We start from the raw sequence: 143,219 nt of genomic DNA on the forward strand, positions 1-143,219 counted from the left end.
GCAGCAAGGGAAGTTGGGGTTGGATATTAGGAAAAACTTGGTCATCAGAAGGGTGGTGAAGCACTGGGACAGGTTCCCCAGAGAGGTGGTGCAGTCTCCATCCTTGGAGGCGTTTAAGACCTGGATGGACAAAGCTTTGGCTGGGATGATGTAGTTGGGGCTGGTCCTGCTTGGAGCAGGGGGGTGCACTAGATGTGACCTCCCGAGGTCCCTTCAACCCTCCTTGTCTATGCTTCTGTGATTCATTGCAATCCTGTTGTGCGCAGCCAAGGAGCCTGCTTGTGCAGCACCCCGCTCCTGCCCGCCATGGCAGCAGGGTCTGCCACGATCACAACGTCTTCCTCCTCATTGCACCACCCAGGCGTCTGGGCCTGAGACCTTCTCTCACCTCTAAAAATACCTCCTGCCCCTTCTGTGTCCTTGCTTCTCTCCTCGCCCCTGTTGGGAAGCCGGCACTGCACAGCTGCACTGTTCACCACTGCCCCTTCCAGTATTTCTCGCCACCTGCTTTACTGCAGCTCAGTCCAAACTCCTGCCCTGCAGCGGACGTGACGACTTGGGGCTGTTTGGAAGGTCCTGAATGCACATGAACTCCTTTACCTACATCTATTTGGATGAAAAGCACCATCAGACCCTGCCCCAGGGCGAGTACAGATTCGCCTCCAAACAGCACTTTTGCAACCCCGCTGTCTTGGCCTATGTGAGCGCACAAGGGCAGCCACGCAGGGTACCGTGTTTCAGGGCTGTGCGTGAGGCTTGCTGTGCTGGCAGAGCGGTGACGGCATTACCACGGGGAATAAAAATGAAAACGAAGCACTAATGAGAGGTGACCATTGAAACGGTGAACTAAAAAGGCAGGCTTGCAGGAGCAGGAGGGTGGTGTTGTGCCGTCTGCCACCTGCTGGGCGGTCTCCCATTTCAAACCGTATCGGTATTTGTATACGAGATTGGTATTTGTACAGCGAAAGAGGTATACCAGACCTTTTTAGGTCCCAGAGCCCTACAACTGCAGTTCACAAAATAAATTCTCAGCTTCAAGTTTCCAAGGCACTAAAAAACCCGGCTCCGTCCGGCTTGGAAAGTGGCTGTCACCAAACAAAAATCTTTGCACTGGTGTTGGCAGATATGATAATCAGCCCGTTAATCAGCACCAAAATGCCTGCCATAATTGGACTGAATACACATGGTGCAAGGGGCTGTGGGGAGCTGCTGTATCATTTTTCACACAAGCCATTTAACAGGGTGGGGGCAGGCCTGGTTGAATAAGGCTGTTTTTCCAAGATGGGAGGTTTTCCTAAGTTGCAAACACTACCGGCATTTCCTTTCTTTGTGCATTGGAAGAAAGCTCTGGAAACCAGGGACTGACTGCGTCTGCACAGGGTGGAGACTGTCCTTTCGAGGGTGTCTTGGGCACAAGACGGCAGGGAGCGATGCACAGGCAGAAGGAAAGGCCCGTGGTCATAGGAGACGAGCAGGCATCGCTTGCTCTCTGCTTGCTCGACCAGGCCTGGAGGAGGGTTTTGCATGAGATGAGGCTGGGCCATGTCTGACGGAGCAGAGTCCAGCAGGTGGGTGGAAGCCGGGGCCGGAGGGCGAGAGGGAGAGGCCCCAGGGAGGAGGGTAGAGCAGCTGCCCCACGACCTGCATCGTGGCCTGGCTGGTCCTGCAGGACCCCCAAACAGCTCCGAGCCACACAGCACCAACACGACACATGGAAAAACCTCCTCCCCCTCCACCAGCCATCATTTGCAGCAGAAAACCCCCTCTCAGCCCACATCCTCTGCAGCTGCGGCCAGCCCCGGGCGGAGGGCAGGGACCAGAGCCAACAGCTGGGGCTGGAGCAGAGAGCTGGGCTCCTCCGAGGCAGGCAGGTGGCTGCGCTGGCAGCTGAGGAGAGACCTGGCAGCTAATTGATGGGAAATGGCCATCAGCTGCAGAGGGAGGGGAGCCAGCTCCTTGCCTCCCCCCAGCTAAGCCGGGTTTCCGGGCTCTGCAGGGAGAGGGCTGTGGCTCAACAGGGTCTTGTGCTGCAAGCGTGAGGGCACGTGGACAAGACCTGGCCGTGCTAAAGGAGCTTCCAGGCGCTTTGCCAGCTGCCGGCTCAGGCCTCGAGAGTAAAGCAGAAGCCTCTCGTGCTAGTTGCCCCAGCATAGGGGGTGTCCCCTGAGAGGGAGCCCAGAGCAAGGGCAAAATGAAGCCCCTCTCCAGACCCTCAAAGCAGCAGTGTCCAAGACCCCACACATCCCCGTGTCCCAGGGAACCAAAGCCCCGTTGTGCTATAGGTGCAATGTTAAACCTGCCTTTCCTGGAGGCCCCGAAGACCCCGAGTGCTGCTGACAGTATAAAACCTGGGCCAGGTTGCTTCCAGGCTTGGACGGCACATCTACACGTGTACTTTAATGCACATTAGCCTATTTTAATGTGCGTTAAAGCTTCACTAAAAAAATGTAGCTAATGCACGTTAAAATAGGCTCATGCACATTAAGCATCACTTAAAAACTGTGCTCTTTAGTTAATGAGCATTAAGACAGGCTAATGCACATTTTCCTAGTGCCTCACAGTGGAAGCACTAGATTTAATACGCGTTAATTAAAGCACATTAATGCGCGTGTAGACGTGCCCAGAGAGAAACAAGGGTTTTTGCATACAACTGAGAGGGGCTCAAAAAGGTACCTTGTACTTTCAAAACACTTTGGTCCACAGTCCACCTGGGTAAGAGCATAAGAATTGCCACGTACCGGATCAGACCCTAGGTCCATCTTGCCCAATCTGCTGTCAAATCCGGTCCATCGCATCTCTCCAGGACCTTAGGAAGATTAGGTGAGTGAATGCTCCTGGGGGAACTTTTCAGAGACCTCTGGCTTTGGGAGCTGGGAGTCTACCAGCCTCTTGTGCCTTTGCACATCCTCCACCTGGATATTTTTCAGGAGGGTCCCAGAGAAAATGTGCTTCCTGCAGCACCCTCTTAGACTATTATCTCCTCCGCTCAGGAAGCACGAGCCCTCGCTTACTTGAAAACTTACTCCATGTCGTCCTCCTCCGGTGTGACATCTGAATAGACTACCTGGACTTTAGTCCTTCCTGACACCCCAGACTCCCTCTAGGCTTTTGAAATAGCAAGTCCCCAGCTACAAGCAACTTGCTGGTTGAAAAGAAAAAAGAAAGAAACTCAAAGGAGACGTTGTCACTTGCAAGATCTGGTATCTTGAAAACATTTTATTTTGTCACTATTTTGTGGTAGCATAAATAATAGCAAATGACAGCACATTTAACGGAAGGGAGGGAAAGCATTAGGTGCAGAGCGCAGTGTAAATTAACACGGGGCGGGCGGGGGGCAGGGAGAAAACTGTTGCACGGATAGTGCTGAGTAGTTCACGCCCTACTTCGTTTCAGTGAAAATATATCTAGGCAAACTAGCCGTATTTGGTGTTTGTCCCTGCATCGTGGGTCTAATTCACAAAACCATGACTGTATATGTATACATTAGATATGCATATACGTATATGTAGATACATATACATATATGTGTGCGTGTATAGTGCAGCTTAAACGCTCTGCAATTGTATCACTTGGAACAGATATGCAGGAGGACATACAGATTTACACATCCAGACTTCCCAGATTTACAATCCCATAGTCACAAAATGCCTCTCGGACAGAGTTTCACGGGAGCAATTCCCACCAATGTGGAGATTTCCATTAACAAGCTAGAGCTCATCTTCTTTTCTACAAGAGGTCGCCCCTAGAGAGGGAAGATTCAACGTGGGGAAGGGAGCAACAGCACGCTCCTTTTCTGCTTCCCCATGCATATACAACGATGGCAGTCGGCGCCGCTGTATATCCAGGAGGAAACGGGCAGCTAAGCTCCTCGTGAGAGCAGACTGACAGTCCCAATGCCTGTAGAAAACCCAGGGCAGTTTACACTGTATATATTACACAGTGGCTGTGCACACGTGTGTGTACCCACACACACATGCATGCATGCACCCCATGCCCCCCCCAATGGAGGTGTTGCAGGTCCAGGTGGGTAAGCCTAAGGGCCTGCTAAACGATGCTCTGGTAGCGACCGATCATGAAACCTGGAGATTTGACTAGTGGGTCCCAGTTTCATGCGGAAAACACCGATTTGAGCTGTTAGCCCCTTCTCCCTGACCTTGTGGCAACATAACGCCCCTGGCAAAAGGGAGGGGTTCATTTTTGGGGGGGGTCGAACCTCCTTCAAAGAAAGGCCGGGACAGGAGGAGGTTGGGAGACCTTTTGTGAACGAAGCCCTTGACATACGTGCTAGTGCAGTGAATAATTCCAGTCTCGAAGCCCGTCTGCATTCTCGGTCACGTTTTGCATAGGAAACGGTCGATAGCAATTAACCACTTTGCTTTCTTAAGGGCACGCTGCTTTTTACCTCTCATTTGCTCTGCAGTTCAAGTGTCATCTATGTTGTGCCCCACCTGTTAGTTCCAGAGTCTTTCGATATAGAGAATAAATTGCTCCTCTACTTACTCCAAGAAAAACACTGGGATATAAATACATATCCAGCTTCCTTTCATGCAGTAGCTTTCAGTTATAATGCACAGGCCATTTTAGTGCTAGATAAGACTACAAGGACATATTTCCAGTTAGCGTGTGGACTCTTGGCAGCTCGCTTGACTTCTGGCTCATATTCTTTGTAAGTGGATACAGGAAAATTAAAGAGCGAGTATAAACAAAAAGAGTTTATTTATAAAACGTCCCTTGAAGTTAATTATTCTTCGGGCTGTTGCGTAGATTTTTCAGCTCCAGCTGTAGCTGTCGAATCCGTATATCCTTCTGCGCGAGATCCTCCTTCAGCCGTCGGATCTCGTCTTGTTGTCGAAAAAACATTCGGAGGAGCTTAAGGGAAAGTAAAAATAGCGGTAGCACGCGGTGTTAACTTCTCTAGCGCCCGTTCACCCCCACGGCTTTGGCTCCCCACCGCCCTCTACGCGGGAACCTGCTTTCCTTCCAGGCGGTAGCTCTGCTCCCTTGAAACCCCTGCAGCCCGGCTCGCTTTGAAGCCCCCGCCCCTCGTTGTCAGCCGTCAGGTCAGCTGCACGCGAAGGACCCGACGGAAAAGAAAGTCAGCGCCGGACTCGGCACGGATGAGCACCCAGCGCCCCAACATGTGGCTCCACGAGACGGGTTTGATGAATGCTATCGGGAGCTTCGTCTTGGATGCTCTGCATTTAAACTGCAGCAAAGGCTCTCGAAAGCACAAACCGGTGCTTTCCAGGTTGCATTGCTGTCTTTGCCATTGAGAAAATCAGGACCTCCACCACTTGCCAGCAGCCCTCAATGGCCAAGCGGCGACGGAGGCAGCGGAGGTGATGGGCGGCTGGTTTCCCTGGCCCACGGCTGCTGTGAAGGTCCAGGGGACCAGCACGGGAACAGCCCTCGAGTCCCGAGAGCTGTTTGCAAGAGATTCGGGATGCCGCAAGCGTCCCTCGGTCTAAGGGGCAGCAGAACAGCGCAGGGGCATTGCGTGTGCTCACATGGTGTCGACAGCACCGATGCTGAGCACGCTGCAGACTAGCTTGTGCCGTATCAAGCAGGGGAAAGGCTTTGAAGCTCTCGAAAAAGGGCCTGTCTTTTTGCCCTGCATTTGACAGCGCCCGGGAGGAGGCAGTCCTGGTATATGACTGTGTTGATTGAGACAACAGAGCCCTCAGGGCTGGATCTGGCCTCTTCTGACTTCCCAGGAAAGCCAGCAGAGCCGACCGGCTGTATTGCCCCGTGTTAGAGGAACCGGGTTTGGACCCGGGGAGCTTGCAGCTTTCCGTTGGGATGGGTGAGATCTGCCCCTTGGAGCCAGGCGGCATCCCCGCATCTTACCTCGTTCTCAGTCCTAGGCGGCACGTTTTCTAGCAAGTCTATTCCATTAACGACGACGCTCTTCTTCTCTCTTATCGGGGCCTTAAAGACCACTTTGGATGTCTTTTTATAGCCCTCTTTCAACGACATCAGTATGGGATCTAGGGAGAGAAAACCAAGAGAGAGATGACCGCCTGCTCTGCTACGCTGCATGACTTTGAGTTTCTTTCCTTTAAAAGGCCCTGCTCTCTTGCGCTTGCTAAAGTGCACTCCCCATCAGCAGATACGGTTCGACCCCAATGCAGGGCAATCTATAGGGAAGCCAAAACCTTAGTGTCAAGTCCCAGCTCAGCGACCGGCCTATTATGTGACCTTCACACCCCGCTTCTCTGCGCCGGTGCTTCCCATCCTGCCCTTTGTCTTGTCTAGTTTCACCACAAACCCTCCGGTGCAGGCACGGCCTCAACACGCACCTAGGTAATGCTGTTTAATATGTCAGTCCTCAGCTGTGATGTAGCTAAAGCAGAAGGATTGCACCCACACCTGCTTGGACAAGGTATATCCGTGCCGTCTTTGGCACAACAGCCCCCAAGCACAGCTATATGAACAAAGGTATCTCATAGACAGGGCGTCAACAGCCTCCTTAACCCCAGGCAGAGCTTGTCTGAAATGGTTCCTGCAGGATTTCTGCATTAAATGCATTCCCATGCAAGTCTTTACATGTGCCGGGGGGACTGTCCCTACGTCACGACTTCACCGCGAGGGCGGGAGACCAGCGGCTGTGTCAGGCTGTGTCAGAAAAAAGCAGGATAGATCCGCGCAGGGTTAATTCATTTACCTCTGTTCATCCCACTCAGCCATTCATCTGGCGTAAGGGCCGGCTCCGTGCCTGGAGTCATCGGGTAAATGTCCTCTTGGTACGTTTCGGACTGCGAACGGGGGAGAAGAAAGAACAGCCACCTCCGTACATTTGTCAGCAACTGCTAGCCGCCTCGTTCAAAGACGGTTTGCTTGCCGGCGCACGGCCGTACAGGCATTCAGCAGCCTCCCGGGGAAAAGAAAGAACTAGCTGTGCTTCCCCCATTCGCTGAAATGGGAAGTCAAGAGTCCTCGCTGCTGCCTATTAAATTCATGTTCGCATGAAAACGATACCCCAGCCAGGCCGAGCTGTGCCATGTGCTCAAGTGCCCGCCTATGCCTCAGCCACGCAGCAGACAAAGGGGTTCAGAGGCACAACGACAGCACCAAAAAGTTGAACTGGAAACTTTGGGCTGGTTCCCGCTGCTGGGGAGACAGGCCAAGGAGCACAGGGTGCCCCGAGCGCATGGTCACTCGTTGGAGATCCCGTTTCAAAGACAAAGATCATGCGCTCTGGGCACGCAGCGTGTAAAGGAAAATCTCCAAGGGAAATAAAATGAGGAAAGCTGCACACAAGGGGAAGGGGCCAAAAATATATTCCCTTCTGCACCCCTCTGCTCCCTCACCCAGCTCCATTTATCCGCCTGCAAGTGACGGGAAAGTTCAGGGAACAAAGGAAAAGAGGCTCTGTTGAGTTGCTTCTGTTGGAAAAGCATTGCTGACTGACCGCCTTCAATCAGCCTCGCACCCAGGGGCGGCTCGTATTTTTGTTTCAAAATTCAGGACCTTCCTAGTGACGGCCGGGCAGAGCTGGCCCCAGCGTACGGGGTTTCGGCTCGCAAAGCCTAGAGACAGCTCTTTGTCGTGCGGCTCGAGCGGGGAGGTCGACGTCCCAAAAAACAGCAGCAGCACGAGCCAGAACAATCCCGGGATCACCTCTTTAGGAAGAAAGTTTCCTTGAGCACAGAGCAATGGGTTCGTGTCATTGCAAGCTATGGGCATTATCAAAAAAAAATTCCCAGCCGGGATGGAAGTTGGGATCTTAACCGAATAACTGGTGTACGAGGCAGGCGACATGGAGCTGGGCCCGTTGGAGAGGGCAGGGGGTCACCCACAGCCTGCAGAAAAGCAAGCTTGTGACACTAAGCTGTGAGCTAGGGATGTGGCTAGCAGGTTCACAGGGCATTTCCCAGGCAGCAAGAACAGATCATTTCCTGCAAATATTGTGGGCAGCAATATAACCCCCAAGGTGTTTCGTTTGCTATACACAGCCGGCCACAGCCCGTTTGTCATCCACTGCATCTCCAGCATTTTCACCTGAATGACTGATCCATGCTCACGAGAGCTGGGCTCCCTGCACGGTCTCAGGGCGAGCGACTGAGTCCCCGTGCCTCTCACCTGGGAATCGTTCGAAATGCAGAACCCACACTTCTTTGGTGCAACTGGGTAGCAAAAATGAAGTGACCCCGCTCCGCTGTCTAAACTTGCCCAGAGACAGGGCGTTCGCGTGGTGAGTTCAGCGCCCCGAGCCGAAGCGCTGATTTGCACTGAAGTACTCACCCTTCTCGGCACGATCATCGAGATTGGCTCAATCAGACCCTTCAAGGTAACGAGCTTGTAGAACCTGAACACCTCGCACGCGGACACGTCCAGCCCATGCTTTGGCATCACACCTGTTGGAGAGCGCACACGTGAGCAAGGGGCCTTCCACTCGCATCGCAGCGTTCAAGGGCTCTGGCAATGCAGGTGCATTTTCAGTGAGGAAGGAACCGTGTGTAGCCCCCGCCAGATTGCCAGCGTAGACCCGTGAACAGGGTGCCTGTGCTGCATACCAACGCCACAAGACGTCGTGTCGGCCCTGACATCATTTCAGGTAAAAGCCACCGTCAAAAAAAGCATCATTATTTCCTACAGAAAATCTTCAGGGCTTCACAAATGGAGACGAGCTGCCAGCGTGCTGTACAAGGACATGATTTTCTGCCTTTTGCTTAAAAGCAAGGTGTTGATGAGGGCTGTCTTGTACCCCCATCATAACCTAGAGCCTGCCAGTGCTCCCAGTGACTTCAGCTCAAGTTGCAGGGGTCTGTCCTTCGACACTCGGCTCCGGGCTCGCTGCACAAACAGCTCTGCAAAGCCGTGACCGCATGGTAACTTGAGGGCCCTCGGAGCATTTTCCCATCAGATCCACGTGACACGGGTCTGAAACTGCTTTCGGGTCAGCTCAGGACAGAGCGAGCTGCTAGAAAAGTGCCCAAACGGCATGGCAGCCAGGAGTAATAGAAGCCGGTTATACCGCCAAAAAACCTTTTCACATGCAGGCTTGCAACCAGCTGAGAGCGGGGCAGGTGCACCCATCAGGGCATAGCACTGGCAGCAACAAGGGGAATATGAAGCAGGTGGATCCTGCAGTAATGGTGGGGAACCATGCGCTGCCTGAGGTTGCATATTAAAGATTTGGGACTACAGGTGGGATGAGTAATTGTACATGCATTTTCTTTGGAAATGGAAGACTACAGGTGGGGTGAGTAATGTCCATGCATGTTCTTTGGAAATGGAGGACACATTCCTGCCATGGGAAGAGCCACACATATTAAATGCCACCATGAAAACCACTGCAATCCTAAATTAATTTTCTAGCAAATAATCAGCTGCCTAATGGCACAGAACATATTTGAACAGTGAAAGTCAGCGCGGTGCAGACAGCATGGGGCTTCTTTTTATGCAAAGCATGTTTACCAGCAAAATTGAATGATAACACTTCAGTCTGTTTTGGGGTAGGAGTGCTCAAAGGGAAGAACCATCCGTATCAAGCGAGCCCTTACCCAGTCCTTTCTGTGGGGCAGGAGAGCGAAACTCCATGAGATAATTCAGGTAGGGCTTCTCCGAGCTGATTTCGTAGTATCGGATGTTCCCGTCTCCCTGCGGGGCGGGGAATAGAGGTAAGTTTAACAACGGGATGTGAAAGCGTTACACAAATGGAAGGGCTGGTTCAGAGGAGCATCGTAGGATGCTGCCCATCACGCTGTGTGGGGATCGTGCTGTGCATGGGAACACTACTTGCGCTGCTAGGATCTTGCAGCACGCTGCAGGAGGTGCAACAGCTGCATTGTTTGGGAATGCAGACTTGCAGGACGACTGGAGGTTTTCCTAGGCAGACTCCCCACACGGCAGACGTTTGCTAAGGGGTTACACATACGACTTCACCAGGCACAGCCCGTGCCCGGGCACTCGACCGTGCATGCTCCAGCACGGACAGACACGAATACCAGAGTGCAGCTAAAGCAAGGAGCATCCTTTAAACAATCCGAGCGGCTGGGACACGGGTTAAAGACGGGCCTGGCCCATCCCGGAGGAGAAACAATGAACAGTAAGCAGGGCCGCGATGCACAGGCAGGGAACCACCGTGCTGACATTGATACGCACGCTCCTGGCAAAGTACACGCTGTGCGGTACGCAGGGCCATATGCTGGCTCCGGCAGGGGCCCGTACGCAGCCAATAGGAAACCCATTGCATTTATATTTTTCGGGGCCTCCTATCTGCGTTGCAGTATCTGCATCCTGGATGGCTCTTTCCAAAGCTGTCTGCTAGGCTGGCTGCAAAGCAAGCAGGTGATCCTTCACAGAGACGTGGGCACATCTATCACGCCCAGGGGCAACTCCATCGACACGCAACTCAACACCGAGACTTTCAGGGAAAAATCGAGGGCCAAATCCAAAGGAGTGACTCCAAATCCGCACTCACGAAAGCTTGATCAGCGCCTCGGCCCCAATGTTTAAATGCAAACGCGCTCGCCAGAGACGGGCCCCTTTGCTTGCTTGCCTTTGGGAGACGATCGAAATGCCACTTAGGAGGGGATAAGTCGGTCCCGACCTTAGTGCCACGTGTTGCTTTGTAGCCTGATGCAAACCAACGTACCTTTCCAGCCAAGTACAGCATGTGCGTGTCGGCGTCGTAGAAAGGGAACAGGAGCCCCGAGAGCCCGTCGATCTCCTCCTCTATTAGGGGCATGGACAGGTCTTCCTGTACGGGGAGGAAATCACTGAATGCATCACAGGTTTTGCACAAGCGAGGTCCGCTGGTGAGCAATGTATGGAGGATGGGGTTTGTCAGGGAAACCTGGGCAAACCTGCCACCCTCCCTCAGCACTGCCAGGGGAAGAAGTATCGTACGAGTCAGAGCGGAGGGGGAGATTGAGGCCCTGGACACATGGAGCAAAAAGTGCCTAGTTAAGGTCTTGTGAAAGCACACTGCTGGGCCCTGGATGTGTCCCTCCTCCAGGCCAGGTCTGTAGGGGATGCAGGATAAGCAGGATCCAGCCACCCCTCACCCCAGAGCCGTGCTGGGTGCCGGCGTTGCTGCGTGATTTGTGCTTGAGACCCAGTTTGGGCCAGCGTGGCTGGGCTTCGAGCAGGGAGGGGAGGCGGGAGGGGAAAGGAGCAGAGTGCAAAGCACGTTCTCCTTTTCTCTCTCCCAAGACCGGTCTGGGGCAGCGGCGGTCTGCAGGGCGCGGACCCTGACCTCCGGGGACAAACGGCCCCCAACGCGGAAAGGGCCACGGCCACATCCCCAGGGCTGCTGCGGGAGGGATGGGGCTGGATGCTCTCTTGGGTTCAAGGGCTGTTAGGTTTACTCTGGCCTTTAAACACTCCAGGAAGACACCACAGTGATGGGCCCTGCCGTGGCCTGGAGCCAATGTGCTGACCCCTGGGATTTAGAGGGGAACCCAGTCCCCCCGGTCTTTAGCTTTATACTTTATGGGATCCTGCATCCTCCTTTTTACTCCCCTAGCCAGCGTGGTTACAAGGCTCTTCTCACCCAGAGCAATGACCGCCTGCCCCGTGTTCCCAGCAGCAGCCGCAACCTGCAAGGCACCACCGGTGTTTGCAGGCAAGCCGATAAACAGCCTGAGCCAGAGGCCGTCGGGTGTCCAGTGCACAGACAGACTCAAACTGCTCGGTCTAGAAGGCTGTGCATGGTGTCAAAGGAGAGGGTGGGAAGGTTTGCTGGGCTGGAGCTGGTCAGCTCACCTCTGCCTTAACTAACTCTGCGCACGCCGAGCTCCAGCTCCCCAAGGAGCGGTTCCCGGCCAGCTCTCCGCTAGACGCTGGCCCAGATTCTCCGAGTTACATAAAGACCTATGCAGCATCCCTTAGGAAACGAGGAGGAGCAAAGAAACTACTCTGCACGTGCTCGGTTTTGGGTTGCTACAAAAGGTATCTCAATCGTGCAGCGTGCCGGGGGATTCTGCAGATCCTGAGGGACACGGCAGTCAACGAGAGCTGAATTAGGCACCTAATTCCTGGCAAGAGGGCTGGACTGGTCCCTCGGACAATGCCAGTCTGCTGATGGAGAGCCCATTCGCACCAAGGATCTCAGCTCTTGCCCAGTGTCGATGAATTCAGATACAGGACACCGTTGCCACCAGGCAGGTGTCTGCACGCTGCGGGTGGCACCGGACACCTGGACGACTTGCCTCCAGTCACCTACGTCTGCACAGAGCAGAGCACGGTGTCCTGGGCCAACGCTTCACCCGCGTGCCCCCTACTCGGCAGGGGATGGCTTCTGACCTGATCCCAGAGCGCGATCTGCCTCGTGTTCCACCGCGAAACGCCGGTCGTGAGAAGCCGCTTCATGTTCCCGAGGAAGACCACCCGGTTCACGCGATGGTTCTTGCAGCTGGCTTCCTGGAAGGAGAAGAGGCCGGATGTGCTACGCGGACTAGACGGCAGCACCTTTCCAGTGCCCTGCTCTCTAGGCAAGCCCTGGAGTCGTGGAGCGCGACCCTCGAGGGAGCACGCCTCTGCCGCCCCACGCTATCCCCTGCTCTCTGCACGGTCTCTGCCTTTTCTACGGGGAGTGGTGTTCACGTCTCAGTCCCAGCCCCAGGAAAAGCACCCCGCAGCAAGCGGCATGGGCCTTGAGTCTCAGCCTCCCCTCGTCCTTCCTCTCCTCCTGTGCTGCAAATCGTGAGCGCGGTGCTCACGCAAGGGGGGGTGCAGCAGTGTCTGCGATGGGTTCGGTGGCTAGAACGGGGCCGGATCCCTTCTACCGTCTCGCCTTAAGGCGGAGAACTACGTGCACGTTGACATTTGAGATGCCGATGCTTCTTGAATATCATGGTGCGCTCCCCACACATCCCTTCCTAGGGCCCCTCGTTCCTCAGGAGCTCTTCCCTCGTGGCACACTTACGTTGAGCTTAAAATCGCTCCCTCCCACCGCCCCTAGGTTTTCCTCGGCTGTACACGTGAGGAACGCAACTACCGACTTTGGAAACTCTTCACTGAATCAAGCCTAAGGCTGCGTGTGCATTTGCCAGAAATAACAGATGCCTTTCCTGGGACTTCCTTGAGACAGATCCTTGGCAACTCTTCTGTACCCAGCTCTTCACCTGAAGCACTCGGCCCGAGCGCGGCTCAATGACTCGCAGCTTCTTGTCTTTGCAAGTGGTAGAGAGCAGGCTGCCGTCGGTGTTGAAGGACATGCAGAGAATGACGTCCGTGTGGCAGTCGATCATCTTGACCGGCTCCCCGATGTCCAGGTTCCAGATGAGAACCTGGAGGGAAACGAGGAAGGATTATGTTAACCCTCATTTGGAAAAGAAAAATTTCAATGCCAAGGCTCCTTCACCAATACATCTGTGCAAGACCGCTTCTGGTAACGTGCAGCCAGATTGCAACCCCCAGCGAACGGCATCTTCCCCCATGAGCACGCTGGTGTCGTTTGAGCCAAACAGCAGAATCCGACCCCGGGAGAGACAGCTGCGCCGGCCTGCCCAAGCTGTGCTCACGCACAGAAGACGGGCACACCAGGCCGATTTTATCTCTCTAGCATTCGTGTTATATGAAGAAAGGTAAAGAATAACTTCTGGTCGTAGCTGTGTGTCGTTCTGCTCTGAGCGTGGCAGTATGGGGCTCCATGTTTAGTGGCCCTCCCTGGTTTCCCTTGTCAACCTGACCTGGATAAGCTGGGTTCTGCTATGACAACACGCGACCACCCAGCAAAAGTGTCCCGTGGTCCAAATGAAACGGCCAGTTGCATCTCTATGACCCCAGCCCTGTGTCCCACAGAAAAGGAGCAAAAGTCCTGCAGAATCAGTGAACCAACAAACCCACTCCCCGCAGCTATTTCTGCAATCCCTTTTGAGGCAGGACTGTGCTTGGATGTCTGGTTTTGCTGTACGACGTGGGCGAGGCTGGTAGCACAGAAGAGCGCGAGTTCAGCGCTAGCTGTACGGGGTGACCAAAGTACACGGGAGTTTTACACGAGCATTATGCACACAGAAGGCCGTTATGACTAGGTGGAAGGAAAATATCATTGTCTGCTCTCTGTGTCCTCGACGTGCCCATGTTATTCCATGCCAAGTTCTTTGGGGAGCGAGACCCCAAAGCACCTGCCTCAGCAGATCCTTGGATCTCAAGTGCATTTTCATTGCGGTGATTAGCAGAGAGTGGTAGAAAGATCTGAGGAGGAGAAGTGACCATGAAAAAACCCAGCAAAAGGCTTGGCCAACCGTGATTTCGATCTTTCAAGACCCTTCAAAGAACCTGGGCCAGGTCCACACTGGTGCAGCCGTATCGGTCGGGGTGGGAAGCTGTGTTGGTGGAATAATATAAGAAAAAAATGTGCTTTTCCTGCAATGGCTGGTTTTGCTCATTGGGCCACTGTTTTTACTGGAGCTATACTGGTCAAGAGCAGTCCCAGCTACAGCCAAGTGGTAGCTCGAACTCTTCCGGTGTACTTCACCTTGTAGTCGTAGCCTGCACTGAAGAGGATGTTGTTGGCGGTCGGGTGCCATTCAACGAGCCCGACCCGCCGGCTGTGCCCATACAGCTCTAGGACGGCTTCTGTCAAGTTGCGCTTTAAGCCTCCGTCTGGAATTTCCCAAATTCGAACCTGAAAGGACAGGGAGAGCAAAGGTTATCGGGAGGAGACATCTCTGCCCTGGTCTGAGAGGCCTACGAGAGCCTCGTTTTCTCTGCCGAGCCTTCATTCGCTAAGCCCCATCTGGGGATTTCCCAAGGAGATCATCGGGATCCCCAAATGCTACGGGAGAATCGGGGCTGAGCGTGTGAAAAGGCAGCACGCTCACCCCACCCCCTCGTTCCCGTCTGTACAGGGTGGGCTTGTATTCCCTCTTCCCATCTCCTGCGTCCCCGACCTGCTCCCCAAATTTTGGCTGACACCGGGAAGGCAAAACCTTGGATCTCTTCTGTAGAGATGGGCTGGCGGGTCTAGTCCTCTAAGCCGTGGGAGGGAACTGCAATGGCTTCAACAGGGTGTCTTGGCTGGCAAAGAGGACCTGGCATGCACCTGGTGCCCATAATGTAAAGTGAAAAGTAATGCTGCTTTTTACTGGGTAAAAAGATACAAGAGAGCCCTCGAAAACCAGCACCTGAAAGATATACCACTCATTCACGTGCAAGTGCACACACGCACACCCCCGGGGGAAAGACATCCAACCTCGCAAGAGACCTCCTGGAGAACCAGAACTAAGGACTTCAAGATTTAGTCTCTTCGAAAGATTAACTGCTGGATAGCAATAGTGGCAGCAATATATTTCATACTGTTTGTGCCGCCATAGCTGAGCAAACCATCCTCACTAGCCATCGTATCTGGGGAGCGAGTATTGTGAAAGCCGTTGCACATTTGCTGTTAGCAGCTGCCTGATGGACAGCCTTGAACTACTGTAGCAGACTGAGGAAGACCGTTATGTGATACCCTTGTTTTGCCACTTAGCATGGAGTTAAAAGGGACACTCGTGACTCACGCAGCTTTGGTTCAAAGCAGGACCGACCCCTGATCTCGGTCTGGTCGGGCAGATCGACACTGCTGACGGTAGTCGAGACAGTTGGGGCGCAGCGTTCAATCACCAACTGAAATCCTCAAGGAACGATTGTGCCTTTGCATGATCTGATCGTAGCACTTGTAGGAAAGTTGGGCTGGAAGGGACTCACAAGGTCATTTAGTTCAGCCCTCTGCTCAAGGCAGGACCATCCCTAACTAAACCATCCCAGGCAAGTGTCTAAGCTGCTCCTGACAACTTCCAAGGATCCACAAATTCTCCGGGTGCTTATTGCAATGCCCAACCCCTCTTCTAATCTCCAACCTAAATTTCTCCTGCTGCAGCTTGGGGCCATTGCTCCTAGTCTTGCAGAGCCACAGAGAAAAAGCCATCTCCATCCTCTCTGTAATTGCCCTTCAGATACTGTGAAGGTCTGCTCTGCCTGAACAGCATCTAGCATTCACAAAGCTGTAAACACACATGCACACACTCGACCGATACCTGCTGTCACACCGCTGACTTCGGTGTAGGCAGAGCAGTGTGCTTGGCCTACGCTCCTTCCCCAAGGATGAGAAACAACACAGAGAGGCTGTTGCATTGCAGGGGGATTCACAGTTGCACGGGCATCATTAAACAAGGTCCCCAGTGGCTGCTAAATGGTAATTGCTTTTCATACAAGCAGAGTCAGGGCAACGCTGAGTGCTTCTGAGGCCTGCACAACTGCCGAGGATATCAAACAAAACCCAGGAAGAAACATTTGGAAGATAAAGGGTGCACCGTGCAGGGGAAGACAAGGTTCTTTGAAAACTTCTCTTTAATGAAATGGCTTGAGAGAGCTCTCTAATGGGGGGTACAACTCTTTTCATCTCTGTCAAAGGGCACTGGTGTGAGTCTGAGCCCTGCATCAGCCACTCCACTTCTGTCTAATTCAGTCAAAGAGCGTTTCTTGATTCCTTTTTCTGCAGAGCATCGCGGTAGTAGGGGACACTCAGAAAATGGCATCTCAAGACATGCTGGGTAAACCTAAGGCATTGGCTTAATTCAGGCTGGCATCCTCTGTGCCACTTAACCACCCAAACGGAGACAAGCAATGGCTCAGACGTGCTGCAACTCTGAGCTCTGCTCAAGTGCTCGGACGCTGGTGTCACAAGAACGGCACTTACTTCACATCTGCTCCTATAGCTCAGATCACACTACTACACCGCTGCACTCGAGGTTTCCCCCCACCTGGCTGCTTATTGCTCCAGCTCAACACAAGTCTGCCCTGCAGCCAGAGGTATGATGGTGGGACTGAGAGGACCGAAGAAAGAGCGCAGTGGTATGGAGAGCATCTGCAAATCTGTGCAACGGAGAGCTATTCTCAAGCTAATGGGAAAGCATGGAAATCTTCCAAAGGGAGCTGTAAAGGCAGTGACTGAGGAAGCTGATACCAGGCACTTAGACTAAATATTTGGGAGAGGCCTGTTCCCTCTATCTGGAATGTGCAACACGAGAGGCAGGGCGACAGTGACTCTGGGGACTGGCTGGAAGAGACACATAAAGTTGTGAAAACATGCACGGTCAGACAAGAAGCCAGTAGCATTGTGATGGCAGAAGCACATCCTGGATCACGGGTGGGACAATCATAGATTCATAGATGTTCGGGTCGGAAGGGACCTCAATAGATCATCGAGTCCAACCCCTGCATAGGCAGGAATCAGTTTTCCAGAGGTGGCTGGGAGGACGCTATTAATGGTGCAACCACAGACTGGGGCAAGATGGGGAATAGTCAACTTCTGCCCTGTCGATCAGGACTTGTCCTCTGAGTCGGGACAGCGGGGTACAATCCTGAAGCAGAAAGCTAGTTCCCAGATCTGCCGGCCTGCAAAAAATCAACCGCTGAGCCGTCTACTTGAAACCCGGTCTCTATGTCGCAGGCTGTGAAGGCCTAAGGTACTGATTGCTGGATCACACCCACTGAAGGGGCGCACCAGGAAAATAAAACCAGTAGCTAAAAGGTAAAGCTAACAAAGGCTACTACTTGCCCCAGGCTACTACTGGAGGCAAGGTGCTCTTTGTAACAAGGTCAGCAGCCTTAATGAGGTGCGAACAGCTGAGAGCTGGTTGTTCCCGGCTAGGATGAGCACACAGATGTTGATTGTTTTAATTAGCGCCTCTACTACTGATATCATCAGGATTAGTGCCTCTAATACTCACATCATCAGGATCCTCAAATGCTACGGGAGAATTGGGGCTGTGCGTGTGAAAAGGCAGCACGCTCACACCATCCCCTCGTTCCCGTCTGTACGGGGTGGGCTTGTATTCCCTCCTCCCATCTCCTTTGCCCCCGACCTGCTCCCCAAATTCTGAGATTTGGCTGAGTGAGATTTGGCTGATGACTAGTACGTTTGCACTACTTAAATGGCTGCATGTCTCCCCTAAGGGTGCTGTAAGTGGCTTATCCTGTATTTCAGAAGTCAAACATCTATGGAGTACTCCAAAGAATAGGTTAAATTCCAAAAGCTGAAACTTTCTGGGCTGAAGTCTGCCATTTTCCCCACTGTAAAGCCAAGTTAATTCCACCAAATCAATGGGAATTTGCATTAAAGTGTGTGTGTGAGAGACAAGCCAGGTGCATCGCTAAACAGTGGGCTCCAGGCGTTCCAGAGGCAACATTACCTGCTGGAGAGAAGACACTTTGCTTATGCCAAAGAAGTGGAGGAGCCCATAAAATGATGGGAGAGAAACTTCACTAGGTCCACTGCAGAAGTGGTGCAAGCCCATGAAGAGGCCGCCAGCTCATGGTTTTAGCTAGAACCACTGGGACGGGACCCTCATTTGCACTGCGGCCCCAGGTGTTCAAGATTGATCTAGAAACACCCTGTTGAAGATGGTGGCCAGCTGCAGAAAGTGTCTGGTCTTTCTTCCAGATAGAGGAAGTGCAAAAGCAAAGCCAGAGCGGTTACTGCTCTCCATGCACTCAGGTTGAGCTTTGATCAAACGGTCGTGTTCTTGCAAAACTCCTGGGTGTGCTTTGGAGTTAATTTATACAGGGCCTCTGCGGTGTTTGCTCGGCTGGTGACCTGCAACATGCTGACAGCCTAAAAAGTCGCCTTGGAAGACTGCCACGCTATAGATCGAGCAGGTGCTCACATCACGAACAGGTAAAATAGTAATGAAGCTCTGCAGAGTGTGCAACCCGCGCTCTGTACAGCGTGCACCTGAGCCGCCGGTACAGAGAGAGGCTGGCTTGTTCTTTCCTAACACACTAAAATCTCTCTCCAGATGCATCTTCACCTTTCACTCAACCATTTGCTGTGAGAGAGCTCCGAGTGAGAAGAACATCATTGCAAGGTAGCAAGCACCACTTATATCAGCACTCGGGGAAGGGACAGGTTGTGAGGGTCAAAGCCTTGTTAAACAGTCTGACAACTCTCCTTCTTTCGGTGATTGCACGCGGAAGAGAACTGCCATGGAAAGTCAGGAGTCTTGATTCAGGGCCCGAGGGCCTGTCCAGCTGGGCAGCTCGTGCCTGGCAATCTGCAATGTGGTACCACGTTTGCAGCCTGTGCCTGTTGCAGTTGCACCATCTCCAGGATCCCCACAATACTGTCTTTCCCCTGACGTCTTTCCAGTCTTCAGCCTATGACTTCCATAATTGAGGCAGTTTCCTAGTTATCATTCATCCCAGAACGAGGTCAGCGTGGCCTGCAATCTGGCCAGTCCGAGACCAAATACAGCAGGACCACCATTCCTCACCTGAAGCAGTGGTCAGAAGGATGCTATTAGGGCTGGTCAGAAAACAAGGCAAAAACCTGAAGTTTTAGGATTGAGTTTCCTTCCACTGTGGGATGATAACTCTACTGTCAGGACAGCGAGACCCATGAGAGCCAATGCCCCAGCAGGCAGGGAATTCACCCACCGGGTCTGGAACAGGCACTTGAAATGGAGACGCTCATACCCCAAGGTCATGCGCTAACAACTGGAGTGACCCCCCTTACGCTGTTCCACTTTGTAGAAATAAATATATATTGATTAAGCCCAAGAGATCTATTGGGAGACCAGAAAGGGCTGTCAGTTCAGTGGTGGGAACATTTACTGGGATGAAGGAGATCCAGGATCAAGTGTTCGGTCTGCCTGGTTTTAGAGCAGGGACTTGAACCTGGGGCGCCCATATCCCAAGGAAGTGCCTAATCGTTGTGCTATTGGCCACATGGAGATCACTGGGTTTATAAAATGCAGGCACAGAAAGAATAAGAAGAACTAACACCAAGTTTTATTGTGGAGCAGTACATGAGAGAGTCTGGAGAAGCGAAGACCGAGGGGGATTGAATAGCAGCCTTCACCTCCCTGCAGGGGGGTTGCAAAGAGGATGGAGCTGGGCTGGTCTCAGTGGGGGCAGATGGCAGGACAAGGAGCAATGGGCTCAAGCTGCAGCAAGGGAAGTTGAGGTTGGATATTAGGAAAAATTCTCACAAGGATGGCGGTGAAGCACTGGACCAGGTTACCCGGAGAGGTGGTGCAGTCTCCATCCTTGGAGGTGTTTAAGACCCAGGTGGACAAAGCCTTGTCCGGGATGATGCAGTTGGGGCTGATCCTGCTCGGAGCAGGGGGTTGCACTAGATGTGACCTCCCTGCTAACCCTCATTTCCCATGTTTCTATGAATGTCTGCAGGCTTTTAGTTTCTCTCCGAGTGACTGATTAACAGCTGCTATTAACTAACTGCTGCCTGAGGACCCATTTCCCAGTTCCCAGCCCCTCAGTCTCCTGTTACGGAGCTTCTTTAAAATCATAACTCCTATCACTTCAGGCTACTCAGGAGGTGCCAGTCTCTCATCTGCCCCCAGCCTGGGGCTGAGAAAGTTTACATCGGGACATACATTTCCACAAAAGGTTTGTGTTGTGATGCATCTGTGCTTGCCAGCCAAAAACCTTTTACTTGCAACCTTCCCCCCCCCGACCCGACCAGCTCAGGATATGCCTCAGTGGATGTGGAAAAGCAACACAAAGCAACTGCCACTGGCTTACACTGGATTTCATGCCCATTCCCAGCCTGTTTTTAAAGCACCACATTCATTTATGGCCCTGCACAAATCACGTTCACAGCAATGCCCTGTACTCTGTAATACCACACCTTACCCAACCCATGGGAATAGGAACTGCGAAGCAGAGGTCTCTTTGCTGCTTCTTGTTTTTGCAATCTCATATAATGTATCGGCACCTTCCAGGACAGGTGTCAGGCGGAAGATTGAATACCCGTCACCGGCACGAGGAGGTGACAGATACGTATGGACGAGGGCTGGGTAGCTGTGGAATAATTACAACACCGTGCTAAAATGGAACGATCGTCAGAGAGGTCTATTAGCAAGACAGGCACAGGGCGGGACATGGGGTGTAAGTTATAGATGGTGAAATTAGGCCTGTAGTAAAATCCTCATCACTCCCTGGGAGAGGATTAGCCCTTTATGATGCCCCAGGGCCATGACTTAAAATGCTCTCCCCGGCTCCTGCCTGCTGTGTGTCACGACAGAGGCCCGGGAGAGCCCTGTGTCCTGCTTCACCGAGCCTGCTCCGGGGGGTCTGCCACCGATGCTCACCTTGAAGCCCGGGCTCTGTCCCACGCGCTGGGATCCCATCTGTCTTCGATTTTCTCCCAAGTCACCTACTGAGGTACTCCACTCTCCGGGACTGCAGATGCTTGGGACGGGTCCCTCGCTTGTGATGGTCTTTGGCGCCGCGGATGCTTCTTCTTGGGACTCTGATAATGCCCTCGCTGCCTCCGGGTCTCACAGGCTTTCTGAGCGGTGCACACAGAATCTGAAAAGAGAGTTGTCCAGCCCTATAGGCGTCTGGACAACCTTTGCTCCAGGCATTTCCTTAGCGGCTCCGAGTTCCCCAAGACCCAGCTGGAGTGCTTGGGAGGACCACGGATTGATGCCTTGCTCTCCTTGGTGGCATGCATTGCAATCAGCCCGATGCTCCATGCTGCACGCCTGCATAGGAGTTGTCACAGCTTGGGATCATGGTCCTGGATGGCCTCTTTCCTCCTTCTCCTGCAGTAAGAGGAGTGTAGGAGCCACTACTTCGATGCCTGGGAATCCCTCTAATGCCTGGTCCAGTTTGCTCTGGCCCACTTCTGAGGCTGGGTGATGCCCGTAGGCACCTGGAGCTCGCAGCACTGCCCCGAGGTGTGGCAAGGTGGCCTGGTGGCAATGTGGCCTGGTGGCTTATCTTGACATCACATTTCCAATGAATGGTTTTGCCCTGGTCAAACCAGGCCGTGCGTTCCCCATCACTGGTAATGCATCATGACTTCTTCCAGTGCTCGCTCAACGGCTCAGAGCCCAGGCACGGCCTCGGTTTACTCAAAGACTTGCTCACCACTTGCAGGCTGCTGATCTGACTTGCCTCCCAGACATGTCCTGGACCATCACAGCCGTGGCATGCCAACTCTACCTGAATCGGAGGCATCATTATCCCGAGAGAAATCATGGGTAACTCTACCCGTTCAAGTCTTGCGTGCTTGCAGCTGTCCTGGGGCAGCCACGTGCTACAGGCAAAGAAACTATTTCCTGCTCCCCACCACCCAGTGGCGAGGCACAGAAAGAAAACCACCTTCAAACAGCTAAGCCGAAATCCTGATATCATTTACAGTGGTGCACAAAACTGCCCATGCTAGCAGTATAAATGTACTGCGTGCCCAAGCCCTTTCATTTTTCTAGGCTAAATGACCCAAACTCTAGTTTTTTTCCCCATAAAACAGTCTTACCATTCCCCTGATCATCCACTGCAGCTGAAAAGCTGTTTCCATTTCTGCTCTACCTTGAATTCATCTTTCTTGAGAATGGGTACATCCTCTCCGGGTAGCCTGCTCTGCTCAACCACCCTCACATTGAGAAAGATTTTCTTCATACCAGGTTCCCTTGCTGCAAGCTAAGACCACTGCTCTGGTCCCGTTCCCAGCGGCCACACAGACTAATCAATCACCATCCTATGTATATCCAACCTTCAGGTATTTGAAGACAGTTTATTAACCACCCCCCTTCCCTTCCATCTTCTTTCCTCTGGAATAAATAATCCCATTGCTAGTCTGGGATTTTGCCAAACGTTATCCTGCCAGGGCCATCTCTGCATGCAGACTCAGCTCTTCCCTCTGCTCCCAGGACGAGCAAGACTTTTGTCTGAAATGCATTCCTGCTAGCCTGCGTCTCTCCCGGCGGCCTGCTCGCCCTGTTCCCGGGCACGGCTTTGTCTGCATGTTAATCGCACGCTCGCTCTCTCTCTTGCATTGGTTTTCAGTGACCTGTTCCCTGCCACCGTATCTCCTGTTCCATGTACTGGGTAATAATGCAAGGTGAGTCGGTGCTTCGGGAAGGCAAGTGGCTCTCTATTAAATAAGCTGCTGAGGTGCAGCTACTGCAGCTTGCATTCAAACCGCAGGCCAATGGACTGATTTTTCCTCCAAATCCTTCTCTCTCGCAACTTGTCCTTCTCCTTCCAAGGGCCAGGCAGCTTCTTCATGGAGGGCATAGCACGTAATGCAGGCTAACTGCAAGAGGAGCTGGGCAGCCTGGCCCCATGCGCACTGCCTTCAACCTTGCATACTGAATCTGTAATGGATCGATGGCATTTCTAAGCAGTTTATCCCTCACATGATGCAAGCATTGTAATACATCCCCAAGTCAGAGGACGCCTAAAGCACCCTTCAATGATACCAAATGGAAACAGATACTGGAGCTAGGCACAGTCCAACTGATTAGGTAATAAGCAGACATTATCCAGGGACCTTCTCACTACTCTCTGAGGGTTAGGGATCAGCAACCTTGCACTTGCTTCCAGCACATCAAAGCGAAAGACCCAGCTGCAAAGAACAAAAGCCAGTGCCGGGGTGGAGAGAGCAGTGGGTGACAGACACCCAGTGCATGCCTTGTTTCTTCCCAGATGCTCTGAGCTACGGCTGGATCGGGTACGCAGGAAGTGAGCAACCTGAATCTCTCCCTGCCCGCTGAAGATTAGATAATCCAGTACCAGTTCATAGTATCATAGAAAATTTGGTTTGGAGGGGACGTCAGGAGGCCACATCTAACCCAACCCCTGCTCCAAGCAGGACCAGTCCCAGCTACATCAGCCCAGCCAAGGCTTTGTCTACCTGGGTCTTAAACATCTGCAAGGATGGAGACTGCACCACCTCTCTGGGTAACCTGTTACAGTGTTTTACTGCCCTCCTGATGAGACAGTTCTTCCTAATATCCAACCTCAACTTCCCTTGCTGCAGCCTGAGCCCATTGCTCCTTGTCCTGTCGTCTGCCCCCACTGGGACCAGCCCAGCTCCATCCTCTTTGGAAACAACCTTTAGGTAGATGAAAGCTGCTGTTAAATGACTCCTCAGTCTTCTCTTCTCCAGACTATGGAGCTATAGTCTATATACCTATAGTCACACTATAGGTGATTCACCATTAAACAAGCTGGGAGACAGCAATCAGACCACGGCTGACCAAGCAAGCAGGGTCCATAAAATCCCCGAGCATCCCTTAGTTAGCCCACTGCACCACTAAACTTTCAGAGGCAGCCAGACAGGGCTCTCCAGGGGAAAGGTTTTCTGTTTGGTTGGTTTAGTACATGTCATACAAGGTCTCCGCCTCTCCCTGTGAGAATGAGACATTTGAATTTAAGCTTGTGCCATAAACCACTGAACTTCTGGGGTGAGCTGTGCAATGGAGACCCTCTGAGAAGGGCAGCTTAGCTCCTGGAAATGGGCGGAAGTGGTCAGACTAGTTACTAAAGACTGTTAGACAGGGCTTGGCGGCCTGCTACATGGACAGCGTTAGCAATTGAGAAAAAGAAATAGTGTTCCTCCAAGGGACGTCCCCACGGGAAACGATGTCCAAGGAAGTTCAGCTAGGGAGTAGCAACCACTACGGTGCAGCAAATGCAACTGCTACGGTGAATGGTACTCCGTGACTAGCTGCATTTGCAATATCGAACCCGAGCTCTGCATCCATAACGTGCCAGGAGGCAGAACGTCCTATCACACGGGTTCGTTCATTCAACACATGAAAAGCAGAGTCCTGGTGCCAAGCAGTTAACCCTGTACAGGAACCTGACTGGCATGTCTTCAGCAACTCTCATACCGTCTAGCAGCGTGGCATCTGGAAAGTGCAAGCCAAGGGCATCTATTAGACCATGTTCCAGAGGTAAAGGCTACAGCACTGCTTCCAAACTCCCTTTCCATATTATAATATTTTCCCCAAAACCCATACAGTAGGCACTGGAGATCCCGGATGTCTGCTGAGCTTCAACCAAGACCAGACCGAGTGCCTGCATCATAAAATGGTGACCAAAATGACTGTTCTTCTCTAAAATGAAAAAAGACCAAAAACCAAGAGGAGAACCATTAACTAGAGGCTGTGGGTGACTACCTTGATTTCCTAGGTTTAAATGAACTGGCCGTGATGGATCACAAAGTACCCTCCAGACACTTAATATTCTGAGCTGACGGTATGAAATTGGTTATAATTTAAAGAGGGAGACAGCTTTCAGTGATTCATGGCTGCGATCTGAATATTTTCCCCTCAGTCCAAAGCTTCCCGACAAGGTTTCAGTTAATAAAAAATGCCAATGTGCTGAACTAGGAGCAGAGGACGAGACATTAAGATGATAATATATAATGATACAGCAAGGCGTACCGAGGCAGAACGGTACCCCGTTACAACCCGGGTCATCCCAGGCTCTTGGTTTTGCTGGGGGGAGCCGAGGCGCAGGGTTCTGCGGGCGATGGCAGGTTGTCGCTCCGACGCACTGTTCAAGGGGGAAACGTTAGCAACCAGAAAGCAAAAGTGCAGCCTTAAACGGCAGCCGAACAGACACGACCGAGCCCCTGCCTCAGCAGATTGCCAGGCCCCTCTTCTCTCATCGTGCCAGTTGCATCGTTAGCATCGCTGCCGCCCCTCTGCTGACGAGAGTAAGAGGGGATTAATCACAGCGCTGCTGTTGGGGGGGAACAAGACACTGTTGTCTGCAGCCGTACGGCTTATCTGCAGCGCGGGGATATAAAGGGAAAGCTAGGACGCCAACAATACATGACATCACCGAGTAGCAGAGGCAGCTGCTTCGGCCAGACATCAGCCGGAGATCTGCCGAGAGCTCGCTGTGCAGAGCCCCTCGCACGTATAAAACAGGAAGGGTCTGGATACGCCCGCGGTGCCTCTATTTCACCGGGAGATTTGCTGAAATGAACTACTTAGTTGGCAATGGGCAGCTCCAGCCTTTTCCTGGAAGCAGATGCCCCCCCGGCACTGTCGCCCTCCTCGTGGCAGGGCCTGATGTCCAGGAACCGTGCCCCTGCCTGCCAACCTGCCTCCTTCGCGGGAAATGCCCTTCGCTCCTGCAGATGCTCGCTCAGAGCCCGTCGGATCGAGGAGGCCGCGGGCGGAAAAGATGCCATGGGGTTGGAACGGGGGAGGTCTCTCCCCTTTTCCTGCCCCGCTCTTGCAGGAGGGGAAGGGACTGGATCTGCAGAACGTAGCTGGACCCTTATGGGCTCGGGAGGGACAGGACGGAGATGGGACGGGACGGAAAGCTTTGGTCGAGGGCGTTCTCACGAGCCGAACTGGAACAACAGCATGTTTCCCAGTGCAAAGTCATTGCGGCGGCCAGATGTTTGAGGGCGTCCCCTCCCGGGTCACCTTGGTCCCACATGGCCTGTCCGCGACAGAGGAAGAGGCTGGAGAGCCGCAAGCGGCTGACACGCTAAATCTGTTCACTAAGTCGTCTCACCAAATAAATTCCAGCTGCTTTGCTGCCCCCTCTCCAGCCTTCCCTCCCTCCCTCCCTCCCTCCACCCATGACTGTCTCCCCTTTCATCCCTCTGCTTCCCCTGGGGCTCCAGCCCACTCCTTCCTGCTGCCTGTCAAATCCCTCCGCCTTTCATCTCCTGTCTTGGGGAAGAGCCCTGGGCCCTCATCTGCTCCTGGGAGGATGACTAAGGACCCCGATAGCCATGCAAACAAAACAGAACGAAGTGGGGGGGAAAAATCAAAGAGAAATGACAGAACTAACTTGATGCCTCCTCCAAATCGCTGCTGAGTCACGCGGCCGGTCTCCTCCTCCTCCTCTCTTTGCATGCATCCCTTTAGAGCTTAAAACACACTTCTTCTGCACCACACACACATTCAGCTGTAGGAGCTCGTGCCCCAAGCACGTAGGGTTATATTTATGGAGAGAGGAACGCCCTGCATGGATTCATGGGGGGTACCTTCCCCGCTAAGCTCCCCGGAGGGCTAACGATGCATGCTAACGAGCGAGAGACCGATCCAGGAGCACCCAATTAGCTTGCCAAAGTGATGACACCAGGCAGGGAAGTACAGTCTGTTCACATTCATCTTCCACTGAAATCTATACACCGGAGCAGCCCTCAGTTCACATGGTTTGTACTCACCGAAGTGTCCTCCGAACAAGAAGCGATGATGTTCTCAATGAACGGGTTCCACTTGATGTCGAGCACGTTGCCTTGGTGGCCGCAAACCTTGGGGTGGTTCGGTTCGATCCGGCCCGTCTGCAATCAAGAAACACAGGATCAGTGACAAGTCCCCTCCCAACCTTTTCATAACTCAACCATCCGTCAAGAGGAGAGCAGCTGCTCAGTAACTCCGCTCTTTTCCTCGGGCCTGAGTTACCGAGACACGAGATTGGGTTTCACCTGCTTTCCACCACATCGATGCACGTGGCGAGGCTGATTGCACACGTGCAAAACCTATCTAAGAGCGGCTGATTTCCTCTGGACATTGCCAGGGGCCTCCGAGCCGGTCTGCAGGTGGAATCTGTAAAGCGAGCAAAAAAAGGCACCGCCACGAAGAGCTAGCTGGAAGGAAAGGAGCAGGAAAGACTTGCTTGGTGCTAGACCACTCTGCCCACAGGCTGCTGGACAGGGAGAAACATCAGTTTAGCAACGGAGAGTGAGTCAGGCAAGAGGTACAAAGTCAGAACGAATCAAGAGCAAATGGACCACTTGTCAGGGCCCGCTGAGACATGATTACCAAACCACGACTCTGGGGCTGAGGCTCAGGCAGAGAGGTTTGCCTTAACAGCCACCTGGGTTATTCGGCTTGAGGGAACCCAGATACTCGCCCTGTTGTGCTGTAAATCCGGCGGCACAATTATGGGTTTTTTTCCTCTCTTGCTTTCTGGAGAAAGTTCCTTTTCCCCTTCTAGGTCACTCTCTATTCCTAAATTAAGAAACATATTCATAGGCCCCTTCCCCTTCGCTATACAATGTCCTTCGGGTCCTCCGGTGTAATATTTTGACCCGGTTTCCTGCAGGCTTGCATCTTAGAAAAAATGGTGAAGGACTTTCAGGAGTTTAGAGGATGCTGGGTCCATCGGAGAGTTCAAATTAGTTCGGAGAAGTCTGACAGATGAATGGTTTTATTTTTATCGTCCGACATGTTCCAAGCTGTAGGTTGCTACTTGCGTCGTGTTTGTGGGAAAGGCATATAAAAATAAAACCTGCAGCTCTGGTAATGTAGAGGTCCTGCCTGAGTCCTTCATCCCCTGTGACTGTTACAGAGCTCTTGGGAGGAAGGGATGAATCTATGAATCTATGGATATGATTGGCGGTAGAAACTTCCCGTAGCGAATATTTGCAAGTGGCATAACACAGTCATTACATCGGGAATTAAACCGTGGGGTCCTCTCCTCCCAAACTTTTGAAGGGAGAGTGATCATGCTGTGTATGTTGAAAAAAATATTTCATACAACTGCACGTCATGGCTGCGAAAGCAGGAGCACTGGAGATTTTTTGTTTAAACGTCATAATACATCATTCCTTATCGATGTGATTTTTTTCCCGATCAGTGAAGAGTCTGGTCAGAAAATGTTTGCTTTTATTCTGGTGGCAGACATGACTTTTGGTGAGGTTTTGCCAGAGCACAGTTCACTCAGAGATTTCAGCAAAGAGCAACCTGAATGCACAGCCCCTCGTGTGTCTGTCCTCGGTCCAGTGCAAAGACGTCCCCGTCTTCACCGGCTGTGAAACAACGACTCTACGTACTGCTCCCTCTCGAGCCCGCTGCGTTCAGGAGCCAAGGATCTGTTTGTCTGGCATTTCAGTGTCCCTCGGTCCATCCTTTCTGACCAGCTCCACGCCTGGGCTCTTTGTGTCCACTAGGAGGTACTGTCAAGCTTTCTAAGGCTTGAAAGCAAAATAGGTCAGAACATGAAACACGTTAAATATTTGATGGCGCTTTCAAGACCGACCTTTATAAGCATTTAGCTCCTGGTTGCATTCAGTGCAAACAAGGCGGCACCCAGGAGCAAGCGGTCGTCTACTAGTGAATCAGGTACACGTGCGACAGGTCCGTAGGCATCCTTTGTAAAAATGCATTAAACCCCCTGTTTCACAATCTGCTTGCACAAGGCAGAGGGAGGGTGTTTGCTAGGGCTGCCCTGCCCGCCGCCTTGCTTCGGGGGTCAGGGGTCTAGCTGGATTCCCGGGGAGCGCAGACGACTGTGAGCAGTCAGATCCTGACATGCCAGACACGGGGATTCGGTCCTCAGACACGGCTCCCGGGGAGATGATTTGAATTAATTTGCCCCCACCGAGCACGTCTGCTAATTGCCAGGTAGTCTCGGTGACTGCCGCAGCGACGTGTGGTGGGGTTGCTGCTTCCTCAAGCGTGGGCAGGTTTATTTCTCTATCACGGCCATCAGATCAGAGCGCAGGAGAGCGGCGGCGGAGACAGCGCGCAGCAGACGGTCATCCTCCCCGCGAGACGCGAGTGTAGCGTGGGGTCTGGCAGAGCAGCCGGGAGGGCTGCCTTACTCTCGCAACACGCCACAACCGGGGCAGCTGCTAAACGTATTGATTCCTCACCGCTCCCATCACCAGCCCAGCGGAGGTCCAGCAGGTGTGAACGGTCCCTTCAGTTTGCTTTCGGAGGAATATTAATTGCTTCCTCTGTATCTTTGATCGTTATTGGGATCGCAGCAGCAGATAGAGGCGCCCAATAAGGGATCGGGGCAGTGGATGCACTCATGAGACGGCCCATCATCCCACAGATCTTAAGGCCCAAATGTTAAGACATGTGCCCCTGTGATGCCGAGTGCCTTTATTATTCAGACAAGGTTCCTCTATTATTCAGAGCCTCTAATGTGCATTTGAAAAGAAAATACAGGGCAAAGCTAGAATGCAAAATTACAAGACGAGCTGCAAATTTGGCCAATGACATACCGGGGAGATGGCCAACGCCAACTACCCCAGTGTCGTGGTGATGGTCTGATGCAGGCCTGTGACTGGAACGGAGGATGGCGGACAGCTAGCGGAGGGGGCAAAACGTTGGGAAATGTACTGAGTCTTTGCAAAACCTCCCCCGGCTCCGATTTTTCAGGTTTCTACTTGGACCAAAACACGACCGATTTCAACCAACACAGAACTGATTGCAAAATTGTCCACTTCATTGAAAACCGCTTTCAGCCGGTGATGACTCTGCACAGGCAGGGAGACAACAGCACGGGGTCAAGTTGGAGAAACAAATCTGGACAGAGCAGGGTGCGCAGCAGTCGTTCCCAGGAGAAGTGTGCTGGCTCTTGCTCTCTCCTCGCAGCGCCTGAGGCTCCCAAAGTAACCTGGATGTTTCTAGCAGGCATCAGGAGGTGGTAGCAGCCTGCCTTCCTTCTGACAGCAAAATCTAGGTCAGCAGAGATTGCCACGGAGTGGGTAGTGCATTGCAGTCACCTGCATCCCAGCATTTGCTTTCTTGTCTTCAAAGGATTTCTAACATGGTTTATTGTATTTATTTACTGAACCCAACAATCAGCTTCACTGAAATCAGCCTTTAAACCCAACACGTATGTCAAGCTATTCTGGAGACCTAGAGGAACCGGTTAGCTGCGTGCTTCCAGTTAGCAATGTAAAAAAAAGAAATGGGTATCCAACATTATTACTGAAGCAACGGACATTTTTAGATACATCACTGTCTGAGTAACAGGGTCATTTTCAATAGTTCCCTTCTGCCCTTCAATAAAATCCATTATAGACGTTCACTGATGTCCAGGACCAGTCCAGGACCATGTCCCGTTTAGTGCGCTTCCAATGAGTAGCCGGATGTCTAACTCGCCGGGCCTCCCTTTAATTAAGGCATGTAACACGAATTCCCTAAACATATGGCGCGTGGTTCCTTTTTACTCCACTGATTGATAGCATCAGTCAGCATGAATTTAACCTATATTAGGCCTCATTTCAACTGTGCCAGGTCCGGATTTGATGGCAAAATGGAGAAGGAGCTGTTGAAAGGGGCAGTGCTACCCACTTGCTCCTTGACTGCTGGTCTCCACTGGGATATTTCTGATGCTGGCGCTTGGATCACTCCAGAGATCCCAATTTTCTGCTTCTGCCTCTGGCCTGCCATAAGGGACCCAGGAGAACCAGCAGCTCGTCCCCAGCCATTTCAGACTCTCAGCTTCTACGAGACTCATTTGCTGTCTTGAGCTGTCCTGACCACCATAATTGTCTGGTAACTTTGCTTTAATTAAGCAATCATGATCGATGTACTGGGCACTTCTGAGGGATTAATGAACGGCTGAATGAGTGGAGGGTGGTTAATTCCACAGGAAGTGCTCCAGTCGGAGATCATTAGCGCTATTATGCATTGCTTTAGAGTTTGAGGAGTAAAAGCAAACAAGCCGCTCTTTGGACACGTTTCCCATGGCCTTGTCAGACCCCCGCAGCAGCGTTGAAAGGGTCTGAATAGCACCGGTGCCGGAAGGGACGATTCCACGGAGTTAATTGTGTCCTCGGATGGCAACCCCAACACATCTCTTCCTTCCCAACCACTCGTCCTCCCTGGGTCGTGAGCTCACTGAAGATGTTTGCGATACTTTTTAAGTGCACCCTCCAAAGCAAGCTCCTTGTTCAGCTCCTCCGCCTGATGTATTCTGAGTTACCATATTATCTTGCGTACAATATGCCCCAGAATAAGACAGGCAAGGCTCTTTGAGTAGCTGTGATGTCTTTTATTAAACCAGCTGAGTAGTTGGAAAAAATGGTCTTGGCAAGCTTTCGGGCGCAGTCACCGTTCTTCAGGCCTGGGGAGTCTCTGCTGGTCTGAGACTCCAAGAAGGGCAAACTGTTCTGGTGAAAAGAAATGAAACTCTGCTATTCGGAGACTCCATGAAAATGAAAAGTTTTAATTTCTTGGAGTCTCAGCCCAGCAGAGACTCCCCATGCCTGATGAAGGGTGACTGTGCCCGAAAGCTTGCCAAAGAAATTTTTTCCAACTACTCAGTTGGTCTAACAAAAGGTATCACAGCTACTCAAAGAACCTTGCCTGCTTATGTCCTTAGCCCAACACGGCTACAACCAAAAACCAGCACCAGAATAAGTTACACGCCTTGTTTTTAAAAGCCAGAATGAAAGGGAAAAAGATCTTTCCTTGTACTAACTGGGTGAGACGCTTAACTGCACAGTAGCATAGTTTACTGCACAGTAAGCATGTACAACTACATGTGCACGTGCTTACTACAGAGTAAATTTTGCTAATCACAAGTAAATTTGCTATGCAAATGCTTGCAAATGCAAGTAGCAAATTTACTTTTGATTAGTAACGGTGCAATAGTGCTTGTGTAGACACTTGACCAGAAGCAAATCTGTTCCTGGTCAGCCCTCCACCGGGTGAGGAAGGGTGGGCTCTGCCACTGGAGCCCAAGCAGCAGCTATGTCCCCCTGCCCCGGCAGCAGGGAGCTCCCAGCCCCCCACTCTGAGATTGCGATTGGGGAGTGAGGGCTGGGAACTGTCCTGGTCGGGGCAGGTCCCAAACCCAAGCCCCAATTGGGTGACAAAGGCATGGGGCTTAGAAAGAGCTTCATGGGTGAGGTAGGTCCCAATCTGCCGATGGGGCAGCTAGCAGCGAGAACTGGGACCTGCCCCTCCCCTGCAGCTCTTTCCAAGTCCCCTGCCACTGACCGCGGAGCCAGGGCCAGGAGCTCCCAGCTGCTGGGACAGAGGGACATTGTCCCCACCCCGGCATCAGACAGCACCCTGGGGGCAGGGTGTAATGTCCCAGTCCTGGCCAGTGCTCCCTGCCAGCCCCTGGTCTAGCACCCGAGGGGAGCCTAGAGCCCCCTCCCCCGGTGGTGGCAGGAAGCGGAAGCAGTTTGCTGCCATCAACAGCAAATCTGCTCCCACTTCCCTGAACGTGTAGACGCCTTTCCGGGAGTAAACTGATCCCAAATGAAATGCATGAGTAGATGTGTACACCGAGTAGCAGTGGTGAGGGAGGGAGCTGAGCCTGATCACATTTCTGCTCCCTGCGAATCACGCACCGAGGGCACACCCACATGGCCTTATAACACTGCACAGTAGTGTGTCATGGCAGAAACCGTGCTAATCACCTACTGAGCAGTGTTATTAGGCTAATGCACAGTAAGCGTCACTACATAACTGTGCACTGGCACTACTGCACAGTAACTTCAGGTACTATGCATTTAGTTAGTCCTTTATTAAGGAAGTAGTAAACTAAATGCATGATGTCTATGGCACATTAATGAACGTGTAGACACGCCCAGAATTTACTGTCACTTTTGCCCACCCAGTGGCAGAAACTGCTCAAACCGTATTCCTTGCATATGATGCACACTCCAATTTCCAGCAGCTGTTTTTTGGGGACAAAAAGGAGAATATATAGTAATCACTTCCCTCCTCTCTTCCCTAATTGTGGCAGAAAAGGGCTTGACTGAGTAGCTCAGGGTAGAGTGCACTGGTCTAAAGAGTTTGACACAAATGTAAATGGGCTGAGAATGAGATCTAGATTTTTTATTGTATTTTTTTGCTATCACAGACAAAATATAAAGGCCATAGAGACGGAGAATAGAGATGAACGTAATTCCTAGTGAGCGACCCCTCCTCCAATGTCTCTGACTCCTCTTGTCACAGACGGGGATCTTGCAATAAACACACGGGATCTGCAGTCGAGAGGGCGTTCAAGGAGCCAGACGGAACTGGTTTCTTTTCAAATCGCATTTCCTTTGTTTCTGTGCAATGCTTTAAGGCCTCGATAGTCTAATTCCAGGTAAACTAGGCTCAGTGCTGTAATAGGGGGCGTGGAGGAGATTTTAGTAACCTGTCTTTGAGCCTCCTCTCTTCCAGGGCTGGGTGCTGGCTTCTGCAGCTTATGCTTGACTGAAACAGCCTTGGATTGCACTGAAATAACTAGGAAAAACCGAGTTCGGCACTGCTGCCAGTCTGGCGAACCCCTGCACTGGGAACTGTTGGGAAAGCAGCACTGAGCCAACACAGCCATCCCAAAGCCATCCAAGAAGCTCTTTTGCATTCCCTGGTGGGAAATCTACTGACTTTGACCTCATTAAGCCACAGAAATGCTGTACGGCAGAGGCGGCAGACTCACTTTGTGCCCCAGGCTGGGTCCAGACCGTGGGGCTCCAAGTGGGCCAGATCCAGCCCAGGGCATGGTGTGGTTGCAGCCAAGGGGGCGTGGCAGTGGCAGAGATGGCAGCAGTAGTTCTGAGCTGGGCTCCGGCAGCCCGGCTCCCGCACAGGGCATGAAGCCACTCAACCATCGGGTGGCAGAGACCCAGTGGCCAAGGAGGCAGCTAGCTGCAGCAGCATCAATGGGCAAAGTGTCTGGACAGTGACCAGGGCTGTATGGGATGGTTTGGATTGGGATGATGCAGCCTCAGGCAGCAGGTTGGACTAGAGGCATCTGGCGGTCCCTTCCTGCCCATCATAGAGAGAGAATTTCTCTATGATTCTCTGATTAGTCTTTGCTCACCCTCCTGCTGCTGACTGCCGTGTCCACCAGAGTCAAGGGCCGTAGATTGTCCTGCAGCAGGCCACTCTCCCAGGCCATTCCTCCAACTTCTGGTGGCTCACTGGTAGTCTGGTGAGCTGGAAAGACCAGCTCCATGGGCTGGAACTGGCCCATGGGCTGTGCATTTGACACCCCCATTGCACAAGAATCACAAAGCAAGAAAGACCCGTGTCTTTCCACCTGTGACGGGGGGCCTCCCGGGGCCGAGCTCTGTGGCCCACCCACCTGTCACCATGACAGGAGGCCTACTCAGGGCCGAGCTCTTCGTGGCCCACCCACCTGTCTCTGGGCAACCACCCGCTTATCTCGCCCGCCACGCCTTTGATGATAATTGATTCGTATATCGATGTCAGTTAAGTGGGAGGCTGCCCATTGTAATGCCCCGATGCCCAGGGGCGCTCTGCGGCTCTGACCTCCCCTAATACCACAGCCCAAGCCTTGCAGATGGCATCTCAGTGTTAACACTATCACCGGCCCCACACTGGGCCCCAGAATCATCCTAACAGGACCCCTCTCTGATCCTTCCTATCAGGCGGCCACTCCGCCGTCATCCGGGCTACCTCACCCCCCCAAAGCCTTGTTTCCCTCTCGGGTGTGGTCCCCCCGGGACCTTCGGCCTCCTGCCCTGGCCCACCTCCAGGCCAGTCGGGACCCCAGGCCCCCGGCTCTTGGGCATCCCTCGTGGTGGGCCCCCGGCCCTTTTGACTGCCATAGTGCTGGCCCCAGCTTGGGCCAGTCGAGGGTACTCTCCCCTTCGGTCTGGGTCTCTCTAGCTGCTCACTCTGTCACTGGGCCTCACCGTGCCACTACTCCCCGTCCTCCCGGGGGCAACCGCAGCACCACGCCCTGTACACAACCACACTCTCGGGTCCGCCCTCTCTGGGCCCCTCACAACACTGGCCCTCTAGGCCCTCCAACATACGCATGGGTAACCCACCCGGTGGAGGTGGGAGCTAGGGGTTAAGGCGCCCCGACCTGCCTTTCACCGGGGTGATAACTGGCCTGGCATTTCCTGGGGGCTCCCGCGCCACTGAGAGCCCCACCAGGCCACCCACTCCCGGCAGGGTGCAGTTTCAGGTCATGCCCAGGACCAGGAGCCTCCTTGCCAACCCCTTGCAGCTCCCCCTTCCCTCCAGGGCATTCACAGCAGCCCTACAGCCAGGCAATGTTGCTGCCTGGCCTCCTGCAGCCAAACTGCCTGGTTTATATAGGCCTCAAAATGGCTGCCCTAATCAGGCACCTGGAGGCTGCGAGCTCCAGGCCCTTAAAGTGGCAGAGACACCCTGTGCTGTGCCACACTCCTCCCCTCCTTAAATCATCACCGCCCCCTTGCTGGGGCCTCTCATATTCTCGAGCCTCCGGTCTTTTAGGCCCCATGCACTGTTATCCTCTCAACTGAGCTCACCGTCCTGCTATCCCCTTTCCCGAAGCTATCTTCCCCTCTCAGGTGTGGTTCCCCCAGAACCTTTGGCCTCTTGCCCTGGCCCACCTCCAGGCCAGTCGGGACCCCAGGCCCCCGGCTCTTGGGCGTCCCTTGCGGTGGGCCCCTGGCCCTTTTGACCGTCATGGTCCTGGCCCCAGCTTGGGCCAGTCGAGGGTACTCTTCCCTTCGGGCTGACCACCGCAGGACCCTGCCCCCCTTGAGGCCTATTGTTGTGCTGGCCTTCTCCCGGGCTCGATGTACGGCCCCTCTCGGGCTCCTTGCCGCTGGCCCCCTTCACACTGGGGCCTCTCAATCTACTGCCCCCTCACACCGGGGCTACGCAACCCACTGGTTGCAAGTGGCAGGCACACACAGTGCACTGCCATACACCTCGCCCCTTAAATGGGGGCTCGCATCACCACCCCCTCTCTTGGGGCTGCTCTCACTAGTGCCCCCTCACATCGGAGCTATGCAACCCACTGGTTGCTGTCACCACTGCCCCCTCTCACTGGGGCCGCCCCCTCGCTGGGGCCGGGGTCACTGTACCCCACACGCAACCCACCGGTTACACACCTCCCCCCTTAAATGGGGGGCTCAGGGTCTATGTACCCTGCACGCAACCCACCGGTTGCACCACCCGTGTCTTATTCCACAATAAGGACATGCTTTTATGGATGTCCTTTCCCGCTTTCCCATCTCACTTTCTGCACTGTGGAGTGCATTTAAGTAAATCACCCCTGGAGATTACTTTGCCTAAGTCCGTCTAGCAGGAGAGGACCCAACGACCCGCGATGCCACAAGCCCGTCGCACTGGGGCAGGCTGCATTCACACTGACAAAGGCATGTCTTCGGCTATACCCGTTGGCTCCTAGCGCCACAGCAACGGATGCTTTTGCTAAGTACAGTGGGAGGAATCGTCTGTCGTTTCTAGTGATTGTGGACAATGACGCGTCCCCAAATAAAACCAGTTATGCCTCTCCGCAGCCCGCCTGCTCTCAAGGCATGACCTTACCTGAAGCAATGGCTTCTGTCACGCAGGATGCCATCGTTTGTGGAACACAGCGTGCATGAGTGCGACACATTTTTGGCAAAAAGTTTTCGTTTTCATCAAAAAAGCCCCGTTAAAGACAGAAATATTCTGGTTTGGAAATGATGACATGGGAACCCTTGCTCCTGGCCCTCTCTAGGCCTGGCTCCCTACGGGATGGCATCTGCTGTCGGGACCATGACAAGGGGCTGCCCTCCCTCCTTTACGAGGGAAGACTGTGGTCATGGCAGTAGCTGTGGCCCAATGCAGGACCCCGAGGGGAGGAAGAGGAGCATGACGTGTTTGGACTGCAACTCCAGTGGCAATGTTCCCAAACTAAAATATTTCCATTTGCACTGAAAAAACAATCCATGAAAATAATACTCCCTGACTAGGGCACAGCTGAGGAGATAGCTCTCCGATCACAGTGAAGGAACGAGCATTGTAGATGTGTCCTGGCTGTCATTATTGTGACTTTATCCTGCAAGGTCAGCTCTCACCCAGTCATCTTTTTGAATTAGGCCCTAGGACAGGCAAACTGCCAAATAATGACCTTCTGTGGGAGTGAGAGGTTTTTATAGGCCCTGGAAAGGCAGAACAGCAGATTTGCAAGGTCCAGAAAAAGCCACTATTCAGTCATTTCAGTAGAAGGCACATTAGGATATTTTGTATTCTAGCAACACATGGCAGAGTCATTCAGACCCTCCCCTTTCCCTGCCTACCAGCTAGCTGCAAATTACTGCAATGCAAAGCACAGTTTTACAGGTTATTCTAGTAAGTGCTATAACAGCCATCACTTACCAAAATGCTTTAGATAATGTAGCTGTCCACCTATTTTCATATTTGCATGAAGGCGACATTATTAACTCACTGTCTGGAGTAGAAATTTATGCAACAGCTGTTCAATTCTGAGAGGACAGACCTTTTAACTCCATAAGTTAATATGCAGGCACTTTAATTTTGAGCTACCAGCTGAGTAATTTCCTTTGCTAAGTAGATTTGATGATCCTTGTCAAAATTCATTAGGTTTTCTGAAGGACATCATGCAGTTCAGAAACTAAACAGCTCCAGCCCCCAAATCTGATGCTTTCCACTAAAGCAAATAAAAAAAAATGCCGGCATTTCTCAAAACCAGTGGGTGGGATACTCCTAACATCCCCGATACTGGTGAAACCACTGGCCTCCCTCGTTAAGGTGCCGCTTCCCACTGCCACGTGGGGGGTAGATGTGCATGGGTGAAATATTAACAGAGGCAGCAAGTGCCTGGTGTTTAGTAGCCCTTTTGCTGGGTGGCAAAAGGAGAGGTCAACGTGCAGAACCCGAGAGCTGCAGCAATCAGAAAACAATGGACAAACGAAACACGTGTGATTAATGCTGATATATGAAAAAAACAGTGATTTCATGCCGTAATTTTGAACCTCGTAAGCCTCTGCACATTCAGCCCTCATGGACCTGTAACCACATGATGAGGCTGTATCTATAACCCCCGGGGTACTTTGAGCTGTGTCCCAAATACCATTTCCTGGTGGTACGGGAGCACAACTCAGGAACTGCTCTACTGAGTAATGGTTTGCCTTTAGGCTTCTGTACACATTGACATTTTTCATCACATGTGCTTTGCAGAGTAATTCAGCAACTTTAAATGTTCAATTTTTGTTTGCATGAGAAGTGGAGTAATTAAACAGTAGTATTTTGGAGTGAGAGAATTATTTTGATTATGTCTTTGGGGATATGAAGGAAAAGGTCCATGAATTTTTCACATTCATTCAGACATTTGGCTGCTTGAGGAACAAAAAGGAAACTTTGCCTTGGAAGTGGTTAATAATGTCGGTGACTCTGGAGTACCGGCAAGGTCAAAACAGAGTTTCATCATTATTCCAGTGTGTTTCAGTGGAGGATCTTCGTCTTCACTGGGGCACGTTAATGCAGACAGGGCTTCCTAACAAAACCACGCTCAAGAAATTTGATTTAAAAGGTACTGAATTATTGTTATAAATCTCACCTGCTTCTACACATTTTATTTATTTTAAAATTAAGTGTCCACCTCCTAACCAACCGAGGCCGACTCTGTCAAATGTATGCATTTCTTTTCACCGTGCAAAACCAGCAAGTTGAACCACAGCTACTATACACACAGTTGTCACCTGCTCACAGGGCTATTAAGGAAGGTTTCTGGTTGGCATAGATGTATAGAAGAGGGCTGTGGGCCCCATCATCAGTGTCAGCCTCATCTGGCGGGAATTTTTCATTGCTTCAGATCCTTTGACTAAAGGAAACTTCAAAGTTCACTGCTCCCTTTGAGAAAGGTTAAAGGCATTGCAGCAGGATGGCTGGCAAAGGCTTGCAGCAGTCTGCGCACTCCAGGATGGAAGAGTCTGCAGGCTGGCAGGGACTACAGCCGGCTGCAGGCATCCAGGAGTGATTGCAGCCTGCCTTGGAGACCTAGACTAGCTGCAAAGGATGAGTAGCTGGCCACAGGAAGTTAAAGGCTCCTAGGGAAGGCAGCCAGAAGACAGGCTGATCCTGAGAGAGGGAGAGGGTGCTCAGCTAATGGTAGCAGAATCATAGACTCATAGAAACGAGGGCTGGAAGGGAGCTCAGGAGGTCACATCTAGTCCAACCCCCTGCTCCAAGCAGGACCAGCCCCAACTACGTCATCCCAGACAGGGCTGTGTCTAGCTGGGTCTTAAACACCTCCAAGGATGGAGAGTCCACCACCTCTCTGGGTAACCTGTTCCAGTGTTTTGCTACCTTCCTCATGAGAAAATTATTTCTAATAGCTCATCTCAACCTCCCTTGCTGCAGCTTGAGCCCATTGCTTCTCGATCTGTCATCTGCCCCCACTGAGAACAGCCCAGCTCCATCCACTTTGCAACCACTCGCAGGGAGGTGAAGGCTGCTATTCAAAACCCCTCAGTCTTCACTTTTGCAGACTAAGTCAGCCCATTTCCCTCAACCTCTCCTCACAAGTCCTGTCCCCCAGCCCCTGAACCATTTTTGTTGCCCTTCACTGGACTCTCTCCAATGTGTCCACATCCTTTCTGTCATAGGGGGCCCACAGCTGGACACGGGATGCCAGATGTGGCCTCCCCAGTGCTGAATAGAGGGGAAGGATCACTGCCCTCCATCTGCTGGTGACGTTCCTACCAATGTAGCCCCGGATGCCAGTAGCCTTCTTGCCAACAAGGGCACACTGCTGGGTCATATTCAGCTTATTGTCCACTGTCACCCCCAGGTCCTTTTCTGCAGAGCTGCTGCCCAGCCCATCACCCCCAGCCTGCACTGGTGCAGGGGATCGCTCCCTCCTAAGTGCAGGACTTTGCATTTGCCCTTGTTGAGCCTCATTCCTTTTGGCCCAATCCTCCAATTTGTCATAGAAGGCAATCAGTTGGTCAGGCATGACTTGCCCCTGGTGAATCCATGCTAACTGTTCCTAATCACCTTTTTCTCCTCCAAGTGCTTAGAAATGAATTTCTTGAGGATCTGATCCATGATTTTTCCAGGGACTAAGGTGAAGCTGACAGGTCTATAGTTCCCTGGATTTTCTTTTTTCCCTTTCTTAAATATGGGCACTATGTTTGCCCTTTTCCAATCACCCGGGACCTCTCCTGATCACCATAAGTTTTCAAAGGTGGTGGCTAGTGGCTCTGCAATCACATCAGCCAACTCCCTCAGCACCCTTGGGTGCATCCCATATAGCCCCATGGACTTGTACACATCCAGCTTTTCTAAGTGGTCCCTAACCTGTCCTTTCACCATTGAGGGCTGCTCACCTCCTCCCCAAACTGTGCTGCCCGGTGCAGTAGTCTGGGAGCTGACCTGGCCTGTGAAGACTGAGGGAAAAAAAGCACTGGGCACTTCAGCCAAGGACTCTCCCAGGGTCTGTTAAGACACCCAGGATGGCAAGGCTGGAGGCAGCAGCACCGTAAGGCTATGAGAGGACTGTACTGCAGTGTTAAGGGAGCAACGCAGAGCCACCAGCACCTTCTCGGGGGCTGGAGAGACCCCAGGACTGTGGGTCCACTTCTACAGACCACGTTACATGTGTTACTGAGCACTGCTTGAAGTAGGAGGTTTCCTGTGCAGTAAGTGTGCCCAGGGAACTAGACTACTGGAGCCAGGCACATCCCTGAACCCGCTGTAGGCATAACTAGAAATATAGGGATTTCTTGCATGGGCTGCAGGTAGCAAGTAGCTGGGAAGATTATGCTATTGGCCTCATTGAAACCAAGTCAAATCTGTTAATTATGACTTTGCTCTTACAACTCTTATCCCCCTTGCTTATTCCATCTAATCTTTGCAAAGAGATATTGCTTTTATTTGCTCTTATGATATGCTCTTATCCTCATGCATCAGCATGTCGTGCTGTTATTGGCCAGATGAGTCCTGTGATAGTATCCCAGCTCCCCAGTTGGATAACCCTTTTGGTTATAAAGCAGCAAAAAGCTGGAATAAGCCAAGTATAAACATTCATGAGTTTTTCTGATAATTTGCTTTCTGCCACAATACCTTTAAATAAAAAGAATATGTTCCTGTCTAAATTCTTATTTGATTTCTGGAGAGCTACAAATTCTTTTGAAGCACTTGTTCCCCTCTTTCTTTTTTAAATTCAGGAACCTCTTCACATAAACACTTTGTGGTATCTATTCAGTGTTAGTTTTAATCATTTTAAAACTTGCTCACAAACCACAAAGAAAGACTTTGCAAAAATAAAAGGATAATTAAAAATCTCACAGACATACTAATTCCAAAATGTCTTGCTTTCCCAGGAGCCAGCTTCCCATTAATTGCTCATCATTTCTACTTAACCTTTGTATCTGACTAATAAAGTTATGCCTAGGCAACAGGAGAGAGAGAGGTTTCCCTACGAAAATGCTTCATATATTTCTTTAGTGGCTGGGATTCAAAGAATAAATATCTTTTTCTTTTTGCTTAAAAAAGAAGGCCTGTCTACGTAAGAAAGTTACCCCCTCTTAACTAATAGGGCTAGATTAAACCAAGGTTGGGTGTTTGACCAGTCAATTGACTGGTCAGATATCAGTCAAAAATTGTAAAAAATTACCAATAGGCCCAAATAATACATAAAAAGCACACATTTTCCATTAAGAAATGTGCCAAAAACAATTTAAAAAATCATATTTCTCTCAAGAAAACTATAAAAAGTTTTTTTGTAAAATTGCTTTTTGGTTTTTGTTTGGATTTTGGTTTTGCTTTTTGTAAAATCACTTTTTGGTTTTTCTTGTAAAATTGCTATAATCTTTGACCGGTCAAAAAAAACAAACCCGCAGTCAATTGACAATATTTGATGGTGGATTAGACTGTAAATTGATTAAACAGATTTGGTAAAGCCAGAGTCATTCCTGCATGGGCATCCTTATTTCATTTTAAACCAGACGAGCCAAAGTTGATTCAGATGCTGTTTAAATCAAAATGTGTCGCATCCAAAACTCAGTGATACCCCAAAATGATCCATCACACCAGTTAGCATTAAAGTGCTTCGATCCTATGGTGATGGATGTTAGGGAAAAGAACAAATTAATGGCTTTACTTATGGAAGGAACAGTAAGAGGATACGGTTTTAATTGGGCGATGACCATCTCAGCACCGCAGCACCTTCGGGATGTCACCATTTGCAAAAAGGAAGAGATGAAGAGATGAGGTTGAAGTGTACCGTCTCTTACTGGGGGAGGGAGGTGGAGCAGATATTTTTAGGGAAAAATGCTTAGAAATGACATATGTTTATCAACTTTGCATTGGCAGACACTTGACGACACGACCAGAGCGCACAGCAGGGGAGAATGATTCCTTGTAAAACGAATGAATTGGAAAACTCTGTTCAGACCGTGCCAAAGGCTACTGGCTGGATCCAGATCAGCTTTGGGACTGGGACAGGCACGTATCTACCAGAAAGGGTTTCTTGGGCTCAGGACCGATTTTCTGGTCGCAACCCCACACCAGCACACACTTGCAGGTCAGTGTTTAGTGAGGGCAGCCACGTGGCGTACAGGACACGCCGGTTCAAGTCCCTCCTTTATAGCACGGAGCTGAACCACAGCCTCATGCTTCCCAGGGAGCTGCTGCAGCCCCCGGGGCCATTCGGGGGCAGGTGAATCCATGCGACTTTGTTTCTCCATGCAACCTTTCACAGGCTTCAGGTTTCTTGCAATTCTGAGTTGGACAATGTCTGAAACCACAATGCTGAACGTCTATAGCTGCCCACCCATCGGCCCCAGAGTCATGACAGGAGCACGCCTTTCATCTCACCCAGCGGCGATTGATGGGAGGATGCCGACAGGGAACCTCAAAAGGACACGCGGGACAGCCTCCGTATCACCCCCACATCCTACCCTTTGCAAAGGGTAGCAGGTCACTGCAGCAGAAGCTGGACAGGGGGAACCGTGGCAGGACACGTGCCCTGGAGATGTGCACAGCTAGCCCCTCGCCTTTCAGGCCAACCTCAGCTCTCACGTGCTCATGAATACACATCCTTTCAGCACCTGGACTCCTTCGCCTTCCTCCCAGCCCTGGAGCAGTTGGCTCACGGAGTCTCTTGGGGAGTGGTACGTCACCAAACCCAGGGCAGCCCTGGTGAACAGACCAGCCGGTCCTTCCCTAGCCTGGCTACAACTACTCCGCTCCCTCAGAGGAAAAGCAACTTTTTTTTCCATGCAGAAAACAATGAAAGAAGGAGCTTTGTCATAGAAGAGGCGGTGGCTTGAGGCAGGTCTCCTTGATCTCCTGAAAACGCTTAACGAGGGTCCCGTCGTGCTGGTATTACTATCTGCCCCCTCAGCTTCCAGCACAACCAGGGGACGTACCAGCACGTACAGCTCCAGTAGCAGCGGTTGCATGCAGGGTCTTGCAGGGCTGCATTTCCACTGCCTTGCACACCTGAGCAGGCACTATGAGTCTGACCGAGCTTCCCAGGGGACAGGGCAGGTGCCTGGACAGAAAATGCAGCAGCCTACCATTGGGGCTGTGGTCCCCCTTGCTGGCTCCAGCAGGATCCGACAAACTCCTGTGCCTGGCTGCAGATGGAGGTGGGGATTGCCTGGCTCTCTGTCAGAGAAGACGGATGCCCCGGAGGAGAGGGGGAGAGCTCTTCCTGGGTGCCGACGTGCTCTGCATGCTGCCTGTCCTTCGGCCCACCTGGCCTCGCTGCTTCTCCCAAGGGCTTCACACAGACGACACCAGAGATTCACCACTGAGCAGCACAAGGACTAGGGCAGCTAAGCCGCTTTGGTAGGGCAGCTCCGATCGGGTCACCCCTGGGCATTGATCTTCCAATGTCCCAAACAGGTGCAAATTGTGAGCATCCTTGCAGAGGACGAGTTTAGCTCAAGGTGACACCGGCTCCGCCAGGGAGCGGGAAACAAGCAAAGGGCCACAGGATGAGGCAGGGGTGCCTGCGTCACGAGGAGCACGGTTCGACACCGTGTCTCGCACCTAAGGTATTTAAGCAAACGGCAGGAACAGAACTAATGGAAGATGACAGGCATCTAGGGACTGGTTATCGTGCAGCCTTTCTTTTTTAATAACAGTTAAATGAAAAGAGACGTCATTCGCTGCATAAATACAGCTTTTGTTGTGCCTACGACTGGCCAGCTGGGATTGCTGTTTCCACTCTGAATGGGAGGCTGTCAGCAGTTCAGGAAACAACAGCAGGGCGAGCGGTAATGTGGTCTTGCTACCATTAGGCTCAGGTCTTGCTTCCAGGGGTCCCTCTGGAGATACGACCGTGACCTAGATTCAGCGCTTTTGCAGATGCCACGCAGCATTCGGTGGTAAACCAGCCATCGTATTTGCCGTGGAGGATGGCAGCCCCGTCGTAAAGCTGCCACAATCGGCTCTGATGCGGGAGGACGGGATGTGCCACTTGCACTCTTCTCTCCAGGCCACTTGGCAGAAGACGATGTAAAGAGTGAGGTGTAAAAACTTACCTACAGTCATTCCCGGACTGGAATCATTTCCAGACAAGCAGCAAGCTTGGCATGGCTACCTCTTGCCTTTTTTTGTCTCATTAAGTTCATGTTTTTCCCCAAACCTTCTCTATTCTCTGGTTGGTTGCATCAACGTAATAGTTTCCATCAGAACTGTGTATTTATGGATCGAAGGCAACAGCCACAGGAAGCTCTTGTTTCCTCCAAAATAAATAAAGGCAAGCAAACAAAAACCCCGCCTGCCTCTCCACCGTTATTTCGGATCCTTTCCTGGGTGGGGTTCCTGGTTACGTACTGCGCACGCGCCACATTTAGCCTTCGGCAGCTGAGACTCCTGAGCCTACAGCAGCTGTGTGGTCCGAGTGCCATTTGGATGGAGTCAAGCCAGGCCGAGGCCGGTCAGGGTGTCTATAGGCTCTTCCACCTGGCAAACAGTGGACAGACTCACTGACCCGGTTGGAAGTTGACCCAGGCAGAAGCAGCAACTCGCAGGAAGCCAAGAAAATGGGGAAAAAAATCAATGTTTGCTGCAAACATTTCAGCGTCTGTCCAAATGCCTCTTCTAGGTCCCGTAAAAAGTCCGAGCGTGCTTCTGGGTCCCGTAAAGATTCCTGTGCTGGGCGAAGGCTGGGAGCTTTGCAGAACAGGTGCAATGCAAGTGGTAAACACTTAAAAATGGGGACCGTTACAAATGTAAGCGGCCCATCGTTCACAAGGAGTTGGCTGAGTTTGGAGAATATGATCTCAGTCAAAAATTAAGTCATCCTCCAGCAGGCAAAAACATTCGCCTTCAAGCAACAGGGGAAATAATCAACTAAAGCAAATTGCCTATTTGCTGTTGGGGCAGCCAGCCAAAGGTGCTGCTGGTTACAGCAAGCCATGTGCCTAAACCACATCTGCCCAATGGGTTGTTAGGCTTGGATGGACCCGTGCCATGATACTGTACATTACGCTACTTTCCAAGAACTTGTCCAAACTCTTTGGACTTGCCTGTTTGTGATGCATCACCAAGGCATAGCCAACACACCTGAATTTCATGGAAAGTCTGCTCTTGGGAACAGGAAGGAGAGGGGTGGCCACAAGCCAGGGTTGCATTGGCTTTCTCTCTCCTTGCTGGAAAAGCAATACAGGCCTTTCCTGAGGGGATATTCTGGTTCACTAGTGGTCACCAGGGAGGCAGCTCTCCCCGTGCTGCAGACTGTGTTAGAGCAGCATTAAACGTGCCTGCCTCCTGAAAGTCCGTTGGCCTACTGCAGAGATGATTCCCACAGGGCTCTGAATCATCTCTACAGCGACAAATGGGAAGATCCTTTTGCTTTTTCCAGGAAAATACAGGAGAGAAATATGCAGATGGTGCCTCCCACCCTGTCTCATGCAGACGGTGCCTCCCACCCTGTCCCAGACTATGTCCGCACTGAGCTGGTGCAGTGGTAGAAGGCCTGGGGTGAAGGCTGGAGGCCTGGCACTTGCATCCCTTAGTGGCAGGGGGTGCTTGCAAGATGCCATAGCACAGAATGACAAAAGCTGAAGGCAGCTGACTTGCTCTGGTGAGTGCACTCCTGGCACGGAGGCTCAGCTGGTAGCGATGCCGTCAGGAAGTCTGCCTCTCTGCCTTTTCTGGTATTTTAGGTGCAAAGCTCTGAGCTGGAAGAGCCTTACGCACAGGAATCCCGTGATGCCTGCGCTAAGGACTAACAGGCCATGGCACGCATCTCATGTTACTTTCGTCTACATTTTCCATGTGGATAGGAGCAAAGCCTACGGATTCTAGCGAGGGACAGGCAGCTGGAAGCCCATTTCCAGTTCTGCTACCATCTCTGGCCTTGAACAACTCACGGGGCTTTTGCCCTTAGTTTCCCCAACTCTAAAATGGGAATAATGCCAGCCTGGCTGAGAGGATTTTCCCATGGCTTAACTCAGTGTCGGGAAGGCCTTTGAAATTCTCTAAAAATGGTACATAATTGTAACTTAGAAGAACTCTGGGATTTTGCCCCAGAGTTAAAACTAACAATTTCTTTTATACTGTGGAGCCAAGTTAGACATTTGTGAGCTTTTTCTGTTCATGTGAATATTTCCAGCCAATCCTTAAATCACTGTTACACCAGATTATAAACCAGTCCATAGCATAAGCACATCTTATTTAAACCCTTGAAAAATGTGTTAGAGAGAAACAGGTAAAGCAAGAAATGACATTTAATTACACTTTCTATACCTGCCTAAGATTTAAGTGCCGGTCACCCCGCTAGCAGAGATATGAGCAGAGTCGGGGTCGTCACAGGTATTGCATCTTCTGCCTAACCATATTCTGAAACGTTAGCTACCTGAACTTTCCTGAGTAACCGTCATGAAGAGACCTCCACACAGGCAGCGGTTTTACTTCTGCTTTTGGTTTTACTACCACAAGCACCGTGGGCATGGCTGGACGGCATTTTAGAGCAGACATCTCGTATGTGCCAACAAATGCATAACTTTTTGATAGATTTGAGTTTTATGCATATTGAAGTGTAAAGCCTGGCTCTGTATTGGTATGAATGTTTATTCCAAAACCAGCAACAGAGATCAAGTTTGTAAATTCATACAATCATAGAAAATGAGGGCTAGGAGGGAGCTCAGGAGGTCACATGCAATCCAGCCGCTGCTCCAAGCAGGACCAGCCCCAACTACACCATCCCAGACAAGGCTTTGCCTACCCTGGTCTTCAAAACCTGCAAGGATGGAGATGCCAACACCTCTCTGGGTAACCTGTCCCAGTGTTTTACTACCCTCCTCATGAGAGAGTTTTTCCTAATATCCAACCAAATTACAATGAACCTTCCTTCCCCCGCCATTCCTGCAAAACCAGCTGCAAACAGGAGTAAAAAAATCCACTTTTACTGGCAAGGACAAGTCATCCGTCCTTAAAGGTTTTCGTCTATTAACCAGCAGAGGGCATTTGAGTTATGATTCCTGTCTCCTGCTGCTGAATATACCCTGCTAATAAATACTGGCAACTCACCCGGCCAGTTCTCACGGGCTGACTGCATACGAACAATATTTTATTTTTGCACTGCTAGTGTTAGCGTATGTCCTGTGTCGTTTTAGCCCCTCTAAAACGTATACTCCAGTGTACTTACTTATAGATACAGGGGTTTCTACGTTATACATTGCAATTACACTTATCATACGATCTACCTGCCCCCTCAGCTAACCCCTCTGCTCTTTGCAGGTAATAATCAGCCTCTTCCTCTTCTGCTACACAATTCGATTTATCTCATTCAACTGTTTTGTATTTGCCCTGTAGCTACTTCTGATAACTTCTTTTGGCTCCACGTCCTCTTCCCTTTTCACGTTTTCATTTACGTAATGAGGTTAGACAGAAGTAACTCTTCTCCCTGGTATTTAGCTTAAGCGGTATGTGCTTCTTCCCCAAATGCAGGGAACATTTTGTGCCCCAAAGCTTGTCTGACATCTCTCCCAGCTATATATACTGTGGACCCAATAGGAGACAGTGCCAAGCAAATCCTGCATCTCGCATCTTCCCTGGTTTATAATGGCTAAAAGATCAACACTGCAGTGGCAATAATAAATGATTTGCCTTTTCTAAGTTGCTTTTCACACAAAGACCTGTGTTTTCAAACCTAGCCTCTTACTAGAATTACTCCCCAAATTGCTGATATCTGTAAAAATAGAGTGCCAATGTTTTTCAACATGGGTGCAGGAGCAGAGACTTGACAGGGAGCTTTCCTTAGCTTTCACCGCCCCCCTCGTCTTCCAAAAGATGTTCATCGCAATGGGCTCCGACAAGGAACGCAACCAAAGCTGGGACTTCAACTGTGTCTTGAGAAATAATCGAGTGCTTGGTTTGTGGCATCCTGGTGCTTTACAGGGGTATATTTACTCCAGAGTAAAACTCACCCCATAAAACCTGAATTGTGGAATTTAATTTTCAGGTTTAGGAAAAAGATAGCCTTCAGGCCATTCTTAGACGGATGTGGCTGGTAGGTTGATTGCATTACTTTTAACATTTGCAATATATTCCTAAATTGCTGGTGCTGACTTCAAGGCTTGTAGACTGGCATGGAGGCATCAGGTCTAAGCTAAAAGGCTTCATCTGGTCCTCTGGTTGCACAAAATGCTGGTTGATACGACACACGTCCACGTGGGTTCAAAAGGGCAGAGAGGAGACGGTCACATTTATGGTACCAAGTTGATGCTGCCACTGCAAGAACTCACATAATCCCTGAATACACATCCTGCCGGTGGGGCTGTGTTTACCCCGCTTCTGAGAGTTTTTTGCCATCTCACAGGGTCGGGACAGAAATTACACACAAACTGGCACAAGTAACCGGAAAGCGGTTCAAATCTGCAACACAACAGAAGTTCGGTGCACATAAACCGCTTTCAAAATGGCTGAAAATGATTTAAGATAAACCTGGATGGATGTATCAGACTTAACTGATTTAAATTAAACCAGTCTATGGAACTTCTGTTCCAGACCCCTCCAGATTCAAGTTAACTCACAGTCCCCCAGCATCCCAGGATGCTTTGCACCCCCCTGCAAGCCCCCCTGGCAGGGTGGGCAGGCTAGGCTGGGCCCAAGCTGTCTGCTCCAGCCCAGCAGGGAGGCATGCTCTAGCGTCCCCAGTTTCTGGCCTGAGCCACTGCAGGTGTGTGGCTGCATTTCCACAATCAAAAGCAAACGTCTGTTCATTTTCTTCTCAGTTCAGCCTATGCAGCTAAGATGAACCTATGAAGATTGAATCGATTCAGCCTCGGGCTTTTTCACAGATTGAATAGATTTCATAGACATTAGGGCTGGAAGGGACCTCCAAAGATCATCGAGTCCAGCCCCCTGCCCCTAACTGGACGTAGCCACAGCCCACAGGGCATTGGGACAGCAGCAAAGAGCTCGAAGGGCAGAAACTTGGGAGTTTTTCAAGACTTCTGGGCAAATTCTGAGAAACCTGGCTGGTCGTGCAAGTGATTTGCACAAGTGAAGGAAAAGGAGAAACTAGGGAAAGTGGCCTGTACAGCTGGAGAGCCTGACTCTTTTCTCCTAGGTGTGGGGGGTGGGAAACAAGGTAAATAAATTGCAGGCATTTTGCTCAAGTAGCACTTACTTGGCAGACTGCCCCAGGTCTCTGCCCACGACAGTGTTATAGCACTGAGCCATGTCATCTCCTGGAGGAAGAGAGCTCCTTGGCTTATTTATGGCAGCTGGGAGGAGGCTATCACAGAATGAACAATAGCTACAGCAGAGGAAAGCTGAGTGAAAACACATTGATAGCAGCACGCCACGTACAGGTCAGCCAGACTGCTCTAGACAGAAAAACGCTAAACAGGCGTCAGCCCTGGTAGCCATCAAGCAGATGTCCCCAAGACATTTTATACCACCAGGAAATTGAACCTTTGCAATCTCCCCTTAAATGCACACCCCTCTGCTGCCTGCCCAGCTGTTGCAAGCACGGCTGATGCATTTGCACATGCGATGCCAGTGCTCCGAAACCGAGCACCAGCTACGGTTCGTTGTCCAGGGATGGAGAAGCATGGCAAATACTTCAGCCTTCCAAGGACCTACCAGCATCCTCCTCCTCGTTTCGTTAAGAGGCACTGTCAGACCTCAGTGGGAGATTTAAGCCACATTCTTCTGCCGACACCACGATGGACGTTTTCCTGTGCTGCATTTATGTCCCACTTTCTTCCTTGCAGCAGGAGAGTTACTGCTGTGGTCAGGCTGGGGTATGGCTGGCGGATGTGGGCCCCAGGTCCAGCCTGAGTTAGGTTCCCATGCAGCTCTCTCTAGGCTGGCTGCTAGTGCTCATGCTTGCGGAGGTGCACTGAGGTCAGCTGCTGAACAGCGACTTGAGTTACCTGTTTCCTTCAACTCCCTCTGGATTGGGAATTAGCTTCTTACTGGGCACATCTACACAAGACACTTACTGCGCATTAACCTAAAAACACTGAGCAGTAGTGTAGCAGTCAAAACCCTACTGCACAGCCTACTGCACAGTGGTATTAGGCTAATGCGCAGTAAGCGTCACAAAGTAACCACGTGCCAGCACTACTGTGCAGTAACTCTAGTTACTGTGCATTCAGTTAGTAGATTATTAAGCAAGTACTAAACTAAATGCACAGTGAATCTGATATCTTTTATCAGACCAACTTAAATAGCTGGAAAACAAAATGTTTAGCAAGATTTGGGGTTTAAAAAACCTAAAAAAAATGTGTTTCCCCCAACTATTGAAGTTGGTCTAATAAAAGATATCCTCTTTTTCAAGGGGGATTGTATCTCCTGGAAAGGAAAGGCCAGAGCTCAGACAGGACTGGGGTGAATTGTGGATGGCCTTACAAGCCAGCCTGCTCTTGGGAAGGGCTCTGGGGAGTTTGCAGACCCGGCAGAGATGGTTCAGGTAAGCACTGAAATTACTGGCATGCGCCAGAAGCTAGAAATGATGACACTTGGTCCCTGACCCTGCTGTTCCTGCAGCTCAATTAGCCCTGGGGCTCGTGTCACCCCTGGGAAGTGCGGATGGAGATGATTTCCGTCTCTCCTCCCCTTCCCTACCAGCCAGGAGCCCCAGTTCCACCCTCCTAGATAATCTCCCCCGCGCCCCTGGAGATACCAGCCACAGCTGACAGCTCCGTGCACCGCAGGTGCCGGTCATGCCTGGCCCCAGCTGTTCCCTCTCTGCCCCCCAGGATGGCTCCCAGCTGCTCCTGCCTTCAGAGAGGACCCATTGTCCAGCCCAGCTGGGTGTGAAGCAGGAGCAACAGCAGGATCTTCTCTGCCGCACTTGGAGAAGCAGATCCTGCCCTTGGGCCCTGCTGCCCCCCGCTACTTTACCTTCCGATTGGTAAGTCAGAACAAGGGATGGAGCAAAATCCAGGCTCCTGCCAGACAAGCGGGTTTGGATTCACCATATGCCACATCCCAGCTCTGCTTGCAGCTTCCCCCATCCAGCTCCTGTGGCTTTTGGATCCGGAGCCCTCCAATGCCAGCAAGAACAGGTCTGCATTTCTCTCCTTTACAGCATGCATTAGCGTCTCCAGCTGGAGACCCAGCAAAACCTGGGGAGATGGCAGGACAAGCACTTCCACCCCACACGAGTGCTGGCTAGCATTGTCCCGATCCTCGCTGCGGGTGCCAGGAGAGTGCTTTGCCTGCAAATTTGTATGAGCTATGGGTTATGATTAACCAGCTAGCAGAGCCGAGCGCTTACCTGCACAGCCAGGGCGTTCCCAACGGCGCTCTGCTCTCTCTTCCAAACCTGGAGTATGCCAACGAGGCTTTTCCAGGGTGTCCCTCTGCACAAGGAGCTCTCTGGCTGGCTTGAGCGTGTTGGGCATCATGGGCATGTCTATACTGCTAGGATGTCTCATGAGACATGCCTGCCCCCCTCGCTGCCATTCCCTGTACACCGGGAGCCAAACCAGTGCCTCGTATCTGAGTGGGAAGTAGCACACGTGGAGAGGAAGCAAGGGGACTGGTCATCTTGTCACAGCTCAGCCTGCCAGGCATCCCCCATATCACAACTCCATGCCTCTCCATATAATTGCATCTCCATCCAATTTCTTGAGCGTGGCTCCGATCCAAGGCTTGACCATGGCAGTTTGGACATACTCACTAATAATGCATGCTGCATAGAGAGCCATGGCCACTCCCCAGATGTAATGCAGGGATCGAGCTTGCAGGAAATAAGGCTGGCTGCTTAGCTGTACAGGCAATTAGCAGCCAGCTAATTAGCAGCCAGCCTTATTTCCTGCAAGCTTGATCCCTAAAAAGATTTTTCCTTCTGCTCCCAGTGCATTGCCTTGAATTCTGCAGTGTTCAACCAGAAAAGATTTTTTTTCCCCAAACTGCTGCTACCCCACAGTGAGCTCACAAAGCAAAAACACCATTCTCGTACAGAGCTAGCGAGGCAGAAGTCATGCTTCTTCCACAAAGTCTTTCCTAAAAATCTTTGCAAGAGTCGTAGCACCCCTCACTGCTCACATTTCCACCTGTTGCACGGGCTGCTTAACTGTCGCTGTTACGAGAATGCACAATCCTTTGGCTGAGGGGCTGGGGCTGGTGAAATGTATAGAAAGCCAACTAAATAAAGCACAACTGCAAATAGATCCATGGGCGGATGGAGCTTATTCTTTGCCAGCTGTGCTGAAACAAGCACGCATTGTTCGCCGCAGTCAGGCAACGAAAAGACGAGTCGTTGAGATTTTCGCCTGGCCAACCCCGGGAAATGTCACGCACGCTGCTACACCCCGTTGTGCTGCTTCGACCCGGGAAAGCCGTCGCATCTGGGAAATGCCACTCGGTGCCACAACACGATCGGCTCGCTCGTGGTCATGACACCATGTGACGAACAGCCCCAGGACTCGGGTGAAGAGTTAATTTCTGCCTCTTCAGAGAAAAGGCTTTTAGAGATAACTGTTCTCCATGGGGAAGATATGCTGATGCTCCTTACAGAATGGCCCTTTATGTCTTGCTCGCTTTCTCCCCAACTGCTTTTCCAGGGATTTTAACAGGGGGTCGTAGTCTCCTCTCCCTGCCAGTGTTTAAAGCTACTTATTACTAATAAGAGTTGAGTGTGCACAGCTGGAGAAGCCCATAAACACCCTCCTCTTCCACTTAAGAGCCCAGGGCAAGGTGTTTTCTATCCTTCCTCCCCCTATTGCAGAGGCTACATTTTATTGGCAGCAGAACAGAGAGGGGCAAAGCAGCGACTGCCTTTCGCGGGTCTCTGCCATGATTTGATATCTTTGATTCTTGGCTCTTCATGTGGGTCACTGCAGAAATACACCACATGCAGCTTGATAGCGGAGCTGCTGTGTAAAAGCAGTGTTAACACTAGATTTTCAGCAGGGCAGACGCAGGATTCTGCAAGTTGTAAATTCCCCTTTTGGAAAATAATGTATTTTGTTTCTTCCTGGTCTCCTTCTCCAGTTGGCTCTCCAACCTAGCATGTTCGAGTAGGACCGGGAGTCACGGACCTGGGCATTAGCAGCAGCATTCACTTGCTTTGCAGCACTGTTCACTTGGACTCTCTCAGCCTTGCCTCGAAACCCGTTGGCGATGTATATTTACTTGCATCCCGTGGACATGTGTGTGCATGAAGTGCTAGCAGTGTTGGCACGGGACAGCCGTGTTCAGAAGTCAGAGTCACCTGCCTGTATTCCCTCGGTGTCAGGTGAGATCTAGGAGAAACCTCTACCCCTTTCTATTTTTCCTGTGATAGTAGGATGACCCAGGCTTTGTGGTGTACACAGCAAGGAGTCCGTATACATTTAGATCAAGTTAAAGCATTGCCAATTTTCAAGCCCTTCACAAGTCCTTATACACTTAGATCAAGGTAAAGCACTGCAGATTTTAAAAGTCTAAACTGATCAAAACCTGCCTCCCGGAGAAATCATGCAGCACGTACATGACCACAGGTTCTTGCTCCTGACTGGAGCTGTTGCATGATCTCCTGCCTTCGATCTGAATGATACCTGCAAGGCTAGGCAAATTCAAGAGATCAGGTTAGCTATCAAGCCGGGGGCTATAACTGATGACCAGCGGGATTCTCTTGTCCTTGTCGCAAGTTTAGTATTGTAGCAGGTTGGAGCATGGTTTGCATCTGGCTCTATTAATTTTTAGTGGCTCCAGCTTTGGGATTGCATTGCAAGTGTAGGAAACACTACTGTACATCCCTACGTTGTGTATCCCTACTGATGGGATCAGAGCAGGCATGGTTTTGATGTACAGCTTGGCTGTAGATGATGGATTTAGGAGTGAGCTTAGGATGAATACCAATGGCATGGAAATAGCTGTAATGGTCGGGTAGTTTCAGATACAATGCGGTAGCATCGTGGCTATTGTAAAGCGTCATTGCGGCATCCAAGAAATGAATTTGCCGAGCGGAGTATTCAAGAGTTAGCTCGACAGAGCAGTGGAAGTTGTTAAAATGATGAAGATGTCATCCGTGTACCTCACATGTAGCGGGGCGTGAGAGGACAGCTGTGGAAGAAATGAACTTCAAGGTCTCATAAACATACTGGCATACTGGGGGGCTATGGGTGAGCCCATGGCAATGTCATTCATTTGTAGGTATAGGGAGTTAGGTAAAATCTAGGAGTCAGGTGTCCTTCCTCCTGCGCTGTGTGGTGTAGTGATTGCTGCATGGCTTTGCATCGTGGAAATGTCCCTTTAATTGTAGGTGATGGAAAAGGCCCTGAGGTCTCCATGTAGCTGCACCTTATTGAGCTGTGTAGTGAGGCAGGAGAGACCACGGGATAGTACAGATACCTCTGGGAACCAGAGCGTGGCTGGATGGGTTGCTGATACTGCCGTGGATTGAGGGGTTGGAGTGTATAAATTTGGGAAGTTTCACATGTGTCATCTCCTAAATAACGGCGGGGTCTGAGATAGGCTTCAAGGCTGGATGGAGAGATTTCCTCTCAGGTCAATGGCTGTTATGTCCCGTACGCCGTTTGCTAGTTCTGAGTCGGGTGCTATGTACACTTGCTGCACGGCGAGGCACCGCTTTGCAGAAGGGGTCGTGTCACACGTGGAGCGGAGTGGGTCGAGTCCCTTGGGTAGGATGCTCATCTACTTGCGTCTGGGCAGAATGAAGGTGGTTGAGCGTACCTGAGCAAGTCCCTTGTGTAGACTGAGTGTAGGCCATTTCTTTCGGCACAGCAAGGTGCCTTTGTGAGCATAGAGGTGGTTAGCCATATTAGTAGGAAGTTAGGCAGAAGTTAGGGCAGGGTGGCAACCAAAGGGACGAACTGGTTTAGAGAGACATGAGCTTTCTTGGGCAACGGCCTACATCATCAGATGCTTAGGCACTTGGGTGTTTTCCTTAGGGACTCAGCGACCATGCGAGACTCCAGCTCACCATGTTAAAAAGACAGTCCTTCAGCTACCCTTCTTGCAAAGGGAAGCCTGCAATGAGCCCAGAGCATGCCCTAACCGTCTTGCAACCCAGATAGGGATGCCAACCCTCCTGGGTCTGCCAGAATCGGCAGTCATCTCCTGGGGACCGCTGCAAGCAATCCGGGAGCTGCATCTTGTGAACGGGTCGAGCAGTACAATGAATGACATTACGTCATGTTGGGAAAAACATTTCCCAGAATAGCTTCAGTCAGAGTTGGCAACCCTAAGCCCAGAAGGCCAAGAAAGGGCCCCGCCTTGCTTTTAACGTCTCCACATTTGGAGGGGATGACTCAAAACCTCTAAATACGCGATGCTGGCAACACGGGCTCAGCACACAGGCTTTATTTGCACGTGCATGGGACTTGAGTATGTGACCTGGGACTGGAGTCACGCAGACATAGCACCCGAGTCCTCCGCTTACGTCGGTGAAGTGGAGGGAGCATGAGCACGGCCCGAATGTGGAGCCTGGCAGAGGCACGATGACACTGGCTGCAAGTGCTTAAGGAGGCAAAAGCAGCTAGGTCCCGGCCAAAATGCTCCCTCGGGATCAGCACATGCAGGCCATTACTGACCCGGCCCAGCCAGGAGCTCAGAAATGTTTCCAGGGAGATGTTTATTCACGAGCAGGCTGCACGTAAGTGGGATGCATTGCTTGGGATGGCGGCAGAACTGAAACCCTCTAACACCCAAACCCTCCCGTCCCGTGCCGAGCCGGGGGGAACACGGGTGTTTTACTTGTGAGGTGTTCAACCTCAAATCCTGCCGTGTAACACACCTAGCTGTGTTTTCCTCTGTCAAAAAAAATCCAGAGGCACCAATTCCTGATGTTCCCTTTAATTTTTCTTTTGTACATGTATTAAAAAAGGAACACTACACCCCGCGTTTGCAAAATGTGGGGTTGTTCATCTCCAGCCCCTTCATGAAGAAGGCTGTAAACACACTGCTCCAACGGAAACCCAGCCCAAACCCAGCTGTCCTAGCCCTTGAAACGACGGAGACTCTCCCTGAGCTATTATTACTGCACTGAGAGTTATATTTTCTATAGGCCGAGGCCACAAAAAAGATCAAAAGAACCCCTCCCCAAATGCACACGTATCCCGATAGAGGGCAGTCGTGCACAAAAACATTTCGGAATATATTGCATGAGGGAGGAAAAGAAAAGGAGAGCAAGGAAAAAGGATTGTATTTATTTTTCCCTCAGAGGAGGAAGATGCAACGACCTTCCACTCTCACAGCATATAAAAAGAATATTTAAGACAGTGAAAACACTTTCACTGTCCAATAGATTTAAAAAAAAAATGCCAGAGAAGCATTTAGATGTACAAGTTCATCCCAAATGATAACAGTAAAGACATATTACTATAGAAACAGCCCCGCCAGCATCTTGACTGCATCTAGTTGCAACCAAAACGACAGAGCATGTGTCTTCACTGCACAGAATAAGAAGCCTACAGCACTCATGAGGCTGCAAACCAAGCTGCAATCTCCCGTAGAGCTTTGTTACAGATGGCCCTGCAAATCAACCAGCAGCGCGTTCCCATAACTCGGGTTTTGATAGCAAATGCCCGGCTAATCTTGCTGAATTATGCGTATGTGTGGAATTTATTGGCTGAGTTCCTCAGCCCAGTTCTTCTGGATTGCATTCATTTTTCCTTGCTGCAATCATGGCTACAATCGCGGTCTGAATAAGCACTGCTTGAGAGCACTTTTTATTTTGCTCGTGCTCAGAGACGCGGCTAGGGCGACTGCTGAGTCAGGATGCATGGCTCTGCCCCTCCGCAGCTGAAATCATTGGTCTGGACTGCATTTGTTTGCAATGCCTAGGCAATTCTGCGGGTGAGGGAAAGACTCTTCTTTCCTTCCAATTTTGGTCCAAGCATCGAAGCCCAGGTTCTCCCTCACCCACACGACACAAACAATTACAGCACAAGAAGTTTTTCGAGGGGAAGAGCCTGATGCCGAAGGGTGGACAATCGCTAGAGAATCTGCAAGCCTAATGAGTTTTAACGATGCTGCTTGCATATCGCAGCAGCGCGGAGAGACAGGATGCAGAAAGGGGGTGTGGGAGGAGAGGAACAGATGGAAGGATGCGAGAATTTATGAGGGAAGATGGATCACAGGAAGAGAGAGTATCAGGGCAGGAAGATGTCGCAATGGTGGTATTTCTTTCTCATGTATACCGCCATGAGACTCGTGTATACCACCAGGTATGCTACATAAGGAAGCAGATTGGTATTAAGAAGGCTGGGGAGGGTGGCATCTTGCTCAGAGAGGCATGAACTTTTGTAGGCTATAGCCTACTTTTCCAAATATTATGAAGAGTCGGAATAGGTGTATCTAGGGTGGCCGTCATAGAGGACATCCTGGTTTTCTGCTACTCCATCCTCTATTGATATAAACCCCAACACCTTTATGTCCTCTATTTTCTCTTCAATCCCGCAGCAATCATCCCAGAGCAATTTTTCTTCAAGAGAAAAATAGAGGATGTAAAGGTGTCTGGTTTCATATCAATGACGGACAGAGGACAACCGGACTGTCCTCTATGATGGCCACCCTACTTGTATCTCATCCACACGCAACACGGACTTGAGATTAGACTAAGTCCTAAGGTCCTGGTCAGACAGACTACGTGATAAAGTATCAAAGTAGTAGTAGAGATCCTCAAGTAGAGCATCAAAGTAGTAGTAGAGATCCTCAAGTAGAGGATCAAAGTAGATCCTCAAGAGGATCTAAAAGCCTAGTTGATGCCTTAGCAAATGTTAAAGTTGGCCACTCTTGAGGTGGTCAGGGTCGCTCTTCTCACTTTGCTCTTTTCTGGTGTCCTGAATACACCGGTGTGTCCGTGCCATCAGCACACGGAGCTACAAGGGAGCTCAAAAACCAACTGGGGAAAACCCAAACTGGATTTCTAAGGAGGAGCTGGTCTTTGCAGAAGGCCAATACTAGTCAGAGAGGTGGCGGTAGTTTTGCTGGAGGCAGCAGGCCACAGAAGACAAAGCAGGAGAACGGGATGGCATTTCTGGACCAGTGTGAAGCTACGACAATTCGGGGACGAAGCTGGCAAGAGCAGCCTCCTGCTTTTTGTGGCTGTGTCTTTAGTCACCCCCCGTGATTCTCAACCAACAACTCAGTTCGAGTCCAAATAGGTGTTGGGGGGTGGGAATACAAATAATGTTTCCCCCCACTAAAAACAGCATAAAGAAGGTTTCAATCTTTCCATCCAAATGAAATATTTCAACTTTAATATAAACAGATTTTCACATTTTTTACACCTCCCCATTGCTTCCCATTGGAAAGCATGAAGGATACTGGCAGTCCAAGGAAAATATTTCCTTTCTCCTTTATCTGCTTTCTCCCCCTCATTTAGATAAAAAATTAAACATGTCCGACAATGCACAACTTTGATTTTTCAGGACAGTGTCTAAAACTCTTTGCCTTTGCCATGACCTTTACAGAGCTTTTAACCAGACTTTCTTGGAGATTGGCAAGACTTTTGCAGTCTCTGTACTGGACCTTTCTTATATTTCAGGCTGGCTAAAGTAAGCAGGTGGCTTTGGTTTTAGGTAAGGACACACAGGCAGGTTTTTATAACAAGTGACTGCAGTTTCTGATGGACAAGCAGAGGGATATGTGGCTCCGTGCATGGTTTGAATATGTTTTAAAAATAAAGGAGAGAGGATTCTTGATGAGAAGAGAGGGCAAGAATGTAAAGAAAAGGAAAGTTAAGAGAAAATTAAATCCTAGAGTAGAATTGCAGTATCTAGGTTACCTTAATTATGTTCAGCTAAATATGGATGCCAATTAATTAGAAGGCTGCCTATTTCCAGAGAAGATTGGTTTCCTCAGAATGAACTAATCAGATTCTATTTTTAAAAATGATGAAATTATAAAATGGCACAAAGGAGTGCATCTCCAGTTTCCATGTCCCGCCAACCTCTCTTCTGATTAGAGTTTATTAAATGATTGTCTTGATATTTAATATTCTTGAGACTTCTGAATGTTTGGCAATAATTCCTCCCAGTCCTGACTGCAACTATATATAGGGTGCTGCCATGAACGCCACGATGGGTTTACCAAAATTAAGGTGACCTGCTAGCGACAAGGAGTTAATCGCTTAAACTTTATAACTGCTAAAAATGACTGAAGTCTGGATTGGCATATGCATAATTACAGGCTAAAGATTCAGCAGCGGAAACACAGAATGGAAATGGGAAAACACCGCCAGAGATGGAGACTGAAATACTTAAACAATTTAGATAAACCTCCTTGTTTTTAGAATATTAATAAGATTCAAGCTGTGCATCACAATTAAAATGCTGATTACAGTTCCTACCATCGGCAGTTGCTTCTACTCCGAAAATTAAAGAAAAATTCAGAAGGGACCTTGAAAATTAACTGGAAAGAAAACCCATACACCTATGTGCTCGGGAAGGTAGTGGCACAAAGGAGTTAATACGTGAAGTGTGGCAATATTTAGGCAAAAATACTTTCCCATAGCTGGTGGCCCAGGAAGTTTTCCATATCTGTGCAATAAATAGCTACTATGCTGGAAGCTGGAACATTTACCAAATGTATATCATCAGTGAGGGACCCCTCATTGGTGTTTCTTGGAGGAAACTAAAATCTGGGTGCAGCCACTGATGTCAAACAAGTCATCTCAAGACTTAATCTAGCTCTTAAAGTAAGGCTAGCAAGCCAGGCACATACAGCCAGCTTGGTCTGCAATCTTTGACAAGGCCTAGGAGATGTGAGAACTTCTCCAGCAATCTGTGGACCAGACCGAGAGAATACAGCACTTGGAAATTCAGTATCATACGGTACATCCTTTTGCTCTGTAAGAGCTGCAGGCATTTGGGAATGATTATTATACAGCACACGCCACGTGTGAAGAGGTACGTGCATGCTCCTCCACACGTTATCTCATGCATTTCGGTTCACCCTCTGGTACGGCGAAGCGCTGATATTAAAGGGCAAATCCTGCCTCCATGGCAGAAGCCAATGGAGAAACACCAACGCCAGCGTTGCGCGTTCAAGTGGAGGAAACACGGTCCAACCAAAGGGAAGAGCCATTGCACGCGCAACGTTGCAACCGTCCACCAGCTCTTCCAAGGGATAGGGCAAAATGAGAGCAGCGAGTGAGCCACGGCAGTGGCTGTTCAACCATGCATGAGCACAACGGACGGGCATTGCTTTCCTCACAGAAAGCAGATCCCCATAGGCCCATTTCTGAAGCATCTGCTGAACCGCCAGGAGTTAAAACGGCATGGACTGGTGTAACAGAGTTATTTCTGAGTTCCTGCAAAGAGCTGAAGGAAATCTCCAGATGAGGGGTGGAAGTTAAAGTGCAAAGTCATGTGCTGAAAAAAGAAAAGCATATTCCAAACAGGAGTATTACTCAGTAGAAGTATGTGGGACTATGCACATGTATTAAAGCAATTTCCACTGGCAACTAGCAGGCAGCTCCAGACGCTGCGAAAACAACATTTAGCAGGGAAATAAAACCGTGGATCAAATTTGCTGTTAAAAATGGCTCCTAACTCACCAGTCTTCAGAAACAGAGTCTCACCAAACCAGGCACGAAGTGTCGAACATGTGACAGGCAGGAGGGTGCGGTTTTTAGATCAGGAGGCCGTGAACTAAAAAACGACAGCGCTATGCACTCTGAGCACCTCCCGCCGGTCAGCTGCACGCGGTGCTTGGGTCTAGGTGGTGAGAACCGAATATACGCCCCAACTTTAAGTGCACAGAACGCAAAATCAAGGCTTAATCACCGTGACATGAGTGACAAGCTGAGCCTTGAACAGACTGGAGAAGGCAGACACGAGATGTGTGGAGGATGACAAACTGCAAATGATAATGGTGCAATAATCTCCACAGCAAAGATTTGGCAGCAGAAATAAAGAAGAAAAGTCACTAGGACCTTGTGGCAGATTCTGAGAATTAGGGAACACACCAAGTTAAATTTTCATGTTGCAAAACCCCTCTTAAAGACTGAGGAAAAGCAGGATTCAGCCTTGTCTTACCAGGACGTGAGTCCAGGTGGACTCAAATCCTTCAGACTGAGAAACAGAGGCTCAGCGTGTCCCTGGAAGAGACAGGAGGAGCATCAAACCCAGCTGTGCCTAAGACATGGGTCCACTGCTAAGATCGAAAAGTAATCTCATACAAACCTTACTTGAGTGTTTGATGGTGCAGCTTATCATGGAAGAAGAGTCGCAAGAGAGTATTCAGTATTGCCCAAATCCCCCCTCACCCTCCAGAGCAACGCTACAGCATCTGTTTTCCAAATGCCCAAGATTTCCGTTCCCTTCTTTTGTATTTGTGCTCCAATGCAACCTTCAGTACCTTGACACTGAAGATCTGGGCTCTGATCGGCCCAGGACTCCCTGCAGCTCTACAGTAGCTCTCACGGGTCATGGAGGGGAGCAGAAGATGACTTGCTTCAAGAGCACCAAGGCCCGTAAAAGAAGGTTTCTGCCATTTCATTTGGCTGCTGCAGGGGAAGGAGATAAAGTCGTGCCGTCTTGGACACTGCAGGCATCTGCCTTCAGGAAATTCTGCATTGTGGTTGTGTCACACACACGTCTCTGAAAGGGTGTGTCACACAACTTGGCATGTCCACACAGAACAAGCGTCTCACGGTCTGTTGGGATGTGCACAATTTTGATGGGACAAACACTAAAAATGTGGGGTCTGGATCCTACCCTGAGCAGAACCATTAAGAGGGACGGGGCTCCTTAGGAGAATAAGGTCACACAAGCCATTATGGAGGGAACAGATCTATAGCAAACTTTAAAACCAATGTTTCATTGCTTATAAGGAAGCACTAGGTGAGACCTGAGAGAGGCCCTCAGACTGAGAAGTGCAAGGGCCACGATAGCAAAAAAGTTTGTACACAAATCTTTGATTTTTTCCCCCCCTAAAAGATCTAAAGGAAAATACCATTTATTAAACCCACTTCCAAGCTTCTCTTCCATAAACAAAAAGAAAATCCAGAAAAACCCCCTGAAGATAGCAAAGATTGCAGCATGTCACCATCGTATTAAAGAAATTCCTGGGACAGAACGTCTGTTTTAACAGCCGTGCGTGAAGATTACCACTGAACTGCATTCAGGTTTCGTTAAGGAAAAATGACTTACTTGTTCCAGAGGAATGACAAGGAAGGACCCTCCGCCGGCGCTCTCCGTCACGATGGCGAGGAACTTGGCATTGACCGCGCAGAAATGGTTGTCGTGGACGTTCTTGGTAATTGGAATCCCATCAAAGCAGTGCTCTCGGTTCGCCACTTTCCCATAGACATTTCGAAACTTTGAACTGCGATACTGTGGGCGCCATGACATCTGTAGAGCAAACATGTAGAGATTTTTAAAAATGTCCACATTTCAGGAGGGAAGTGATGCAGACACACACTAACTCCCAGGGCTAACTCAAATGGAAACACCCCAAAAGTAGCTCAAGTCCTCCCTTCGTGTCAGTAGGACAGAACATCGCCTGCCACGTCCTTCTACGTGAATCTCCAAACATCCTCGAAAGGTTCAGCTGCCCACTTCTCATTTAGTTCACAAGTCCGGAGTTGCAATGGGGAAATTCTCCCTCAACTTGCAGACAAATCTGGGAGGAGAAGATCATTTAGGCACGGCTGGGAAATTGTTCCAACGTTCACTTGGAAACAAGTACAGCACAGTCAGCAACATCTGAATCATCATCGGACAGTGACAAGAAAGCTGGGGAGCTAATGAGCAGGTGAGCCAAGCTTCGTGCTAATGATGAACTGCTCGGCTCACCTTCTCTTTGCAAATGTGTGCAGAATTATTCCCAAATTCATGATATCGTTGAGAAAAAGCTGTGAGTTGCTATTCACTGAAACTGGAACACAGCTCCAATCATTTGACCTTTGGACAGTGCCTTTGGACATCCTCCCAAAGCACCTAACAAGAATGAAGGACATTCATCTCCATGATTTCAAAATACTTCTTCGTTATGAAGGAACAATACACAGTGAAGCTAATGGAAGTTGGGTAGACTGAGGAAGGGCAAGGTAGCATTTAATAAAACAGTGTATACCAGGGATGCCCATGGGGCTTTGGGGCTTCTCACAGCTGCCAGAGCCGCTGTGTTGGCATGGCCAGCACCAAGTGAGTTCATGTCTTTGGACATGGATGAAAACGAACTGCCTACCGGTACCTGTCAATGAGGAATAAGGATGTCCACACAGGGAACTATGCAGAGTGGCTACTGTGCTTTAAATTCAGACCCCATCCTATTCTGCAATAACTTCCCCGCTTTGCATTGTTGGAGCACTTACTCATGCAGATGTGGCAACTGTCTACACAAATAAAAGACCCCCAGAGACCAATTTGCACAGTTCCCACTGTAGATGCACTCATGCTGAATCTGTTTGCAAAGGGAAAGGAGGGCAGTTGTAGGCTCATTTCTGAGTGTTTTCAGCGCTGCTTGGAGATTGTGTGAAGCCCCCCCGAAAAGGCCAAATAAAACAGACTTCCATCTTTAGAAACGGCGCTGTATTATTTGTTGACTTCCATTGGGGAGAACAGGTCCTTACGGTGCAACAACCATTGCTCTGCCCCAAGGACTTAAGTGTTGAGAAAAGCATAAGCACTTAAGCCCCCTAGCAGCAGCATCATAAGTGTTTAAACCTCTATCAACACACTGACAACTGCACAGTTGAGGACTCAAAAGCAGCTTATGGCTCCCTAACTAACATCCACCGACAAACGCTCATGCGCCTGCGCTCAAGCAAAAGGCCTCATGCTCATCACATCTCTCAACAAGTATCAATAGCAGGCACATCTTTTCCAGACCCGGCTTTAATGAATACAGTAGTAACGCTTATCCTATCACTTCCACTGCCCCAGCTAGATTGCATGGAGCATCCCGTGCTGAAGACTCTCGAAATATAAAATGCTGCCGTTTGGCCCATTTACGCTCTTCTTGTGTGGCAAAGTGCGGTCGCTTTCTCTGACAGGCAAAGCGGCGGAGGTGGGAAAAAAAGTCAGGGAGCAAGGCCTGGTTTTTGCATAAATGCATAACTTACCCAGAGCGGTGGTGCAGTCTCCCTCCTTGGAGGCGTTTAAGCCCCAGCTGGACAAAGGCTTGGCTGGGATGATGGAGTTGGGGCTGGTCCTGCCTGGAGCAGGAGGTTGGCCTATTTGTGACCTCCTGAGGTCTCTTCCCACCCTCGTTGTCTATGATTTGATAATAACTGGGCTATTCTAGAGGCTCCATGACAACACTTGCTATAATGATTACAATTAACAGACCCGGCTCACATGGCTTAGTCCTTGGCCAAACAAATGGAGACATATTCTGCAGAGGACTAACCTGAACCCAGAGCATTAAAATGATGGGTGGTTTATTCATCCTTTGGCAACCGAGGATGTAGGGATGCAGTGAGATCTTATTCGCTTGCAAAGAAAATTATTTTTGTAGGGTTTTGCTCAGCATCTAGCATAACAGCCTGTCCTTCCCAAAGCTCCCTGGGAAATCCCCAATGACAATACTTAGAGAGCACCTCAATAGTCCTCTCCGAGCCATGCTACCTAAGCTGAGTATCACTCCAAGTGGTGCGTCTACACTGGATGTATGTAATTGCTTACGAAAGAAGGCTGTTTAAAAAAAAAACGCAGCAAATCTGGTATTGCTGAGCCAGTCTGCAGCCTCCTCTGATGAGGAAAAAGTGAAGCAGCAGGTTGCAAGTCAAAGTATAGCGAGCCCATCCAATGACCCACAGCTTTAACAGGATGGTTTGGCCTGGTTTACAAGTGATTCAGGCTAACAATTCATCTGTCGTGTCCAGGTGAACATGCCCCGTGTTCCCACAGGCTAACCACCTGCCCCCGGACCCCGCGCGCTCTGCCAGAGCGATAGGGAGACGTGCCCTCTGCGTCTCTTTACACCAAGGTCACCACGTAAGCAGGAGCTTCTAATTTAGCTTTTCCTAGGGGCACTTGGACACCAATATGCTGCTCACCGACCCGTCCAAGCAATATCAGTGACAAGGTCAGACGTGGCATCGTGGGATTTTTTCCGCACATAACATGTGGAGGTCCAGTCGGGAGACACAGAGGAGCCCACGTGCACCTTTCGGTGCTATTCTGTCGTTCCCTGGTTGCACGAATGATACGTCCAGAGAGCTTGGAAATTTTCCTTAGAGTGATATTTTCTCCCTGTGTTAAAGTCTAGAGCAGATACGACCGTTGGCATCCTCTACGCAGGGAGATGCTTGCAATTTTGAAACTGCATTAAAGAAATTATGAAGTGATCTAGTATTTGGGCTCCAGGAAGACACATCCCCTCCTGGTGTTTGATTAATTCACCAAATTTGCTCAACTAGTCCCTGTCAAACTGCCCGGTGTAAGCAAGTTCAGAGATTTATTTTAAAACGCAGAGCTGGTTGTTCCAAGGGCCGTGATGGATGGAGCTGTCCTATCCATCTGGGACTCAACAAAGTGCAAGATACTGTAATTTTCAGGATTTCAGCCTCTTTCTATTTTTAAATCCCTGTTATTTGTTCTTTCACACAACTCGGGGCAAACTTCCATTCTGTTCTCACCCTGGGGAGAGGAAGCCATAAGCCCGAGTGAATATTTCACCGGAGAAATCTCTCATTTAACCTCAGCAAATATTTCCTGTCAACAATGTCTAGTAGCTCCAAAGGCTCTGCGCTGCCGATAGCCAGGAAGCGCCAGTGAAATATCTGGAAATTGCTTCATGCTGCTTTGTCCAGAAGAGCCACATCGTGCAATGCAACCAACGCCGCTCCTCTCGGGGCTAAGCAATTCTTTAGACCGGGCTCCTTCCTGGAGCGATGATCGTTTCAGCGGCCAAGAGGCACACCGGCGTCAGAAATAGCTCATCACGTCATGTGGGAGACTTGAGATGAAGTCTCACTCAAGCCATCAGAGCTTGGGAGCATCGTGGGGGTGGAGGAAGGGCTGTAGAGGCCACCAGCTGCACAGCCCACGAGGAGGCATTTTGGGATCCAACGCAGGAAGTTGGGCGTTCGGAAACGACAACAGCCGGGGAAAGAGCCTGGGGCTCGTAGCTGGATTAAAGGGAAAGCAAGGCAAGGGAGAAACCCCATTTAAAAAGCTGCCCACGGTCACCAAGAACGCTAGGATTGCTGGTGTCATCGGTACCCCTTTGCTTTCTGTGTTAGGGAAAGTCATACAAATCCACGGTGAGTTAAACCGCCATGCAGAGAGAACTGCTGATGAAAAAGATCTGCGGGAGCTTCTCCTCTAAGGAGAAAAGGAAGAAAAGTGCCGTTACAGTTAGCAAAAGGAACCAGTCTGAATGCATCTGAGATGCTGCTGTGCAGTAGCGTCGGGGGCATGAACCCTTGGGGGCCACTCACTGCACCGTAGCATCAGAAGAAAGCATGCGGTGACGCTACGGTGCAGTCATTTAGTTATGCAAACACTAAATGACCGTGCCGTAACAACCGCGCAGTCCACCGGTCGCGTAGACGCGGTCTTGGAGTCTGATACCCGCGAGTGTGATCCTGCAAAGAAAGGAATGAAATGTTTCTGTGGTTCTCCAAGTCCTTATGGCAGGGTACCTAGGCAGACAGGAAGGCACAGTGAGATGAAATCCTGGTGGCAACAGCAAAACTTCCATGGGTTTTAACAGGGTCAAAAGTGAACCAGTAGTACTTCAAAGTGCAAGTAAATAGGCAGCAGGACAGGAGCCTGCAGCCCTGGGCTCCCTTCCTAGCTTTGCTGTAGACCAGCATGCCCGATAGGGCAAGTCACTCTGGTTTCCCTCCCGGTGAAAAGGGGAGAGAGATTCTTCCAGCTGCGCTGCAAAGGCTGAGTATCCCCATAGAAGCTGCCGCTCCGCTTAGAAGAGCAATTCTTCAGGAGGTTATAATATAGTTGGCAGCCGGCTGGAGAATCCTTCCAATCCAGGTTTATTTTATGCATCTTCCAAGTCAAGTCTTTACAGACTTCCAGGGGAAATACGTTGACATGAAATAGTGCATCCAGGCTTTATTTTCGCAGCAGCGCGTGCAAGATTGCAGCAAAACAGCTCATGAGGCCAACACTGCTGCCTGTCCTAGCATGAGCAGCACCCCAGGAAGATGGTGTAACTATTTGCTTCTGGGCCAGGGGGTCCACTAAACATCACAGTTAATATAAATCTATATATATAGATATATATATATATTTATGCACACTATACTCCATCTTACAAACACATTCTGCTGGTTTCTTTTTGGATTGATTTGCTATTTGGAGCCACGTGCATTGCGGAGAGCGAAGTCAGTCTGAAGGGATAAAATAATTGAAGTTGACTTCGAAAGGCACAAAGCGCGTACATGCCTAAATAGTCATTCGCTTGCCAGCCCTAGGAAGACTTTGCACTTTGTTCTACAAAGTTCAGGAACAAGTTCTCCTGTTCGGGAGTTAGAGGACGAGGCTCCTCTCACACCGCTCAAGCACCTGTGTTAGGGCCCTGCGTTACTTCTGATTTACTCCAGCAAAATCACGAGCCCCGTGCTGTTTTGTCCTGAACCTCCATTCTTTCCAGGCAGAGCAACTTCACTGCAAGTCAGCTATCCTCAGGCCCTAGCAGGAGGGTTGCGCTGTGGCTGATCTTCCAGGTATACCGCCACCTCACAAATACAGCATCCCCGAGCATGTGAAGGACAATTCAGTTATCAAGAGCAATTCTCTCCTCCTTCAGGGAAAGTTGCTTTTATCAGTGCTTTGTTCCATGATTAATGCTAGAGGGTAAAGCTTTGGGATGGCTGGAAAGTCAGTTTTAAAACCCTTGGTTTCCCCAGCCCTGATCCTGCAGCAGATTACTTGGACAGAGGTTAAGCTTTCCTGTCTGGGACTTTTCAGGAAAGCAAGACCTGGACTGCAGCCCTATCATTACTTTTCTGCAATTCACACATCGAGGTATCTGCTCTCAATTGCAGGAAGAAAAACAGATATTTTCAGGCTAACCTCCTGCTAAAAAAGAAAAAATCTCTACCAAAGAAAGCATTTCCTCTCCATGAGCTGCAGCACAGCCAGCTATTTCTAGTGATTTTGCACACTAATTGGATACAGGAAAGATTCACACAGTGACAAATGCTGGATTTTAATTCAATCCCATTGTTAAGAGTTCAGGGTGGGAATATCCACAAACCCGTTGAAACAAATGTTGGGGATGCATGGGTGAAGTGGAGGTGATACCTGAATGAGCAGACACATAGAGATGAGCTTAACTCTGGAAATCCTTTTGCGGCTATACTAGAATTAAGATATCCAGCCGCTCTGTTTTCCTTCTGACAAAACCTGGAAGTGGAGTATGTAACCATTATTTGATGCTTGCTTTTAAATGTAAATTCAGTGCAGTTTGACAATGCAGCGTCTAAATGATCTTTGTTCCCAAAATGTGGTTATTGTACTTTTCATGATACAGGTTTGCAAACAGCAACCGCTCGGGCACAGTTTGGGAAACAAAGCAAGAGAAGTGTCATGATTATGCGGGTTTGGTGGAAAGAAGGTAATTTTTCATTGAGAAGAAGCCCACAAATGAGATTCCTACCAGCTCGGTGTTGAAGGATGTAAGCTTCTATAAAAAGCAGAAGCACGGTCTCACATCGCAGCATGATAAACGGGCAGGAGACCACCTTTACTGCAGGACCAAAGACCAAAATTCAAAATAGTCAAGTAAGAGACTGACCCCAGGGGCTAGGACCGGATTCTGGTCACAGCGTGTGGGTACACAGGAGGAAAAGGAAAAGAAATAAAGCTTAGTTGTGCACTGCAACACATGAACCCAGTATCTTAGCTTGCTCCTATTTACACCGCTGAGTCCATCCATTCTTTTAAATAGGAGCTGATCAAAGGATAACTATAGCAGAGGTGATTTTAAACTCTACCAGGTGCAGGCACTCAAGAATACCCATGCATTGTTTCCAGCTCATCAAGTGTGAGGGCTCTCAGGCTCCTAATTGCAAGGATCAAGGCCCTGGGAGGGACTAGCAATGCAGATCTTGATAATGCAGCAAGCCAGCCCCACCCTTCAATTTACTGGGAGGCTAGTACTGACTTTGGCAGCAGTGTTAATTGATTAAGAAAGAATCCCCAAACCATGCACAGCTGCACAAGGGGAGGGGAGCTGCTGGGGTAGAAGAGCTGTGCAAGAAGGAGCTTAAGCACTGGGGTGAAAAGAGGCTTGCCTTGGAAAGCCGCTGCTGCTAAAGCAAGGCGTGGAGCATCTTTGCTGCAGGTGCGCCATGCGGAAGACCTGGTTCTGAATCCCACCGGACAGTTTAGGCCTCCTCCGCTGCTCGCTTCCCCTAGTCTAGGCGGGCACATGAGGAGGGGCAGGGGGGAGAGAGAAGCAGGCAAATGGTAGTAAAATCCCCCTTTAGCTTCATGCAGAGATTGCCCCTTGCACAAAAGGAGTAGCATGCACGCAGCTCTTTGCTGTATACCCCGAGAATCTGACTTGAGCTTTCTTCAGCTCCCCTTACAAATGTCTAGGATGATGGGCACTTCAACCCTACTACTAGGATTATGAGAGAAAGAAAGTTTATTTGCATTCCTACTTATGCTTTGGAAATTATTTTTCGGTAGGGAAAAATAAAGCTTAAATGCCGGATGAAGGTCTGAAGCTGCATGTGTATTTGCATGTGTAGAGGAGGGCTCAGATGAGCCAGTGCAGAGGTTCCCAAACTTTTGCTTACTGCGTACCCTCTTCCAGATTTACCACCTGCCTGCATCCCCCTACCAGCATCCGCCTTCTAGTTGAACCCCTTCAAATCTGCCATTACACAGTTTTGCCCCCAGAGATGTCTTGTGTGTCCCCGGAGGTACGTGTCCTGCAGTCTGGGACCCCCTGATCTAGTGCAAAGGAGGAAAGGGTCACTAGGATATTCTTCATGGCACTAATAGCTCTCCTTCATGATGAGGAACATGAGCTTGCAGTCAAATGGGAGCTTCCCCTGACCAACGCAAACCAAATCTCCTTCCTTTCAATAGATGGCAAACCAGCTATCAGCTATGAACTGCCTGCCCAGAGTTTTCCACCTATCAACACCTTTGTGAAAGCCGATGAAATAATGAACTTTCATTTCTACCCAGGAGAACTTGTACAATCTTTGCTGCAATGCCTGATGAAGGGTGTTTGTGCCTGAAAGGTTGCAACGAAAGATTTTTTTTTTGCAAAAATCTTGTCGGTGTAATAAAAGAGATCCTCTCTACTATGAGTCCTGATTGCCTCAAGTCTCCAGAGGTGCCCATTAAAAATCAGATCTGGAAAGTTTTTCAAAATACTCTCAGCTCATGGCATTTGTCACATCCCGCGCGATGGAAGCAGCAATGCAGATCAGAGAAGCACGAGGTCTTCCTCCCCATTAACATTTCAATGGGGTAATGCTATAGGTAGGGCCATGAATAATGCATTGCAGAGCTCAGACACTTCCCCTTTCTCTCTCTCTCACTAATTATCTCTCTCCCTCCTTCCCTCTTCGCACAAGGCAATCCCATGTGAAGCGCAAAACTGAAGTCAAGCTACAGAGCAGCGGGGTGGGGTTCACCCCTCCCCACTCTTTTTGCTTCTTCATCAATTATTTAAACAGCAAAAAAAATGAAAGCATTGTTAGCTGTTCACCCAGCTCCTCTCCTTGGCATGTCACTCCAGATCCTTGCACTGGCTGCGTGTTTAAATACGGCCCTTTACCCAGATGTGCCAAGCGGAGGCCGTGCGAGAAGACAGGGGCTCAGCAAGCCGCTGCCTCTGTGGAAAGGTGCCGACGGCTTTCCTGGGAGAGGGTCCGCACCTAGGATGTAATAGATGCCGGGCACTGACTGCCACTGGCTTGTTTGCAAGGGCTTTACATGGGCTGGAGCACTGTCTCCAAGCCATTACCCCTTTACGAGCTTTCTGAGCATTGCAGAGCTACACAAAAGGAGGCCTAATGGCCATGTTCCTGAACCAAATAGCCTGGAGGGGCTTCGGTCTAGGAGTTTCTCCAAGCGTGAGAATTAGAGGAGCTGTGGGAGGAAACCGGGAGCTGAATCAGTGAAGCGGTGAGGCTTGTGCAAGGTGTGGAAAACACGCTCGAGATGCCAGATGGCTGCAGCTGGGAGCAGGGCACCTGTGCCTTCCCTGGGGCTTCTGCCAGGGGGATTTGCCCACGTGCAATCAGTTTATTACCCCTCCTCCAGGAAGCAGCTCTCCTGCTACCGCCGTGCTTTCAGCTGCAAATAGAAACCATGCACAAGGCCCCAAAAGCTGCTGCCATGTGGCAAAGGGGGGACGATACCTCGGTAAACACAAGGGTAGGCAATGCCCCATGTTTTGGGGGGGGGGTTTAATAATATGCAACCTCCTCCATTTCAGTGCAGTGACGCGAGACCTCCATACATCTAGCTAAGCAAAACAGGGTCACCTGGGACCAACCACTATCACCACCCTTTGCAAGAACCAGTGTTTAACCTCTGGCCCATGGGCCCAATCTGGTCCTTTTGGCCACGTTATTCGGCCCATCCCCTAGGTCCAGAAATGTGGCAGTGGGGCAGCGGTGGGAATCTGAATTTCTGCCACTGTCCCAGACTTGTGGGGAGGCAGATGATGCAGCCCCAGGTCCAGCCATGCACTGGACCTCTGCATGGGGTTGTGCTTCAGCTGGATCTGGCCCCCCCGGTCAGGGCGGCGTGCTGCAGCTGGACCCAGTGCTCACCCCACGCTGCCCCAGGCCCATGAACCAACCCAGCCTGCAGACTGGCCCCACGCCGCTCGTCCAGCCCATGAGGCCGGAAAGCTGAGCACCGCTAAACCGAAGTGAAATGCATACCCCTCATCTAAAGGAAAAGAAGAAAATAAGCCAATCTATTACCGCTCTGGGGTTTCAACCTAATCTAATCTCAGGCTGCTGGAAAGCTATATGTAAGAGCAGTGCCAAGTGAACCTTAACTCCAGTTTTACAAACTTCTTTGTCCCGGATGCAGCTGATTATGTAAACGGCTTCACCGGGGTGCACAGCCAAGGGCACGGGGGTCAGCCTACAGTGATCCCGCTCCAGGCCCATGTCCCCCAGGGCACGGAGGAGCGCTGCTTATGGACTTTCTCATGACCGTCTCGCTGGCCAGCATCGAGCGCTCATCCCTGCTGCACAGCGAGTTCCCTCCGGTTATGGTGCAAGGAGATGAAATGTTTTTCTAGCAAATGGGAAAACATTACAATGCGAGATGCTGCCAGCAGCATGTGGTCTTCGGGCCTGTCTGATTGCCCAAGAGATAGAAAGCAGAATGCTGTTACTGCAGTTTTAAAAAAAAAAGCCCCAAGAATCTCTGTTTTAACAAAAAGGGGATTTAACATAAAGGAGACAAATGCCACTAAACAATGCCTGCCAAAATACATCTTCACTGTTATTCCAGCTACAGGATGAATTGGAAGGGACACAATGGCTTGTTTTACCCCATGCTCATGCAGCCTCCTGCTGGGAACCGCGTTTTCGTACCTTGAGCCAGAGCCTCGCCTCGCCGGCCTCCGAGCAAGAGCACAAAGCCGGCAGAAGTGCATGTGAAATAGGCAGATGGGGTCATCTGGGGATGAGAGCTCCATAAAAGTGATTAAAAAAAGCACCACCCTCTTGGTATTTTAGGCTGCCGAATGAGCCAAGTCTCCCCGTTGGCAAAGCAGTAGCATTTAATAATGATTGTGCTGCTTTGGCTGGAACGGTGAGTGCTTCGGCATACCCCAGATTATTTCTAAGCAGGAGAAAAGTCACGGTAGCTCTGCGCATTTGTACGGCCTGATCTGGGCCAAAACCGGGGGAGGCGGGGAGGAAAGAAAAACAAGCAAAAACACCCACATTTCTTTCCATGCTCAGAAGTCTCCTTGCTCAGCTCGAGGTTCAGCTGGAAGTCCTCAGCGGGCCATTTGATCTCCACACACCCAGCGTGATGGTGGCTGAGGAATACCGCCGGCCAAAACGCTTCATGTGCAAAGGAGCTTTCTCATTATTTTGTCAGACACCTCATTTGCGGCAGGATGCCGCCGGCAGGATCGCTGAACGGGGGGAATGCGTATGTTCAGCTACCACGGGAAATCAGCCCCGCAGCACGTTTGTTAATAGCTGTGAGAGCCGGGATGAAGAGTTCAAGGCATTGTTAGGGTTGCTGGTTGTAACCGTGTCGGTCCCAGGCGGATAAGGACATATACCTGAAGAAGGATGATTGCCCCCGAAAGCTTGCCAAGAACAATTTTTCCAACTATTTAGTTGGTTTAATAAAAGATATCCCACCTACCCAAAGAACCTCGCCAGGCATTGTTAGCATCTGTTTTCAGGTGCGACCCATATCATGGGCAAAACAGGGAGCCGAGCAGCCAGAACGACTTCACTACTCTCATACAGCAACAGCACCGTCGAGGAGACGCCAAACAGCTCTTTTTGGCATGGATTTAACAGCGGTAGGAAAACATGGGAAAGTCCCCCAAAATCCACTGCTGGCGGAAGGCGATGCAACGCTTTGGGGCAGCCTTTCAGGGCTGTGGGATGGGGCTGGGTTGAGTTCAATCAAGGATATGGACCCAAACAATTGTAAAAGCAAAAATACATTTTGGTTTTTTTAAAAGGAAGTTGTTTTGAATCCGGGTTTTTTTTCTCTCCTTCCTTTTTTTTGCCTCCCCGCCAAAAGTATTCACCGATTTTGACTCAACTTCACAAGCAGTTTTGATGTATTTTTGTTGCAACCTAGTCACAAAAATAGAGGAGCGCTGGCCAACTTTCCTTAGAAATAGGACTAAAAAAAAATAAAGAAATAAGGTCAAATAAGCTCTTAAAACCCATGCAACCCTGTCAGCGTGCAATCTGGCTGTGACCCCTGCCAGCTGAGCGGTGGCTGCTCAGATCCTGCTGCCCTTTGCTTCGTAGCCTTGAGCAGACCGGCCTGGCTCCTGTACCGACGATCACCTTGAGGTAGATGCATGCACTACTGCACGAAGCCAGAGCTTCAGGCCATCATTTCGATGCTGCAGCCCAAGTCATCTTGCAAGAAGGCAAGATGCTTGATGACTTGGGCTGGGATATCTTGCTCTTGAGTCAAGTTCTAGATGTAAAATGGGCAGCCAGCATAGGAGGCACGATGTGCCCATACTGGCCCGTGTTGAACGGTTCAACCCTTCTCCTCAACAATGCCAGCCAGAGTTTCCTCGGGACCGATGGCTTCCTGGCTGGCTATGCTGCATTGCTGTGGTAGGGCCAGGAGGGATCAAAGGAGTGCATAACAACGGCCAGGTCAGCAATCCCCAGCGATGCAGAAAGGGTAAGTCATGGAGCCTGTTATGTGAGCGCTGGTTTTGGGGGGGACTCCAAAGGGGAGGCCAAACAATGGCAATCTCGCTCCATGGTTTGAACTGAGAAGTCAAGGGAGTTTATGTGACCACACACATTTAGACCCATTTCCCTGCTTTGAAATCTAGGTTCAAGTTGCCGTTCCACTTTTCTTTCAGGGCCTACTCCTGCATCCTTTCCTCAGGCAAAACACCCGCAGCACCGAGCCTCAGTAAAGAGAGCCAAGACCCTTATTCAGGATCCAGGGAGTTAATTAAGAGATGTCTGCCACCTGACCCGTTAATACCCAGCAGTTGCATTCACAGCAATGCTGCATCTCAGACAAGAACAATTCTGGCTTGCTTCCGATTTGGAAGAGGATGCCCGCGCTCCTCAGGGGTGGCCAGACCGGCTCGTAATAGAATAAAGATGGGCCTGAGACCCCAGTTCACGGGGGTGGAGTACCGAGTTGCACCAGGAGGACACAGCGATGGATCAGGTACATGCCTCCTCAAATACAAAAACCACGCATCCCCCTGCTCCAGCACAGAACAGCCCCATGTGAACGCTGCAAGAGGGAGACTCCAGGTTACCATTCGTTAAACAATATGGAGAGCAGGCGATCCGCGTCTCAGGAGTCTATCTGCAAGCAGTGCTTGTGATCGTGGCATGATGTCAGCATACATTATGGCGCCGCTATACAAATCAATGCCAGTGCCCGTCAGCTCAGAAAAACACATTCTAGTTTACGTGAAAGAGGCATAGTGGAGAATTGCTCCTTCCAGTAAGGAAGAAATGGCTTTCAAACCCAGCAGGGTAAGTAGGCCGATGGCCCAGAGTCTTGCCAGATGCCAAGAACCCCCAGTTCATTTAAGTCACTGAGCACTGGGATTCTTCTAATCTTCTCCAGTGCACCATGCAGGTTGGATCTTAAGTAAATGTGTGAGGAGACCAGGGAGGTCTTTTAGTTTTAGTTCCTATGCATATCTCAAAGTGATCAATCAGGTGTGCTTTTGCAGCAATGTCCCTAACAGAAAAGTTCTAAAACAATGTGTGGATCAGATCAAGGTATTAGTGGTGTGGAAACAACTGCATGAATGCATTTTGGAGCCCCAGTTTTGGAGACATGAAGATTCTGGAGTTATTCTCTGGAGCACTTGTATTCTATATACCTATATCTGTATCTATAGATATATAGAGAATACAAGTTCTTATATGTTCTTACACAGAGAGAATGCAAGTTCTTATATATTCTTAGATATAATGTCCTTATATATATATATATAGAATGCAAGTTCTTATATATTCTTATATAGAGAGAATGAAAGTTCTTATATATTCTTATATATAATTTTCTTATATATGTATAGAATGCAAGTTTTTATATGTTCTTATATAGAGAGAATGCAAGTTCTTACATATTCTTATATATAATGTTCTTTTATATATATATAGAGAGAGAATGCAAGTTCCTATATATTCATATATATATATTCTTATATACATTCTTCTGCATATTCTTATGCTTTGTGCTGTCAATGTTATTAAAACATCTTTTTATTTAGATGTAAATATAGTTAAGAAACTTGCCTTCTGCCTCCAGACCCCATTGACACACTAATAGCTGTTTCATTTTTCACTACCTTGCTCTCCATTGTTCAAGATTTTTATAGCCATAACTCTTGGAGTCTATTATAAAAACATACTTTTTGGGTTGCTTATTTGATTAAATGAGGTAGAAAGGGCACTGTGACACCCGAAAGCTGGTTTAAGTTTATGCCAACTGTGCAGTTGATCCATAAGATATCACTCATAAAAATTTTTGTCTCTTTCAAACCCATTAAAAAAATTCTAGGAAGCTTCTGCTTTTTGTTCCCTCAAGTACAAACTAAAAGTGTCAGAGGAGATAACCCCCTGGGCTATAAAACACATACAAGTATTTATACAGACTGCGAAATGCAGCTTTTATAGCTTCTCTCATTTTAATTTTCCATATCATTTTCTTTTATGCTGTGTTTGGAGAATGCATTAGCATTGGTTATTAGGATTTATGCTTTGTATAAAATATTCAATAATGGCTTTTCTTGCAAGTTTTTAATGCACCACAAATGTAAAGCTGTAAAGCTAGGTTACCATTTGGTCAGCTTTCAGACGAGAGTGGCTCTTCCAAGAACGAGACTCCAGTACAAAGCAACCATTCAACATGGACACAAACTTTATCTCAGAAAAAATAAACTTTTTAAAGATGTGTATGTTTTAGAAAGACTCCTGCCTTTAAAGGAATGCAAGATGTTCTTGTAGAAACAAAGAGGATTTCTGGATGGGTTATCAGGACTGTAAAGGAAGCTGCAAAGCAGGCTTTCCTTCCACTCCTGCTTTTACAAGCAAAGCCTCTACTCTAAGCCTACTCAAATGGTACAAAAGATTTTCACATTGCAATGGCGTTTTCCTATTACCGCTTTGAGGCTCCCCAAGTACAAGGAAAGCATTGATAGCTGGAAATGCTTCTATGCAAGCTATTGGTCACTCCCATTTAATTCACATTTCCTCACAATGCCACGAACCTCAGCAGTTCCTTAAATACTTGCAAGCACAAGCTTCTTTGGACATTGCAAGCTTCGGATCTGAAGACGTCACGCTCTTTGTGCCCCATCCTCACGTGCTCGATACTCATCGCAGCCTCCCTCTCTAGAAGCAAGGAAGCAATGAAGATTGACAGAGGAGTGCCAAGCAGCACCCGCTCTCCAGGTCGGCTCCCGTTTTGCCTCGTGACCGGGTGTTGATCGTCATGGGACAGACAACGCTGTAATTCACTTCCAAAGAATCAGATTTATATTCTGCCTATCCTTATTTTAATGGAGCGCTCCAGTACCATTGTGACAGAAGATACCGACTGTTTCCCCTGGGAAGGCCCAGGTGTGGTTGGACGATGTATTCCTGGAGGGAAACCATTGATAACATTTTGGTAAACAGAGACAAAAGCGGGATTTCATCAGGATTGACAGCTCTTAATATTCACGTATCTGGCTTAGCTCAAGACAACTCCCTGAATGCATTCTTCAGAGTGACTCAACTCCAGTGCTTTGTTTGGTTTCACCCGGGGCTCATTTCCGAGTAGCCCCCCTTGCCCATTTCTAAAACGTCCAGCGTACCCCCGATTTGCTAACCCCTAAATATAACTGGCTTAGTTATCGGTGATACGTGGGAACAGGACTCACTGCTTGTTTGGGGAAGGAGGCGCTTTGGTTAGACACTCTCCCTAAAGTCACGTACCAGCACCTGGAGCTGAAACGAGCCTTGCTTATAAGTCTGCACCATTTGTCTATTGTTGCCTTTCCTTTCTTTAGTGGAGAGTGGCAGTCTATGGCACACTTTCTATGTAGTAAGTTTGAAGGGGTCTCATTCGTCTCAGTACATACCATGCCCTCACCTCACCAAAGCAGTGTGAACCTGCTGACCTGAGGAGAGCCACCTCTAGCTGGAGATATAAATGCCTGTTGGTCAATTAAGTACATCAGGGTTACGAGCAAGTCCCAAAGGGCGTGAATATGAATGTAAAATGTTTCTCCTGGTTCTGGACAATTTAGGCTGAGTGCTGAGCCAGGAAACTTCTCTTGGGTCTTAGGGAGGGCCAAACTAATCCAGCTTATGTAGTAAGCAACGATATTTCAGCCTGCAGGGGTGTAGGTTGTAGCCGTGTTGGTCTAAGGACATAGGCAGACAAGGTTCCTTGGGTGAATCTGATATCTTTTATTAGACCAACCCAAATAGTTGGAGAATAGTTATTAAGCAAGCTTTTGGGTTCAAAAACCCTTCATCAGGCTAAGGAAGTTTCAGCAGTTGGTGTGTGCTCTTCCTGGCTTTCCAAGTAACCAATTTGGTAATTGTGGCAGTGCACCCTTGGGTGCCTGCCACTTTAAGGGGCTCGAGCAGCTTGTGAGGCAGCCTGCAGGTGGGAGCAGACCCAATCAGGCAATCACATGGTAGCCAGGGGGCTGCCTGATTGGTGTGAGGTTGGGCAGTCTGGGTATAAGATTAGGCCCTGAGGAGCAGAGCAGGCAGTTGCAACTTGGGAGCCGATGGGTGAACACCTCCTGGCTCCAGTACTGCTGCTGCCAGAACATCTGGAGGACAGGGCAGGAACTATGGGGATGGAGGAGGTTCCTGGTCCTGGGGCATGACCTGGAACTACACCCTGCTGGGGCTGGATGGTGTGGTGGAGCTGCCGGTGGCAGGGCAATCTTCAGGAAATGCCACACCTGTGCCTCCCTAGTGAAAGGCGAGTATGGCATGCCAGAAAGCCTCAGCCCCCGCTGCTTTGTGGGTGACCCCATGGAGGGGAAAGACTAGGGGACCACACCCTGACAGAAAAGCACAGGGCCCAGGTCCACTGAGTGGGGCCTGAGTAGGCCATTGGCTGAGTTGGGGGTCCAGGTATGTTGATAGACTCCTGAGGCCCAAGGGGCATAAGGCCTGGAAGCCCCAATGAGAGGGCAAAATAGTGGCCCCAATGAGGGGGAGGAGTGAGAGCCGACAGCCATGTAGAGTAGAGCCTGAAGGACTGCACACGGGCCACCTGGAGTAGCCAGAGTTGTGGCCCCAGTGAGGGGGCATGAGGCCCAGGCATGTCCATGGATATCTGAGGCCACGTTTGGGCCAGAGGGCGAGTGCAGCCCAGCAGTGGGGCCAGGGGAAGTTGAAAGTGATCTTTGGATGTCACCTGCGAGGCATGGGACACAGTGTAGGGAAGGTGCAGAGCCACATATTGTGCCCTTGGCATCAGGGCATTAAAATGGGTAGCCTCCTGCCTAGAAGCATTTATATAATTACATCAAAGGCGTGGCAAGCAAGTTAGGTGAGCAGACAGCCCTAGACAGGTGGGCGGGCCAACATTGTGACCGGCCTCAAGATGGCTCCCTGTCTCAGTAATGCAAAAGGAAAAAACAGGTCAAATCCTTAGCAACTAACTTGCAAATCAAGGGAAGTGATTCTTCATCTCTATTCAGCAGTGGTGAGGCCTCACCTGGAGTCCTGTGTGCGGTTTCAAAAAGATGTGGCCAGGTTCATAGATTCATAGATTCCTAGAGTCGGAAGGGACCTCAGTGGGCCATCTAGTACGACGCCTGCCCCTGGCAGGCAAGAACAGAAACACCAACCCTGGTGTCATGTGATCCTAGCCAGGTGCCTGTCCAGTCTCCTCTTGAAGACCCCCAAGGATGGGGCGAGCACCACCTCTCTTGGGAGCCCACTCCAGATTCTGGCAACACTGACTTTGAAGAACGTTTTTCTACTGTCCAGCCTAAACCTACTCTCCAGTAGCTTATGGCCACTGTTCCTTGTCGTTCCAGGGGGTGCCTGGTGAACAGATCGTCGCCTACTTCATGTTGCTTTCCCCAACTCCTGCTTCTAAACAATTGCTGGCCTCGTCGTAAAAGGAAACTAGGTTAGTCAGGTTGGAAGAGTCCAGCGCAAGGCAACACACATGATTAGGGGCATGGGAGGCAAGACTTCTAGGGAAAGGCTGAAAGAACTAGGATTATTTCGCCTGCACAAGAGAAGACTGAGGGGGGATTTGATAACAGTCTTCAACTATTTGAAGGGTGATTATAGAGAGGATGGAGATGGGCTTTTCTCTGTGGCTGTAGGGGAGAGGACTATGTGTAACAGCCTCAGACTGCAGCAGCAAAAATTTAGGCTGCAGATTAGGAGGATGGTCCTACCTTGAGCAAGAGGTTGGACTAGATGCTGGGATGGTTTAGTTGGGGATGGTCCTACCTTGAGCAAGAGGCTGGACTAGATGCCCTTGTGAAGTCCCTTCCAGACCTACTTTCCTATGATCCTATGACCCTAAAAACTCTGTAGATAGGAAAAAAATGCTGCTTACTAGGTCAGGCCTATATTCTTCCCTGACAGCGAATGAGTCATCCTAGCACAGACCGAACTCAGAATTTATGAATCTAAATACTAACGTGCGCACACACTTAAGGAACACCAAGATCACTTTTAAATATATCTAGCTGGAAAACAATTCTGTTTCATGAAAAATGCCAAGATTTCAACGTTTATTTGTTCCAACACAAAATAAAATAAGGCCTGTCAACATTTTTCACCCAAAAAACAACCAACCGCATGCCCACAGAGACCCAGCCCAGAAGAAACAAGAGTTCCCCGGTCAGGGGATTGAAGAGGCATGGGACCAAGTCTCAGGTGTCTGAACCTGGATCTCTCAAGTCCCAGATGACTGCCTGACCACCAGCCCATTGGCTTTTTGTGGAGGATGCCTCTCTGTGATTATATTATATATAATTACAATACACTCCATCCTAGGCTGGAGGAAGTTCTTTCAAGACTTGATATATTTTTGCAAAAAACATTTTGGTTTCAATGATTTTGAAGTCTTCTACAAGAAAGACATACTGGCAGTCTTACCAGTTATTAAAATAAGGTGAACTGGCCCATTAAAAAAATGAAGGGAAGTCTTATAAAATACAGAATTAATCTTTGTTTGCAGCTCCATCACGGGAAATAAATTATTAATAGAAAGCTACTGTGAGTTTATATTGGGGTAGCAAGGTCTCAGACTAGGACTCCACTGTCCAGATGTTGTGCAAACACCTGTTAGTCCCTGTCCTGAGAACATCAATATTTTAGAGTCACTTTTACCAAACACTATTTTATTTCTTTAGGACTCCTACCACAAGACTAAGCAAGGACTGTGTATCACCATGGAAGAACATCCATAAGACACAATAATCTTTCTGAAAATATTTTGCTTTCTGCTACTAAATGATACAGTATATAAACTGTGCAAATCATTTATTTTCCCCTATGCAAATGTACACTTTTACATTCATATTTCAAAACTAGTGATTAGATAACACATGTTTGCTGAGATGCAATGACTGAGCTTTTTGCAGTTGATAGACTTATAAGCATGAAATCATACCCTAAGACAGCAACGTATTATTATTATGGTTTGGGCTGGACTTCATAGACGCGGGGAGAGGAAACAGGGAACCACGACCCTTTACTTAAGAAATATAGCTAAGCTCATTAATGGAATCAAACAGCGAAAACAGCAGCCTGCATCGCAGACACAGCTATGCCTCATCAGGCTGAATAAAGGCAAAGATAAGCAGGGGAATTTAGCTGGCTATTGTTTTGTGAAGGGCTGTGCAAAGGCTAAGCTCCAGCCGGAAGGCGCTCGGAGCAGCACAGGAACTATCTTTTGCTGTTAGATTCCCGCTGTGATTGGGAAACAAGATTTTATACTTTTTTTTTTCTTTTTTGTTCATAACTGGAATCGCATCGAAGAAGAAACGCCTTTGGAAGAAAAGGCAAGGCAGGAAAAAAAATGCGAAATTGTCTCCAGCGAGCCCCTTGGGTCTTCTGTCATTTCTGTCTTCAGAACAAATCAGATGCAAAGACGGCATTAAAGCAATGAGCGGAGCTGTCGCGGTTTCGGTGCCAGCCTCATTGTGTGCTCTTGCAGAGCGTTGCTAATACGTCCTTCTTGCGCTGCTCCCCCAGCCGACTCCTATGCACGGAGATGCGCTGAGGTTGGACCGGCGTTTGCAGTCCTAGCAAAAAAGATTTCCATGTGTCATATTGCTGGATTCGAGGGGTAGACGTTTAGGAGCCTTGTTAGCTCCTGCATCCTGGAGCAAATACTCTGGGAGCTTCAGAATAATCCTGAAAACCGACGATTTTGGGACAGTTTTGGATTCTGAGTTAAGCCTTGCCCCCATTGGGAGCCAGGTGCCCCAGTTCCTGCTGAATCCGGGAGTTGCAAGAGGCGTTCAGGGCACGCCAGGAGCAACTCCCCGTCTCCACTCACCGGTTTGCGACATTCATCTGAATAAGAGGAAAGACGCTGCTCGGGGCGGGCGAGCGGGAGCAGACACCGTCTGGCTGGGCCAGGATGAACAGAGATAAAGGGGTGAATTTAGCGGTTTGCATGTGCCGGAAAGCACGGGGATGGGATCTGATCACCCTGCAATGTGGTTCTTGCAATAGGCAGCCCGGTGTCACCTTGCAACCTGTGCATAGGAAACCCACCGCTTGTTTTCCCCAACCAGAGTGCTCTTTTTGCCGGACCATAAATCACCATCCCCGCTTTTAAAAAAAAGTTGCATGCCCTCAGCTTAGATCCAGCATGAGAGAGAAATCAGACAACTTCAGAAACGCAGTTCGACATAAAAACCCCTACTTCCTTTGGGTTTCCCACCAGTCTCTTACAGAAGAAATTGTATCTGGGCTGAGCGATGCGGAGCTCATGAAATAGCATACAGCACACACTGACTCATGCCAACGAGCTGGATCGCCAGACCAGAGGGCGCGAGGAAGGTGGATTAACTTCTTGCAGTCCAGGAGACAGCAGAGCACCGAAAATCCTAAGAGAGAAGCGATGCTAAAAATCTCCTCCTGGTAACTGCACTGCAATGCCATTTAATAGCTTGAAGCCCCCAAGCTTGTTGGATGTCCCAGCTAACAGCAGCTCTGGGTTTTGCCGTGCTGGAGCAAAAAAAAAATCTCCGGGTCTCCATTTTTTATTTATTTTAAATACCTTTTCAATAGTCAGGAGTCCTGGCAACGGTCGTTAGGGAGAGCGCTTACAAAATGAACCCCCCACCATGCTACGACGTGCAAGCGCACGGAAGAGGCTACAGTCATTCTTTCAAACGAAAATATAGGATACCTTTTAATCTCCTTCACGCGAGCCCGCTTTGAGACTCGTCAGCTGCTCGGCCTCGGTGAACTGGCCATTTTCAGCTCTTTGGTAGGAGGGTTCGGGTTGAGAGTCCCCCAGGTTCATGCGATGCATACAAAAGGCATCATTGCTCCGTGGGTCTCCATTGCAAAAAGAAGCAGCCGTTACTCTCGGCACAGGAAAAGCCACATGCTGAGGAAGCAAGACAAGGTGCCTGGCAGGTGAAAGCAGCCGTCCTGGGGAGCGACGGTGCCACGGCGGGGTTGGTTACCTGTGACAAGGTGCGTTGCCGGCTTCCTCTGCCAACACCCGTGGTGCTTGATCCCGCCGGTCTCCCGTTTGGAGCATCGACAGCCACAAATCGGGTGTCGTCATCAGGGCTTCCCATGGACGCCTTCCCATGGAAAATTTTGTGGGGCGAAAAGTTTCTCTATCTAAAAAGAGGGGCTCTTTTGTGGGATGTTGCAGTTGCTTGGAGTGAACAATGAGTTCAGTCTGTTTTGGCTCCAGTGAAGTGACATTTTCATTTCATCTTAGGGTGTTTGGGGGTATGTTGATCGTTCTCTAGGTATGGATAGTTTATGATTCCTTCCCCGCCCCCTTTTTTTATAAAGATAATTTTCCTTCTTTATTGCACAGCGGAAGAAGGGGAAGAGAAGAGAAAAAGCATCACCCAACACCCCCCTCCACATGCACACGAGCCTGTTACAGCATGTTAAGTCAACGGAAGTTTGGAGGTTTTTTGGAATTTCTATTTGAAATTAAGATTTTGGTTCCAATTTACTCATTAGAATAAAAAACGAAAGCTTCTTTTCATACAAAAAGAAATTCCAGGCAGCTTTAATCACTGTTCGACAGGCCCCAAGAGGACTCATGCAGAGAGACCCACTCGACACCGATGGAAGAATCGCCCTTTCCTAGGGAAGGCCCCAGTACAGAGGACGGGTGTAAAGCACGGTGCAAACCCTCAACGCAGTTCATAATGCACGAGATGCCAATTAAACCCTATTTCCAACGCTTCCCTTTCTCACGCTGCCTCTCTGTTCTCTTCTAGTTAAGGGTCACTGCTCAAAACCATGTGCTTCCCAAAGAAAGTCGGTGTTACTGGATTAGTGTCAAGCCGTTCAGGCTGAATGACAGTTCTCTTGGTTCCTGCCCCCCATCTGAGCCTCTGCAGTATGTGCTGGGGTCCAGCTTTAATTAATACATATAAACCTGAAAGCAATTAAACGAGGAATTGGAAATCTGCAGGGGAGAGTTGGTAACTCCCTGGGCTGGATGGGAAGCAGGACAGGTGAGAGAACATAAATGTCGTCTTGAACGTTTGCCACGGGCCAGGGTTAGAAGTATTTCAGTTTCTATACGCAACCTTTAGACTCCCGGGATTCAGCAGAGCTGCCGAACTACTGTACTTCCCTCTCAAAAAGCATTTTTAAGAATCTATATTGTTTAAATTATTAACCGAGAGCCTGCTAACAGGTACAGACTGGAGACCCAGTGCTGTATTTCTGTCCGTGCAAAATATCCCCAAGGAAATCAAGTGCAGGCAAGTAGAGCAAATTGGGGAAACTTTCTTCTAAATGGCTTCTTTGGAAGAGAGTGTTTGGCACAAAGGTTCACGCGGGGTTATTTTTCTCCTCTCCACCGTAGACGGGCGGTAAATTGTTGACTGCACACTATGGAGTCATTGGATAGAGTAACTTTCCATCAGAAAGGGCAGCGATGTCCGCGTCTGACATTTGGAATATTGATTAGCCATCAAGGCAATGAAAAATGTACTGTGTAACCCACTCTCCCCCCACAAAAATGCTGCTTCCTAATTGCTGGTCAGCCACAATTCCTTTACATTACAGCTCTTTGCACCCGTTGCTGAAATCAGCCCCTTATATTCCTACTCCTTAGCTCGATACTCCAGTATCAGGACCCCGAGGAGAGCCGATGACCCTGAATGGATAAAACCTGCACAAGACTCCTCCAGGAACCAGCTAATGCTGCCCTGCACTGGCCAGAAGGAACTGGCTTAATGGTCTCACATACTCTCTGCTCAGCAGTAATGCTACTTTGATGGCACCTCACCCAGTTTTTACTGGGGGGAGGGAGAGCTGGATGTCAGGGAGCAGAACGGGAAAATCAAAGCAGTTTTCCAGAAGGTTTCTTTCAAAGGACGCACACTAAGGCCCACATCTCATTCCCCTTTACAGCTCAAATAGTCGTTTTCCAGCTACCTAAGTGGCATTTTTGGCACTAAGGCAGTTTGCAATTGTATTACCTGTGCTGCACGCATGGATGCACAGCAAACTCTGCACTGCTCTAGGTAGGTGGGCCCTACTCCTACATAAAACTTTCTAAACATTTCATTGTTGCCAAGTTTACACTTTTTCTCCTAGGTGGGGGGAAAAAAATCACCCTACTTTACCTGCCTGGGTCTACAACAGTGCCAGCAGCGCTCCCAAAATGATTTGTGGCTGGACATCTTTGCAAAATGTGTTTGCAAAATGTCTGAATCCACGGCAATCCAGGCCTAACGGTACTAGCCCTTCAAACGGAGATTTTCCAAATGCCAAAATAATTGAGAACATTTAGTGCCGTGTTTTCAATTAAAACGTGATGTGCGAGCAGAAGCAAAACTTGGCACGTGTGAAACGCCGAAACCAGATTCTGTTTCAAGTCTCCTTGAGCTCTCGGGCCATGGATGACTTCGGCTCCCCCAGAGCCCTTCACATGAGCTCCCCAAGTGGGATTTCACTCAGTGAGCAACTGCAGAGGGAGAGGGAAGCTGTGAGGCCAGCTCAAGAGGAGAAAGGGATGCTTTTAGGTGGGATCTGAAGAGAAAGATGCAGTTGCAGAGGCAAGCAGTCTTCACTTGATTTAAAAGACAAGTTGAACACAAACACGCAGACAAGAGTCTGGCCCGAGAAGCTGCATCCTGTGCTCCCATGCGGTGGGACCGGAGCCCAGCAGAAGCATTAAGCTTCCTTAGGGAGCGCAGAAAGCCCTCTTCCCTGCAAACCGCAGCATTGCTAGAGACCAGAGCTTGCTCAAGCCAGTCTGGACCTCCCTATAGAGCCATTCGGGTCTGCAGCACCCAAGCTTCAGCCCGTAACTTCATGCCTCCCCCCGGCTCCTGCAGAGAGGACGTTTTGCATTCATGGAGGATGAACAGAGAAACAGGGCATTAGGGGTTAAATCTGAAAGGTGCCCACAACAGTCATCAGGATGGGTGACGCATCCCAGTACACACGAGGCTCCCATGCTGGCCAGAAACCTCCCAGGCAACGTAAGACACCTCCCATACGGGAGCACAAGCCGCTGACATTGCACTAGAGGACACCCTGCCCCGGCTGCCAGGAGCATCGCTTGAATTGGCTTCTGCCAGCACCGTTCCAGCCACTCCACTGCATCCTATTCAGCCCAGCCAAGCTCTCCTGCTGCTTTTTGGACAATGCAAAGGCAGACTCAGCTGGGAGCGTTGCTGTCTGGAATTGAGGTGTATTTTTGCAGTGATGAACCCGTGCCTCTTTATATGCATCTTTGCAAGGCTGCCGGCAGCCGAGCAGCAGTGCAAACAAGCTGTGCAGCCATTGCTTAGTGGTGACAGCAGTGCAGAAGACAGACACAAGCGTGATGGAAGGGACAATTTCTGTTATCCAGGCAGCCCTGGCCGGAGAGAGAGAGAAACCTCCTTGGACCTGAGCATTTGTGTGAAGTTAAACATTACTGGTACTACTCTGGGCATGAATGAGATGATCTCCTCACTACTACAATCACAGGATCTGTCCTGTTCATAAGTATTCCTTTTAGGACGAATGCTATTCCAAGTCTTTCTCCTTCCCCAAAAGAAAGCAACCTAAAATGAACAGTTGTATTTTGATAAGACCCTGGAGAAACCAAAATTAGTCATCGGTTGCAAACTGTTCCACACACATTAGATGAGAGCCAAACAAAGGCTGATCTAAATCTGCTCAGGAGGCTAATGGTCCAATGCTTCACCATCCAACCTCGCAAACATCTTGTGTTCACATTAATGGGTTTCGTGCTAATGAAGGTAGTTCAGAAAGATTGCACATTTCATTCTTCCCCTTCGCTGCGATTCAGCAGCAAGGAGCCACGCGTGCTCGGGAGGTGCAGGTTTACACTTGGCCATTGCCATGCTTGGGAAATTTCAGAAAACCCAGGTGCATAAAGCCCCTTTAATTCACAGTGCTGTGCAGGGACACTATATAGCTCGGGCTAGCATCTCCATGAGCAGCCTTCGTTTGGCATTTTCTAGCACTGGCTCTTGGACCTGATTTGCGGGTGGGTTTTTTTGCTCGAAGTCACCTTAAGCAGGCCTGGTTCGTTAGGCAGACACCTTCCCTTGCTGGAGTGTGTCGGTAGCTGCTTTGTAGAGGCCTGGTAGCAGACCCAGGCTCGGCACCAAGCGGGATGCTGCATCTGGATGTCCCTGATCCCCAGCCCCTGGGCCAAAGGGACAAGCGCCAGCTCCCCTGGACCCCGCAGCTCCTTTGCACAGGCCCTCCCAGTGCCAGCACCCGTGGGCACGCTAGGTTTACACGCTGTTCATTACAGCTCCGGTCTCCAGGGAAAACCAGCACGAGAACAGACACATCAATGCAGCATCTCCCCTTCCTCACCATGCTGGGGAGTTTTTGTGGGGACCCAGGTCTCCCCTCCTCCAGATCACGCTTCTCTCGTAAATCAGAGGCTCTCTTTTCCAGCCGGGTCCCTTGGCCTGTGGCCGGTGCTGCTCTTCCCCTCTCGCTGCACCTCTGTTCCTCCTTCTCCCAGCTTTGTCGTTCAGGCTTTGTGGTTTTTAAGATGCAGCAATAACACCAAATCTCTCCATTATCCTTAAAGCACCCCACTTCTTCAAACCCCAGTTCCCAGCAGAGAAATGGGGGGAAGAAGTGGGATGGGGAGAGAGCCCGGCTTCTTGTAGCTCCAGCCCACGTGCCTCCTAAGGCGCTCCCTGGGAACAGACAATCGTCTCCATTGTCCCTGGTGCCGGCAGTCCTTCGAGCAGATGGCAGCGGATACAAACACCGAGGAAATCAGTGAAATAGCAGTTTCACAAAGTCAACCAGTATTAGTACCTAGACAAATTGCCCAGATCACCATACCCTCATCTAATTTTATTACAAAGCAGTCTACTAGCAGTAACCGTCACTTCGCATTAGTTCATTAGCGGATGATAGGCTGCAGTTCCTAACTACCCAGTATCAGGGGACTGTTGTGACATGATCCTGCAGTGACCTTGGTTTAAAATTTCAAAAGGGACTCAGCCCTATTTTCAAGAGACTTAAGTCAGATTTTCAAAAAATGTAGTTAGGTGCCTTAAAATGCATGTAGGTGCCTAGAGGGATTTTCAAAAGCAATTAAGTACCTAAGTGCAAGGTTCTCTCAGTACATGTGATATCTTTTATTAGACCAACTCAAATAGTTGGAAAAATTCTTCTTTGCAAGCTTTCGGGTATAAATGCCTTTTGTCAGGTTGAGGAAGCACCTGCAGTTGGTGTGTGATCTTCTTCCTATTGATACCAACGGAAGTTAGATGCCTCTGACTGTCCAATTTGGTACATACATCTTACATCTTTTACTGCCAGAATAATTTTAAAGTTGGGGCACCCACGTTTCACTGAAAGTCAATGGGATTTAGGTGCTTAAGTCTTTTGAAAATGGGACTTGGCTGTTTTTGGCAATATCACCCTCCACTTCTACAAGGACAGATGAGCCCTTTGCATGGTTATAGCGCAGTGAAGTCCTAGCTGCAGAGATGAGGCCCAGACTACAAGATGGGATTCCTAGAGCGCCTGTGGCAACGTGGGTTACATCTGAGTAAGGCATTGCCATCCGGGGCATGACTTTGAGAACTTGGCCATGGCCATTCAAAGAGGAGTCAGATGCAGAGGAGCCCGCTGCCTGCCAAAGACACGTGCATGGCAACTTCCCCCACTTTGCTCATGGAGGCAAAGACGGAGGAAAAGCTGAGCTATGTAGGCATCGCATGCTCATCCTTGTGCTTAGTTGTGCAATAGATAGCTTATTATTCAACACGCCGTATCAAGCTAGATGTTCTGATTTTCCTTCCAGTTTATTCTTTCTTTGGATTTGGGGGAACATCAGAATTGAGCATTCTCTACATCCATGCCTCGTGCAGCATGAGTTGGACTGCGGAAAACAGAGAAATCATCAAGAAATGAAGAGGGCCCAGCATATGCATGTCAATTCAGGCTTTTCTCTGTGGGAGAGCTCGACTTTGTGCCCCACTATATGTGTAGGTGCCTCATGGACTCAACAAGGGATCTGCGCAGAGAGGAAATGCAGAAGATTGAAGTCCAGATGAGTTGTGTGGCTCAGGAGGAATAGTGCTCTTTTCAAGACTTAGTTTATTCACTGCATAACCACGCTAAGGTGACAGACACGAATTCTGGGTTTTGCTTGAAGTAAGAAGAAAACGTATACACAACGCCCAATGCTTGGACACTGATTTTCCGTTTACCTGGTGAAAGGTCAGAGACTCGAGTGACGGAAGAAAGACACTTCAGAAGGAGAATGACAAACACTTCATCATCCAGTCTGACAACTAGCGTTTACATTTTGGCCCAATCATTTCTGAGTTTGTGCCTGGGAGCAGTGGAGCACCAGTACCAACAAGTGCCATTGCTGCCAGGGGGAGTGGCCGATGCTTCCCAGGGATCAGGATCAGGCCCTCTCAGGGCTCCTTGGCAGCATTAGTCACAGGGAAGTTTTACATTAGATGAATCATTCCTATCAACAGGGGATGCGGGAGAAAGCTTGCAAGATATTAAAGAGCAGCTGAACTTGGATCAGCCTCCCCAAGAGCTCTCAGCAGACAGCAATCATTCTAATCCTCCTGCATTACTGGAGTCCTTGACTGACAGCCCTTAAACTACTATGTTTTAGTATAATTATACATTGCCACCTACTTTCCTTTAAAGAACAAAGTAATTCTAACATAAATAGCTTTCATCCCTTAACCATTAGCAAATGGAACCACTTATCTACCCTACACAGTATCTGACTCATCTGCATCCTATTAAGCTACATATTGACCTGTCCAGAAAGTAGCAGTGTGGGAGCAGCGAGTGATTGGTTTGTGTTCGCAGGTTAGTGACTTGCATAAAAGGTATCTGCTTGCACTTGTATTTGGTTTTCTCCATCTGGGCTTTTGAAAGGTCTGGGGGCTCTCATTTTAACGCTGCCCCACTGCCTGCAACAGGTTGTTAAGTGAAAGCTCACAGGAGTCCCCACTCCCACCTCATGAGATGACATGGTGGTCGATGGGGTAATTCAGATGGAACAGGCAAGCAGGCTGTAAAATATCATGATCAAGTTTCACTTTAAAAAACACAAAAGGCTCGGAGGCTCTGGCGTGTCTAGTTCTGGAATCCACCGCTCCAAATTTGTATAACCTGGAGGGTCTTCATTTTTAGGGCAGGGGTGGGCAGAATATGGCCTGCGGGCTGGATCTGATCCACCAGGTCATTCTAGCTAGCCCACAGGGCCCCTAAAAAATTTAGAACATTTAATATTTATCTGCTGCTGGCTGCCTGTCAAAGATGACAAAGTGCCAGCAGCAGAGGGACCCAGGAGGAGCCAGCAGCAAGACCCAGCAGCAGCAACATAGGCCCACTAGCTCCTCACCCTCTCCTCCACCTCCGGCCCCCAGCTGAAAGCTTCTGCCTAGCAGAGATTTCTGGCCTGGTGACCCTGGCGCTGTTTCCCCACCTTCCTCTGCCCGAGAGTGGAGAATCAGATAGGAATGGATGGGGGAAGGTCTCTTGCACAGCAGGAGTCAGCCTGGCCCAGCCGGCACCATGTGGTTCCCAGCTGGCTTCTGCTGCACCATGTGGTCCAGCCATGCAGCCGGGAACCGTGCAGGTGGGGAAGGAAGGGAAGTGGCAGGGGAAAGGCAGCAGCAGCAGGCACGAGGGAAAGTGGCAGCAGGCAGGAGTGCAGGGCCCTGGGGGTTAGGGCTGGCGGCAGCACGAGACATCTAGGAACCTCAGGGGCTGGGCTGGCTCCTACTGCATTTTGTGGTCCCATTGTTGCATCCAGGAACTACGTGCAGCTGGGCAGTGCCCACCCGGGCCAGCGTGGCTAGCCGCATGCTTCCCAGCTGCAAAGCCAGAATGCAGCAGGAGTCAACCCTGTGGTTCCCAGCTTGCTCCTGCTGCTGCCTTCATTGCAGGGGCCGCGCACTTGCAGCTCCTGCATGCACATGGGGGAAGCCCCGTGCTGGAGCTGGCTGCCTTCCCTGCCCCCTGCTGCACAGGTCCGTGGCTTCTGCCAGGAGTGGAGGGAGCCCCGGCTCCTGCTTCCCTGCAGACTCCAGGACGGGGCTTTCCCTGGTGCGAGTGTGGGAGCTGCAGGCACGCAGTGCCGAGCCCCTGTGATAGAGGTGGCCAGGCAGGCTGCGCTCCTCCTCCCCCCATGCACAGCACTGGCCAGAGCTGTGCCCCACCGCCTGCCCTGGGCATGAGCTCCCTGAGCCTCCCCACCTGCTGCTATTGCTGCTGCTGGCAATGGGGGGTTCACGCAGAGTGGGGGAGTGTGTGGGGGTTCCCCACACACTCCCCCTTCCTCACACCCCACTTAACCTCACACACCCACACCCTGTCCCCACAACCCCCACCAACATCTACACGCACCCCAACATACCCTACGCCCCACCACAAACACCCCCACACACCCCTACTCCCCCCCATATGCACACCACACTCCTCCCCACACCTCCCCCCCGCACACAATATAAAAAGGTGAGACTTTATTCTTGAGTTATTATGCAATCCCTTCCATATACAGTACACAAACACAAATCAGGAGAAATATTTTTGGTAATAAAATTAAAATACATTATAGTAGGTGTTTGACTTTTAGTATATGATTTGTGGGTTTTTTCCTGGTTCTATGATGACAACCCCCCTTCCCAAAAGGAGTATTCCCAGGGGGCAAGAGGAGGGACTTCTGGTGGTAAAGGTCAGGGGTTAGGGGGCAGGACTTCTAGTCCCAAGACAGAGCGCGGGGGCGGGGCTACCCATGCGGCCCTCGACAGCTCACCAAAACTGGTTAAGCGGCCCTCCAGTCGAGATAATTGCCCACCCCTGGTTTCAGGAATGACTAGGAGCCTGTAACAGGTCCTGCCTCAATGACGAAACATTTCATGGACCTTTGGTGGAAGGGTGAGAAAGGGTTAAAATGCTGGTTGGCATAAAACAAAGTGCCTGTTGATTTCCACGGTCCATTGGGCATATTTACAGCCATGTGATTGAAGTGCTTTTCCTTTTGATGAACAGCTCAAGGCACAATACACACGGCAGGGAAAACCCCGCTCCCTTACCAGGTCATTTGACCTGCTGAAAGAAATTACAGCTTAGTTTATTGGTCATAGCTTGCACTGATGGATAGAGACAATGAAATGTTAAATACCAAGTCAGATAGTCCTTGAAAGGTAAGTGGGGAACTTAGACCTATGTAGTAGTTACAGATTTGCCACTTAAAAAAAAAATCACTAGTATTTCTAATCCTATCTAGAGCCCTCTTAGAGGTCTGGATCGCCGTGGCAAACGGAAGAGACTTGACGAGAGTTTAAGAAGCCCCAGAGGCCAGAAAACTCCCTGACTGGGTTTTCATCAAGCCACTCCCTCCTTTGGGGCCTTGGCTTCCTAAACTCCGATAGATCCTCCATTTGAGGATCTCGGCATGATTCAGATCAATGCCTGAATGAAGCTGGTTTTCACCTCCCTTTGATAGGTAGGAAAACAGGTCCAGAATCACTTCTGCAAAATGGGCCAAGGAGGAGGATGGGGGTGGCTCTAGAAAAGGAATTCAGATGAGCCTCCCAATAGGGGATCCGATCACCTCCATCACCCATAGGAGAGGCTGCAGGAACCAACACCGCCATGGACAAGGGGAGCGGAGCCAGGGGTACGTCCAGACAGCAGCTCTGGATCCCAGCAGAGCCCCCAGTGCTGCAATGCCAGGGGACCGATTAACGTCCTCCCTGGAAAACCCAAAGAGAAGACCACCGGTGACAGCGGGATGCAGACAGATAGCGGGGGGAACACCCCAGCAGCCTTGCATGGTGTCCAGCTCTTTGGAGGCATCACAGCCAAGGGGAATATTAAGGCGGCAATTGAACAGAGACAGTGGATGGTGTTTGCGGGGAACGTCTCCCACAAGGGAGGACCAGGAAGATTACGCCTGTTTGAAAAGCTAATGGGTGAGCAATGGTGTCATCAGCTGATGGGACACAGGAATCAACTTCTTGCTACTGAATGAGGAAGAAGAGTTAGGGGGAGCACAGGCCATGGAGATCACATCCGCTATCCCGCCTCCTGGACCTGAGCTACCTTGTTCAGCGCTACCTCTGATGTCTATGCCTGGCACTGCCTCGTGCAACATGGACACGGCCTAATTCAAAGGCCAGGAGGAGAGGAGAGAAGGTGATTACAAAGAGGACCCGCAACGTTGAATGTCTTTCTTGGTTGCCTGGCAGGACACCACATAACAAGGTCATTTGAAGCAAAATACGCCGCCACATGTGCACAGCGCAATGAAAATAAGGTGAAATATGCCGCCGCAGGTGTAAACCGTGCCACCATTAAAGCAGTGCAACAGGGCAATTAAGCCACTTCAAAGGCCAATTGTGTCACGTGTACAAGCGCCCCCCCCATATGTCCCAATTGTAACGGGTGACCCTGTGTGCGACTGTATTGCGTCCTATGCTTTTCTTGCAAAACACCCAGCGTGCAGGAACCATGCCGGCAGAGGCGAGTCCCAATGAGCAAGGCTCGTTAAGCAGAGACAGCCACACCAGGCGCAGCTGCGTACATGCTGCTGCTGTGACTGGTTTCGGGTAGCTGCCAAAAACCAAGCACATGCAGCACCATTGGAAGGCTTAAACCAGTTAAATGGAAATGCAAACCGAGTCAGCTTTAAGGTCAGACACCTGGAGAGCTGGCGTCAGTCTCTCAGTGAAGACCTGTAGAGCATCGCCAACTCGTTTTCCCTCCTCCACACTGAGAAAAGCCTTGTCCCCCGCAGGAGGCACTGTCATTTCTCCAGGTGAGGAAGTGGTGTTTTAGCCACGATGGGCATGTTACATCGCTCGCTGTATAATACACAGCTAGGCAAGTCACCTTGTTCCCCAACTGGATGCTTTGTAAGAGAAGATACGTGTTGGAAGGAGCAACTAAGACTTTGGCATGCTGTCTGCCAAATCACATTAAGTCAGACAGAGCTGAAAAAAAGAGAGAGATTTCAGTTCACCGGGTTTTTGTATTCATTAGATGAGGATGCTTGTGCTAAAGGTGACTTCTAGCATCACTGGAATATTAAAGACAGCTTGTAAAAGAGAAGTGTCCCACGTTTAATGCATTTAATGCAACCACGCTGAAAAGCTTGAGATCAGAAGAGAAATCCCTGACTTTCAAACATCAGCCCAGCCCTGACTCATCCATCCCTGGCTCTGTGGCGCACTGGGGGCCTGTTGTCTGTCGCGCTGCATGATTCATTCAGACATGTTAATCAGGAGTCACACCCCGATAACAGCAAACTTCAAGGAAGGCAGGACCCAGAACTCCTGTCTGCTTTCCAGCTGCCACCCCGTGTTTCGGGAGGCCGAGGAAGGAGTCGCAGCGGAAATATTTCTTCCATTGCAGTTAGGGAGAGCAGAAGCTGCACGCCTGCATCATCTCTAAAAGCAATATTGCCGATCTCCATGAACCCCCTCTCCTGAAGTTAATTACTTTTTTTTCTTAACGACTATTGAGATTTTCTTGCAAGTTTCCAGACCTTCTGGCAGTAGGAGAAGTATATGAACCTGTTTCAAATGCACTCTGAAGGCTTAAAAATCAGAAGGTAAATATCATTACTATTTTTTTTTTAACTCTCATAATTATTAAACTAATCTCTTCACTTTTGGGACCCAGCTCATGATGTTGTTGGCCCAAACTCATGATTCATTTTTGTTGGGGGGAAAACAACAGTTGACACATTTTTATGGGCAGTTTCAAACTCCTTAGGAAACCAGCCGGGAAAATCCAAGAATGATCTCAGAGCAGAGATCATGAACTCACAAACCATAGTTCAACTCCCTCTGCCCCTCAACCCTCACAGCATATGACATCATTACTTTATTTTGACAATACCTTCACTGCTGGCCACGACCAAGCGGAGTTTCTTAAATGGGACGGCTAGAAAAAGAAACAAGGGACAAGGATTGTCCAGGTAAGAACTGACAGACGCTTGGACGAGAGGAGAAAAATAATGTCATGGAGAAGAAGGCTATTTCCCTAATAAAAGTTGAAGCAATGGAGCCACATTTTCTTATTAAAAAACCCTTCTTTCGTTCGTATTTAAATAAATCTAAGCTGCAGCTGAGACAAGGGCTTTGGACACCATCGAAGGCATCGAATAAGCATCCTGCCAAAAGCCGCTGGGGGCACAGGCTTTGTCACTGCCACGCTGAACAAAACCCTTCCCCTTCGGCTTGCACCGGGCCAAACGCAACGCTCAAAGAAGTCGGAAGTCCCGGGCTGGCCGTGCGCCCGAACCGCATTCAGACAGCTCCTGAAAAGCCACTTCTGGTCGACGTTGTTCCCTATTTATGCTATAAGCTGCTCAGAAAAAAGAGTCGGGGAGACACAAATTTCACTCAGCTTGAAACAAGGAGCAGAAGGGATTATTTTGCAGCCACCCGGCAAATGCCGGAGCAGAACGGAGATGCTGCTGCTGGCAGAATCTGGGGCAAACGGAGGGCGGATTTGCACAAAATCTGGCATTTTAGCAGCAATTTAGAGCAGTCAATGAGGGAGAAATGCTTGAATGCTGGGGCACCCAAAGGCAGGGGTGGCTGGCTGACACGCAGCACGGACTGGTTAGGCATAACGTGCGAGAGGATGTAAGTCTGAAAGACTCACGTCACATAAGCAGCAATAATGCAATGCTTCTCAGGGCCTCCACAAAACCCATCAATCAGGCCATGTACAAAGAAGCCAGGCACATCCCCATTCAGAAGGTCACCCCGGGTCCCCAGAAGAGGAAGGTAATCAGACTGGAAAGCCACCTAGGCATTCAACTCGCCTGTCTGTCCTCTTAAGAAGAGCCCATCCCTCTTTGTGGGATAGACAGGGAGCTAATAAAAATAGAGCTTTCTTATTATATTTATCCCCCTGACTGATGGCACAAATGGCTGGAAGGGAGCAGGGAAGCTCAGGAAGTCCTCCTAACCGAAGGAGCATGCAGATGGGACACGAGGCAGAGCTGCCCCGGAGAGCTGGGGGAATCGAAGTCACGGGGAGTTTGTAAGCACAGGTTGGACAGACACTTGCCTGGGATGGTTTAAACAGGGATAAGCCTGCCTTAAGCAAGGAGACAGACTAAATGGCCTCCAAAGTGCCCTGCCAGGCCAATTTTTTTTTTCTATGATTATAGCAACAGGAAGCAGCGTTTGTACTGACAAAGCCAGAAATCTCTAAGAAACCGAAGAATCAGAGCGTTTAGTGTTGCCCGAGGACAGAGAAGGACTTGTTACTAGTGGTTTTTTCCAGCCTCTTATCTGCGAGCCAGAGAGATGCAAGGACTTTTGATAAAACAAAACCCAACTTTCTTGACTTCCCTCTCCCCACGTCTCATATTTTGTATGTGCATATAAAACAGCCTTTAATGTGATGCTCTGAGTGTCTCCAGCCTGCCAAGCCTTCTCTAGCATTCCCGTTTAAGAACTGAAATGAATATCTCCTCTGTTGACCCAACGTGCACCATGCAAATGCAGGGGGGAAGCGGGTCCTCGGCGTGCTATGTACACTGAAGGGCACACACACAGCTCTTCGGCTAACACCGGGAGGGAGGGAGGTACATCCCTGCCGGACTCCTCTCTTGGCACTCAGCAATTCTAGCAAGAGGGGTGGCATGCACACCAGAAGCAATCTCCAGTTTAAAAACCTTAATATGCTTTTCAAAAGCTCTCAGCATTGGCCTAGCTCTGCCCACCGAAGTCAGAGAGTGTTAGCATAGCTTTCAGCAGGATCCGAGGTTGGCCTACATTGCAACTTTTCGAAAATGTCTATGTATTGGTCACCCCAACTGGTTTTAATACCCTCAAGTTCGGGGGTATCGCCAAGCTTGCAATTTCCAAACTGGTCCCCTCTCCATCCAGCTCATTGCAAGTGCTGTGTGTCTGCTCCGGGTACCATACCGTGCCTTGAACTCGTTCTTTTCCCAGTCCTAGGAAGAATAGGCATTTCAGCCCTGTCCCATCTCTGGCTTGGACTTCAGTGCTTTATTATCTTGGAAACAATAAAGACAGTAGGCCAAGTGTCTCCAGCTTTCGCACTGTAAGAGTGCAGTCCAGTGTTTTCTCTGGGAAGAGATCTGCTGGGGCATTCACCAGAAGCCTTGTGCCCTGATAATAACCCTCCTGAAGGTAGAGATGAGCTCATCATGTCTCTTATCTCCAGAACAAATAACTTCCCTTCTGCAAGGAGCCCTCTCGTTAACCTTTCCTCCCCCCATCCTCAACATCCTCATTGCTATTTGTAACTCAGAGCAAGAGAAAAGTTTTGAGGATTTATACTTATGTAAAATGTGAGAAAGCTGGTAAATGTAGCCAACTGCTGACCACCATTAAATCCCCAGTTTAGATCACTGCTCAGAGAATTTATGATGACGCTATAAATTCCACCGTGCAGCTAGCAGCTGGGCTGGAATTAATGGTATTTATAATGTCTCATCCCAAGGAAACGGCTCTTTACCAGAGTAGGAACAGCGTGATATCTGGGCCTCAGCATGGACACAGCTATACCTGCAAAACTGGGCTGCACGCCAGTGTAGTAGCCATGTAAATGCACTGCTTTGTTGGTATAGCTTTATCCTCACTACCATCTTCTGCTACAACCGCTGTATTGGTCAAAGATCACACCCCAAACACAGCTATACAGAGGCCGTTAGCTGTGAGTCCGAAGTCAGGCAGAATAGATATGCCTAAATAACTAAATAAGATACATGTATATATAACATAGCTAGGCCAGCCTAAAGGACAGCCCTAAAGCAGGCACCCAGGGCCTTTACCAGAAGAGCGTCTATCTGCAACAAGGTTCTCGTGGGAAGATGTGATATCTTTTATTAGACCAGCTAAATAGTTGGCAAAATTGTTCTTTGCAAGCATTTGGGCAGAAACACCCTTCTTCAGGGTGTTTATCCAGAGTAAGATGAACAGCGCTTAAGTAAAAACATAAACGTAGAAAATGGAGGTGGACTTTACTGGGCATGTCTACACGTGCATTTACACTGGCTTAAATTTACTGAGCAGTAAGTGGGAATAGGCTGGTGCTTGCATGTGCAGGTGTTAAAGCGCATAACTGACTAACGTTAGTCCAGTGTCAGTCCACGCACAGCGTTACTGCGTATCTACATGTGCGTTACTGCGCAGTCACTAATCAGGCATCATGCATGATGCAAGTCTCAAATTTATGCTCAAGTCAGTGTAAGTCGCCATATTTACTGCGCAGTATGGGTATGCATGTGTAGATGCATGCCCGTACTATGCATTTTGGTTACTGCGCAGTAAATGTGCATGTGTAGATGCGCCCACTGTGCTATCCCCTTAAGGAAATACATGGGTTTTGCCTGTTTGCAGTGACTTAAATGATTAGCTGATAGACTCAACTGCCTTGTAAAGACAAGAGAGTCAATAGCAGCAACAGATGAGCCATATCTTTGGGATTAACCAGTGGCACGGGAGGACTGGTAGATTCAATTCCCACCCAACCTCGTCTCTTTATCAGTGCTGAGGCCATCCAGACTTAGACACATAACTGCTGATACACTGCAGAGAGAGAGGACAAAGGGGCCAGAGGGTACGGACCTTACTGGATATTAAGTCCCAAGCCTGATGGACTATCTAAAGGGGAAGAGGCAAAGTTGAGAGAGTCCCTTTTGGAACGGAAGTTAAAACCTTACCACACGGCGAGCATCCTTTTGTCACGGCAGAAATGCTCAGTCCTCTGCCAGATGAAGAGATGAGCAACATTCATCTGTCGGAAAGGGCAAGAGGAGCCAGGTTTGCATTGGAAGATGGTGAGAGGGTCACGCTCGGGGCTGCAGGCAGAAGTCTGTACAAACCAACTTGGTGGTTTTCTCCCCCGGGCCCAGCTGCTTCTGCAAATTCCAGCCTCACGGAGCTCCTCCGAGCTTGGCGACAAGATTAACCCTATTGTACGAGGTTAGTGACAGAGTTAATTAGGATGCTCTGAGATCTGGTTTCCAGGGTTACGCTATAAAAACAGATGTACACGTAATAGCCGTTGAATCAGCGTGCCTTCAAGCGCAGTTTGACAGGATGCGTTTTGCAACGCAGCGCATAATGAGGCCCCATCCATGCTGCCCTCCCCGGGGGAGAGCCCTGACACTAACATGACACTAGGACAACGGTTCCTCGTATGGGGTCTCTTGGGGTGAGCGGGCATGTGCTGTGGTTATGTATTAAAGGGCACCGTGACCCTGCGCCAGATAGGCCAGGGCACAGGATGGGCCATCGGGGCGAATCCTCCCATGTCCTTGTGTCCATCCTGGGTGCAGATCCATGCTAGAAGGCCTGCTCCTATCTGCCCATGCTCCTGGCAGTGCACAGATACAAAGACTATTCACAGATGAAGGCTACCCTCTGTTGTGCCTGGTACAGCAGCATCTTCCCGGTTACACCCGCACTGAAGCCTTGATGCTATGAAACAGGACGCTGCACCTGACCTCTCCTAAATATGATCGCTGTAGTCGAAGGCACTACAAATGCAACCCACACCCATTTTTAGATATGATGGGGAGGGACAAAAAGCAACCCCCACCCATTTTTAGATGAGGTTTTCACATTCAACTTAGTGACAGGGTCAGCTCTCTGCTAAATTTTGGGGGAGAAGGTTGGGGTGGGGACCAGGGGAAGGGAGTCTGGAAAGAAAAGGATGCTGGATTCGGTTGAGCATGTTCAAGAGCAAAGGGAATAGGTTTAAGAGGTGCTTGATTTATGATGAGAGCACAGCAGAGGCCAGGCAGTGATGGGAAGAGGAGACCTAACTCCCTTCCTGTAAGAGATGAGCTATTACCAGGGGAAATCACAAGCACCAGGCAACGAGACACCAAGTAGCAACATGTGAGCAAGGGAAAGTGCGGCTCCTGGGGATGTGTGATCCCTGCCTCTGTTACCAGGAAGCGTGTGCGTGTGCCAGGGGGTGCGCTGTGAGCTAGCCGAGGGCTGATCTGCTCCTCTGGATGTTACCAGGGGTCCCGAGCCAGTGTAATGATTTGGGCACATTGCTCATCCCCGTGTTACAAACCCAGAACGGGTGCAGGGAGCCCGCGGCATTCAGTCCCGGCAGCCCTGTCCAGGCAGACCTGGAGGGTTTCACTGAAGACGGTTGTCGGCGTGGTTGGATGCAAGCTCGATACTGGGAAGGGCAGACCGTAGCAGGCCCTAAGGTCCTTCATGGCAATCTGAAATAGCATGTGCTTGCCCAAACAACTGCAATGTTCCTCGAGTTTAATTTCTCAGGACTCTGCTACCTCCTGGAAATGCCAAACGCGCCCGAGCGCAGAGCATTTCCCTGCCCGCGGTTCTAGGCGAGGGAGCGTCTGGGTAACGAGGCCTCGTCCCACATCTCACCTAGAAGCACCGAGCCCTGCAAAGCGTCAGCAGCTGGAGACCATCTTTCTGCTCCTGCCGGTCACAGCTGGAGGGGGACGGGATGGAGGATGCATTCCTGCGGCTCTATCTCACTCCCAGATTGCTGCCTGCTGTCAAGCCTCACGCTCAGTTTTCAGGACTGGCCAGGTTCACTCTTCTCCTGGAGGAACCACGAGGAGCTTGCACTCAGGAGGTTGCACAGTCATTATTATCTAGGCCGTTAAGACCCACGGCTTTCTGCCTGGGTGGCACAGGCTCCTGCTAACCCAGCCCAGGCATGCCGGGTGCCTTATGTCAGCTCCGATATTGGTGTGCGCTGTGCAGGAGTCTGCAGCTATTGCAGAGATCGTTTATGAGAGAGGGTGATGGCACTTGTCACTTGAAAAACACCGTTCAGCATCAGTACTGGGCCTTTTCTCTCGTGTGCTGCATTACAGAAAGGCAGCACCTCCCGGGGTTTGCACACAGCAGACTTTGGTGGGAGGATGGATTGCTAAACGGGACTTCAAAACAATATATGCATTTTCTCAAAAGGCAATTTTTTTCAATTTGCAAAGTCAGGTCTACCCTTGAGTTCCTACTTCCCGTCTAGTGCAGCGTCTGCAACGGTGCTTCTGCTGGAATCTGCAAAAAAACACCGATATACAGCAAATCCAATACTGGCGTGGCCAGGACAGGTCTTGCCGAAAAGAAAACCTAACAACAGCTACTGTGTGGAGTTAATGAAAATAGTGATGCCGGTTCAAAAGCTGTGGTTAGACCAGGCTCTGATGGCTTGTCCTAAGCCACCACAAGTCCTCCTCCTTCATATCCCCTGCTCAGTATAGGTTGCAAGGGATCTAATTCTTTCATGCTGCATGGAAAAAATATCAGGCTCTGTATCCTGCTTAAAAAAATAAACCACAGGGAAAGGACAGGAGCAAGAGGCAGGATGTGATGCTAAGCTTGATATTGAAATTGTGGACTCCTAAATATCTTCTAAGCCAGGGGGGCTGAACTCATCCAGCTCCCCAAGTGTTTTGTGCTGGTGGAGCAGGCCACCCCTGCTCTAAGCATCTCGCTAGACTCCACCATAGCCACACACCCATTGCATTTGCTTCCCATCCCAGTCGAGCAAAATACCATCTTCGGTATGCAACATCTCCCCTTTTTCAGCTCACAGGGAAAAGACCTGAGTCTCCAGATCACGGCTGGGCCCCACGTGTCTGGTTAGCACCCGTGTGCTGTCCCACAGCCCACCCCCTCCTCCATGGTGTGAGGTGTGTGGTTTGATCAGCCTTGGATGTTTTCCCTGCCCTTCCTGGTTATTCATGCTGGGCTGGGGCCAGAAGGAAAGCAGCCTTTCCCCCTTCAAAATGTTTTTGTTCTGACCTGTTTGACAATGGCCCCTAACCAGCTTCCTTTAGGAAGAGTTTAGGAGGAGTAATAAGTAAAACTGGATAAATGAAGAGAGCAGCATGGGGAAGAGGAGAAGGCATTGGCAGCTTAGCATCCCAATCCCGCATCAGAAACACTCAACTAGAGCCAAGAAAGAATGGGAGAAGACAGCAAGGATCTAAAAGCTTTCCCCCTAGTTCACATCCAATGTTAAAGGTACCCGCATAGGAGCCCTTTTGCACCCTCTCTCCTCCACCACATCCAACGCCCACTGGGTTCACCCCCGAGAGCTGTACACACATGGGCAAGACCAATGTTACATGCAAAGGACATGTTTCCTCCTGGCATGTCCAAGCCTGAGTCAAACCCCGCTCTCCAGCAACTGCGTGATGTGGCCCTGAGTCAACACGTTGTGTCGGTCACAGCTTCTGTGTTACGGCCACTGATGATGGCTTAGGATGTTACAATGGGCACAGATGGTCCCTTTATTGTGCGCTGGTCCTTGTAGGTTAAATTACAAGGCTGGCAGGTTTTTGCTTCTTGGAAGAAGAATCAGCACAGCTTGAGGCATTTAGCACAGCAGCATTTCCCCTGCAGCAGTCCTAGGGGAGGGAGGTGAGGGGCAGAACCCTTTCCTTGCATTTTCCTTAAAGGATGTTCTCAGGCTGCCGAACAAACCTCCCCTCCCTCAGTACATATTTTAGTGCAAGAAAAACCAGCACTGAAGTTCCTCCCATTCGCTATATTTGATCCCAATATTTTGACGCTCTTCAATAGCAGCTGAGCTCAGACGCCAAGAGACGGCTTTGGTGCGAGTGTAAACCAGTGGTTTTCAATCTGTGGTCTGCGGATCTCTGGGACTCCACAGACTCTGTCTAAGGGGTCCGTGGAAGATGACTTGGGCCAACCAAAAGTATGAGAAGATCCACACTTACAAATCCAAGGGGTTTTTGCACCTCCATTTGCAATTTTTTTAGGGGTCCACAGCTGAAAAAATTCTAAATTAACTTTTCTGGCATACTCACCACCATCGGCAACTCATTGTAGAGGGTCACAGCCTTCTTCCCAGTTTACACCCACACGTGAGACTTTGTGCTACGAAACAGGACAATGCACCTAGCCCCTCCTAAATCAAATATGGCCATATCTGCAATATGGCTATAATATGGCCCCCTAAATAGGATCGTATCTGTAATGGAAGAGCACAAAAAGCAACCCACGCCCCTTTTTCCATGATGGGGAGATGTGAGAGGGGGAGAGGTTTTCAGGTGTAAACTAGTGACAGGGTCAGCTCTGCTAGATTTTGGGAGAGCAGGTTGGGGTGAGGACTGGGGGAAGGGAATCGAGAAAGAAAGGGGATATGGGAGGGACAGAAAATTTGAACCCAAAAGTCCTTCCGGAGCCCTGGATTTGATCGAATGCAATCTTCAAAGCTGATTCAAAATAATCTAAACGACAGCTTGCAAACTGGAATCCCTCCCCATTTTTAAGGTTTCTTTGCATTTTTTAATATTTTTCAGAGCAAAGGTTTCGGTTGCTCAGAAATGACCGGAAAGCACTGATTTGGTGAAACTGGAAACTTTCCATGAGGATATATCAGTTGGTACAAATTTCCAAGTAACAGGTTTCCCTGGCTCTCTGGGCTTCCAGGCTGCTGGCTTCTTCGCTGCTACGAGGCTGCGGTACGACCGAACCGGGGTACGCTGTACATTAGCCCTAAGCTAGAGGCCACCTCAAGCCCACATCCACTGACTGTCTACATTGCAAATTCCCAACCCAACCCCTGGTGCCAGGGCAGCTCAATCCCAGAAGCTCTGCTGATGTTCAGGGTCTGATATACAGCCTCCTCCTTGCCATCCCCGTCTGCAGTGTGTTTGAGACTCACCCAAGCCCAGCAAACTACAGCAAAGAAGTTATTGCTTGCAAACTACAAGCCTACAAGTCCACCAGCATCTATCCCACAATCCTTTGTACCTCACTTCCAGTCCTTCTGCACCCTGCTTGCCATCTCTACTGCCCATATATAAAGCCCACTTCATAAAACAGTGACGAGTAGTGCTGTTTCCTACATGGGCTCTTCTCAAGGACCAGGAAGCAAACAGTGTACTGCTTTGCTATGGGGGCCACCGAGCGAGACCGAGATGGGGAGGGGGCAACTCATGAAACAGGGACTCGTCAGAAGCGGGTTTCATTTCAGAAACACCATAATTTTGGGTGCATCTGGGGCTTCCAGAATTAAGCACTGCAGATTTGCAGGGGGGAGGGTGGTGGAGGGAGGCATTCTGGAGGCCTGTCCCAGTTCAGAGCAAACGTTTTCCCAAAAACTCGAAATAGGATGGACCCAGCCAGCTCCAGGTAACCTTGCAAGGTTCATGCAACATGAAGATGAACAGTCATACGCCCTGAATACAAGGAAAGCCACAAGCCACTAACATTAACTTGCCCATAAGGCAACTATAGCATGTGCTAGCTTCCCAAGCCTCATCCGAACAAATTTAGCCGTCTTGCGATAAAGTGTGACCTAAAGAGTTACAGGCCCTGGGATGTGGGCAAGTGAGTGGAGACTGTCACTACTGCTCTGCCTCAACATTTGCATGAAAAAGGAAAATCTAGAAGCTGAAAAACAGGAAGTTTTCCTCTTGAGTTACATCACAAAGGAATAACAGTTTACCGGCCCATTGCAATTTGGAGCCCAGACAAACAAACATCCCCTGACATTGTCCGCTACAAAAGACACTGGAAGCAAAAGGGGAACATATGCTTCAGATTCAGGCTAAGGAACAAGCAGAGAGGGGGCAGTTCGATTTTTACCGCTTCAAATTGAATTCACGTATAGTTTAAAGGAAGGTTTCGCCACTTCTATGACTTGTATCGGTTTCCTGTTGCTGCGTCTGCCAAAACCTTAATTCCCGACTCCCCCATGTCCTTGTGTTGAAATCCAAGCAGATGATGCTGCATGAACAAGGGGGTTTTTTGGCTTTTAATACACTTATGCAAATTGAGCAGAATAATTCCATTTGCCAGAGCTTTGTAACGAGAAGACCTGCAGCTACAAACCTCGTCCAGACAAAATAAGCGAAGCGCCACAAACACAGAAGATTATCCAGCCTTGTGGCTTTGAGAAAAAGGGGCAATGATTGGATGAAATGCTACCTGCAGCCACTTGCTTTAACACGCGTGGTAGTTTTGTACCTTCAAGCGGGGTTTAAATGCATTTTCGAACGGGTTTAAGATGTCTGAACTAGAGTAGGGCCTCCAAGAGACCATTAGGAAGAGATTTTATTTTTATCCTGCCCGTTAGTTAAGGATTCAAAGTCAAATCAGGTATTTAGCATGTGACTACAGATGTTCATCAGGCCAGTAAGAGATCCTTTCACAGGTGGGGGTCTACAGAAACCTCAGCTGGAGCAGACAGGCTGGCAGAGAGATCTCCATCAACCCTATGCCTTTTAAAGACAAGTTCAGCCAAATTCCTACCGACCCAGGCAGTCGATGGCAGGAGCAGGGACAGACAATTGCAGCAAAGGCAAGTCAGGCTCGCTGATTCCTGACCTACTGAAACCATTCCCAGTAAGTGCCACCCTGTACCGCTGGTCGCCGCATCGTGCCCGCTTATGTTTTTTGATCACAGGCCTCTGCGGCTGGACTTCTGCTCTTTGTCGAGCTTGATTGACTTGCAATTAAGCCTGGGGTCCATGTGTGGAACTGAAAAATATGAGTCAGTCTTCTAATCAAAGACAGGTTTTCATCCCCCCACTCCTAGTTAGTTGGAAGACGTAACTTCTGGAGGAGAAGGATGACAGCAGCTGTCACTAGCAAGCCACAAGCTGTAAAAAAGAATAATAATAAAGCTTACAGAATTTGACTTTTTACCCACAAGAACATCTGTTTGCAAAAGCAACTCTCCAAGGTATTCGCAACCCAGAGCCATCAACTTCCATGGCTACAAGCATTTGGGCTAACCAGAAATGTACCTAGCCCCCCAAGTTACCTAGACTCCAGCTAGAGGGATCTGTTGAGAAGAACAGTGTCAGCATCCCCGCGCTGTCTAAATGAGCCGGTCGTTTTTTGGCCGACAGCTCCAAAAGGTGTGGCTTCTTGAGCACCCGGCAGAGATGAAGTCCAGGGAAGTGTCTGGATTTCTTATGTCGGGGACAAGGCGAAGCTGCAACATCCGAGCTGCTTCTGCACCTGCTTCTAGTAAAAATAACAAGGATAACCACGGAGGTTGTTCTGCTACGTGCATCATTGCTACCTCTGCACCCATCGGGTCCGGTAGCCCTGGAGAAATTCTGCTGTAAACTGATCTGGATTTCTGTCCTGCACCCCGAACCAGCAACCTGTCTTACTTTAGTGGCAGTTCAATGCAAGTTCAACCACTAAAAAAGCCCCAGTTAATGCAACCTTCACTCCGTCACCTTCACGCCAGAGCAGGCTTCCTGCCAGGTACTGCAAAAAACCTGGTGTTTTAAAGCCACAAGTTTCCTTTAGACTTATTCCAGGGGAAAAGGCATTTCCCCGCTTGCATTGCACGCACTCATCAGCCTCAGCATTGTCTTCTGGCTCTTGCCCTGCAAATCATGTTGTCAGCACTTGGAGATCCACTCCCGCAATCCAGCCAGTTTAAAAGGAAAAGATGTCTAAGCCCTCACCACTGAGCAGAGTTTCCATGCTATTCCCCATCCACTCTCCAGCTACTGGTGTCCATCAAGAAATGAGAAATGACAGGCTTAAATCTCCCTCAATGACTGCTGCTAAACTACTTGGCCACGAGGGTGAACGCTCCTGTTTACACACGTACACACATCGGAAAGGGAAGAGCAGCAAGAGCTAACCAATGAAGGCACCAGGCAGTTTTTAAAGAATTCGCCCCCTCCGGGAGCAGCGTGACGGGCTTGGCGCCACATTATTCTTGGGCCCCTTCTTCCTAACTTTTATGAATATTCGGAGTAACCTTCCAGTCGTGGTGCAGAGTGAATCAGGAGAGAACCGACTGTGCCTTATTGCACGTGGAAAATTTGTAAACACTTCTCTCGCACGTCCATCTGAGGTCTTGCACAAGCACTCGATCCTCGCCGCGGCACCGCGAATCGGGCGAGTAACAATATCCGGCCTGAGAAGCCAGTAAACAGGCCGCACGATGAATGGGGCCCGGGCTCCAAGCGCCGTGCTAATCGTGCGGCCACATTCATCCCATCACTGACTCATGCAACTTCCGCTTATCACAAAGGTATTAAGATAGAGAACAGAGGCTCGATAGCCAGAGGTAAACAATTAAGCATTCATTAGGTGAACACGAGACGGAGCCTCAAAGCTCTTGCTTGAGACTCTGGACGGTGCCTCTTCCAGCCAGGGTCCCCTCTATTAGCTAGCTGCCCCGTAGTTACATTGGCCTCCATGCTTCGGCTCTTCCTCCGCGTCCACCGAAAAGGAAAAACCTGCGGAGAAGCCTTGAGCGTCGCCAATGTGTCCGTGCTGCCTTTCTACTACCCAAAAGCCAGTGGCTCACACAGCTGCCGTGGTTCAGGCACACCAGTTTCTGTAGCCAAGGGAGAGGAGGGGCTCGTGTCACATCCATCTGCCTTCCCCACCCCAGCCTGAATAACTATGCATAGCTGAGAGCCTTTGGCACGAGCCCAGAGCAGGACTCAAACTCCCACCACTAGAGCTGTAGCAAGATGCTCTCAGGCCCATGCCTTTCTGCTACAGACTCTAATTATGGTGCACTATCAAGCCTTTTGGCCTTTTTTAAAGTGACTTGGAAGGAAAGCACGCCCTAAAATACTTAATCGCGTTCAGCATGACCATTCTGCTCCTGGGGAAACGGTCTGGCACATCATGCACTTGCAGTAAGGAGGGGGTCTTAAAGGCAGATGTGCTCGGACTTGCTTTGAGCATTGCAGCAGACAGAGAAGGCTATCCCAAACTAGAGCCGCTGATCCGTGCTAATGCTCCACAATACAGACCTATTTCCCCGTAAACTACTCGGTGTAAGAGACTGCAAAACATGAATGCACCTTCCATGGATATGTATATGGCATCCATTCATCAGCGAGTGATGTGGATACCCAATGTACAGGTAGGATTTGTGTCGGGCAAAGGACATCAGAAGTCCCCATGCGAGGGCGGTTTCTTCACCTGCTCACCCTTTATTTTCAGCCCACCTCTGGGAGTTGCAAGCATGGTCTCACTTTGTCACCGTCCCTTTTACGCTCAGATGTGGGGCTCACCGAGGACAGACGCTGTCCCAACCCAACAGCATGAAGTGTTTTGCCAGTGGCACATGGCTGTCGTGACCCCCAGTGAATCTGGAATAACTTTGGGAAGGATGGTCGGCAGCTGGGGAGATAAATATGAGATTCTAGCCTTTTAAAACCTACCAACAGGTTGAACAAGAAAATTAGGTTAGGATGCATGCTGTCCTCCGTCTCGCTGACCGTGAGACAGCGTTCTGGGTGTGCGAGGCATCTAGTCCAGCTCTGCCCCAGTCTTAGCACGACCACGGCTACCAGACCATGTGAGCACCAGAGCAGCATATCCACAGCACGTGATCACAAGGTGGGAAGCTTTACCTCCCTGGGAATACGTTACATATAAGATGCATGAGCTGGAGTGCAGTTTGTAGCATTTGGGATTTGGCAGCCCCTCTGCATGGCGCGTGCCAGCTCAGGGAGGCGACAGGCAGCACAGCAACAGATAGGACAGGGAGCGGAAAGCAGAGCAGCAGATCAGCCAGGGGAAAGAGATGGGAGTGATACTCTGGGAGGGAGGCAGGGCTAATTTGTGTCACATCTGCCCAAAAGATTGGCCCTGCATTGTGTTAGGGTGTTGCATAAGTGAGCCTTGCTTAGGCAGCATCAGGGCGATCCCCCGATCTATACGGTCTATACTGCCTCGGTTATCCCATCAGCCGCTGCTCTATTGTGGGTACCAGAAAATATTGCACTTACCCCTCTGGCTCCCCACTCCAGATCCAGAACCAGCAAAGCAGATGCCGGTCTGGTGTCTCGCTCCAACCTCACCTCTCTCTTTTCAGTGCATTTCGGGGCTGAAACACTGTGTTTGGCCTGTTGTCTCGTTTGTATTTGCATCCCACGGCCTTCGAGGAGGGCCGGGGCCGGGGGAAGCGGAGCGAGAGAGGATTGACTAGCCGTCTCAGCAACTCCTGTTCCAACACGCTGCCCTCTTCCCTCCGCCAGCGCTGTTCCCTGGGAAGCGCCTGCCCCAAGACTATCACAATGATGATCGAGGTCCTGTCGAGAAAATGCTAAGCAACTATTGACCATTTCTGCGGTTGATTGAGAGCTACATTGAGGAAGCTTTCTAATGGCTTTCTGATGAACAAAGGAGCAAAAGATTTCTCGGAGCCAAGCATTCTCCTGGTAGGTTTCCAGTAAGTGAAAGATCCAATTCACAGATTTGTGGGGGGGCTGCAGCAAGCAGCTGGCTCCGTCACGTAGATCCTGCCGGCTGCCAGATTTCAGTAATTACACACTGACTAGGAAGATAGGAATCCATAATTCTACTACTTCAGACTCTCTGCTGGCTGCGTGGTGAATCCAGCTATTATTCACTCGATAAGATTGCCATCATCCTTAAAAAACAACAAAAAGAAATGCATTCTGCGTTGTCCACGCTACCAGGAGAAGAAAGCCTTCTGGTGACAAGCGGAGCGTCCGGAGACACCAGATTAATGTTGCATTGACTCCGAAATAAAACCCATGTAAAAATAAAGCCAGCTAGATAAGTTGCCTTTGAGGACAGCAAAAACACAAAGCTTCCATTTTGGGGTTTTTGCAGCTGTTTCTCAGGCCGTGATCCCAAGGGAGCTCGAACACCAGAAGCCAGAGACTAGCGGGTGTTCGTGCCATTTTGGGAAAGGGGCCCCTTTTTGGACGTCTTCACCGTGTCGTGAAGAAAAGCTCTCATTTTCATCTCGATACGCCGCTAAGTAAAGAGATCTTATTTCCTCCTTCCAGTTGTTGCAACACATCCCATCATATGATCTCTGCAGCCCTCATATGCTGCCAAAACTAGTCCAAAAAAACCTTAAACTACAGAGATGTGCTCTCCAGTGCTGCTGCTATGAATCCATCTCAAACAATTACTTATCTAGGAGCAAAGCCTGGGCAGCCAGCAGCCAGACCAAGTCATGCAAGAGCCGGTTAGAAACAACTATTCAGCAGCAATGCAGAATAGCCCGACTCAAGGTTAGCTTCATAATTCGGTTCTGCAGGATCTGACTGTGCCTAGGCAGCTCCTGGGACGACTCTTGCGACAGAGGATGCAACAGCAACCTATTACTGAAAACAATTCCCCGCTGCTCCCATTTCCGTAGGGGATGCTCCAGTGTAGATCAGGCTCCCGCTGCTGAAAAAGTCAGAGTCTCGACGACGCGTGAATGCGCTGCAGGGAGGGCTGGGCTGGGAGAAGGGGTTTTGAAGGGAGCGGGCTGGCAGCAGCGAGGACAATCGTGAATTGTTTGACGCTCGTTCAGCGTCGCATCGTGTGTGCCAACAGGACTCAAAGGGGGCAGGACAGATGCTAACGTCCATCACACTGGTGTAGCCTTATGTTTCCCCCTTGGGTTATTTTGGATTTGGGCAATCAAAGAGAATCTATAAATCTTAGAAAGATTCATAGAAAGGGCCATTACATTATCCAGTCTGAGCTCCTATTACAGGCCATCACGTTGCACCCATTTGTCCTGAGCCTGATCCCTTGTGTTTGCCTGAAGCCTCCTTTCCACAACGCACCCAGCCTGGGGGATGGAGGATCCAGCTCTCCCCCTGGCCAGCAATTAATCTCCCAGCCCGTTACATTTATTTTTTTAATCCAAATGTATCTGGCTGCAGCTTCCAGCCATTGAGTCTTACTATGCCTTTCTCTCCTAGCTGAACAGGAGCTTTGGTACGTTATTTTGTGTCTGTGAGGATACTTTCACACACTTTCCATCACCTCCCCGTCATCTTTTTGCCAGGCTAAGCTGGTATGTCCTCTAGCCCTCAAAGCATAGATTCATAGATTCATAGATGTTAGGGTCGGAAGGGACCAGAAAGCAGTTCTGATGCTCTCGTCTTCACCATCAGCGACATTTCAGACCCTTTTAAATATGCTTTCTGTTCAAAGCAAAGCATGCTGACACCACAGCATTGCAGTACACGCAGGGGAAAACCACTGCCCTCTCCCTCCGCCCCTGCTCAGCCATCCTCAGCCCTTCGTGCTGCGGTGTTTGCTGGGAGCTCAGGGTTTGGTGCAACCCATCAGTGACCCAGCACCTTTCCCAGACCCATTTCGTGGGTACGGCCTGCGTGCCTCGGGCCTGGACGTATGACTTTGCCATCATCTCTCCTGACCCCACGATCTAGATGGCTTTGCCTGGATGCCCTGCACCCATCACTCCTCCCTCTTCTGCCAGGCCGGGTGCCATTCACGTGTGCATCACCACCGAGCTTAGATTTACTTCTAGATCACGAGAAAAACATTAAATAGTATCAGGCCCAGTACAAACCATGTGGGACCTCTAGAAACACCCCCATGACGACTGTCATAAATCAGTTCTTAATATATTTAATGCGTGCTTTGCCGATATCATCTGCTGCTATTTTTTTACCCCGAATGCCTTACAGGACTTGCAGTGTTTATTACAGCTAGGCTGTAGCTGTAATGAATCTACTCCATTGTCCATAAAACCATGTTGCCTCCTCGTATCCTTCAGTTCCTTGTTAATCGCCGTCGTATGACTTTCTCCACTTTGCCCTCCACTCCTCTTGACCTGTATTTAACTAGATCACGAAGCAGAGAGGAGTCCTCCAGCAGATGTCATTCCCTGCACTGTACCCAGGTCCACTCTATATGCGTTTCATTTAATAATTCGATAATCTCTGACCAGGTTAGATTGCACTGAGTTTCTCTCTCTTCTCCGTTACTTACTGTGCTTGGCTCCTTTGGGTGACCATGATGTAAAGGGTAATTAAGACGTATCATGGACTTGCATTTCAGTTATTTTAAACTTAGTCACTGGAGTAAAAGGAGCAGGTATTATCTAGGCAGAGCACAGCTGGATGTGAATGATACTAATCCATCGATTGTAAGGTCAGAAGGGACCGGGGGATCATCACTTTTCCTGACCTCCTGTATAATATAGCCCAGAGGACTTCTCTGGATGAGGTCCTGGTTCACCAGAGTACAGTACACCTTTGTGGAAAGCATCTCATCTGGATTACAGTGTCCAAGGGGTTTGCTCTCCTGGCTAATTACCCTCATTCTTAAACATCTGCACCTTGTTTCTAACCAGAATGGGTCCAGTTTCACCTTTCAGCCCCTGGATCCTTTACCTGCTGAGTGAAAAAGCCTGGTAGCCCATTTCTCTTCCCCACACAGGTAGATATAAACTGCCCAAGACACCCTGGATAGTCCCTCTGATGGACTATTTTGCTCCTGGAGTCTGTCTCTGGAAAGCCTATTTACTTATTCTCCTGGCTCTTCTCTGAACCCTCTTCCAAATCCCCCCCACATCCTTGACTTATCAAACATCTGGACCACACACAGCACTCCAGTGGTGGCCGCACCTGTGTCAGGTGCAGATCTGCAGCCCCCTGCTCCTATTCAGTGTCCCTCTAGCAATACACCCTCTAGCAATATTAGCCTTCTTGGCTAAATTCACATCCAGCCAACTAACTGTTCACTATATAATCCCTCTAGTTCTTTCCCACCTCACTGATTTCCAGGAGCGAGTCCCTATTCTATAAGCATTACCTGGGCTCTTTAGATGGGGGGTCACTTTGAATCACTGAATCAGGAAATCACAGAAAAGGAGGGCTGGAAGGGAGCTCAGGAGGTCGCATCTCGCTCAACCCCCTGCTCCAAGCAGGACCATCCTTGACTACATCATCCCAGCCAAGGCTTTGTCTAGCCGGGTCTTAAAAGCCTCCAAGGATGGAGACTGCACCACCTCTCTGGGTAGCCTGCTCCGGTGTTTTACTACTCTTCTAGTGAGAAAATTATTCCTAACCTCAAATCTAACTTAAGATCTAACTTCCCTTGCTGCAACTGGAGCCCATTGCTCCTTGTCCTGTCATCTGCCCCCACGAGATCACTTCCTTCCTTGAAAGACCATGTTGAGAAGCTGGACGCAAGCAACTGGTTGAGGCAGACAGCTCTCCAGATGTTCACCGTGCACCAGGTGGGGGTCCCAAAAACATGTCCTCATAAGCAAGCAGCCACCCCCCAGAGTTAATGGACCCACACGGAGTGCCACTACACTGCCCGTCAATCAGGACAGGGACTCCCGGCACACACAGCATCACCTTGCACACGCACAGCATCACCTTGCATCATGCGGAAGCAGTGTAAGGCATGCGGCAGCACCATGCAGAGACAGGCTGCACTAGGTGGAGGCAGGTTGACCAGGTCCTGCTGGCAGGTGAAATGGTTCTGCTGAGAAGTGGAGCTAATAGGTCCACGTGCAGCACCGAGCGCACAGTTACGCCTCTTTCCAGTCCAGGAGTGAGTGTACCCGTGTCCCTGCTCGCACTGTCCAAGGGAGGGGGTGCTGCAAATCAACCATCTCACCAGCCCCACAGCCAGGGGCCATCCCCATACTTTATGCGATGCAGCGGTGGTGTTTTTGCCTGGGTCGTTGATAAGGGGCCAGCGATCGCTCCCTGCGGAGCCCCATTAGCAACAGCTGCTCAGTGACGACTCCCCATTGCACCACTGCATTGTGAGATCTCAGCTAGGCAGTTTTTAATCATTGTAATGTGTGCCTTGTTGATTCGGGGTAATTCTACTTTGTTAATTAAAATGTCAGAGGCATAAAAGACAAATGCCTTGTGGAAGTCGAAGGGTGTCCTATCAAGACAAGTCCCTTTATCAGCCAAACTTGGAAACCTAATAAAAAGCTTATAAATGAATATGACAAGATCTATTTTCCATAAACTCATGTTGGTTGGCATTATATTGCCCTCCTTTAATTCTTTGTTAAATCAATTCCTGCATCAACTATTTCATTACTTTGCCTTGAATCAGTGTCAGGTAGATAGGCCTGTAATTACCCAGTCATCCAGTTTGCTCTTTTTAAATACTGCCGCAACATTAACTTACCTATCCTGGGGGTTATAGCTTATGGGAGATTGAATATTAAGAGTCCAGCTTGCTCCTTGGCCAACTCTTTTTAAACTCTCAGATGCACATTATTTGCATTGGCTGACTTGAAAGCCTCTCGCTTCAGCAGATGTTTGAAGTCTTCCTCAATTACTGTTGGAAGGGAAAGTATTTCAGCCAGCGTCAGAGATGACTGTATTATTCATTCGGGATTCATTGAACACTTCTATGTTGACATTATTTTTGCCAGCTCTACCAGTTCGTTTAACAGCAGACCGATAGCATTGTTTGCTTGCTTTTTGTTTCTAAGATATTTTAAAAAACAAAGCAAGCCTTCTGAGTGTCCCTTATCTGACTATAGCTTTCTTTTGGTTCCCTTATCAACCTCCCACAATTCCCAGCTTCCAATTTAAATTCCTTGCCATCCCAGTCCCACAATTCTGTTTTTATAGCTGCCTTAGTTTTCCCCTTCTAAGTTCGGTTCCTTTCCTTCTTTCTTTGTTATAGATTTGAATGAAATATTCATAAATAGTCCCAATTATCATTCACATTTTTCTGTTCTTTTCCCCAGCTGCTTTATTTCAACTTTATGAGATCTGCCTTCTTAAAGCAACACGTGCGTACATTAACAAATAGTCCATTATCCCATTTGCACACAACATGGCTCTATTGGCACATAACACATGCCGCAGAGTCCTGATTGACGGCAGCCAAGCCAATACCTGCTTTGAGTTTTCTGTTACGTTCCTCTGTAACAGGGGACAGCAGCAGACTAGGCTTGGTGATGCAGGAGGTCTTCCAGCCCCATATTCCCATGTAGATGGGAATTTTAACGCACAGCTCTTCTTTGGTTCCTGGCTGAGTATCAGCAAGGTGAGGGATAGCTCAGTCAGCCCCTAACAGCCTCCCTTCAGCTGTATCAGGCAGGGAAGCAGAATTGCCCTTGCACAAGACACTTACATTCAAGGATGAATGCAAACCAGAGCTGGGGCGGAGAAGGGCTGCTCAGATGATCGGGGGAATGAAGACCTTGTCCTATGAGAGAAGGAGGAGAGAGCTGGGCTTGTTTAGCTTGGCAGCTCGATGTCCAGGAGGGTGGGATGAATTGCTCTCTACGCACACACTCAATCAGTAGATACCAAGGAGTGAGGACAAGCTATTTAAATCAAAGGATGATGCTGGCATAAGGACACGTGAACATCAACTGCCCATGGGTAGAAAATCAGAAGAAGGTGACTAAAGTGCAGAGGAATAAAGGTCCACATCTCTTCCAACCAGGACTATGGGGGCCAGATACCGTCTGAGGTTTAAATTTGGGTTGGAGAAGTTTCTGGGATGTCCGAGGACATGGTTGTCTGCAGTAACAGGGAGCTGGGGCGGCTGTGCCCAGAAGCCCCTTGGAGCTTGTTCTCATTTGAAAGCTGCTTCGTTGACTAGCGCAGAGCCAGGCCACCCATCACACACGCTCCCTCTCCCAAAGGCTTGTTTTTGGAGGACTGTCCTGGTCCATACCAGGGAGATGTGGGCAGTGCAATGGGAGCCAGAGGATGGCATGTATACCTGCAACGGGAGCAGAAAGCCACAGCCCAGCGTTGAAGCCTCTTGGCCAGAAAAGGAAGACTCGTTTCTCAGCCTGCTCTTTGGTGTGCAGCGTTTTGCCATCTGGGTCTCTACAGACCTCCCCGTCACCAAGATAAACCTGCTGCCCACCCACAGCATAACCTCAGTCCGGCCGTGCGTGCTTCTCTGCCCAGGGCAGGTGGGCCGTAACGGGAAGGATCTCTGTACAAACCAGGCAAACAAGTCTTTATTTGTCAAGCTGACTATAATTCCTGCTGTCCTGGAAAGAGATGTGCTATAGGAGGTGTGCAAGAGGGAGAGGTTTGTGGACAGATTTTACTATTCAAATTAAGATCTAGAAATTCAGAAGTGACTTGTTTTAGGGTTCGGACACTTCAAAGGGTCAGTAACAGACCTGGCTGGATTGCATTTTAATCCCCATTAAAAAGATTAAGGTCCTAATTTGGATTTTTTTTACAAGGTAAAGGTGTCAAATGGTGTCAAGTGAGGGGCTGTCTTCCTGCTACAAGTCAAAAGCGCAGCTGGAGCACTCCAGGTTAAAAAACCAGGGAGAAATCCATTATGCAGCAGCCTGCTGGCACTTTAGACGCCAGTGAAGCATCCTTCTGATAAAGGAAATTGTGGGTGTTTGTAATGAGCTTTGGAGCAAACAGGGCCTGGGCAGTGCCTGGACTGAAAGATGAAAGCACACAGTTTTGCAAATGGCTTTGTACACTGCACTCGTCGAGGTCGCATAAGGGATGAACTTGCCCCTTATTTGCACAGCGCATTGTCATTTGTGCTATTTTTTCTTTATTTAAGCCTGTTATAGTGGCAACAGGCAGCATCCTCCAAAGACAGTGTTTAAAGGTCAGACTGTGCGGCTGCTAGGAAAGCCTGCAGGGAAAGGGGGGTTGACACATTAGGTCTTTAGTGATGGGAAACCAAAATGGAGAGATTCAAGTTTGCAGAACGGGGCCAAAAAGGCCACGACCAAAGCCTTGCTTTGGGTATCTTGCAAGTTTGCTTCTGGGATGCAAAGATGCAGCTCAAGAAAAATGAGAATACATTTGCATTACCATCTTCCAGCTAGTCTCCCTGCATTTCTACTGGCCCCCGGCGGTGTCTCCCAGGGAAAAGGACCCCAATAAACCCATAATCCTGCAGTCCAGCGCTTAGCTGCCAGTTGGACCCGACTAAACATTTGCAACGGCAGTTTCCACTACAGATAAAAGGATGGAGGTGGGAGAGAGATGGAAGGTTTTCCAAGCTTCAGACAAAGGTTTTTTTGGAGGTCTGTGCAGCTGGGTGGGTGCGAGTCTCGGCTTCTCTTTATAGTTGAGCCAGGTCTTTCCTTCCCTATTCCTAATATGATTAAACTCTCCCTGGCCAGAAATTCTTCATGACGGAGGAGGTCTCAAGCTGCGAGAGAGCAGTTATCAGGATGTGTTACATTCCACGTGGCTCTTCCATCCTAGGAGCAAAGAGGGCTGTTCCTGACCAGAACAAGATCCAGCTTGTGTCTGATATTGCACATCTGCACGTGCACTCGCACACGTGTGTGCACACACAAACACATACAATTTTGCCTCCAATAACAGTCTTTCATGCTAGTCTGACATCTAGCCTTTCAATGTTTTAAGTTGTTGGGTGGGTTTTTTAATAGCACGGAGATAGGCAATATCTATATATCTATTTGCCGCAATTTAGGCCAGCTTTTCCAAGCGTTGAGAGTGGAAGCAAACATTTGGGCGCGGGTTTTCACAGTGCTGTAGGCACCTAGGTGCAGGTGGGTGTCTAGTGGGCTTGTCGAAAGCACCAAGGCACTTATCTACCTTCTGGAAATATGGCTTCAGCTTTGCACCCAAACAAAAGTGGCCTGATTTTTGGAGATGCCAAATAGCTGGTTAGGGGAATCCAGCAAATGACTGTCACTCGGGGTGGCAGGTCCTTGGTATCAGAAAGTTTTCACTGAGGTGTCTAACTCCAGGCACCAACGTTGGAAAGCTCTGGGCTCGAGGCTTCCTGACAAGGAGACTTTACCATGCACAGAGATGCCTACACCCTTTCCTTCAGCGGTAAAAGGAGCCTGGTGGGCACCTGGGACATCCTTCCCCTGCACTGCCCCGCTGTAGAGGTCTGCTACATCCTTCCTCTCTTTGTTTCAAGGCAAGCACAGACTGCCACATGGTTCACGTGGGACACGTTACAAGGTGGCTCTCCTCACTTCTAGCTTGGCCTTGGCTGCTTCTTTAAATCAAAGCGGGTGCTTTCAACACCAACACAAAGCCCCATTGTGCACCTTATACCTGCCCCCATGCTAATTATACCGGGGCTGCATGCACCGCACTGCACTGGGACGTGCGGATATTGCATTATGGTGCCTGGGGTGGGGGGTGCAACCCAGCTCCGCTCCCTGCGCGGAGTAGCCAAAGCTTGAGCGGATACAGGGGAGCAAACCTTGCACGCATATGAGCAAGGATGCACGAGACCACAGCCAGCTGCCCCTTCCTGGAGGACCTCAGCCACTTGCAGCTTCTGAGCTGCCGCGCGGGTCCGATGAAGGGTCCTTCGCCCTAACTGCCAGCAGCTCCCCCAGCCGTGCAGAGCTGCCTCCCTGCTTCCTAGAAGACAGGCAAGAAGTCACTTCTATACAGAAAACTCCCCTGCATTCACAAAGCTGCATACCCAACACGTGACTCTGCCCTCCCCCAGCCCAGCACAGGCCTACGACCCAGCCCTCCTCCTTCTCTGCACCTGTTGATTCCCAGGTGCATGAAGGGAGCTGAGGCCCTGCCTTGCACCTCCCAGGGAAGCTCCCTGCATGAATCCAAAGGCAGGCACCGGGGCTTTTGCTTGGATTTTCTCTTGCTTGCATTATGATCCCTCTTGGGTGAGAGACGCAGCTTCCAGGAGGAAAACAGAAAGCATCCTCCTGCTTCAGGATTTCTTTGCCTCCCAGCCTTTTCACCTCCCACCCTTTATGCTTCATCCTATGCAATGAGCATTTTCCTTCTGATGCCACAGCTCCACCCCCACTCAGATGCAAATACTGTGATTTTTCCAAACGCTCAAAATAAAAAAAAATCCCAACTTGGACCTCAGAATTAGCGTGCCTGACTCAGTCCTGCTCCTGCCAGATGAGTAAGTTTGGAGCTATTTTTTCTTGCCTTTTCGGTTCAGCTTCTGGCTCTCTAAGGGCCGGGAACCCTCCAGTGGAAGATGAGAGGTTGAGGTGCTCATCTGACTGCAACCACCAAGGCTCAGGAGCCCCGCTGCATAGCGCAAGACTCACTGAAGTATATATTAGAGTGACACCGCACGCACGCACGCACGCACACCTCCGCACGCACGTACATGCACACACTGATGCCACTGGCAATTCGAACCTGTGCTCAGCACACAACTCTCCTGCTCAGACGACTCATCCTGGCCAGGCCGGCATCCTTCTCAGTGCGTTCAGGCACACGTTGGCACTGGGTTTTGTCATCTGCTCGTGTCGCTGCATTTTCATTCCCGCCCCCTCCCATTTGCTTCCGGTCTCCATCCCGAGGAAGCAGCAGCAGCCCACGGGCAGCCTGGGCATGATGCGTGCCTTGCGTTGCTGCCAGCCACGCTCCACTGACCTTCATCGCGCCCATCGACTGACAGGCAACGGCTCCCTTTGGCCTCTGACACCTGCCCACGCTCCACAGCACCGATTTGGTTCACACCTGCAGTGCCGGGCTGATCCGTGCCGTGGCCGTGGCCGTCTGGGCTTGCACCAGCCTCGCTCCTTGGAGTCCCGCTATTCCCCACCCCTCTTCCAGAGGTCCGGGGGTGCCTGCCATGTGCGCCCCCTGATTCCCCAGCCGCCAGGCCCTGCCCCAGACAAACCAGCTTCATGAGCAATGAAACCCGAACGAGGAGCACGGAGCCAGGCATGCAGCCCACCCCGGTACCACAGCCCCACAGGGACGCAGCCACCCGCTCTCTCCCTGGGCACAAAAGCTGATCTCAGCCCTTTGCCCCAGCCGGATGCCCGGTGCTGTGTGAGGGTCACAGCTCCTCAGACAGTTGCATGCTGCCGGGCACAGCCGGGGACCGATGGGGCCATGCCAGCCTAGCAGCATCCCTGGCCAGCAGACAGCTGCCCCCTTCGCCAGCCTGCAGCTCCCGTGGGCAAGGCAACAGGTGCTGGAGCACAACCAGGACAGCCAGGTTTGCTCCTGCATCCACCCTATGCCCTTGGCAAGGGTCATGGAGCACATGGGCAATGCCATGCCCAGAGCAGCCCAGGGCACCAAGGAGCTGCTACCCCCTGGGCCTAGAGACCCTCCCCACCCTTGCAGCAATGGGAGCAAGCTCCAGTCCACCCCTGTTGCACCGGGCATGGGTGCATCAAGGATGGAGCATCCCGGTCCCCTGCCAACACCTGTAGGGCCCCGGGGGCTGCCTCTGGGTGGATGCAGCCGGCTCCCAGCCCTTGCGCTCCGCCTGCCAGGGAAAGCAGGGATGCCCACACTAAAGGGTTAAAAATGCAGCAGATCGGGGAGGCTCTGGCAGGCAGCGAAGCCGCTTAGGGGCTGCAAGCACCTGTCCTTGGTGCAAGGCGGTGGCACCGCTGGCAGCCCCATGGACAGCGCCGAGCACCCCTGGGGAAGGGGCATGGGCAGCCGCAGCACCCCGGGGCCAGGCGGGCAGCAGGGAGCAGGGCGCAGCGGGGGCAGCGCCACCTCTTACCTTTGTGACAGTCATGCAGAAAGTCTGGCCAAGTGCCTGTGGGCTGCAGGAGACCCCGGGGAGCCGGCCCGGGGGTGGGGAGGGAGGGAGGAGAGGAGAGGAGAGGAGGTTTCCCGAGCTGAGCTGCTGCTGGCTTCTCCCTGCAGAGGAATCAGCGTCAGTGGTTGCAGGAAGAGCCTGGACCAGCCCACCCGGCCCCCCCTTCCCTCCCTCCCTCCCTCCTTCCCTGCCTGCCCTGCAAGCTGATTAAGCCGTCCTTGGTGGGGCTTAGGCGGTGGCAGCCTGGTGTCAGGGCGCCTCTGCAGGGAGGAGAGGCCGGAGGGGCTGAGACGCAGGGGAGAAGCCGCCCAGGCAGCGGGCTGCGTGCTTGCCAGGAGGGGAAAATGGGCCGGTTTTCGGGTCATTCCTCAAAGGCACCGGAGGCACCTGCTGGATGGGATTTCACCCGCAGCACCGCTGCCACTGAGTCGGACGGAGGTCCCTGGTCCTGTCCCTTGTCCGCACTGTGCTTGGGGCTGACTCCCAGCACGTGTGGAAGCCATGACCGGTGTCGCGCGCTTCGAGTGAGGCCTTGTGATACTTTCCGGCCACGGGGTGCAGGGCTGGAGCGAGTTGCCTGCATTGGATCTATTCGGGGGCAGGAGACACGCAGCCAGGCAGCGGTTCGAGTCCCTGCAACGTGGTCCCGGACCGTAGAGTAATTGTGGTGTTTTGGTTTGCAAAGGACAGGCAAGGGGGTCTTGTGCCCAGACTGATGGTAGAGACCCCTGACCTCCCACCCAGGAGCATCCCCAAGCAGTGGAGGTCAAACCGGGTGACTGCCTGGGACCCCACACTTTAGGGGGGCCCAAAATTTTGCAACAAATGTCCAATTTGCTTATAGTTCATCAAAATGAAGCCTCTAAGGGACCCCAAATGACTCTCTTGGCCAGGACCCCAACAACCCTAAGGCCACCACCGCCCCAAGGGAAGATGGGCAAGCGGCATCGGGGGCTCGGGCTGGGCTCTGCCGTCATCCACCGGATAGCCGGGCTGGGGCCAGGCTGACGTCCTTCCAGGAAGGCTAGAGGTTTTCCTGCCATCCTGTGCTGGGCAGCGTAATGGCAGTATCCAACCCCCCCATGAGTCCTCCCGGGAAAGCGCAGATGACTGCTCTTCAAAAGCCCCCCACTCTGTTTTGATGCCTCCTCCGGCATTGATTAATTCCTCTTGTCACCAACATCCGTGTTCGGCCTGATCACAGCGCCCGGATCAAGTGTCAGGCCCTGTCTCTGTCTGGGTTTGGACAGGGCCCGGCACGGAGGGGCCCGAGATGGATCAGGCCTGACCACACTGTGCATATCGATTTATAGGAATAGCTGCTTGGTTTCCTGGACTTGGGCTTGGCGCGTTTCTGAGAAGCCAGAAAACAATGGCTAGAGGGGCTTAGAGCATCTGCAGTGGGCGCCGGGACAAGATGAAGGGATGGGGCAGACAGGACCGGGTGAGTTTGCTTTGAGGAATCAGTCACGGGTGTGACTGCCGAGGACAGGAGGATAGCTGTGTATAAACCAACGCAGCGGACTATCCTGGTGCCCTTGCTAAATGGAAAAAAGAGAGAGAAGACAGACAGAAAACAGCAGGCCTGCAATGAAGCAACCAGGGTTGGGATCCAGTGCACAGGGGAGAGGTTTTGCTTTCCTTTCAAACCTCTTAGGGTGAAAGGCACAGCTTTGATTCATGGTGGAAGGCCACCGAGACGTGTGCTGCGGATTTAATTTGTGCTATGTGCTGTTGCAGCCGCCGGATGCAAACCCTGCTTCCTCCTGGTCCTTCCGACATGCAGCGCCAGATGCAGCGCTGCTCTGCTGAAACACCACGCTGGAAAATAGGGACCTCATCCTCTGGGCTGTCCCATGGCGGCAGGATGGTGCCACGTGCCATGCTCTCCAAGCAGGTCTGCAATGGCTCCCCTAGAACAACCCCTGCTGAAGTCGTGTCTTCAGATGCAAAGGCGTGAAAAGAGCAAACTCCCCTCCTTCAAACCCGCAAAATCGCAACCGTCTTTCAAAGCAGGGCAGTTCTCAAGCAACGTAGGCCTTCCGGCTATTCCCCTTCTCCTTTATTACTATTTATTATTGGAGCCCGTGTTGCAGTCCACACTGTTTGAGTCCAAACAGAGCTTCCTCCGGGACAGGGTGTGTGTGTGTGTGCACACGCGTGTGTGTAAGAGCTGTGGGTCCGATCCCAAGCAGCCTCTTTTGTGTAGATGCCCCCAGTGATTCCTGGCTTCAGTAACAAAGGTTCGCAGGACCCTGTGCTCCTAGCAGCTTCCCGTCTCTGCGGTGGCACCTCGCAAGGGCGGCAGCAGGCCTGTGAGACCTGCCCACGGCAGTCTGGCTACGTAGGGTCAGGGTTGTAGGAAGAACAACACAACTGCCCTTCTTCTCTCTGTCCAAGAAGGAAACAAAACCCCAATCTGGACCCACTCCAGAGCAGGACGGAAAATGTCTTGGTTCAGGTTTGATCAGCCCCCGCCTCGGGGGCACCTGCAGCTTCAGCAGAGCCCGGCGCTGCAGCCACCAGCCTGCTTTTATCACACCCAAGCTCCCATCTGTCGTGCGGTCCCCTCTGCAGCTGTTCGCACGGCAGAGCCACGCTGCTAAACTCCAGCCAAGTCTTAAAAATGCCCCTTTGGATGTGCCCATCTTGCAAGAAACCACTGGGCCCCATCGCTTGAATGGGAAGACGCCAGAGCGCTGTCTTTCCAGCCGCCTCCTTCTCGCTAGTCCTGGGAGTGGACGCAGCATGGTGTGGATGGGTCACTGACCCCATCCCGGACACCGCACAATGATTTGATTATTGCTCCATTAAAAGCACTTGAGGCCAAAGTATGTTTCCGCATCCTCTTAAAAGAAAAGCAACGTGCCAATAAGCCAAGGGTTTCCTTTTTATATGGTGAGGACACAGCTGACAATCTGATGACTAAAATGCCGTTATCTTCCCAGCGCCATAAGATGCGAGTGGATCCGATAACAAGCAAATGCTGAGTGAGCCGTAAGAAACATTTGTCCTCCGGCGCTCGTGTGCAAGTACAGCTGTCTGCAAAGATAAAGCGGGTTCTGTGAGCGGGCCCGGACATCATGAGAAAGGCTAATGCATTTAACGTAGAGGTAATTACATTAGCCAACAAAGTCAGCTGCCTCCGGTTCCCCAGCTACCGGCCGGTGACCTCCCTCGCACACGTACCCCTATTTTGCCTTAAGCTCGGGAGCTGAACGGAGGGATCGTTGCAAAGTGTGATCACGCTTAAACCTGAGAAACGCTTGTTACCTGAACCAGGCAGGGGAATTAGGAAGCCAAATGAGGATAAAACAGGCTGTTCCTGTGTTTCATAAGAGCAGGGGAGGCCTTAATTAACCAAACAATAACACACTAGGGATAAATTGTGAATGGAAATCTGCACCGGAGACCCAAGACTGGTGCTGGAAACACGTGCTAAGACCTGCTGCAAACAGGACTGGGTGTGCAGGGAGTACAAGCAAACCTGGGGGGTCTCGTGCAACAGAGGCCAATCTCGTTGGTGAGCGTGCCACCAATTAGCCGTGCCCCCTCACCAAGTGCCACTTGCATCTCCTTCCCTCAGCCCATCTGCTGCTCTGCTTTCTGCTCCCCACCTGGTGATCCCGGTCTGATCTGCTGCTCTGTTATCTGCTACCTATCTGCCACTGCAGTACCTTTGCATCCCCTCCCTGACCTGTGGCCTGCCCCACATGAAGGCTGCCCATGCCAATTGTGGTACGTGTGCCATGGGTTAGCCACCCCGGGCTTAGTGGCTCGCACTCAACACACTTGCTGGGGTTGGTGCCCAGGCAGTCTTTGAACAGGCTTTGGCAGGGGTTGGACTCGAGGGGCCCTCGACCTGCCTGGTGGCTCTCTCTGCTTTCCAGAGGAAGGAGAGTTCACCTGGAGGCAGAAGCCTTGTGCCCTCCAAGCAGAGTAAATACGGCAGCGTATGCCCCATCCTCACGTAGGGCTGAGCACATACTATCGACCTGCATCCAGGTGAGGCGAGCCGATCGATGCAGCCAGCTCCCTGGGCGCCCGGGGAGTGACGGGGGCTCCTCGTGGGCGAGACTGTCTGATCCATGCCGGCCTGCTCCTGCCCATCTCCAGCTGCTGGTGCTGCGGCTTGCACGGAAAGGACGCACGGCCTAAGCCTACGCCTGCCCCGGTCTTTGGAAAAGGGAGAGAGAGGAGCTTCGTGCCTTCAGAGAGGCCTTTGATCCTTTGCTGATGAGCGGGGCTGTGCAAGGCACTGTGCAAATGCTAACCCACTACCGCCCGGGGTACACACGTGTTCTTGATAAGTCTGCCCAACCATGTTAATGAGCATGCCCAGGGCAATGGCGTGAGGCGGCATCTGCGATGTGATTAGTTTGTGGTCTGCTGGCTCCTTGGGCTGTCCCCCACCCCCTAAATGTTCAAGGCTGGATAAAGCCCAAGGCCTTCCCTTCCTGCTGCCCACTCGGGCGCTGAACTGCCCATCCAAGGGAGATGTCTCAGGGCAGTGCTTTCATAGAAACATAGAAAATGAGGGTTGAAGGGACCGCAGAAGGTCACATCTAGTCCAACCCCTTGCTCCAAGCAGGACCAGCCCCAACTCCATCATCCCACCCAAGGCTTTGTCTAGTCGGGTCTTAAAAACGTCTGAGGATGGGGATTGCACCACCTCTGAGTAACCTGTTCCAATGTTTGACTACCCTCCTAGTGAGCAATTTTTCCTAATATCCAACCTCAACTTCCCTTTCTGCAACTTGAGCCCATTGCTCCTTGTCCTGTCGTCTGCTACCTCCGTGCCTCCCCGGTAGGCGCTCCTCCTCCAAGGCCGGCATTGTCTTGTGACCAAGCAGCCACCCCTGAGTCCATCCTGGCCCATTTGCTGCCCCCAGCTCTCACTGGGAGAGCCAGGGGATGCCTGGCAGAGCCCCTGCACTCCACCATGCATGGTGAACCTGTGACAGAGAAGGGTAATCCGGGGACTGGAGCAGCTGCTGGAGCAGGAGAGACTAAAAAAGCTAGGCCTCTTCGATTTGGAAAGGAGAAGGCTGAGGGAGGACATGATAAAGGTCCATAAAGTCATGAAGGATGTGGGCCGAGGGAACAGGGCACTGTTGCTCACCCCCATCCCAGAGTACTAGAACAAGGGGGCAGCCGCTGAAATGAGCTGGAGACAGGCTTAAAACTAACAGGAGGAAATGTCTTTTTAAGCAGCACGTAGTTCACTCGTGGAGTTCGTTGCCACAGGAGATGGAGGAGGTAAGGAGTGTGGCCGGGCTCAGAAAGGGACAAGACCGATTCATGGATGATAAGAGCAGGAGCCGTCAGGGGTGTATCTTCTGGCATCTCTAAACCAGCGACGGTGGAAGCCAGGGAGGGCATGGCAAGGGACAGACCACCCTAGAGATGTCCTGTTCATATGCTGTCCCTCTAAAGCATCCACTCCTGCCATGGCAGGGGAAGCGGGACCATTGCTCTGCCCCGGGCTTATGCCAACCTCCTGGTCTCAGCACAGAAGATGTCCCACGTACCAGGCGGCAGCCCGTGTCGAGGTGAAGCTTCTCGCCCTCGAAGCAGAGAAGAGAGAGCGGAGGACGGGAAAGGAGAGGAATCCCAGCCTGCAGCCTCCTGTCCCAGGTGGAAAGACCTGCAACTCCTGCGGATGAATCTGTGACTCAAGGACTGGACTCGTAAGTGACGTCGAGATCCAGCAACGAGCTGTGATCGAGATCCTCTTCGAATCGAGGGATTGCCGCCACCACGGCTTATAGCCTCATGCGTTGGCTCCGCCGTTGCCCAGAAAATGGGGGCGCTGCACTCTGCTTTGCAAGTTCAACATCCCTCTGCTGGCAGGGACACATGGCCTTGACCCTGAGAGCACCCCACACTCACTTCAGCACTGAGGCCCTTCTTCTAATGACTCCCTGGAGTCCCTGGCCAACCCCCATTGAATGTCACCAGGCCAAGATGGGGTCCCAGCTCCACCACAGGCACCATGCCAAGGGCAAGAGCATGCCAGGAACGGCCCCAGCAACCCCAGTGAGAGCCAGAACCATGCCCAGATGGCTAAAACACTGTAGCAATCATGAGGACAGTCAGGCATGAATGAGAAGTAAGCAGCAACTTTTATTGCAGAGCAGTAGGCAAGCCTCTGCCATCCCTTTGTCTCTAAGCAACTCACCTTGAACTGAGGGCCCATCTCCCAGTTCCTCACTTCTTCAAGCTTCTAGGGACCATCTCTAAATGACAACCGCTATCATGACAAACAACCGGGAGGGTGTAGGAGAGGGAGCAGAGGGTTAAGGAAGTGGGGTGGATGGGGCAATTTGCAAGTGGAGGGGATGGGATTTTTCCATTCTGGAGGACTGGGCATTGCGGGGTTGCCTTCCACGTTGACAACAGAGTACACAGTTGCCCGTTGCGGGGATAAACCCAGTGCCATGTCCATCCAACAGGGAAATGTGGCCGTGAAGGTGCTCGGAGAGGCATGGTGCTCCAGGTCTGGGTTCTCAGGGTGCTCAGAAGCTGTGAGTTGCAGTGCCCCCGTTCCCAGGGTGGATGCAGGGGCAAAGAGGACGGGGGATAGTGCCGTGGTGACATGCCCAAGGGCTCTGCCACCGCAGCGCTGCCATCCCCTGAGCTGCAGACATTTGCAGCCCGATCCACATGGAAACCCCTCAGCCCACGGCATGCAAGGCCTCATGGTGTGGGCTCTCTGAGGTGGGCCTTTTCTTCTCCACTGGGCCCACCCTGCTCTCTCAGGGAGGGCCCTGCTACACCTTCAAATTCAAGCTGGATACAAACCACCCACGGAGTTGTTACACATTTTCAAGCACTAACTGTATAGCAGGTTGGCTCTTTTTATAGCTGGACAGCCACTTTTATTGTGTGATCATATCTTGGCACGTGTGGCTGGTCTCAATTTATTGCATAATGAACCAGTTAACTGCGTAATATATGTAACGTGTAGCAGGGGCCCGCAGGTCTGCCCCGATGTCATGGGTAAGCCAGTTGCAGCTATCACAATGCTCCTCCCCTGTTCTCTGAAACTCATTAGCACCAATTAGCTGGTGGGGACGACCCAGTGCTTTTTGGTGCAGCAATCAGGGCTGGGCAACGGGGAATGGAACAAAGTCAGCTCTCTCCTACATTGCCTCCAGGCAAGGGAGTTCCCAGGAGCCTTGATGGAGAAGGTGCGTCTTCTCAAGGGTGTCCGTGGCTGGGAGCATCTCTCTCCCTTGTTATTAGCCATGTTTCCTCCGCCTGGGTGCATTCTGGGACACTTCTGGTGTTGGGAATAGCTGCAGGTCCAGCCCAGAGCTGTGCCTGGCATTAGCAAGAGACTAGCAGGGCCGGGGCCAGCTCAGCCCTGGTCAGCAGGATGGATCCTTGCATGCAGTCACCCCATCCCTGAGCTCTCTCCTGCGGACAGGGCTCATCTTTGTGCTGCCCGAGGGGTTGGGCCAGTCAGACCTATCTCTAGCGGTCCGGGAAAAAGCCCCAGGCTCCTGATTCCAGCCTGTGAGTCCCTCCGGTGCCCCCCTGCCCTGCCTTCCAGCTCATCGGAGGCAAGTACAGCAGCTTCAAATCTGAGCTGGGCCAACCCCGAATGCTTCCAGGTCTTCTGGCTAACTATAGGCCCATCAGCCTGACTTCTATCCCGGGGAAGATCTTAGAAAAGTTTATTAAGGAGGCCATCCTTAATGGACTGGCCGACGCCAACATCTTAAGGGATAGCCAGCACAGGTTTGTTGCGGGTAGGTCTTGCTTGACCAATCTCATTTCCTCTTACGACCAGGTGACCTATCACCTGGACAAGGGAGAAGAGATTGATGTCATATATCTTGACTTCAAAAAAGCCTTCTATCTGGTGTCCCATGATCGTCTCTTGGAGAAACTGGCCAATTGTCGCCTTGGGTCCCCCACGATCCACTGGCTGGAAAATTGGCTCCGGGGTCAGACCCAGAGGGTAGTAATTGATGGAAGTCACTCATCGTGGTGTCCTGTGACCAGCGGGGTCCCCCAGGGCTCTGTCCTTGGACCCATACTGTTCAACATCTTCATTAATGATGTGGACACTGGAGTCAGAAGCGGACTGGCCAAGTTCGCCGATGACACCAAACTCTGGGGCAAAGCATCCACGCCAGAAGACAGGCGGGTGATCCAGGCTGGCCTGGACAGGCTCAGCAAGTGGGCAGATGAGAATCTGATGGTGTTCAACGCCGATAAATGCAAGGTTCTCCACCTTGGGAAGAAAAACCCGCAGCATCCTTATAGGCTCAGCAGTGCTATGTTGGTTAGCACTATGGAAGAAAGAGACTTGGGGGTCATCATTGACCACAAGATGAACATGAGCCTGCAGTGCGATGCTGCGGCTAGTAAAGCGACCAAAACGCTGGCTTGCATCCATAGATGCTTCTCAAGCAAATCCCGGGACGTCATTCTCCCCCTGTACTCGGCCTTAGTGAGGCCGCAGCTGGAGTACTGCGTCCAGTTTTGGGCTCCACAATTCAAAAAGGATGTGGAGAAGCTTGAGAGAGTCCAGAGAAGAGCCACGCACATGATCAGAGGTCAGGGAAGCAGACCCTACGATGACAGGCTGAGAGCCCTGGGGCTCTTTAGTCTGGAAAAGCGCAGGCTCAGGGGTGATCTGATGGCCACCTACAAGTTTATCAGGGGTGATCACCAGTATCTGGGGGAACGTTTGTTCACCAGAGCGCCCCAAGGGATGACGAGGTCGAATGGTCACAAACTACTACAAGATCGTTTCAGGCTGGACATAAGGAAGAACTTCTTTACTGTCCGAGCCCCCAAGGTCTGGAACAGCCTGCCGCCGGAGGTGGTTCAAGCGCCTTCATTGAACACCTTCAAGATCAAACTGGATGCTTATCTTGCTGGGATCCTATGACCCCAGCTGACGTCCTGCCCTTTGGGCGGGGGGGCTGGACTCAATGATCTTCCAAGGTCCCTTCCAGCCCTAATGTCTATGAAATTCAGGGCAGTCGAGCTGGTTTTCCTGGGGTCATGCAGTAGCAGGTCCCAGCGCCTCTTTCTGCTCATACCACGGAGAGCTGCACTCTCGCCGGCCGCAGCACTAACGGGAACGCTGCTATTCCCGAGGCCAGTCTGGTCTGTCTCCTGGGCCCCTTGAAATCTGCCGCTGCAGTGCCCACCGGGGTAGAGTTCCTCCAGATCCACCCAGCCCAGAATTTGGCCCTGAGCCTAGGAAACATCCCTGCACACATCACGTGTGACCTACACCTATAGTCCAAGAGCAACTGAGTGTGAACAGTGCATCTGAAAGACCCCACTGGTGTTTTGAGACAGCTCTTTGCGGGCCTTTTATCAATCAGGCAGTGTCCAGCTATGGCAGGGGAACTGCATCCTCATCCCCGTGCAGGGGAATCCTTTGCAAAAGGCTGGATTGATCAGCCCAGCCCTGCATTTCCTTGGATTCACAGTCAGACCAGGAAGGCTCAGCGGTGCTTCTCGGTGCAGCGAGTCTCCCCCTGCGTGATGCAGACCCTCCTCCGCCTGGGCTGGGTGGAAGAATTGCTTCCTGCTGCCTGAGTCCGGGGAGCTGTGATGCTCTGTGAGCAAAGCCATTGGGTTGAGAGGAATGCCCTCTCCTGGCAGCCCGCTGGATTTGTGTCGGGCTGGGATTTAGGTTTCAGCCTGAGCTTCTAGACCATAAGGGGGAGACAGCCCCTAAACTGAAAAGGTGGGTCTTTAGTCATCGCAATTAAAAACTCGCTGTTCTCGATTTCGGGAACTAAACCCCCGTCGTGTACAAGCGCGCTGTGGCGGGGATCTGTGCCCTCGATCGCAGCCTTGCAGCAGACCTAGGCAAATGCAGGTGCTTTCCCCTGCTGAGAGCTCTGCCCAGCCCGCCGGCATGGGGCACAGGGGCTTGTGCCCGGGGCACACAGGGTTTGGGACACCAGCTGTTTCCCACCCCGGCTCCTAGCAGCCACAGAGCAATGCCATGAGGCAGTAGAGGGGAATCCAAGGAGCTGCCTGCAAAGGGAGCTCTTTCTGCTGCATTTCCATCCTATCTTGCAGCAGGAGAGGGACAAGCCGCTGGTCCTCTCAGCTCGGCGCCTGTCTAGGAGACGGGAACAACCATTGAGGCCCTGGCAGGTCTGAAGTTGGCTAGGGCCAGTGGCAGGTCCTAGTGGTGGGAGCTACTTTGACCCATGCAGGGCCTGCAGAGTTATGTATTCCCACTCTGCAAGATCCTGCATCCTCCGGCGCTACAAGACGCAGGGCAGGGAGCCTCCTTCTCCCCCTTTCTCACAGGGCTGAGGTCTGTGCCCGCTGTGTAGGCAGGTCACGGGCCTGGAGCTAGTGTATTGCCTCCTGGGAGGGGGGCACACAGCAGGGCCTTCCGGGCCAGAGCTGAAGGGTAATTGGGGAATGACCTCCTGCAAGGCAAATCCAACCCGTCTCAGGCAGTGCAGCAAGGCTTGAAGGCTCCCAGCCCAGGCTGTACAGAAAGACAGCCTGTGCGTCAAAAGCCATGCAAAGTTTGGGGTTCCTTCGTGTGCACAGATGTGTCTTGCTGCCCTCCTGCCCCACCCTGGCTGCCAGAAGCAGTGTAGCCACCTTGGGAAGGCTAATTAGCTCACCTGTGCTAATTATCTTGGCTGTGGTGCCAATTCTGGGATAGACGCCCGGCAGCATGGAGCCCGTTTGAAGGCAACACAGGTCTGCTGCACAGACGTGATGGAAGGATTCTCCTCGTTATCTGCTCTCCTCCATGGCTTTCATTCATGCTACTCCCCCTTGCTCTGGAAGGGATCCCGTGTCCTGCTCCCTCCGGCCACGAAGGGCCCAGGCCTCTGGGGCAGCCCGCTCCGTTTGCAGACTGCTGTGTGTGCTAGTGCGTGTCACCCCCATCTCTCTGCACCCCTTTGAACGACTGAAAACCTTCCCCCATGGCATCTGCCTGGAGTAGCACGAATCACGGCTTCCTCCGGGGCTGCGGGGCTGGATGCTTGGTGGGTACGCCTCCTTCCACTCCTTGTGCTGAACCGGACCTGCTGGCCCGGGCGGCATCTGCGCATTAGCTCTGAGGAGCAGCAAGGAGATCCCGGGCCCAATCCCATGTATTCCCCAGGTCTGGGAAGGAGCTGGGTGGGTGGCTGCTTGCTTGCTTTCCCCACAGAGGTGGGGGAGGTCCTTGAGGGGAGCTCCAGGCTGGCTGGTGAGAGCAAAAGCAAGCCCCCTGGCCCTTCTCCGCCCAAAGGCAGAGGTACAGGTGAAGTCCTGACACCCCTATCCCATGCACAGACCCCTGCAGCCCCTCCACAAGTGCTCACACCCCCTGGAGTCAAACCAGACCAGACCACGGCAGCTCCTAGTCGACCCCAATGTGAGGTATCGTTCCTGCAATGCTGGGGGCTGAAGAGGCTGGCGTGTCAGCCCCAAGGGTCTTCTTGGCTTGGGAGGACTGCACTGAGATGCATGCCTCAAGAGTCCTGCTAGCTATGCCAGAGTCCCAGTGTTTTGAGGTCAAACACCTCGTTGGCGCATGGATGAGCTTGAAGAAGAGGCATGGCAGGACCCTGGCCACCCCCACCACCTCCACCCCGTCCTGACTGCCCACTCCAGTCGGAGACACCCTGGCTTCCAGCAAGGCCGATCTCTTGCACCATTTAGGATCTGCTCTGTGCACGTGCGTGTGTATGCACGTGTGTACCCGTGCCTGCACACACACGGATTTGAGAATAACAACCAAGTGGCCATGTACTACACAGTGTGTCCCCAGGACATTCTGGCAGCGAGCTGATTCACGGGCACAGTCCAGTTGCTTCCCCACTTGAAACCCAAAGGGATTTTTTTCTCTGTTGTAAAACCCAGCCCAGAGCAGCTCTTTCATCGAGGCATAGAAAATTAGGGCTGGAAGGGACCTCAGGAGGTCACATCCCTCAAAGCTGGATCAGCCCCAACTACATCATGCCAGCCAAGGCTTTGTGTAGCCAGGTCTTAATAACCTTGAAGGATGAAGACTGCACCACCTCTCTGGGCGACCTGTTCCAGTGTATTACTACCCTTCTCATGAGAGAGTTTTTCCTAATATCCAACCTCAACTTCCCTTGCTGCAGCTTGAGCCCATTGCTCCTTGTCGTGCCAATGGAGCCATTGTTTCCAGGCCACCCCTTGGATGACAGCTCTGGGAAACTGGGATCGTTTCAGGCCTGACCCTGCTCTTGCTTGGCGTTGGTCTCACACAGGAGTAAGTCGGCCACGATAAAATTAAAACATCGATGTAGGGTTGGAAGGGACCCAATGGATCATCGCATCCGACCGACCCCCTGCCCCTGGCAGGAAAGAGGACCAAGGTCAGACGACCCCAGCCAATGTGTTGGAGGAGGTCTAACTTGCCATGATAAATCAAAACTTACCACGAGGAAAAAGTCACGGTGCATTTGCACACACAACTAAAGTAGCAAAACGGCGATTTTTCATGCTGTTTCTTAATGTGTCTGTAAGCAACACTCAGCGTGTACAAGCGCCCAGTGACTCCAGGGGAGCTGCTCCGGATTTACCTTGGGGTGAGCCCCACCTCCAGCCTGTGCCAGAGGCTGCTTTGCTTCCCATGCCAAAGGTTGGTCCTTAGACGCCCAGCCAGAGATCCAAAGTCAGCCAGACACGGTGCCTGTCGCATCCTTCTGGTGACGGACCTGGCCCGTCTCAGCCTTGCTAGCCCAACGGGCCACCCAGGCTTATGAGAGGACAAGCTTCAGTGGCTGCCGCAACTACGAGGCAGGCATTTGTTTCTGTGTCAGCGCGGTCCTCTCTTCGGGATGAACGAAAGACCAACTGAGTCGATTCCTCGCCCGTTCCAAGGCAGGCCGTAATTCCTGACCAAGCGCCTTCCTTCGCTAAGCTGATACCACGTGGGATCTCCACGCAAAGGCCAATACTTCACTCCATTGTATGTTGTAGTGACCTATTAAATTAAAATAAGAAGCCCTTGTCCAATAGTACAGCCTTGCCCCTGAATAGCCCAGCTGCGAACCACAGCCCGGTGAGTTATTTCAGTCCCAGCGACTGCAGAGACCGACCTGGAGGCACGGTTGCCATCTTCTCCTCCACAGCTTCATGCCAAAGGGCAGCACTTGATGGAGCTTGGAGCTTGAAATTGCCCTGGAAACAAATCCAAATCCCAGCTCTGCCCCCTGAAAGTGAGACGTTTCCATCTCAAAGTGGCTCGCAAGAGCAAACGCCTCCCTAGTGCTCACTCCCACCGCTCTGCTCCTCCTGGGAGCCATCTGGTTCAGATTAGTGCTGGAGAATATCCCGGTTTTCCTAGGGAATGAGGAGGGGAACTGTTTCAACTTGTCCCAAGTATGAATTGAATGTGCTGCACCACCGGGAAGGAAACCATTTGCCCGCTTTGGAGAGGTCGGTTCCTGTACGAGCACAGGGGACCAGCGGGGTGAGGCTCCCACCCTATCCCAAAGCAGGGCGGGCTGGGGGTGCAGCACACACCTCCCCGGTCATGCACCAGTTGCCATAATGGACTTGTAGAGGTGTCTGTGAAGGAGACGCTCTGTAGAGACGTTTCCATCCCACGACTGTGTGAATGCCACTTCTTTGGCTATTTCTGGAGCCAGGTGGTGCTTTCTGAAGCTTGCGGCAGAAGTTAGCAGGAACCTCACCAGAGCTGTGCGATGTCACACGCCCTGCTCCCTCGCAACATGGACCCAGCCATCGTGCCGTTATCAACCCCGTAGAGATGGGTCCTAGGTGCCTAACTCAGTTGAAATCTAACTGGGAAGATCCTTGGGCAGTCATTGCCAGCTTCAAAAGGGGGCAAGATAAATTCACAGAGAACAGGTCCATTGAGAGCTACTCAGCAGAGCAGTCCGGGGCATATCCTCTGACATCCCTGCGGACGGCGGGTTGCAAGGGAGTGTATGACGAGATGGTACACGCGGTCACGCTCCGTGCACATGCTCTCCCTCCGCTGCATGCCACTGTCTGAGATGGGCTACTGAGTGAGACGGGCCCTTTCGGACCTGGCGTGGAGATGCTTGTGTTACTCTTCCTGCGGGAAAAGCAACTCAGCATAAGAAGAACTTCATCGATGCGACATCCAAAAAGAGAGGAGAGAGTCCCAAGGTGAGCAAGCCCTGCCACCGCTCTGCATCGACGTAGCATCTCCTGTTATATTTGACTCTGATGTTAGCTGCTTGCTTTATCACCGTGTAAAGCATGCGATGAACAGAAAACAACTTATGGGACGATGAAGAAGAGAAAGCAAAGTCGGAGCGCCCTCGAGGAATCTCTCGCGGTCCGGCTGTGCATGCTGATAACGGGCTGTGAATAAAGAGCGTCCCGTTTAGACGAGCTGTGAGCTTTCTGGTGGTGCTCGCTGGGTTCGGGTTTTCAGAAGCTGGCTGGAGGCTGCGTGCGCAGCTCGACTTCGTGATGCTTCACCAAACCTAAGGACCAAGGAGTGCCACCCTGGGTCAGACCCATGGTCCATCTGGCCTGGTATCCGTTTCCTGACGGCATCAGAAGTGGATGCTAGAGGGAGACTATTGAACCGGATAGGTTTACAGTGATCTGCCCCTATCCATTTATCATCGGTTTAGAGATGCCACAGGAAACACCTCCAACTGTTCTGTTCAACTGCTATTAAAAGGTCCATTATCCACAAATTTACCCAGGCCCTTTCCGAACTTGGCTGTGCTATCTGTCTCCACCGCCGTCGGTGGCCATGAACTGCACAAGTTAACAACATGTTGCATTAAAAAAGTGCTTCCTCTTATTAGTTTTAAACCCATCTCCTACTCATTTCAGCCAGTGCCCCCTAGTTCTAGTATTCTGGGACTTGTGAGCAACAGGTGCACACCCTTCCTGACTTTATAAACCTCTATCATATCCCCCCTCAGCCAAACTACCCTTTTTAGTCTCTCCTGATCCGGCAGCTGCTCCAGGCCCCCGATCATTTTGGTTGCCCTTCTCCGGACCTTTTTAAATGCTACTACATCCTTGTTGAGGCATGGGGACCAGAACTGCATGCAGTATTCAAGCTGGGGATTTGTGTGATGGCACAGTGATGTTCTCCATCCTGTTTTCTATTTCCTTCTTAACAATGCCCAATGTTTCATTGGCTTTTTTAGTCACCACTGCACATTGGGCTGCCTTTTTTAGTGACCAAGGTTTCTCTCCTGGGTCACAGCAGCTAGGTCGGGACCCAGCACCGCGTAGGGAGAGTCGAGTCCTTTCCCCCAGGTGCATTACTTTTGTCCTTGTCGACCCTGAAGTGCATCTGCCAGGTTTTTGCCCGCTCGCTCAGCTTGGTGAGAGATCTTTCTGCAGCTTCTCTCCATCCGCGTGGGTCTTGAGTACCCCGAATAATTTGGTATCACCTGCAAGCTTGGAGAATTCCCTTTGCACCCCCATTTCCAGGTCATTGCAGCAAGGCGCCCACAGAAACGGTCTCTTAATTGGGGTCCCTCTCTCTCCCTGGCACCCATGTAAGGCCCTCAATTTAGGATCGTGGCTGCTGTGGGTTTTCCTTCTGTAGTTGAAACAAGAGCAGAACAGCCCTATCCTGGATTTAATATTGAAAAAAAGGGTTTCATGTGAAAGTCATTTGAGACTTATTAAAGAAAAATTGGCCGCGCGGGTCCAGGACAAAGTTTGCTGTGCAGAGAGCCAAAGGCAAAGAGCCCTCACCCTTATTCCTACTGGAACTTCCCTCCCCGCTGGCCAAGATCCCTCCTTTACTTGGCAATGTAGGAAGAGGGTGGAGACGTCTTGATCTATGCCCCGATTCAGGAAAGCAATTATGCACGTGCTGAAGTTTCAGTGATTGCGGTGGGATGAAGCAGGGGGTGAAAATTAACCCCATGCTTACGTGCTGCTCTGAGTACCGATCCAAAACCACATCCATCATTCGTTCAGACTTCACATATCTGATTGAGGGCTCTTTGTCCCCTTGTTTTAGCTGCAGAGGACTCAGAGCAGGTGACCGTGGGGAAGGACAGAAGAGGTCAGCAAGGCTGGGGTTTCTCCAGAGATCTCAGGTAGGGTTTCCAAGAGCGCAGCCTCCTATCTGGTTTTTAAGCTGGAGGTTGCAGGTTATTAGCACTGGTGGTTTGGTTTCCTCGGGCACAGACCGCCAGCCAGAGCAAGGCTGCTGGGGACTTTCACTGGCCCGTGCTGGAGTCGTGTCCTCGGGCGCTGCACAGCCAGGCTCTGCCTTTGCCCGTAGTTTTCTTTTACTTCCCAGCTGGGTTTTGGCTTAGTTGGCTCCCCAGCAATCCAGCAAAGCTGCCCGTTCTCAGACCATGCTCGGTGGCCCGTGGCTCGCCCGTACGGGCCACACGGAGATTTCCAACCCGTGCATTTCAGCACAGCCAGGACAGACTCCGCTTTGCGGGCAGGGGGTGGAGGAGGGTGGAAAACACCCAGAGGTGACTGCATTTTCCCAGAAGAAGGCTCAAACCTATTCAATACCTGATTGGTGTTTATGGCGGGAGGGAGAAAAAGGCTTTAACACCACTTTAAAAACAGATTAAGCTCTCTCAAGGTGGTCATTCGTTTCTGCCGTGCTGGGGGAGTGGGTTTTTGTGACCCAGGTCCCTGCCGGGACACCTGCCGCAGGGCAGCTGGGGACACCCCCGGCTGGAAATGATAGTATCCTCCGTAGAGAATAAGCAGCGGTGCTCACAAGAGAGATGACATGATGTGCATCCGACCACGTACCGAGTCGTGCAGAAAGGAGAGCTCTGGTCCTCAGCACCCAGCACACTTTCCTGCCTATGCAGGGGGTCGGACTCGATGATCTATTGAGGTCCCTTCCGACCCTAACATCTATGAATCTATGAATCTATGAGTCCTGTGCCTCTGCATGGCTAAGGAAGCAGCCATGCATGTCTGCTGGCCTCCGTGGCAGAGGTGTGAGCTCACGGCCTCTGCAAATCAAGCTTCCTCACTAGGGATTTTGGTGCCAGGCCTTTGGTACCCACATCTGGGCTATCATGCACGGTGGGACAGTGCAGGAGGATGCAGCTCAGGCCCCTCTTCTTGCCTGCCCCGAGCTCCGGTGGCAGTGGCTGGGGGTGGAGGAGGCAGCTCCGCACCCAGGGCCTCGTGGCTGCAGCTCTGTCCTGGGGCTGCTCCAACACCGGGGAGCCCGGCCTGTCACAAAAGGCCGCTTCCAGCTGTGCGGAGCCGTGCACACGCTGGAGGACTTACACCGCCCTTAGCAACACGTGCTCCTCCTCCTGCTCCTTCCCTCTGGCTCTGCCCATCCCCATGCTCTGCTCCTTCCAGAGCGCAGCCACACTGCCTGCTTTGTTCTCCGTGCCCCGGGGGGGATGCCTGGCCCCCGAGAGCAGTCATGCACCAGGTTTCATGCACAGCTCCCGGCCTATATCTGTTCCCTGTCAGATCTGCCTCCCAAACCTTGCAGGAACCTGAATGCCACACCTCTTCAGCATGGCCCCGCTCCAAAATGATGCTGTTGCCTGGCATCCCTATCCGTCTGACATCTGGGCATCTCAGGTGGGAGCTGTCGGACTGCATCCATATCTCAGCGCTCCCGGCAGCCAGAGCTGGGGGGCATCGAAGGCAGAAGCTGTGTCTGATGCTGGGGCTCTCCGTGAGGAACATCCCAGCCCCTCCTTGACCATATCTCCGCTCTCTTGAGATGCTGCCTCCCCAGGGCCATATCCAGGGGATGTCATGCAGCCTGGCAAGACGCAGTCGCTGGTGCTGCTAGCTTCCCATTGCTCCTGCTTCCTCCAGCGAGACCGTCGCAGGAAACGCCGGCTGTCAGTGCGATGCACAGAGCTGCTTCCTTCGCTCAGCCCTCTTGACCCAGCTGGGTCTTCACTGATTGCACCAGCTAGGCCTGGTCCTGACCTTGCAAATATTGCCCATCGTATTCAGGATGAGGAGAGCTTACCTTTAGGCTCCCTGAATCCTGATCTGGGGAAGGACAACAGAGTCTTAACAGTTATGGGTCTTTTTGTTTGTTTAAAGGACCCCAACTCTGCCCTCTTTTTGCTCCTGCTTGCTGAAACGGCCTGTGCAGAAGAGAGATGAGCTGGTTGACCCTCGGTCGACTATACCTACCAGGGAGTCACCCTGTGAAGGGGGTTAATGCCTTCCTGGGATGTGCCAGGCACGGCATCCCTGCATGGACCAGATGGCCTGTGAAATGACCTGTCCCCGTATGACTCTGCAATAGGGACACAGAGTCCCTGACCACGGACAGACAGGGTGTGGATGCATCTCAGGTTTCTGGGCAGCAAGGGAGCAGGGTCAAGGAAATGAATCAAGCAGAGCTTGGATACGTTGGGGAACCCTAGGAAACTGCTTGTGACCCTGCACTGAGATGATGCATCCTAAACTCACCACCATAGGTGGTGCACAGCAGGGGAGCTTATTGTCCGGGCCCATCCTCTCCTCACCCCCGTCCTTGCCTGCTAAGGTCACCCGCAGAGAGCCCAAACCCGCTGGAGGTGGTGATGCATCCTGTGATGGGCTCCCGATGGTGGGTGCTGTAAGTCCTGTCTCCTGCCGGGGCTCCTGGTGAACAGAGTCTGGATGCTTGAGGAACACAAACACAATCCCGTTGGTTTAATGCGCTGGACCCCGCAAGGGGCCATGGCCAGGATCCTCATCAGTGGACGCTGGCCTCTCTGAGTTAAGACGTGTTCCCCACCTCCAGCTCGAGCTCTTGCATGCATCGGTTGAGTTGTGCTGCCCACACCACGGTTTAAAAGGGAACACCAAACCCCCTGGCATGACTTTTTTAACTTACAAATCCCCCTTGGGGCTGCTGGGAGCTGCCAGTTCTCAGGCCGAGGGTTTTGCTGGGCGCTGCGCTGTGAGAGGCTCTTGTGAACAAGGGTGTAGGGTGTAGCCATGTTGGTCTGAGGACATAGGCAGACAAGTGTCCTTGGGTAAAGCAGGCCTGCAGCTGTCACCCCGCTGCGCCTTAACACACAGCGTCACCCATGGCACGAGTTTTGCTTGTCCCCAGCTTGAGGGGCAGTTCCCCCAAACCCCTGCACCGATTCCTTGAAACTTGGCAGGCTTTGTGGCCCCCGCACGGGCTAGCGTGCCTGCAGTTTTGACCCCACTGTGGCATAAATACATACACATGACACAAGTTTTGCTTTCAAAACTTTGGGGTGCAGTTTCCCCAACCCCCCCTGCACCTATCACCTTTAAACTTGGCAGGCTTCATGCCCTCAGAAGGGGCTACCATTCCTGCAGAAAGGAGAGCTCATCCAAATCAAGCCAGAAATCACAAAGTTATAGGCTGTTTTGTCCTTCCCCATTATATCCTATGGGCGAAACGGCGAAACGGTTTCAGACCCTGTTTCGACGGAACAAAACGAAACAGCTGTTTCGAATCGAAACAAAATTCGAAATGAAATGTTGGTCCGTCGAAACAGAACGGTGCTGTCTCGCACAGCCCTACTACGTGTCGGTAGCACGGTACTGTTCAGCTCGGGGCCCCGGGTGCTGGCATCAAGAGGACCGTACTTTCTAGCATATAACGTGCCCCAGAATGAGAGATGCACCTTGTGTTTGAAAGGCAAAACGAAGAGAAAAAGATCTTTCCTTGCCGTAGGGAAATGAATAGCAGCCGCGAGGCAGTCGAGCCACCTCATTTTTTCTGTTCCCTGGAGATCAGGTGCAGATTTTATTTTTGCTTTTGAGAGCGGAAAAAACTGCTCTTCCTGTATGTCTCACATATCACGCACACTCCAGTTTCCAGTAGTTGTTTTTCTGAAGGGGGGAGAAGGGAGTACAGTGTATGCTAGAAATTATGGTATGAACTCAGCCTTGTCACGTCTTGCTCTGAGCTTATGGGGCTTATTTCGAGGTCTATAAAGTGGGATTGTGGGGGTTTTCTACTCTGCACACGTGCACCCAAGCACACATACACACATGCACACATGCCCACACTGCTGCCCGTTGAGCTTCTGTAGCCTCGTGTCTTCCCGGACCGTAGACTGGATCTCGTTTGAGTGCAAGCTCGTTACCAGGGATTGACATTGGGGTGATGCTGGCATGCCCAGCCAGGGAGCAGGATGCCATTGCTCTGGGCCACGTACAAGCACCGAACAAACCGCCTGCCCCTCTTCCAGAGAGCACCCTAGTGCCTGTCCTAGCCCGGATCAAAGTTTCCCTGTGTCTGTATCTCCTGTCCAGCGCTGGGGGACTCTGCAGAGGTCTGGCTGGGAATCCAGATCCACGGGCTGCTGACTGCGTGGGGGCAGCAGTGCCAGGTGGGACGCTGGCTGGAGGTGGTCTCTGGCTCTTCATCATCAGGATTTCCAGGGGAACCTGGTTAAGGACCCAGCATGGTGTTTGCAGCCCAGGCTGACATGGGGTAGCGTGACCCCAGCCTACGCCCAGCACCGGCCCAGCGCTCCCAGGGCTCCAGAAAGGGACTATTCCTTTATCTGGATGGATGCACCTCACTCTCCCCTTTATGAGCGGTCTTCAAACACCCCGCGGGGAGGCACGTGCCATGGTCTCTGTGCTCTGGAGAGTTCAGGGGCTGCAGCTGTGCCTAGTTTGTGTGTGTGTGTGCGCACAGATGTGCTGCGGTGCTTCCCCGCTTTCCCTTAGGGAAAAAGGCCGGCTCTGCATGCCAAGCAGAGCCAAGAGCTCCCATGTGTCATATGTCCCAGGTCATATGAGTGAGCAGGGGCTTGGGAAATCAGCCCTGCCTTGGGGCCAAGGAGCTGTTTGCAAGCTGCAGCCAGCACATGAATGCAGCTGGCACTGGCCAGCCGTAGGGCTTCGGGTCTGGTCCCGGGTGGCTGTTCCCATGACCCGGTGACAGAGGAGAGACCGACTTGTGCCAGGTTTGAGGAGTGTGGAGAAGCCAGCTGCAGAGCTGGCTGAGACGGGGAGAGGGGCTGACGAGAGCCGATCCCTCTGGGCTGTCTAGTGCCACCAGCCCCGGGGAGCTGCCTCTGTCCAGTAAGACCAGGCTCTCCCCAGCGTGAGCAGGGTGCATAGGACTTTCTCTCCACTCTTGCAGGTGGATGGGGATGAATGAATCTTATGCCATCGTCCTAGAGCCACTGGGACTCCTGACTGCTCACCCTTGGGGGAGACAAGCATGAGTGCCCCCATCCCAGCCCTCCTTGGATCCACCTGCTGTTCAGAAATGGCTCAGAAGGATCCTTTTCAGGCAATGCACAGGCCTTTTGCTTCGGTCCTTTCTTTGTGTTGGTCGGCCGAGTCCACGGGTATTGCTTTTTCCTCTTGACAGCCCAGCGCTTTCCAGTGAAGAAGACCGTAATGCTAATCAACCCAGAGTCGCAGAAGTACATGCCTGGCTTGTGTCTTCCCATCATTTTCCAGCTTCCGACAGCACCCTGGGTGCTCGTGAAGGATTAGGGAGAAGTGCAGCAAAAAGGAGCTGGAGCTGGGAGTGCATCGGGTGTCGCTTGCTTGGGATCCGGCCAGTTTTCGCCTGCTTTCATAGGAGTCTGTGGGATTGCACGCTGCATCTTTCCATCTCTGCCAGGCTGCGTGCATTATCTCCCCGCCCTCCAGAAAGCTTTCCTTTCCAGTAACCCGGAGAGCCGGCATCTTTGTTTCTGGGCAAGCTGATTCTTGGGGGAAGGTGCACGGTCCTAGCATCGGATGCCCTCTAGTGACCAAACCAGCGACCAAACCGCTCCAGTGCTGTGCTCTCTCCAAACCCAGGATTCACCCAAACTGGGAGAAGAGGCTGGGCTGCCCCTTCGTTGCTGGCACTAGGCTTGAGCATCAGGCACAAGGTCCCTGGGCACCCAGGGCCTCCCACCACGCAGTCTCACTGAAGCAGGACGCAGCCCTGTGTGTATCCTCCTGCTGAACAGGACGGGGGAGTTTGGCTTGTCTCCTGAGGAGTTTGCAGGAGGCAGGTTTCTGTTGCAATTCGGGGAATTCAAGGGATTTGCACATGCAACTCAGATATACAGCAAAAGATGCTGCTTGGTAAAGGGTTGATGCACCAGTCCAGAGCTGCACCCCTCGTTCTGATGGCGAAGGGGACATTTTGGGTGTCTCTCCTGGGCTCCTTCCCTGCAGAAACATGCTGCGAACAGTGCAGCCAGGACCGCCACGGTTGCAAGGCTGCAGTGTGGGAGCCGGATGTACCAAGCAAGCAAC

At 50.9% G+C, this 143,219-nt stretch overlaps 1 protein-coding gene and 1 long non-coding RNA gene across 2 annotated transcripts; both read right to left on the minus strand.

The window, feature by feature from the left end:
• Positions 1 to 3,181: 3,181 nt before the first annotated feature.
• On the minus strand, positions 3,182 to 110,525 carry CORO2B (coronin 2B). The gene is made up of 12 exons (XM_019477686.2): positions 109,586 to 110,525; positions 62,690 to 62,890; positions 26,885 to 27,001; positions 14,429 to 14,578; positions 13,074 to 13,238; positions 12,253 to 12,369; positions 10,601 to 10,705; positions 9,507 to 9,603; positions 8,245 to 8,357; positions 6,665 to 6,755; positions 5,848 to 5,987; positions 3,182 to 4,869 (listed from the first exon to the last, which is right to left on the minus strand). The coding sequence occupies exons 1-12, from the start codon at positions 109,919 to 109,921 to the stop codon at positions 4,738 to 4,740; spliced, it is 1,764 nt and encodes a 587-aa protein (XP_019333231.1). The 5' UTR covers positions 109,922 to 110,525; the 3' UTR covers positions 3,182 to 4,737.
• LOC109280677 (uncharacterized) lies at positions 105,253 to 109,575 on the minus strand. The gene is made up of 2 exons (XR_002087081.2): positions 106,627 to 109,575; positions 105,253 to 106,462 (listed from the first exon to the last, which is right to left on the minus strand). It is a non-coding gene; the product is annotated as an uncharacterized LOC109280677 (long non-coding RNA).
• Positions 110,526 to 143,219: the final 32,694 nt, after the last annotated feature.

This window comes from Alligator mississippiensis, chromosome 11, assembly GCF_030867095.1.
Source record: "Alligator mississippiensis isolate rAllMis1 chromosome 11, rAllMis1, whole genome shotgun sequence".
NCBI classification, from domain to species: Eukaryota; Metazoa; Chordata; order Crocodylia; family Alligatoridae; genus Alligator; species Alligator mississippiensis.

Bases quoted from the DNA above. Each gene is read 5' to 3' on its own strand.
- CORO2B (XM_019477686.2), bottom strand. From the start codon at position 109,921: ATGGTCAATAGTTGCTTAGCATTTTCTCGACAGGACCTCGATCATCAT. The intron at 27,002-62,689 runs GTAAGTCATTTT...TCTTGATTGCAG, and splicing joins TTGTCATTCCTCTGGAACAA to ACGGGCCGGATCGAACCGAA. The intron at 6,756-8,244 runs GTGAGTACTTCA...CCCCGTTCGCAG, and splicing joins CGATGATCGTGCCGAGAAGG to TCCGAAACGTACCAAGAGGA.